The sequence below is a fragment of the Rhinatrema bivittatum genome, chromosome 6 (assembly GCF_901001135.1).
Source record: "Rhinatrema bivittatum chromosome 6, aRhiBiv1.1, whole genome shotgun sequence".
NCBI classification, from domain to species: Eukaryota; Metazoa; Chordata; class Amphibia; order Gymnophiona; family Rhinatrematidae; genus Rhinatrema; species Rhinatrema bivittatum.
The window spans coordinates 245,993,776-246,137,954 of record NC_042620.1 but is presented as its reverse complement, the minus strand read 5'-3'; the positions used below and the strand labels follow the sequence as shown (position 1 = coordinate 246,137,954).

The window sequence follows — 144,179 nt, the reverse complement described above, 5'->3', positions numbered from 1 at the left end:
TGTTCGCAATAAATTCATTACCATCCCCCACCCTCCAGACCCCCCGAGACCTGATAAAAATGTCAGTCGGTGGAGCGGGCGTTCAGGAGCGGTCCGGGAACGATGTATTGGCATTGGTCCATCGGCTGCGAGCACTGAAACGGGTTCAGATGGCCCTTTGCCCTTACTATGTCAGTGGGGTGGAGCAATGGCAGCGGTAGGTCCTCTGACATAGTAAGGGCAAAGATCCGCCGGCTGCCAGTCCTGAAAATGGCGCCGAGAGGCCCTCGCCCTTACTATGTCACATGGGCTACTGCCACCATTGGTGTCCCCGAGTGGCATAGTAAGGGAAAGGGCCGTCGGTGCCATGTTGATTGCTGGCAGCCGATGGCCATAGTGCAGGAGATGTGTCCCGGACCGGTCCTGGCCCCCCGCTGGAGCCACCCAGACTTCTGTCAGGTTTTGTGTGTGTTGTGAGGGCCTGGGAAGTAAATCAATTTGGCATGTGTGTGGGGGGTGTGAGGAGGGTGGTGGGTGTATTTTATCTGTAAAGGAAATAGTTATCTTTCGGCGAAAAAAGTGCGCGAATGTGTTAAAATGGAAGTGAAACGTGGACCTGGACTGGCGAAATGATTAGTGTAGCGTGTGTTAGTGTAAGGTGTAACAGATGGTGCTTACGTCCAGCAGATGTCGCTGTTTTCTCGAAAAAGTTTAAACCTATTTTACCTGTCACAAGTGTGACATATCTGTAATGTAAGTACAGAAGAACCTTCCTGTATGTGAAATGAAGGTTGTGTCCAAATTTGAAAGCAATCTGTTCAGTGGTTTCTGAGATTAGCGATTTTGTCCAAACTATTTAACATTTTTATTTATATAGATATACATTAGACTTCATTTTTGTTATACAAAAGTCTGATAGGTTGAAATGTCCAGATTTGGGGAGTTAAAAAGAAAAGCAGCAGTGTGGATGGCGGCACTATTCACACCGCTGAACTCAGTTCTCTGCGGTTGACTTTCCTCTCCTTTGTACTCTCTTTTGTAATAGAAGCACCTTGATTTGAAATTGTTTGGGTGCTAATATTTAGTATGTCTTCCTTTTTAAAGTCTATTGGAAACAGTGATTACACCATTTCTTTCGAATAACATAACATTTTTACAGTAGGAATCATACAGAGGAGGTAATATAGCATTTTAGTGTGCTCTGCCAAGGTAGCACTTCAAATAGCCATAATCAGAACCCTAAACCGAATTCTGCTAATTGTAGAATGTCTGAGGGTAAAGCAATGAGTATACTGTTTCAGCCTCACTGCTAGCACCCAGGATACCTGAAACTGAAGCACACTCTCGAACTATGCGAAGCAATCTGACAAGGCAATAGCTAAAGCCAGAAGAATGCTGGACTGCATAGAGAGAGGAATAATCAGTAAGAAAATAGAGGTGGTGATGCCCTTTTGCAGGTCCTTGGTGAAGCCTGGAGTAATTTGTTCAGTTCTGAAGCCCTTATTTCAAAAGGGACAAAGACAGGATGGAGGCGGACCAGAGAAGGGTGACGAAAATGGTGTGGGGTCTGTTTCGGAAGACCTATGAGGAGAGGCTTAAGAATCTGAATACGTGTACCCTGGAGGATAGGAGGAGCAGAAGAGATACGATACAGACCTTCAGATACCTGAAAGGTTTTAATGATGCACAAACTTCAAACCTTTTCTGTTGGAAAGAAAACAACAGAACTAGGGATCATGAAATTAAACTCTATGGGGGACGTCAGGAAATATTTCTTCACGGACAGAGTGGTAGAGGCCTGGAATGCCCTTCCAGAGGAGATGGTGAAGAAGAAAACAAAGAATTCAAAGGTGCATGGGATAAACACTGTGAATCTCTAAAGGCTAGAGGACGGAAATGAGAGTTATTTATTTATTTATTTATTTATTTATTTATTTTAAAGATTTTATATACCGACAACCGTTTGCACATCGTATCGGTTTACAGATAACTTAGAACAATGATAGCTTGAGTATCAAATAGGCATGGCCTTTACAAAGAACAAAAAACAAAGGTATACAACAAGAACCTGAAAAAATAGTTAAAATATTCAACTGGGAGTAGCATAAATTGGGAGAGGGGGATAAACAAATGAAAAAGAGGAAAGCTTTGTACAAGGTTCAAAAATATATTCATTGTAATTGCTGAATTTTTAGGGGGGAAAAACAGGGGAAATTGCATGGCCTAAAGGTGGTACTGCTTAGATTTAAAGGATTTGACATCAGGATTAGTTTATATACAAAAAACTAGACATTTGGAGAGATTGTAAAATTTCAGGAGTGCTTTTCGTTTTTTCAAACATAATGCAATGAGATGTTTAGCAGTTGGTCACAGAAGGAGTAGAATAGATAAGCGAATAGGAGGGTAACATGCTGGAACAATGGTTACTACACTTAGCAGAAGGCATGGGGATTACCACCCTTAACCAATATGCGCCGATGCCTTTAATGCAAGTGCAGCATTACTCCCCACTTAGACGGCAGGGGGATAAAAGGAACTGGATTCAGATGACAACCGAGGGCTCCGACTTCCATGGTCTGGGATGCTGTTACGCGGACATAAGGGAAAAAGCACAGGATGCTTCTATGGCCAAGTCCTAAAGGAAATGAAAGCGTGCATGGGGGTAACTGGCTGGTGCGGTGGATAGTACCCTTAACCAATAAGCCTTGATACTTTTGATGCAACTCCAACATTGCTCTCTGCTTCAATGGCAGGGGAAAAAGCGAATTGGAGTTAGCAACTAAAGAGGGCCCTGACTTTTACAGTCTGCTGAATTGATGAGCATGGGGGTAAGCAGCACAGAGCAGCAGTTACTAGCCTTAACAGAAGGCATGAGATTACTACCCTTAACCAATAAGCCTTGATGCTTTTGATGCAACTGCATCATTGCTCTCTTCTTCGAAGGGGGAGGGAAGGGGGGGGGGAGCGGCTGAAAGGAAAGAGAAATTTGGATTCAGGGACAAACGAGAAGAGGATGTTGGGGAGGTACCCGTAATGGAGAAGGTTTTCATGGGTAATGATTCAGATGGACTGAATCAAATCACGGTGAACCTAGAAGATGTGGTAGGCCTGATTGACAAACTGAAGAGTAGTAAATCACCTGGCCCGGATGGTATACACCCCAGAGTTCTGAAGGAACTAAAAAATGAAATTTCAGACCTATTAGTAAAAATTTGTAACTTATCATTAAAATCATCCATTGTACCTGAAGACTGGAGGATAGCAAATGTAACCCCAATATTTAAGAAGGGCTCCAGGGGCGATCCGGGAAACTACAGACCTGTTAGCCTGACTTCAGTGCCAGGAAAAATAGTGGAAAGACATGGTTTAATGGAACAAAGTCAGCATGGCTTTACCCAGGGCAAGTCTTGCCTCACAAATCTGCTTCACTTTTTTAAAGGAGTTAATAAACATGTGGATAAAGGTAAACCGGTAGATATAGTATACTTGGATTTTCAGAAGGCGTTTGACAAAGTTCCTCATGAGAGGCTTCTAGGAAAAGTAAAAAGTCATGGGATAGGTGGCGATATCCTTTCATGGATTGCAAACTGGCTAAAAGACAGGAAACAGAGAGTAGGATTAAATGGGCAATTTTCTCAGTGGAAGGGAGTGGACAGTGGAGTGCCTCAGGGATCTGTATTGGGACCCTTACTTTTCAATATATTTATAAATGATCTGGAAAGAAATACGACGAGTGAGATAATCAAATTTGCAGATGACACAAAATTGTTCAGAGTAGTTAAATCACAAGCAGATTGTGATAAATTGCAGGAAGACCTTGTGAGATTGGAAAATTGGGCATCCAAACGGCAGATGAAATTTAATGTGGATAAGTGCAAGGTGATGCATATAGGGAAAAATAACCCATGCTATAATTACGCAATGTTGGGTTCCATATTAGGTGCTACAACCCAAGAAAGAGATCTAGGTGTCATAGTGGATAACACATTGAAATCGTCGGTACAGTGTGCTGCGGCAGTCAAAAAAGCAAACAGAATGTTGGGAATTATTAGAAAGGGAATGGTGAATAAAACGGAAAATGTCATAATGCCTCTGTATCGCTCCATGGTGAGACCGCACCTTGAATACTGTGTACAATTCTGGTCGCCGCATCTCAAAAAAGATATAATTGCGATGGAGAAGGTACAGAGAAGGGCTACCAAAATGATAAGGGGAATGGAACAACTCCCCTATGAGGAAAGACTAAAGAGGTTAGGACTTTTCAGCTTGGAGAAGAGACGACTGAGGGGGGATATGATAGAGGTGTTTAAAATCATGAGAGGTCTAGAACGGGTAGATGTGAATCTGTTATTTACTCTTTCGGATAGTAGAAAGACTAGGGGGCACTCCATGAAGTTAACATGAGGCACATTTAAAACTAATCGGAGAAAGTTCTTTTTTACTCAACGCACAATTAAACTCTGGAATTTGTTGCCAGAGGATGTGGTTAGTGCAGTTAGTATAGCTGTGTTTAAAAAAGGATTGGATAAGTTCTTGGAGGAGAAGTCCATTACCTGCTATTTAGTTCACTTAGAGAATAGCCACTGCCATTAGCAATGGTAACATGGAATAGACTTAGTTTTAGGTACTTGCCAGGTTCTTATGGCCTGGATTGGCCACTGTTGGAAACAGGATGCTGGGCTTGATGGACCCTTGGTCTGACCCAGTATGGCATTTTCTTATGTTCTTATGAGCCATGACATTTTTACAGTCCAGGGTACTGATGCTCAAACACTAAGGAAAAACACAGGACTGCTTCTATGGCCAAGTCCATAAACAAAGCACGTCAAGCAGCATGGACTGATTCATGGCGGTAATCAACACGGCGAGGCAGATACTACCATGGGAAGCTTGCGGGGCAGACTGGCTGGACCATTGGTCCTTTTCTTCCGGCATTTCTATGTTTCTATAGGATTATGACATGGCGGTTCTCAGGCAACCATGGGGATTCTTCAGAGTCAACTAGATCTGAATCTTGATGAATAGAAACAAACTATGGCAGTTTACCTCAATTGTCCAAGGTTTGTAAACAGAGGAAACTTGAAATTTATGATATTCACATAGCCCTGTGTTTAAAGAAAAAGAATGAGAGGAGTGGGGTTCTTGGCATTCAAGCCTATTTTCTCTTTATTTTGCATATAACTATGCCCTGTAAGAACTAACATTTGCAGGCAAAACAGGCTTGAAATGCTAGAAATGTATTTTATTAAGCACCTTGGTGGAAAAAGCATTTACTACAGAAAATCAAATTTCATCTCACAAAGAAATACAATTTTCCCACGAGAAGTTACTTTACAGCAAAAGTTCTTACAACTTCCTGTGTTGATTCATGCTTCTCTTTTGACGTCCAGGTAGTCTCATGCTTCTCTTTTGACTTCTTACAATTGGCCTTAGCAAATTTGGACATAATGTATAATAATAACTTTATTTTTATATACATTCCCATAGGAGGGCTTAAAGTGTCCGACGTGACAGCTTCTCGGCGATAAATAAACTCTAACAATATACTCCATAATGAAACATTAAGACAAAAGAGTATATGTATGTATATATATATCTCAAACAAAAGCAAAGGGCCTCCCTTACTAAGCGTTTTCCCCATAAACACAGAATGGGAGAAAAGCCTCAGTAAATCAGGCCCAAATTTAGCTAAGGAAGTGAGAAAATATATTAAATAATTAGGTAAGATCCTAAGAGAATCTTTCATAAAGACCTAATGCTAAACCCCCCAAAACTACTAAGATAAAACATATTCGTAACTCACATAGTCAACAATTAGAATACTCTAAAAGAAATGTTAAATCCTACTACCACTGGAGAGGCATCGCTTGATCTTAGGCCCTTCCTTCTGCTTGTCTCTCCTAGATGCTCTCAACTTAAGACTATCTTGACCAGGAAAGGAAATATCCTGGTTGATGCTCTGGAAAGATGCTCAGCAAAGTGTGTAACCACCACCCATTGTTGTGCCAATAATGACTACATTTGCCTGGCTCAGGCTCAGAGGACATGAGGTTTTGAATTGCAGGACACAGAAATAAGGAAGCCCACCCTTGGCACTAGGAGGACATTTTGCCAGCAAGGTGGATCAGGGTATTATTCATTTTCTCATTATATATGTATCTTTATGAAAATGCCATGAACCTAAGCTAAATAAAAGTGTTTTGTCAGGATAGCTACAGATATTAGAAAGGTAAAATTAACCCTGAGATATCTTTTCAAATACCATGTGGCCACACCTTGGGAATTATTTTGAAGGTAATTCTTACTATTTCTTATACAATAATTTAGTCCGTAATGACTGCCGTATAAGGAGAACATCTTAAACCAATGCATTCGGAACACAAATTGAGGAAAACCTGCTTGCTTAAATCTATGGGATTTTTTAACTTGTCAGTTAAAAAAAAAAAAAAAAAGGGCAGGAACATTGGCTCCAGAGCTCGGGTGCCACAGGTCTCCCCATTTTGACGCACTTCCGCCTCCCCTCTTCTTCTTCTTGTGGGAAGAAGAGGCCATCCCTCGGGCCGAGACGCTGGCACATCGGACACGAGCGTTTGCTAACCTCTGAGATAAGGTAGGTGAGACCGTGGGGGGTGTTTCTGTTTTTTTTTATATGCAGTTGAGAAAATTTACAAATATTATTGTACACGCGACCTATGACTATAAAGCAGCACCCCTGAAGAAAGCGTGTGGCTTTTTCAATAGGATGCTCTCAGAATGCGTTTAAAAGACAAGCACTGGAAGCGTAAGCTACTCGCAGCTCATGTTTCCAGCGCTTGTCATTCTGAATGGCGCTGGGAGCTGGTTAAGGGGTTACCTCGCTCCCAGCCAGGGATTTTTATGCTGGGGGGGGGGGGGGGGTGGTATCACATTAGTGGTTGTGGGTGGGTATCGGGATGGAGAGTGAGTGCAACAGGATTAGCCTTTATATAACATAAACCACATGGGCAAGGAGGGGGTAGGAGTGATCAGCAGCCTCCCCCTCCCTCTGCCAAATTGTTTACTCTCGGGGGGGGGGGGAGCATTAGGAAATTTGGCACGCCTAGCCTGTTGGGGCCAATTTGGACAAACTGGAGAGGGGTAGGTATTGGGCCACTGGCTCGCCCATATCTTTTTTTTTTTTTTTTAAATTTTACAGATGCTACTTGCCCAGATATCTTAAGTAGCAAGTTATCTGGCCACACAAGGCCGGATAACTTATAAACCTAACCAGATATGTTCAGACATGGCTGGTTAGGTTTTAAGTTATCTGGCTACATGTAGCCGGACAACTTTAGGCAAGGATAATCCAGTGGGATGGATGTTTATCCTGCTGAATATACGGGACAAGTTATCCGGCTAACTTGCCCACTGACTGGCCTACTGAATATTGGCCTCACTATTTTATGAAAGAATAACTGATTCACATTTATTCATTCTATTCCACTCATGATTTTATAGACGTCTATCATATCTCCCTTCAGCCATTTCTCTCCGAGCTGAAGAGGCCTAACCTCTTAGCCTTTCCTCAGAGGACAGCTTTTCCATCCTCTCTTTTTCATTTTGGTTACTTTTCTCTGTATCTTTTCTAGTTCAGCTCTATCTTTTTTTGAGATGCGGTGACCAGAACTGCAGACAGTTCTCTAGGTGGGGTTGCTAGGATATTCTCCATTCTTTCTCTCATACTTCCTATTGTTCTATTTGCTTTTCTGACCACTCCTGCGCTCTGAGATGAGGATTTCAATGTACTGTTCACAATAACGCCTAGATCCTTTGCTGGGTGAAATGCAAGAATGATATTAATAAAAAACACAATCCATGGATCATTTAAAAGGCTGCAGATTAGCAGTTACTTTAGCCAGAAAGGATTATTTTTATCTTCACTGTCTGACGGTCAGAATCAATCTAAATAGAACCCATGATTACTAATTAAACTGGTATATTTCAGTCACCCTGTGTTGAACTCAATAATGATTTAGTCAATTGTGCACTTAGTATGCTCCTGTAGAGGAAATTTCTCTCTTTCTTGAGTTCTCTGCTTAAAGTGGAAGGAATTGGGCATGTTTTCAAGATCTGTCTGCCTATTATGCAGGCTCAGAGGATCCAGCTCCCCGCAAGAGCAGTTGTAAGCTCCAGGGAGGATATGACAGCAACCCTGACTGGAAACCTTCTAATTTGGAGGTCTACTATATGCAGATCTTCAGAAATGAATACGATTGGCTACGAATTGCATTCTTAGGGTGGGAATTCTACCCAAGCACCCTGCAGTGCAGAAGGTCATTGTATAAAATAATAAACTTGACATTATATTAGAATGTATTATATATTTTAAAATTTGCATTGACAATAAAAAGTTTAAATGTGTAGACCAGTGACTGTATAAGTTATGAAGTTTATCTCCGTGATTCCTTGCATATTTCTTGTTCGAGATTTTCTCTTGCAAGACAGTAGTTGGATATACAATTTATTGAATTGATTAATATGTAAAGATTTCATTGTGTGTTGCAGGTATTGTGCATCTTTACTTGCCTTTGTTCTATTGAGTTATCCAAATGAGGTCTCACCAGGTATTTATACAGAGGTGAGACAATTAGGTCCATTGCATGCAGAAAATATTATGCTATTGGCCATGTGAATGTAGCCCTAAGTGTTGACCAGCTAAACAAAAACTCCTGAGCTGCATAAATGTATGAATTTGATTCAACCGGAAAAGGTACCCAACAGCTTCGAAAACACTGATAAATACTGATTATTGTTATCCTCAAAGAACCTCTGATTAGTTGGAAAATAAACACCTAAATTGATGATTTATAAAATGAGGCAATATTTTCTTTACAAATTAATATTTTGCAGCTGGTTGCCCTTCTTGCTCCCCTTCGAAAAAATTCTTAAAATTAGCTGAAAAGATATTTACCAAAAACAGATTTTTAAAAAATGGCACATGGGGTTCTGAGCTGCTCTTAAGCACAGCAGGAGTCAGGATTGGTTCAGAGTATCCTATTTCTTTTCCCCTCTGGCACCCTCCTATTAGCAATGGATGAAACAGGAAGTGAGAACCTGATGCTGGCAGCTGGATATGTATCTAACAGTTACAGAGATCTTTTGGTTGTCACATGACAGCTTTTATATTAGATATCTAATATAATTTAATATGACAATACCTGCTATTGGCCATTGATATTAAAGTCTGCATATACCGTACTTATATTTAGCATGCAAAATCAGTCCAAATAAAAAAAAGTCTGTTTTTGCTTAATGTGTTGTACCCTGATTATTTAAAGGTATACTGTGTGATTTAGTACCACTGGGCTCTCCAAATCACTTAGAAGATTTGAGAAAAGTTGCGTTCTGTAAATGATTTGTTTCTGTAAATTTTAGATGCTGTATTTCTATCTGTGTGTGTATATATATATATTTATATGTGTGTGTGTACGTGCAGTTTGCACACTCACTCTGCTTCTGATTTATTGCAATGATTTAAATGCAGGGCATGAAAGATTCTTAAAAGTAATGGTTTTCTGCCAAAAAAGAGTCTTGGCAGTGTTTAGCTGTTCCTTTCCTGGAACTATGTAGGCTATAGGCTAAAGGCTCCCAGGGGAATGAACACAATGCTCTGTATAAGAGAGAAACCAGCGATCGGGAGCTTCTCCAGACTGGACACAGAGCACAGCGCAGACCAATACATTGATTACGTTCAATCTCAAAGTCAACACTTCTGGAGGTAAGGTGTTTTTTTGGTTTTTTTTTTTGGGGGGGGGGGGGGTTTGCCTGCCATAGCCTCTCTCTTGTTATGTCCTTGTCACCATTCAGTGATGAGGTGTGCTGCAGATTGATAGGAACTTGACAGGATCTGCGATGTGAACGCTTCTGTTGTGACCCTTGGAACTGGGCTGAGAGCATCGTCTCCTTTTCACATGGACCACCTAAGCTAGTGACCCTTAGGGCTTAAGTCCTTTTAGGCTATTATAGTTCTCACTAGTGCTTCAACAGGAAAGCCTGGTCTGGAATTTAACATTTACTTACAAAAAAAACAAAAACAAAAAACCCTTTCGTGTTTAAACATTGTCAGGCAAACTAAGGGTCTGATTTACGAAGGCTTTTCCCCCATTCTGAGTCTATGGGAAAACTGCTTAATAAATGAGGCTTTTAGTCTTCCAAACCATGGATTTAAAACGCTGCAGGAACATGTGCAGATAACTAAAGGTAAAACCTTTTTTTAACTAGAACTATTAGAGAAAGTGTTCTTACTGTAAGTCCAGTAAAGAGACTTTTACATTTTTTCATAACCAGTCAAATAATTCCACAAGGAGTCAGTAAGCTTCTCAGTCATTGCTGCACCTTAAACTTGGGCCTTCCAGTGCAGGGCAATTGCATATCGGGCAGCACATATTAAATGGGAATCAATTCATCATTGAAGTTGAATATGGATCCATTTTTAGCCACTATCCATCAAGTAAAGTTAGTCAGATAAATTATCTAACTCTTGGGTGGGCTATTCAGCAGTGCTATGGCTGCTGCGGCCGTAGAGATCTGCTTTATGGCATAACCAGAATAAGCCAGATAAGTTAGCCTGCTAGCTCTTCCTATCAGAGTTATCCAGATAATTTGTCTGGCTAACTTATCTCTGCCCAGAAATGGACCAGGGGGGCCTCCAAATTACCGTATCTCTCACCATTTGTCTGGCTAAGTCTGAACGTAACCAGACAAATGGCATTGAATACTGACCTCACAGTGCCTCTTTTCCTTATATTAAACAGAAACAAACTCCTGCAGGGAATATATAAATCTTCATCAGATTTTTAGGGGTTATGGTAGTTTCTCACCGTAACTCTTGCGCAGCTAAGAAAAAAAGGATCTGGCAATGAGGATCTGGGAATACTTTAAACTTTTTTTTTTTTTTTGAAAGAGTGCATGATTTTTTTTTTTTTTTAAATAAATATTTAGGAACTTTAAGTTTATTGCATATTGTCTTTTATAATGTTGGTATTACTTAGAAAATAAAAAGTATGGGGAAGATTTTCAAATAGCGCGATTTGGCGTACTTTTGTTGGCGCATCAGGCGCAAACAAAAGTACGCTGGATTTTAGTAGATACGCGCGTAACCGCGCGTATCCGCTAAAATTCGGGATGGCGCGCGCGCGGCTATCAATTCCGTATAGCCGGCGCGCGCCAAGCTGCGCAGCCTACCTCCGTTCCCTCCGAGGCCGCTCCGAAATCGGAGCGGCCTCGGAGGGAACTTTCTTTTGCCCTCCCCTCACCTTCCCCTCCCTTCCCTTACCTAACCCACCCGCCCGGCCCTGTCTAAACCCCCCCTTACCTTTGTCGGGGGATTTACGCCTCCTGGAGGGAGACGTAAATCCCCGCGCGCCAGCGGCCCGCTAGCGCGCCGGGACGCGACCTGGGGGCGGGTCCGGAGGGCATGGCCACGCCCCCGGGCCCGCCCCCGAAACGCTACGGCCCGCCCCGAAAACGCCACGCGGATCGGGCCCGCCCCCCTCGACACGCCCCCCTCGGAAAACCCCGGGACTTACGCGAGTCCTGGGGTCTGCGCGCGCCGGTAGGCCTATTGAACATAGGCGCACCGGTGAGCAGGGCTCTGAAAATCCGCCCCATGGAGTGCACGTGCTATGAATTTACATTTAATTTAGATTTATTTAATGTGCAGACTCAGTTACTTTTATTATAGTATTCTTAAAACTGCTTGCCTTTAATGGAACAGTCTGTTTAAAATGTAATACACTAGATATCTTTCTTTTCGTTTAGAATAATATTTTGCTTTAATATTCCTGACTTTTGCAGTCACCATTAATATTTGAAAGTTATGATTTTTGGACTATTTCAGAATTATTTCAGTTATACCTATTTTTGTTTAGTAACATGATAAAAGACCAACAAGTTCCAACCAGTCTGCCCAGCATATGTTTAGGGTTGTAAACAGCATGGGACAGATTTTAAAAGGGTTACGTGCGTAATATACGCACGTAACCCTTTTAAACCCCTCCTGCGCGTGCCAAGCCTATTTTGCATAGGCCCGGCAATGCACGCAAGCCCCAGGATGCACGTATGTCCCGAGGTTTGAAAAAAGGGGTGGGGAGTGGGCAGGGTGGGGCGGTCCGGGGGCAGGACCGAGGCCTCCGGCACAGCGGCTGTGCTGGGGGATCACGCGCCAGCAATTGGCCGGCGCGCCCAACCTACGCCTGCCCAGAAGCAGGCGTAAATAATAAATAAATAAATAAAAGGTGGGGGGGGGGATTTAGGTAGGGCTGGGGCGGGTTAGATGGGGGAAGGGAGGGGAAGGTGGGGGGGGGGGGAAGGGAACAGGGAAAGCCATTGGGCCTCCCCTAGGGCTCGGCGCGTGCAAGGTGCACAAATGTGTACCCCTTGCGCGCGCTGACCCCGGATTTTATAACGTGCGCGCGGCTGCACGCACGTTATAAAATCGGGCTTAGATTGGTGCGCGCCGGTTGCGTGCACAAATCTACGCCCGCGCGTAGATACGAAAATCTGGCCCTGTATGCAGCACAAGCTTTTCACATCACCAAGTTCAACTGTGACAAAACTCTCAAACAATGAAAGAGAGTTGTGAAAAGATGTACAATCTTGAGGCTCATGTGAAGAGGTGTAGAATCCCAAAATTCTGAGAAGCTTCTGGAAAGATGTAAAACCCCAACAAGGTCTCTGTTTCACCTGATAGAAAAACAGTCTTCCTCAGGGGAATGTTGAAATCCCAAGTTATCTTTCATGGGAGACTGCTGTGTGACTGCACTGCAATTGAAGAAATTCAGTACAGACTGCCATTACCCATTGTTTTTAAAACTTGCCCTGTCCTCTTAGGTGAAATCAGTCCTACGGCAGCCTCCACATCTAAAGCATTCACTGCTAAACCCCCGGATGTTAACTAAATATACAAATTAAGCTCTACACCTTTTCTAAGACTCTTATTGTTTGAGAGTTTTGTCACAATTGAACTTTACTGATGTGAAAGGCCTATGTTGCATATACTGCTTAAGAGCTGGAGTTTATTCATGACTGAGTTTATTAAAGGAGTTACTTGCCATGAGCAGTGGAATATATTCATAACATTACATCGTGATAGCTATAGTATTCTACGGAGTGTTGTGATCACTATTGTATAAAATAATGAAATGTGTTTGTATAATGAATGTGAATGTAGTATGTGAATAAGAATATGAACATGTTATGTTTAATAGTAAAATAAAGAGATATATAAAAAGTACAGGTGAGATGGGTTGTATTGATATTTTTGATACATATTATTATGTACACGATTCCTTATTTTGGGTGTATGTAATTAGTGCCTTTGTTAGAGTTTACTATATACACACACATATATGTTGTCATAATGCATCTTCTTAGTGTTTGGGTAATTGCCAGGTTCTTGTGGCCTGGTTTGGCCTCTGTTGGAAACAGGATGCTGCGCTTGATGGACCCTTGGTCTGACCCAGCATGGCAATTTCTTATGTTCTTATGTTCTTAATGGTATCTAAAAATGGTTCCAATTGTCCTTTTTAGGAAAGAAATCTGATGAAGAGGCCAAAATCATTCTAAGGTTACATTTCATCAACCCCTAAATATGCACAACAGCAGCTTCTCTTTCTACACCTTCGCAGAAGAAACCTTCCAGGATCCATATTCCATACCTGCAAATGCATCACCTGAGCAAACAGCCACTGCTTGTCAGAATACTTCCTCAGATTACCAATCCGAGCTCATCCCGGCACTCTGTGGTATTATCTTTATAACTGGAATCGTTGGCAATGGTTTGGTAATTACAGTACTTTGTCTTCCTAATGGTCGAAAAACAGTTGCCAGTATTTACATATTTAATTTAGTTATAGCTGACTTGCTGTTTTTGCCTACATTTCCCCTTTGGGCAACCTATTATGCTTTTGGCTTCAACTGGCTCTTTGGATTAGTGATGTGCAAGATTTCCAGTTCACTTTTATGCGTGAACTTATTTGCCAGTATATTTTTTATTACCTGTATGAGCATAGACAGGTACTTGGCTATTGTCCACCCTTTTCAATCTCAAAGGAGAACCCGGCAAAAAGCTTGTTTCATTGCATTCATTATTTGGGGACTGGCCTGTTTGTTCTCTTTGCCTACTTTCTACTTCCGTGATATGCAATATATTGAAAGCTTGGGAGTCAACGCTTGCATTATGGCTTTTCCCCATGAGCAATATTCAAAATGGTGTGCTGGAATGGCCTTAATTAAAAACTTGCTTGGCTTCTTCATTCCTCTAACTGTGATTGCCTACTGCTTTCTCGGGATTGGGCTACATTTGTGGAAATCACAGGGACTTTGGAAAATCAAGCAAAAAAGAGACAAAAGTCTGAAAATGGTTGCCGCTGTTGTTCTGGCGTTCATAATATGCTGGCTGCCATTCCACGTCCTGACATTTCTGGATGCCCTGACATGGTTGAACATTGTTAATGACTGCAACGTTCTGGCAATCATTGATACCGTAATGCCTTTTGTTTTCTGTATAGGATTTGCTAACAGCTGTGTTAATCCCTTGCTGTACTGCTTTGTTGGAAACCAGTTCAGAGAGAAATTCAAACATTTATTTAAACTTAAACTAAGCAGATATATCGGCAGTAGACAAAGCTCATCTTCAAGAAAGGGCAGGCACTAGAGAAAAGAAGGAAGGCAAAGCCGATAAAATAATATTGTTCTCAGATGCAGAAAAAAATCATTTGTTTTTTTAAACTTTATTTTTATTACATTTTCAAACTACCACCACAAGAAGAACTTGCTACAGCAATCATGCCATGATCAGAGAAAAATGAATAGCTAATATTACAGGAAATTTCAAGTAAATAGCATTTACAGTATTTTAAAGTCCACTAAATAGGAGAATCCTCAGGTTCCAACACAAAAGAAAGGTTAGAAAGTATATTCCTCTACAAGCGGAAGAATAAGACAAACATTTAATTCCTTCTGGAAGTTTCTTTGAACCTAGAAAAGAACGCAACTGTTCAGGTTCAAAGAAAATATATGTACACATTTCCAAATTGCACTGAACATTTACAAGGAAAACAAATTGAACAAACAGCCCCCACAGCAATAGGCCTCAGAACGCGTTGCGAGAAAGTTCTCCCTACAAGCTTGAGTTACCCTAGACAGGTCAAGGAAAATCCAAATGTTATCTCCAAAGAACAGAGCAGACCTGTACCTAAAATACAATTTCAAAACAGTATCTCGACTTGAGAAAAGGCAAAAGCCACTAATAATGCCCCTCTAGTTATCATCAATTTCAGCAGATCTTTCCTAATATTCAGGCAAATTTAGGACATCTGTGTGTTCTGCTGGTTGAGAAGCCGGAATTGAACTATCATCTGCATTTGATGGTAAAAAGAAGGCCTTTGCAATAGGAGGATGCACTTCAATGGGAATTAGCAAAACCTTCAAAAGATATTTTTCAAAAATATTAGCGGGAGATCCCAAACCAACTTGGGGAAATTAAGCACACTTGAAGATTTAAATACCTTGAAGCATTCTACAAATTTTCTAGTCTTCTCTGCATAGATACATTAGCATTGGTCATTTCAGTTTGGACCTTCTCAATAGCTTCCAACTGTTTCTCCAAGGCACCAATGACAAGCTTCCAGGGAACTCTGATGGGATTGCAAAGTAGCATGGATACCAGCAGCAACATCATTTAAAGAAGAAAGAGAAGATCCAAGAGAAATCAAAGCATTTCACAAGGATTCCAATGCTCTGGAACTTGGTTTCAACAACAGAGAGTGTTTAGCATGGCTGGGAACAGATATTATTTCTTCCCCGAAAGGGGGACTTACCACGCCAGCAACTTACACCGAAGTCTGCAATGTTGACATCTCCTGCTGCAAGGGTGAGGTTGTCCTACTAGACATCAAGCCACTGCGACCCTCCAGTCAACATGAACGATAAACGGAATTGCAGGCATCAAAGTCAGCACCGGTACTCCTCCTCCACTATCCCCAGGAAACGAGGAGGCAGGTACCACTATAGCTTTATGACAAGGCAGGAGTCTTGGGGCATTCAGGTACACTGGGTTAAGGCTTGCAACTGTCCTTGGCTTGAGTGTAGGCTCATCCGTAGCAAGGTAAACTAACAAAACAGAGATTACAGGTGCAATTTGGCATTAGCTAACTCTCCTCAAAAGGAAGACATATCACTTAGGGTTTTCTCTGATGCCTGTAGTGACCCTTTTGGCAGGGCGCTGACCCTCAACCCTCATACCAGGAGGTTTCCCTTATGTCAGTCCCAGAAGTATCTCATACCACAATTCCAATATTCTTAAATCTTAAAACACTGCTTTATATTAACCAGCTCCTTTGGAATAGACTTCCCAGGCATTATTAGTCAGGGTAATCATCTCGTAATCCTGGCTCTGTATGCAGGCTAATTTCAGTGACAAGGGATTGGATCTTTTGCTCCAGGCACCGATAATTGATCATTTAACCTACTGACCAATTTGCCAGCACTTAATTCCAGAAAAAGTCCAGACACCACAGATATTCCTTCTACTGTTTTACTTTCAAGCTTCATATGTGCACCTTTGTTGGCAATGTATGACAATTTTAATCTTCAGGGCATCAAACAATTTTTCAGTAAAATACAGTCCATGCTGAGATTCCAACAAACAAAAAACTCCCACAAAATACAAAAATCCTTGCAGCTTCTCAGATTGGTTATGTTACAGCCAGATAGCACCTCTGGTATTTCTAGCATTGCTCCAAGGTAACTTCCCTCTGTTCAGATATAGCTCCAACTTAGAGACACTCCTCTTCTGGGTAAGTACAGCCTTCAAAACACTTTATCATTGAAGGGCAAACTTCCCCTATATAAAAAGTAATAAACTATAAACTATAAATAGTGATAGCCAGCCTATCCTTATATAATTCCATAGTAATGCTAGTCATTTTGTCAAAGCTTCTTGCTCTGTAAATCTCAAAGCTTATTCCTTGCAGGTTAAGACAAAACTTTTTTCCCTCTGTGTAGCTCCCAGAAGCAACTTGTTAACCAATTAAGGAGAAATGTTCCTTCTGCGTAGTTCAGAGACATAAAATGGCTAACCATAAGCAAATGTACATGGCTGCAGCCAAATGTTTTCCTCCTATTTCTTCCTGGTTAATACTTCAGAGTCTATTTGTGTTGCAGTACAAATCTCCCCAAAATCCCATACAAGGTGCAGCCCCACTAATTTCTTTTTCATCTCTCTCTTTTGTGAGGTTTTCTTAAACACCTCTTCAAAACTTTTCCTTTCCCTTTACTCAAAAGCAGCAGTTCAGAATTTCCTTCTCTACAGCCAGCCTAGAAAAGTTCACTTATCTTAGTGGCTGAGCCCAGTAAAAGCTGCTTCCGGATCCTCCTCTTCACCATCTGCCTCCATGGCTGCCTGCCTAGCTGACACCCCTGGCTATGTCTTTCAGCTGTCTTTTCCTCGGTGTATCCCTTGGCTCCCCTACTTGCTACCCTAGAAGCCTGTAACCAGCCTTTCTTGAGAGGCTAATGACTCCACCCAATCCTGCATCATGCTTACTGGCTGCCTGCCTGCCAAAACTAGGCAGGAGTACCTTGGAAATGTACTTCCCTGTGCAACCACCTTAACTTTCCCTTACTTGTAACCAATCTTGTTCTGATCTTATGGTTTAAGATGCTAATTCCTGCACAGGGACTAAGAAAATCTGGTGCATCCCCACCAGCTTCCAGGGTTAAAGGTGTCTCAGTGCCAGAATGGAGGCCGGTTTGTACACCTCCAAATTGCTGGGAGCAGTTAAATCCACTTGGGCTAGGGAAGTGACGATAGGCTGCTGACTCAAGAGGAGGCCCGTCGGGCATGGCTGGAGGAATAGCCCGGGGTCTTCCACGTTTCTTCACCAAGACAAAAAAGAAATGGTAAACAGAAGAGCACTCCCTATATGTCCTCCCTTCTCCAGGAAATGTAGCCGATTCCAAATGGCCATAAAAGAATGCCTGTAACTGAGCTAGCTCCTCTGCCATATCCTAACCTTCTGGGTCCAGGCACTGTAAACTTCTTGTGTGTGTGTGTGTGTTAGCATAGCCCTTTGGGATAGGCACTTGGATAAAACTGGGAGGACTTGCTGGATGAGTATTCAAATTAAAGTTTACTGATATTGATTATATGAAAATCAATAAAATGAAATAAGAAAGTGTCCTGGTACAGCCAGATTTCTTGTCCATTTGGTAGTACAAGTTCAACCCTCTGTGGAAGTGTCCCTTCATACTGGAGCTTGGAGCTAGTGCTTCCTCCCTGTTGTGGTATGAAGATGTATCCCAAGGGGGCTGGTAAATCAAAGACGGGGCAGATGTCCCTTTCCAACAGTATTTGGGGGGGGGGGGGGGGGGGCTAGAAGTCACACTCTCAAGCTCCAAACCTGCCTGTGTCCCATGTCTCAGGGTGAAAACTCCAACTGGGGGACTCCAGATGTCCTTCTCCTCTTCTCCCTTAGTATTATCTTCAAAAGAATTGACTGGAGACCCCTTCTGGAGGAAGGGACTCTACTGGACCAGTTCTTAAGTCCAGCCCTGGGTAAGGAAGGAGGTAGAAAAAAATACTTCCTTCCCAAAAGCTGGTAAAACTCAATCTTGCCAAAATACACAGATCTTCCCTACAGGTCTCTGCAAGCTTCTCTGGATGGGGGCGCAGGGGATAATACCGATCCCTCCTGCACCTCTGGAGAGGGAATATTAGCCTCCAGGAAGGTACAGGTTAAAACAGAAAAATCCTAATTCTTTGAGCAAAAATAGAAACACACACACACTCTTTATCCCTAATTCCCTCCAGAGTCCAGCCTAAAGGCCTAACTTGGAGAGCACACTGAACACACGTCTTTCCCTCATAAAAGCAAAACTACTCTGCCTCCTCATCAAGTGGGCTAACCCACCTGGTTCCTAAAGGATTTCCAATTCCTGCAAAGCTTTGGGGGAGGTGCAGTATTGAATGACATGGTCCTTCTGCAGATATATAAGGCCTGGGAGCTAGGGCCATTTAGTGGACACCAAGGTATCTTTACATTGGATTCCCTACCAAAATAATTCTATTTTAAGGAATACCTGCTTGAGGTTTATTTACATCAAATTGTTCTTTGCTGATATCACTCTTCTTACTTTTTCTTTTGCACATCTTTTGACACAAAAATGAACAAATAAACGTGTATATATACTGTAAATATTTTTAAGTGATTTGATTATCAAGAGTTCTGTTTTATTCAGTAGAAATGCATGTACAATGATACAGTCAAATATATTTAGAATATTATGTTATATTGCTAGTGATATTGTGCAGATTGCTGTTTATGTAAATGATTGTCTGCATATATATATTACATCGTTGTTGTTTTTGACTTACTCTGTAAAATTAAAATATATATGTCATAAGAAAATTTTTAACTGATCGCAACATGAAAGACCAGAATATTTTCACCTGTCATAAAGGTTTTATTGCACTTATTTGTGAGTACTCCATTTTTTTTGTTTCCTAAATATATAATCAGTAACTACGGTATATTTTTTTTTTCAAAAAACATTACTATATATTTATCAAACTTTTACATTTTAAATCAAGAATACAACTTGAATACAAATAATGGAGTAAATTTTGAATAGAATACATGCTCCTAAAATGCTGTTTTACACAATAAAGCTTTTGAAAATTACCCCAGGGGTTGCCTGTGTAAAAATACACATGGAAGCAATTTCACTTAAGCTTCAAAGCGTACTTGAAAGAGGCATCCCCAGGAGTGGAATTAGGGCAAGGCAGTCATTTCCATGTGTACTTTCTAAAATAGGAAGTATGCACGAATGTGTCTGCACGAACACTTACACCTTCTCCCCCTGCAAGCGGAAATGTGCGGGTGTATGCCGCACAAGAGCTCACATGTCCCTGCTAATTTTCAAAGCAGAGATACATGCGGATAAGTCCGCTTTGAAAATTATGGCCAAAGTACACACAGGCTTTGGCCCTAAGTACTATGTTATATAACTGGGCTCTATAAATATTAATGCATGACACAAATATCAAAACAGAAAATATGGTACTCAAGAGAGAGGGAGAAAGTCCATAAAAAAAGGAGCGGCAAGGAGAAAGGAAAAAAAAAAACCCCAAATTCTGAAGGGTTTACCCAGAAAAAAAAAATCAAGAACCCCAACCAACATCTTGGAGTGCCAACAAAATCCATGGGATCCATAATGCTTCTAAGGGTGCACTCCACCAACCCTATGAGCTTCACGGTTTTCCAGAAACTTACTCAACTGACGGGGGTCAAGAACGTAAAGCACGCTCCTTGATACTTATTAATAGATTTCAGGGGAAACTTAAGAAACAATTCTGCCTCTAGCTGGACAACTCTGTCAAGGAACGCTCTTGAAAGCAATAAGTAAGGTGGTTCTTGTCTCTACTGCCTCCCGTGGCTGCTCAAGAATTGCTATCAGATTTAAACCTGCTTTTGGCTCTCATCTACTTGTTGCTCCGTTGACCCCAGGCATATCTTATACTAAAGGCGGCATATATTGAATCCTTACAGTTGGAGGCAGCACTTCCATTGGAAATTTCAACACATCAACCAAGTCTTCACTGAATGTATCCTTAGGCATAGTCATAGACAATTTAGGAAAATGAATAAATCAAGGGCTATTTTTTCTAGATCACGTTTCTACCATCTCAATTTTATTTCATAAATTAAGATTGTCCTTAACCGGGGTAACTACCACAGTCTGAAGGGATGGCAATTTCTCTTGGACGTTCCTGCAGACGGTTATCATAAGAAGTGAACTTTAAATCCTGAGAATACATTTTTTTTAACTTTTTCTTCAGAATAAGTGAACAAGTTGATTGACAAACTCAGGCAATGATGCTTCTATTCTAGCAATAACAGTCCAGATCTTCTGCAGGGAAACTAACACAAGAACTAATGGGGCAAATTCGGTTTCAAGTGTTATTGGGGCAGGAATCTTAACCCAAGCTATATCCTGTAACATAGTTTGTGTCCCAGGGGCTTCCAGCTCCAGTGCTCTTCTCTCCATGGGCTCTCTCAAACTTCTAGCCAGATTTAAGTAATGCCCAGCTTTTTCAAAAGGGCCCCACCAACCCTGATTCCAGTGACCCAATCACTGATGCAAACGCTCCCAATTCCTGTTCTGGGGCTTATTAGTGTTTGATGTCATCAGCTGTCATTGACCCAACAGAGTGGTGAAAGGTTCCATAAAGTTTGGGTGGAAGGGATCTGTTCTCTGGACTCAGGGTGGCCTTAATCACATGGAGCTTCTGTCAGCCAGCTCTTCCCGCTACTCCAAGCCACCGCAATCAACCTCATCAAGCCATGCTCACTGCAAGACAAAGGTGTCTATTTGATTAGTTCCGGGGGGGGGGGGGGGGGGGGGCACAAATTCATCAGAGTAGATCTTTGTTGTCCCCTTGCATTTTCCCATTTTCCAGGGAGGAAAGGACTATATAGAGTATCCAGTTCTTAAAAATCTGTGGAGTCTGAAATAGCATGGCTACTCAGTGTCTTCCATGTTGCTTCACCCTCTAAACCAATTGTAACGCATTGTAAGCCATCTAGCGATACGCAAAGCTAAGAATTATTTCAGAACTCTTAAGTTACTGAAATTACTCACAATGTTCATCTATTATCTACTGGAATATTCAGGTATAACAAATGACAATATGGTAAAGTTGTCTCTATGAAAAATAGTTATACAGGGAGTTATCTAATAGATATACTATGCTTCAAGTTAAACATGGGCTTCTCTATGTTAAATCTTTCTTTCCAATGCTGTGTCAGTCTCTCTCTATATATATATATAATGCATGTAGCGGGAGGTGGTGGATGTCTGTCTGCAGCAGAGGACTAGAAGAATTCTGCCAGCAGCCCTAGCATTGGACTCCAGAGGACACTACAAGCTATCCAGGTTTCAGCTTTCACAGCCCCTGTACTTTTTCTAGCATCAGAGGACTTGAAAACTCATTTGTATACTTTTACCAAAAGTCACAGCAGAGGATTCCAGAGGACACTGTGAGCTGTCTAGACTTCAGCTTTCACAACACTCACACTATTTCCAGCTGCAGAAAACTAGAAGGCTCATTTGCATACTTCTTACAGCATACGATACTATGAGCCATCTAAGTTTCAGCTTTCACTGCCCCCCTCTCTCCCCCCCCCCCCCAAGTTTTTCTAGCATCAGGACATGGAGGCTAATTTGCATACTTCTCCCAGCAGCCTGAGCAGAGGATTCCAGAAAACACCGTAAGTATCTAGGCTTCAGGTTCCACATTCTGAAGGCTCATTTGTATACTTTTTTCTAGCAGCCTCAGCAGAGGACACTGTGAGCCAACTAGGTCTGAGCTTTCACAGCCTCCACACTCTTTCTAGCAGAAAAGGACCAGAAGGCTTATCTGCGGAGGACACTGTGAGCAATCTATGCTTCAGCTCCCACATCCCAGATTTCACATCTCTTTCCAGCAGCAGAGAATCAGAAGGCATGCGCCAAAATACTCTATACATTTTAGCAGCAGATTTAGTTTTTGATACAATAACGGAATTAATTTCAAAACAAGGATCAGTAACCTTAAAAGTAGTCTCTGGAGAATCGCTGACAAACATGACATAAACCAATAGATTAAAAGTATTTTTAGATTAGTTTTAACACCCCTACTCCCTTATTTTAAATCACTAACAGTTGAACAAAATTAAGATGCAGACAGTAGTCCAGCAGTGAAGGAGGGGGGGGGGGGGGGGAGTGCTATCCAGTCTTTTGCACTGTTCCACATTTATGACTACCAGTTCCTGAGAGGCTGTATGTGTGCACTCAATTCAGAGAGCTCCTAGCCCTCAGAACAAATCCAATATCTGGAGGACAGATTGGCTGGAGCTCGGTGAGAGAGGTCTTGGCTTACGAAGCGCTGGCTCTGCTGGAGCTGGGGGAAAACGGGTGGTGCCGAGGCTGCTGGGGGTGAGGACGGGCTCTGCTGGGGCTGCAGGGACAGAGGCAGGCTGTGTTGGGGCTGGAGGGGGAAGGGAAGGCACTGGGGCTGGGGAGATGGGGCAAGCTGTGCTACTCCTGGGGCTGTGGAGAGGGAGGGCAGCCTGTGATGGGAAGCTGAGTAGGCTGTACTGGGGCTCAGAGTGGGAAGGTAGGCTGGGCTGGGGTTTGTGGGGAGGGCAATTCCCCTCTGGGGAATTTCCATGGGTGTCAGCTAGTTAATGAAATATTTCTTGTGCAGCATTTTTCTTGGCTATTTCAAGGTAAGGAACTATTATAAACAAACCAGTTGCCTTTTCTTATCACTGAATCAAGTTTATCTTCTTATTTTAAGCAAAAATCACTGAGGAGCTGCTCTCTCCTTGAGTACTGCTGTGATTCAAGCAACAAGTGGGTTTCTCTGAAATTCAAAATCAGAAACACATAAAATCCCTGCCAGCAATATTATTCACTTTGTTCAACTTATAGAGCATAAGGGTTATTAACTAAACAATAATAATAAGATGCAAACAGCAATCTAGCAGTAAGATGGGGGTCCTCTAGTCTTTTGCACCAAATGCTACATGTATGATTATCTACTAGTGGGTGAGAAGTTGAATGTCTGCACTTAATACAAAGAGTTCCTGGCTCTCAGAGAATGAGTCTGCTCTCTGGAGGCTAGTGTGGTAGACCTGGAAGAGTCAAGACAGACAGAAAAGTATATAAAGAGACCTTAAGGGGCAGTCCCACCTCCACTCTGGCAGCCTCTGTACTGTCTTGGAAGAGAAAGGTTGTAATGACCTCCTCTGGATAACCCCTACATCTCAAATGCCACCTCTCAAAAGCCATGCTGCTAAACAAAAGTGAGAAGCCTGGTCGGAAAATATGGGTCCCTGGCACAGAAGACCCTCCAGATGACCAAACCGAATCAGCCCGTCCACAGCCAAGTTGACCAGATCCATGAACCACAGATGCAGTGGCCATTCTGGAGCCACCAAGACCACTTCTCCCTGATGCTTTTCTATGCGACACAACACTTTGCCCACGAGCAGCCAGGAAGGAAAGACACAAATTTGGTCCCCCTGTGGCCAAGGCAGAACCAGAGCATCGAGGCCCTCAGGCCCATGCTCTCGTCTCTGACTGAAAAAGCGAAAGGCCTTGGCATTCAGACGAGTCGCCATTAAGTCCACATGGGGAGAGCCCCACTGCTCACGAATCAACAGCATTGCGGACTCCGACAATTCCCACTTGCCCGGATCCAACACGTCCAACTCAAGTAATCCGCTTGAACATTTTTGACCCAGGCTATATGGGATGCCGCTATCCACTCCAGGTGCTGCTCTGCCCAAGGAATTAACTTCTTGTGCCTCCCAGGCTATTGCTTGGCTCTTGGTTCTGCCTTGCTGACTGATATAAGCTTCTCACCAATGGTAGAAATTCCTGCAAGGCTAAGCGAACCGCTCTGGTCTCTAGCCGGTTGATAGACCATGCAGTCTCTTTCACGGACCAGCCACTCTGAGCTGATTGGTGTTGACTCACTGCTCCCCAACCAGACAGGCTGGCAACAGTAGTAACTACCACCCAATCCATAACTTCAAGATCCACACCCCAAATGAGATTGGAAGTTACGCAGCCTAAGCAACCTTCTAGCGGAAACTGCAGAAGCCATATTTCGAGAGGTGGTATGAACCAAATCATACAGAGCATCTGCTCCGAAAGCCACCGCCGCCTCAACTCTCTCAGCCCTGTCTGCCTCCTTGCCCGAGTTGGGCAGGCCTTCTTGCATCTGCTGCATCCAGCGGAGACAAGCACATTGCATAAAACTGGTATAAATAACCACATTCAAACCCAGAGCCAAAAACTCAAAAATCCTTTTGAGGTGTACCTCCAACTTGTGATCTTACATAGAAACATAGAAATGACGGCAGAAGAAGACCAAACGGCCCATCTAGTCTGCCCAGCAAGCTACGCACTTTATCCATTTTTTTCCCCTTTTTTTCTCTCCCACCTGTTACTATTGGCTTCCAGTACCCTCCAGCCCTAATTCCCCTCCACCCCACCACCAATTTAGAGAGCAGCGCCGTATCTGCATCCAAGTGAACGTCCAGCTCAATTAGGGGTAGCAACCGCTGTAACAAGCAGGCCACACCCTTACCCCATACTCTTACCCACCCCTGTTTTTATTTTTTTATTTTTTTGAAGATAGCAGCCGTCCATCCTTCCGCTCCGTGAAGGTGGAACACCAACTACTGGCCACTGGCATCCTGCTCCGTGAATGCCTCTGTGGCTACTGCCGCTCCGTGCAGTGTTTGATTGCCTCTGTGGCTACTGCCGCTCCGTGCAGTGTTTGATTGCCTCCTCTTTATTCACGCCCTCTAGACTTGATGGATCCACAGTTTTTATCCCACGCCCCTTTGAAGTCGTTCACAGTTTTAGACTTCACCACTTCCTCCGGAAGGGCATTCCAGGCATCCACCACCCTTTCCGTGAAGAAATGCTTTCTGACATTGGTTCTTAGTCTTCCTCCCTGGAGCCTCAGCTCGTGACCTCTGGTTCTGCTGATTTTTTTCCGACGGAAAAGGTTTGTCGTTGTCTTTGGATCATTAAAGTTTTTCAAGTATCTGAAAGTCTGAATCATATCACCCCTGCTCCTCCTTTCCTCCAGGGAAATCTTGAATGTCCTTTAACGCTGCAGAGCCTACCACAGGGATAGTCATCCTCTTACTAACCGCCAAAACCGCGGTATCAATTTTAGGGAGAGAAAACAGTTCCAGGGCCTGCTCAGGCAATGGATAAAGCTTCACCATGGACCTTCCCACCTTTAATTCAGAATCAGGGTTTCCCCATTCTGCTTCCACAAGCTTCTTTACTGACTTGTGATACGGGAAGGCTATCGGAGGACCCGTGTCCCATCCAGGACCGGATCTACCCCCTCCAAATCAGGGTCCTCCTGGGGGATCTTAACCCTAAGAATCTGAAAAGCCGAAGGTAGCAAAGCATCAAGTTCTTCTCGTCTAAAAAGATGAACTACCTTCAGGTTATCCCCTTCAGGAACTGGGACTAACTGATCATCGTCTTGACCAGCACTTCCGCCCACCAGGTCCATCAGATCTACGAAAACATCAGGGTCCGGAAACTCCTCTGCCTCCACAGAAGCCTTGCCAGACTCATCAGACCCGTCTTTCCCTGGGTCAGAACCCAAGGACGGACTCAGCGATCTCTGCACTGGAGAAACCCGTTGTCTCCCAGAGCGAATACCGTACATCCCTCAAATAGCTTGGCCGGCCAGGACCACAAATCCCTAGCTGCACAAGCTGCTTGCTGCTTGGCCAGATAAGCCTCATGCAGCAGCAGCAGCACAAAACCTGTATAGAAAGACCTAAAAGCCCCAGACCTCGCAGTAAAGGCGCTAGAACCCGGCAGCATAAGGCCCTCTTCCTCCTCAAAATGCCCCTGAAGCGGCTGGAGATTGAACAGGCCAGAGACAAGCACGGGGGATCACCACCCCCCCCCCCCCCCCGCCAGTGCGGGAACGGCCGACAGTGAAACCAAGTTGGCCGCCATTCCCACGCTAGGGAAAAGATCAGCACCTCGGTCAGGGCCCCGAAGCGATGCCGAAACAGGAGCGTGGGACTTCCGACACTGCTTTGCAGCACAGGGACAAGTGGATAAACCCTCCCCGCCCTCGGAGAAACTGGTGCTCAGCCCGAGCTGACTAAGCTGTGACTGCGTCGAGCCACAGCCCATCATACCTGGATAGAAGCTGCCCGGTGCCTGTCGCCAAAGCCAAAGAAAAAAAAAAACAAGATAAAAAATTAACCTACTTCAGCCAAGGAGGAAGCCACCTGCTCAGCAGAGCCATGCGCCTGCCTTCAATCCCTTGACTTTTGGTTTTTTTTTAACTTTACTTAGCACTCAAACTGAGGCAAACAGTCTAAAAAGAAAAGCTGCTTCAGAAACAAAGAGATATCTGGAGCCTGTAGCTGCCTGAGCGGCCTCATGAAGGGATCTGGACCACCAGATTTACATTCCATGGGCATACGGTATGAGCACACAAGGGTCACCAACCCCCGGCTCGTCCATCTCAATCAGACAGGGAAGAACCCACCAGGATTCAAAAACCCCCAGGAGGAAGGCTCAAAAAGAAAAAAAATTGCCCAGACTGCAGAACTTCAGGTTTTGCACCCATCTACCATCTGCTGGAGACAGAGAAATACTGAAGAACTGCAGGTGACACATGTTGTTAAGAAGCAGTGTCCGTAAAACTTTCTCTGTCTCCATCTGCTGGAAGGGAGCCAAAACCCAGGAGTCTGGACTGATCTGGGTACATACAGGGAAAAATAGATTACAAAACATAAATACACACATAAAATAAATCAATTATACATTAATTCTATTAATGCTAAACTAAAAAGTTAGAGAGCTAAACTTCATAATATACATAGACAAAAGAATATCCCCCCAGCATTCTCTGCACTAACTTCAACATCAAAATAGATTATCTATAAATAATCTAACAGTTAAAGGCCTTAGTGAAATTTCAGACAATTTAATTCAGTATGTAGATCTAACTGAAGTGAGTTCCATTGCAAGGGGAAAACTAAAGGATGTATGTGACTTCTAGCCTCATAATAGCAGGAAAGATAATCAACAATAATTATTTCTGTGAAGACTATAAGGCTCTGCCTGATTGATAACGAATCAAAAATGTTGATAAATATGGAGGTTAAAGTCTTTCAAATGATACGAAAACCAAAAAAATTTAAATGTAATCCTACGTAACATTGGCAACCAGTAAAAGTTCTTAAGTATAGGTACCAAACAGGTCATTAGATACCTGGTACATAAGACGATAAAACAATTTATCAACCAAAAGTTCACATGAAGCATGTAATAATCTCCACTGAGGTTAATGAAAGCTAATTTGAATGTTTGCACTTATTTTTATATTGAAAGGAAAGACTTCATAAACCAAGCTGGACTAATCACACTCACAGCTCAATTTAAAAAATGGAACTTTCTCTGAAGAGAGAGCGGTTTTAAGGGGTGTACTGCAAGGATCGGTGTTGGGACCGGTCCTGTTCAATATCTTTGTGAGCGACATTGCGGACGGGATAGAAGGTAAGATTTGTCTTTTTGCGGACGACACTAAGATCTGCAACAGAGTGGACACGCCGGAAGGAGTGGAGAGAATGAGACGGGATTTAAGGAAACTGGAAGAGTGGTCGAAGATTCGAAGATATGGCAGCTGAGATTCAATGCCAAGAAGTGCAAAGTCATGCATATGGGGAGTGGAAATCCAAATGAACTGTATTCGATGGGGGGGGGGGGGGAAGGCTGATGTGCACGGAGCAGGAAAGAGACCTTGGGGTGATAGTGTCTAATGATATGAAGTCTGCGAAACAATGCAACAAGGCGATAGCAAAAGCCAGAAGAATGCTGGGCTGCATAGAGAGAGGAATATCGAGTAAGAAAACGGAAGTGATTATCCCCTTGTACAGGTCCTTGGTGAGGCCTCACCTGGAGTACTGTGTTCAGTTCTGGAGACCATTTCTACAAAGAGACAGAGACAAGATGGAAGCGGTACAGAGAAGGGCGACCAGGAAGGTGGAGGGTCTTCATCGGATGACATACGAGGAGAGATTGAAGAATCTAAATATGTACTCCCTGGAGGAAAGGAGGAGCAGGGGTGATATGATTCAGACTTTCAGATACTTGAAAGGCTTTAATGATCCTAAGACAACGACAAACCTTTTCCATCAGAAAAAAATCAGCAGAACCAGAGGTCACGAGCTGAGGCTCCAGGGAGGAAGACTCAGAACCAATGTCAGGAAGTATTTCTTCATGGAGAGAGTGGTGAATGCCTGGATTGCCCTTCCGGAGGAAGTGGTGAAGACAAAAACTGTAATGGACTTCAAAGGGGCATGGGATAAACATTGTGTATCCATCAAGTCTAGAGGACGTTAATAAAGAGGGGGTGGCTCGTATACAGAATGCTGAACAAGCAGCAGCCCTCAAGATAGAAGGGCTCCAAATAGAAGAACAACAGGAAGCCGCTGCTGCCACAGCCGCCGCCGAAGTGCGCAGAAAAGCTGAGCTAGAGATCGCCTCAGACCTGTTGCAGTAAAAGGGAGAAGCAGCAGCCCTTGAAGCCCTAATTAAAGGTCTTGTTGTGGGGTGGGGGGTGGGGGGGCAGTTGTCACAGCCACGAAAAGTAGCAGACGCAGGGATCAATAACCGAGCCCCGCAAGCCCAAAGGTGGAAGGAGGCAGCAGAACACTGCACGGAGCGGCAGTAGCCACAGAGGCATTCACGGAGCGGGATGCCAGTGGTCGGTGTTCCACTTTCACGGAGCGGAAGGATGGAGGGCTGCCATCTCCAAAAAAAAAATAAATAAAAAAAAATAAACAGGGGTGGGTAAGAGTATGTAAAATTATCGGTGAGGTCATAGGCTATAGGTATTGCCAATTATTAGGCTTGTTCAATATTTGTTGTTTGCCAACGTGGCTTGCGGAAATGGGGGCTACTACCTGGAGATAATACCCTTGTTCAAGTGTACATACACACAGTTGATGAGACTCCGTCATTGCTCTGGGCTTCAACGGCGAGAGATAATGTGGAAGGAAAAAAAAAATTTGTATTCACAGGGAAGCGAGGTGTAGCTGGGCAGATACTTTACTTTCAATGCATGTCCAGCGTAGCCCTTTGCTTCAACGGCAGGGGAGAAAGTCTGATACTTCTCGTTCAATGCATAGCTCTCTGCTTCAACGGCAGGGGGAATGAGGAAGGGAGGATCTGTATGTGGATTGCATAGTCTGGGTGGACAGGGGCAGGGGTGTGGCCTGCTTATTGCGGCGGTTACTACCCCTGATTGAGCTGGATATTCACTTGGATGCAGTTCCAGCGCTGCTCTCTACATTGATGGTGGGGGGAGGGGAAATAGAACTGGAGAGTACTGGAAGCCAAGCGTAACACGTATGAGAGAGAGAAAAAGAAAGGAGGAGTGCATGGCTTGCTGGGCAGACTGGATGGGCCGTTGGTCTTCTTCTGCAGTCATTTCTATGTTTCTATGTTTAATCATCAGTCAAAAACCTGTTTTGTTTTTAGGTTAGTGCTGTGATTTGTATGGCTAGAAGCCTGCAAAACATAAAGAGACCATTCCTGCTAACAGAGACTTTATAATAAGTTAAAGGCAAACTTAAGAGTTCCTTGGAAAGCAAAAAATGAAACCAAATATTTCAACTCTGATGCTGGCCAGCGTTTCTTCAAATGGCTGCGTCAGAGAACAGTCTCCAAAATGTTTTTGTCAATTTTTAGAAAAGAAGAAAACATTACCAAAAGTCATATTTACATTCAGAAGGCCTTACCCTGAGGAATACATGGTAATCTTCTAATGCATTCTCTTCAAACGTGACATAACGTCTACTTGTGTGTGGCCAGGTTAGAAAAGTTGTATCTGCTTGTGGGAGCACCCATGCCACTGGAAGGGCCCCTTGACCAGACTGAAGAAGCAGGCAAGCAAAGCTAAATAAATAATAGGAATAAAATTAAAGTGAAAAGACACAAAATAAATAAAAATAAAAGGAAGAGGGATGCAGGAAGTTGCAGGGGGCCTGCAGCAAGTCCCACTGCATGGAACAGGACCCTCCATCCCTCAGGACTCCCAGTAATGCACTGGGGAACAAGGGTGAGATGGGATAGCAGCAAGGGATCATGGGACAGTCCCTGCTGTCCCTGTATGGGAGAATGTACTTGTGTTGGAGAGAAAGACAAGACCCGGGAGACACAAGGCCACGTAGCCCAGGGCAAAAATAGTTTAAATTGAATGATTGGGCAATTTTGAGTATTGGAATGCCCTGTACTAGCTCTCATCACACATGCAAGGGTGTTTTGGAAGGTTTTTGTGGCCAGAGGACAGCCCCTGTCTGGGACTCCAGTCTAGGCAGGAATCCATGCCAGGGTTTTCCTGCAAGCACCTTGTGTATTCCTTGTAACAAGCTGAAAAGCACTAGGGCTAGCCTCCTGACTTTTGGAGAAGATTTGCCCAGCATAGGGACACTAAAAGTGAAGTGACCAGCCCCTAGGGCCCTTAATTTGGGACAGCACAGCAACTTTAAAAATGTTAGAAATAAAATAGAAGTGACTGACACCTCTGCCTTGGCATTAGGACGGCTGATAGTGGCAGCACTGGGAAGCCAAGAGGTTTTTAAAAGTTGTACTACTTGGGTGACATTGGAGGAGCAGGGATCTGCTCCCTGAAGAAAACGGTTCTGCATGTGGGGACTTTGAGGGAGAGAGCAGGAAAACTTTGGAGAAAGCAGAAGCGCTGATAACCAGCTATGTCTTCCTCCAGATGATTTGTAGTGGAGCCAACTTGCACCAGAGGGAAACAGCTCCGGAACCAGTAGCACTGCTGTTACTGTGTTCTGAAGAGATTTGGAAGCAGAAGGAGATGCAATAATAAGTTTGATTCCAAACTCCAGAGTGATTCCTATACCCTGCAAGATAAAGACAAAAGGGACAGGGTAGTTAAGGGTAATAAAGCTGAAAGCAGTCTAATAGAACCTGTTCTAGTTAGAGGGGAGTGTGAAGATTGAGGAAGTGAATACTGGTCCCCGGCAATTAAAGACAGGGAATTTTTTTTTATTATCTTTTGTTTACATAGCTAGATTTACCCAGTTCCACCAATCCGCCAGACACCCACACTGGAAAGGCGGAAGATACTCTATGCCCTGGAGGAAGTCTTTATTATTGATTTCTTATAGACCGGTAGTAGGTAAATCCCCTGGAGGAGGACACCGACAGAGGAAGACACAACGCCAATTACCTCAGGGCCCATCACTGAAGAAGTATCTGTACCTGAGATCATAACACAGTGGCAGACAGAGCTTGGACCCAAGACCTCAGGACCACAGGTAAGTGTGTGACACACATCCGAAGGACACAACCTCGGTCTGGCCAGACGAGTAAAAAAATCAATGAAAGAGGCAGAAAAGACAAATAAGACAGAAAAAAACAAACACGTACAGCCAAGCAAGACAATGCTACTTACCAGAAGAGGGAATCTCTTTGTTTCAGAAAAACCTGGCAGAGAAAATATAGCCCACAAAGACTCACTTTCTTAAAATACAAATTGAAAGTTTGGATATAAGTTTGGGACACCGCTGGAGTAAATTAAAAGTGATAGTTATCTGACGGAGTTGAATCCAGCTTGAGCTTCTACAAGAAAGAGAATAAAATTATCAATATTGGTTTACTACTGTTATATATATAAAAAAAAAAAAAGTTTAACAAGCATTTACATTCTAAATAACTGATTACTGTAAGAGAAGAAAAAGAGAAATTTCCTTGCAGTATTGTTTCACTAATACCTATCGAAAGAACTTGAATATTTATTATTGTTTAATGAAATTCCTAACCCTTTTCTTTTGGGTAAACATAAGAATTGTTAAACCTTTTATCTCAGGAATTGTTTATTGCAGAGGATCTCCAGGTAACCTCCCCCCCTCAGGATGGTTATCTTACCTTTATCCCTGCTTCCCCTCCCTACCCCCGGGAGATTTTGCTGGGTGGGTTTTGGACCCCATTGCTGCCCAAGCATAATGCTGCCTTAAAAGCCTTCTTAATGATCTGCACTGGATGACCTTGTTTACAAAATCCAAGGACATGAGCTTAGATTTTTTTAAATTCTGAGGTGGAAGAACATATCTTTTTGACGCATAAAAACAGGGAGTGAGGCAAGATATCCCTAAGAGACTGCAGGTGAAAACTCTGGAATTGCAGATGTGCATTCTGATCTGTGGGTCTTTTTTTTTGGGGGGGGTTATATATAAAGTTGTGGTCAAATTATGATGTTCATTGAACGTTTGTAAAACATCCAGAAAAGAAAATCGGTGAAAAACTATGCTGCAGGGAAAATTGTAGGTTGTTATCACAACTATTTAACCAGCAATGAAAACTCGAAGATTCAGATACTCTGCCCCTCCCCTCCGCAGAAGAAAAACGTCATCAATGTTTCATCGCCATATAATGATCTTTTCACGAAATGGAGAAGTTCGATCTGACGTGCCTCAAAGGATGCCATGTATAAATTCTCCAGCCAGGGAGCCATTGTCATGCCTATCGCAGTGCCTTTAGTTTGTAAATATAAGCAGTTCTGATAAAGAAAAAAAGAAAGTTTTCTTTTAAGGGAATGCTGGCCAATTTCACTATGAAAGAGGTGGGAACGATAAGAGGACAGGCCCGGCCAGACAAGTAGTGGGAAATAACCCACAGTAAGTGATCTTGTGGTATTGTTGGAATGTAATGTGTTCACAGCCAGAGTCACCACATTATCTAGGTAAATCCTCCACAGAACCCGAATATTAAGAAAATGTGTCCTCCCTAAAATTAACTTGAAAGTGTACTAAGTCCCTGTCTTTCCTTCAAGCCTCGTGATTTTGGGATGCAATTTTTAACAAGATATCAGAACTTATCATACCTCATGTACTAAAACCGGCAATAGTGGTTTAGTAGGCTAGAAATAATGATACAAATTCAATGGGGGGTTTTTTCTCCCTTACCAAAATACTGATGATTTACTTCTTGCTGTAGGGTGAGGGGATTTTCCGTTGCTAATAATTGCTTTAGTAACCACCAGCGGGGAAAAATATCTTCACAAAAGAAGCAAGCTAATTGACAAAAGACAATTCAGTACAATAAAATGTTCAGTACAAGTTGTCCGCCCCTAAAAGACAACAACCCAGCTTAGCTATATCTTGGCATGAAGTCAATAAATGCAATAACTCTTGCTTCAGAGCAGTTTGTTTTTTGTTTTGTTTTTTTTACATCATCTCTCAGTTGGACTCTCTTTTTCTTCCCAGATATAACATGCTTAAACATCAGTTTGATTAGGTTCCATCAATTATAGGATACTTTGCATTAGTAGCATCTCTAGACAGAAATAATTAGGTGGTCAAAAGATATGTGTATGGGGGAGGGGTGGAGTAGGGGCAGGGGAGCATGTCAAATAAAGTTTTCATACCCATCTGACAGCTAAGATCACGGCGTCTCCTGCAGGCAGCATAGGTGCTTCCCATTGCATGTGAAGGCTATAAGTGCTGCCTGTAGCAAGGGGATTTGGAGCTCAGGAAACATTTTCAGTTTGGGCCATTTGGTCATCACTCTGTTGTAATCCTTCTGGCCCCTGACAGTTTCTTGCAACTCCCCTCACTACAGAAATTCCAGGGTGTTAGTTTCCTTCTTCAGCAGAGATCGAATTGGGCCTTTTGCTTCTTCTTTCCACACGGGCTGACCTTCTGATGACTCCCTCTTCTGACCATTTTCTCACCCCCCCATCTTCTCCTTTGATCTCTCCCCCCCCCCCCCCTTCTCCCTCTCTCCTTGCAAAGGAGACCCTCAAAGGGAGAGGATAAAGAAAGAGAGCAAAATTATAGTATGACCATGCTAAAAAAAAAATTGGTAAAGTGCTAAAAAGTATAGAACAGAGCCATATGTCAGTTATTACTAGGGATTTGCAGGGTGTTTTTTCCTTTTGGTTTGATCTTGGTATTTTTCTTTTTTTTTTTTTTTTAGTGTGAGTTATATTTCAGTATTATGCACCAAATCTCGCTGCCAGCCCTGTACCCCACCAATAAAACCCTCTGCTATCATCATTTCCCTGTACGTACCCGGATCAGTCCAGGACAGCTGGGTTTTGCCTCCCTTCCAGCCATGGATAAGTTATACCCTCTACCAGAAGAGATTGAGGATCTCTTGAAGGTTCCCAAAGTGGATGCCGCAGTATCCGCGGTCACAAAGAGGACCACTATCCTGGTGGCGGGTACAGAGGCACTGAAGGACCTTCAGGATTGAAAGTTGAAGGTACTCCTGAAAAGGATTTTTTAGGTCTCTGCCCTAGGTATCTGGGCAGCCGTCTGCAGTAGCTATATGCTTCGGGCTAGCCTAAGGTGGGTGCAGCAGTTGCAGAATGCACAAGATCTCCCACCAGAGGCGGCGCAAGCCGAGCGCCTGGAGGCAGCAGTGGCTTATGGGGTGGATGCCCTATATGATTTGCTTCGTACTTCCTCAAGAACCATGGCCTCGGTGGTTTCAGCACGGCAACTCCTGTGGTTGTGAAATTGAGCAGCGGATGTTTCATCTAAGGCTCAGCTCGGGGCCCTCCCCTTCAAAGGCAAGTTCTTGTTTGGCGAGGATTTGGAGCAGCTAATAAAGTCCTTGGGCGACAACAAGGTCCATAAGCTGCCTAAAGACAGGCCTAAGAGCACTTGTGGTTCTTTTCCATCACGTGCTTGATTCCGAGGGCAACAACGCTTCCGCCAGAACAGGGTGCCTGGCCCAGCCAACCGTCAGATTTCAGGGCAGTCGCAGCCCTGGTCCAGTCCTTTCGCGGCCGTCGAGCAGGCTGTGAGTGTCCGGCCCAAAGTTCTTTTAGCGCCAAGCCTCCACAATGAGATCCAACCGACTCTTTCCTCTATCCTGGTGATCGGAGGACGGCTGTCCCTCTTTTTCGAGGAATGGGTCAAGATTACATCGGACCATGGGTTCTAAGCATTATCGAACTCTGTTATGCTTTAGAATTTGCTTGTCCTCTCCGAGATCTCCTCATGGTCTCCCCCTACGGCTCTCCAGCAAAGCGGCAGATCATCCTTCAGACCCTCCACAGGCTGCAGTCCCTAGGAGCTATTGTACCCATTCCTGAGGAAAAGCGGGGAATGGGACGCTATTCCATCTACTTTGTGATGCCGAAGAAGGACGGTTCCTTTCAGCCCATTCTGGATCTCAAGGGCATGAACAAGACCCTCAAGGTACCCCATTTTCAAATGGAGACCCTACGGTCTGTCATTACGGCAGTTCGCAGTGACGAGTTCCTGACCTCACTAGACCTGACAGAAGCATACCTGCATATCAGAATCCGCAAGGAACATCAGAAGTTTCTTCGTTTCCTGATCCTTGGCAGGCACTTTCAATTCTGTGCCCTACCATTCGGTCTAGCGACAGCGCCACGGACATTCACCAAAGTCATGGTGGTGGTTGCAGCAGCTCTTCGCAGGGAGGGGGTGTTGGTTCACCCTTACCTGGATGATTGGCTCATACGAGCGAAGTCGGAGGATCTCTGCAAACAGGCGTTAGGGTTCTGGACAGACTGACATCACTTGGTTGGGTCGTCAATTATGCCAAAAATCATCTTATTCCCTCGCAGACTCTGGATTTTCTAGGAGCTCGGTTTGATACTCGAGTGGGCAAGGTTTTCCTTATGACAGAACGCATAGACAAGCTGCGGTTTTCAAGTACGTTGCCTCCTGGACCTCCCGGTGCCCAAAGCCTGGGATTATTTGCAAGTCCTTGGCTCCATGGCATCCACTCTGGAATTAGTCCCATGGGCCTTTGCGCATATGCGACCGTTACAAGCAGCTTTACTATCCCGCTGGGATCCGATGTCAGAGGAATTCCATTTCCCCTTACCACTCCCAGACTCCGCCAGATCCAGTCGTGGCTGGTCTTGGATCATCTGATGCATGGAGTGGATCTCGAGATACCTCAGTGGGTGATAGTCACCACGGATGCAAGCCTATCCGGCTGGTGAGTAGTCTGTCAGTCTCAGTCAGCCCAAGGGCAGTGGTCAGTGGTGGAAGCTCAGTGGTCTATCAATCACCTGGAGACCAGGGCCATCCGGCTAGCATTGCAGTGTTTCCTTCTGCTTCTCCACTCCAGAGCCTTGAGGGTCCTCTCGGACAATGCGACGACGGTGGTTTACATCAACCACCAGGGAGGAACCAAAAGTCGTCCCTCAAGGCGCAACGGCTAATGGCTTGGGCGGAACAGCACTTGTCTTTGCTTGTGGTGTCTCACATTGTGGGGATCGACAACACTCAGGCGGACTTCCTCAGCCGCCAAACACTGGATCCCGGGGAGTGGGAACTATTCCTGGATGCGATGTCTCTCAACACTCGCCGATGGGGGGTACCTCATCTCGATCTGATGGCAACGCTGGCGAATGCCAAGGCTTCCCACTTCTTCAGCTGCAGACGGGAGCACGGAGCGGAAGAGGTCGATGCCTTGGTGCTCCCATGGCTGGAAGACGTGCTGCTGTACGTGTTCCCCCTTGGCCTCTTGTAGGCAAGATTCTCCGGAGAATAGAGATTCATTCAGGAAGAGTAATTCTCGTGGCTCCAAAATGGCCCCGGCGACCCTGGTTTGCGGATCTCGTCAATCTAGCAGTGGACGGACCCCTAAGGCTAGGCTGTCTTCCAAACCTGCTGCGTCAGGGGCCTATATTTTTCAACCAGGCAGATCACTTTTGTCTAGCGGCCTGGCTTTTGAACAGAGACGCTTGAGAGAAAAGGGGTACTTAGAAACTGTGATTGCCACCCTGCTTCAATCTCGAAAGACCTCAACTTCTATTCTTATGCTCGTGTCTGGAAGGTTTTTAGTCGTGGTGCCGCGGTCATGGTATTTTTCCTCGACGCACCTCCGTGCTGCAAATCCTTGCTTTCCTGCAGAGCGGTCTTTCTAAGGGGTTGTCTGTTAGTTCCCTTCGTGTCCAGGTCACGGCATTTAGGATGCCTGAGAGGGAAGCTTCTGGGGGCACCTTTGGCGGCGCACCCGGATGTGGTCCGCTTCCTCCGGGGAGCTAAACATTTGAATCCTCTTGTCCATCCGGTTGGTCCTTCTTGGAATCTGAACTTGGTCCTTAAGGTCTTGCGTGACGTGACTTTCGAACCGCTCAGGAGGTCCACTCTGAAGGATCTCACCCTGAAAACGGTGTTTTTGGTGGCAGTCTGTTCGGCCAGAAGGGTATCTGAGCTACAAGCCCTTTTGTGTAGGGAACCATTCCTGTGTACGTCCGATTCGGGGGTTTCCCTCAGGCCGGTGCCCTCCTTTTTACCGAAGGTTGTTTCTGCCTTTCATATGAATCAGTCGGTTGAGCGTCCGGCTTTTCCTAACTTCGAGAAGGACGATCCTCTCACCAAGGAACTCAGTCGTTTGGGTGTCAAGTGAGTTCTATTGCGTTATCTGGAGATAACTAATCTGTTTCGCCTGACGGACCATCTGTTCGTTTTGTGGAGTGGCCCCAAACAGGGATGCATGGCCTCCAAGGCGACTATTGCTTGGTGGTTGAAAGAGGCTATTGCTTCCGCTTATATTGGGCGTGGTTGTCCTGTTCCTGAGGGCATCAAAGCTCATTTGACTCGTTCTCAGGCCACTTCGTGGCCAGAATGCCAACTGCTTTCTCCACAGGAGATTTGCAGGGCAGCTACCTGGAAGTCCTTGCATACTTTTGCCAAGCACTACAGGTTGGATGTCCAGTCTCCGGGTGCTCGCTTCAGGGACTGTGTCCTTCGAGCGGGACTCTCCAGGTCCCACCCGGGTTAGAGAAGCTTTGGTATGTCCCAGCTGTCCTGGACTGATCCGGGTATGTACAGGGAAAGGAAAATTGGTTCTTACCTGCTAATTTTCGTTCCTGTAGTACCATGGATCAGTCCAGATGCCCGCCTGGGGCAATTGCTCTGGAGAGTCCGCTCGTTCTGATTCTGTTTTGCTGTTCTTGGATAAGCAGATACTTTACCGGTTGTTAAAGGTTTTAGGTTCTTCCTTTCCTTTTTTTTTCAGGGTTATTACTTTTTCAGTTATACACGTTTATATACGTCAGTTCTTCTTGTCCATTGCTGATGTTATTCTTAGACTGTTCGATTTTCTACGCATTTTCTCTGCTTTGATACTTTTATACTGAAGAGACGCAGGCTGCGCTTAGCCTTAAGAGGGGGCGCTCTCGAAGTTTTTCTCTGTCTCCATCTGCTGGAAGGGAGGCAAAACCCAGCTGTCCTGGACTGATCCGTGGTACTACAGGAATGAAAATTAACAGGTAAGAACCAATTTTCCTTTCAAGCTCCCTGGGCCCTCTGCCTCCTCTACTTACTTCTTGCAACACCTGCGGCTCCAATTGGGCAGTAGCAATTCTCAGTTACTCCTGCCCCACCAGTGTAATATTTCAAAACATCGGTCAGAGCAACCATAGACATCAAGAAGGGGATTGGGAAGGGTACTTCTTCCTCCTGGTGTGGCTTGGGGGGGGGGGGAGGGTTCATGGGCTGTTGGACTTTTTTTTTCCTCCCCCACAACCCTGGCTTCACTTTCCCATCGAGGCAGGAGGGATCAGGGATGGTTCTATAATGAGACAGGGTGAGGCGGCCGCTTCAGGCGGCAGAATTTTGAGGCGGCAAAAAAATGCCCCTCTCAAAACACCGCTGTGGTGTCTGCCTCACACTGCCTGCTACTGCGGCTGCCAATCCAGGCCAGCAGCCGTAGAAGAGAGGATTGATGCTGCGGCGGCCCGCAGCGGCTGAAGGGAGGAGGGGTGCCACCGGCGGAGGCCAGGCCTGTGGCGGTTGAAGGGAGGAGGAATGCCACCGGCGGAGGCCAGGCCGGCGGCTGAAGAGAAGAGGGACAGGGTGGGGCGAGTGGGACGCCATCTCATCCCTCGCCTCGGGTGGCAGATTGCCTTGAGCCGCAGCTGGGAGGGATTGCCAAGGGCTGGTGGTCCTTTGCTGCACTTTTAAGTTTGGACAGTGGGTGAGAACTTAGCCAGTGCTGATTGTCATTGCTAGCCAGTTCAGGCTCGGCAGTCTTGCTAGAGTGGTCTAAATCTAGTGAGATGCGTTTTAGCTAGCCTGAGATAGGACAATTTTCAGCTGAAAACCTAGCTGGTAGGTTCAGCTGAAAATATGCCTACAGATAGCCAGGTTACCTTTGCCACTCAGCAACTGATTGAAAATTGATCCCAGAATGTGAACTCATTGTAGAGCAAAAGTTTCCGTGGTATCAAGATATGCAATAGAATGAGTGCCCCGGTGACCGGAGTCCCACTGCTTCTCACATGCTGGAAGAAAAGGCATATCTGGGGGCTGAATATTTTCATGCCACTTGTACAGCAGCAAAAAATGGCATGCCAATGGCCACTGTCCTTCATCCTGCCTTCAGGTTAGGCGCATCGCCCCTTTGACTCACACACCAGAGAAGCTGACGTACATACCCACAGCATGGTCCTAGAAACAGGCCATAGGACAGGCCTTAGCTGTCACTCCCCCCAGTGCAGAGAGGTGAACAGGCTTTATGGCAGGGTTCCTTAACACTAGAAATTTAACACCTAGTTAGAGCTGGAGACTATGGGGCTGAACTGAGAGTATGGGGTGCAGGGGTCCTGTGCTCAAGGTTTATGCACACAGGGGTTCATATTCAAAAGGGTTTGCCTAGCTGAGTTTAGGACTTAGCTGTACATTCTGCTAGTGTTAATTATTACTCACTGATGAACGGCTTAGTTTTAGACAGGAAAGTAAGTACCCAGCTAAAACTTAGCCGGATTAAAAAAAAAGAGGTAAGCTGGGGGGCATTCTGAGGGTGGGGTTTTACTTTTCCCAGCAGCGCTGGGCGGGTAACGATGTCCGTCAAAACACCAGTCCTAAAGTTAGCCATACCCAAGACATATATATATATATATATATATATATATATATATATATATAACTTTCACACCCTCCCGGTACCCTCTACTGATCATATGTGGCTGCAGGAGAAATCTCCCTCCCTCCTGATCTCCTAAATAATAAAATATGGCGGGCGTGAGAGCCCCATTTCCCTCCTCTCAAATCCATCCTATCCCCACCACAGCCCCCCCCCCCCCCCCCACCCTCAAAAAGTGCCAGCCTAAGCCTTTGGGAGAAGGGGGAGGTTTTCCCCTTTCTCCTGCTGGCTTGGATAGTACAGCTGAGCACTTTTCCGGGGTTTAATAGTCATCTGCCTACTTCACTGGCTTCCCACTGGTCTCTCCGCCGTCAGCGGTCAATCCCAATTCAGAACTCAAATTTACAGTGGGGTAGGGTGGAATTGGAAGGAGGGAGGTGGGAGGTGGGGCTCACCCACTACACACTCTTCCAATGGGGGTGGCGGGGAGGAGAAAGGGCTCGAGGTGGCTGGGCACTGCGGCTTTTTATTTCAAAAAGACAAAATTCAGTAAGCCAGCGAAGGGCAAAGTTAACTGGAAAACTTTATCCAGGTAACTTTTCGCCAGGTGTATTCATTGGGAGACTGGTCCCATTCAATATTTGGCTAAACCTATCCAGATAACTTTCCTGCTGGCCGGCTAATACATAATCTGTGCACAAATCATGTTTTCTGCGCAGAGAATATGCTTTGTATACAAATTTTATTTTATGTGCACTGATTGTGCTTTGTGCACATAAATCATGTTTTATAAATGCTAAATGTGTTTTCTGTACACGTTTGAGTGTTAACATGCATTTTTTAACTCCTGATGCCTTAGCATACATTAGCTTACTGCGTCTGGTGTTACTTTTTTTTTTTTTGGTAGTGTGCGCAGTTAGAAGCTGTGTGCTAAATTTGAGCTTATGGTTTTAATTATAATGGCCCCTTAGGAGAGAGAGATGTTTTATTGAGAACTGGTGGGAATCTGTCTGGAAACTGAACCCGACATCATACTGAGCCCCATTTGCCACAATGAGACACCACCACCATGGACCATGGCGTGTATATTCTGTAGGGGCTAGTAGTATTCAGGATACTATGAATAGTGGAGAAACTGAAAGGAAACACAGTGGGGGGGAAAAAAAACACATGACCCATATTAAATTTTGGCCACTATATTGAGAGACTGCGCCCAGTCCTCTGAATAAATCTGTCAAAGAACTTTCAATGTCTTCATGCATTCTAAACAAGATCCTGCTCTAGCATTTAATGCAGAGCAACTTAGCCTATACAACAGTACAAGTTTTGACTTAACATTCAAAAACTAAGGACCTGGTTTACTAACGTTTCCCCCATAGTCACCGAAGGGGAAGAAAGCCTTAGTAAATCAGGCCATATTTACTGAATTCTTTAGAAATTCCTTAGAAAGCTCTTATTTGAACTTTTTGACCAAATCAAAACAGCAGCGGACTCGATGACAAATACTGGTGTTTGTTCTCAAAGCAATTATAAATGTTCTCAAGTGATCCAAACATAAACTCAGTCCCTAGACAATATCAAGAAGGCAAAGTCAGAACCTTTCCCAAGTTCTCTTCATGTATTATTTAATAGCTCTGGGACACACTGTTCTTTTCTGAAGTGATTTTCCCAGAAGTCATTGTCTTAATATCCAGTATGGTACTTAAATGATATTTATATATATTTAAAATATAGATATTTTAAGTTTTTATATAGACACACACACACACACACACACATTAAATGTGTATATATATATATATATAAAAATAACATACATTTTATATATATCTGTATATAATAGAAACAAAAAAAAAATATATATATAAAACAGTTATGCTACATAAGAACATTGATTTACCCTTAAAATGAAGTTATATTACATATGATCTTTGGGTATTTCTTGTTTGTGAACAAATTGTTTAGAGTGAAATTTTCATAACACATGAAGTCACTCATTATTAGATGTCAGTGAGGTCACGAATCCTCCTTTGTAGTGAAACTTGGCATGCCCAAATGCCTGCTTAGCCACTGAACTCAGGATGACCCCGTGTCAGAACTACAATTATCAAGCTGTCTGGCTAATACAAGAAAAGAGAAAAGCCTATAGGATCCTTAGCCACAAAAAAATGACAGGAAAGCCTGAGATCAACTAAGATCTATAGCACTGCAACAGGAAGTAATTCGGGCAAGCTAGATGGGCCCTAGAATCCTTAAGAACATAAGAAACACCATGCTGGGTCAGACCAAGCTCCATCCAGCTTAGAATCTTTTTCCAACAATGGCCTGTCCAGGTCACAAGTACCTGGCAGATCCCATTTACTTCATAGATGGGCCCTATGGACCTTATCTGACATCATATTCTGTGTCTTTGTTTCTGTTACCGTGTTGCTTACATTTATTTTAACCAATAACAGTGTTCTAACTTGCCTATACCTCGGTAGTGGAAAAATTAATGGAGGCTCTGCTGAAGGAAAGGATAGTGAACTATCTACAATCAGATGGGTTGCTGGACTGAAGACAACATGGATTCACCAGGGGAAGGTCCTGTCTGATTCATTTTTTTTATTTGGTGACTAGAGAAATGGACTGAGAGAGAGCGCTTGATGTGATCCACTTGTATTTCAGCAAAGCTTTTGATACGGTGCCTCACAGGAGGTTTGTGAATAAAATGAGAAGCTTGGGAGTGAGTGCCAAGGTGGTGGCATGGATTACAAACTGGTTGACTGGAGTGCCACAAGGATTGTTGTTGTTGGGACTAATTATGTTCAATATATTTGTGAGCGGCGTTGCGGAAGGGATAGAAGGTAAAATCTGTCTATTTGCGGATGATACTAAGATCTGCAAAAGAGTGGACATGCCTGAAGGAGTAGAATGAAAAGTGATTTAAGAAAGCTTGTTCGAAGATTTGACAACTGGGATTCAATGCCAAGAAGTGCAGAGTCATGCATCTGGGGTTTGGTAATCCAAAAGAGCTGTATGTGATGGGGGGTGAAAGACTGATGTGCACAGACCAAGAGAGGGATCTTGGGGTAATAGTGCCATGTGATCTGAAGATCGCAAATGTGACAAGGCGATAGTTAAAGCCAGAAGAGTGCTGAGCTACTGTTATGGTTAATGGTGTTTGGGTGGATCCTTGGACACTGTGGCAGCTGACCATGCCCACGGGGGGCAGTCCCATGAGGGACCATGGTGTCAGGCTAGACTCCGGACAGACAAACACAGATTTGAATCTTTTATTAGACAATTTAAGTGACCACCAGAGATGGCAGTAATGAGTAGTGGTTGTAGAGCCCGGCTGGGCTTGATTCACACAGAACGCTGGAACAGGGGATCCCCTGCAAGGCAGTGCTATAGTGGAAAGAGACTGAGAGTTATGAGCACACAATAAGATTAACATTCAGAGTCCCAATGTAGAAATAGGAGAAGCTCCGAGTCAGGGAGAGCAGGCCCTCGAGGAGCGAGTACCTGATCCCTTAGAGCAGAGAGACTTAGCGGTAACAGAGATTCCACTAGACGAGAGGTCTGGCACCGGAGCAGAGAGCAGGCCCTTGAGGAGTGAGGGCCTGCTTCACTGTACTTCACAGTACTTCACTGTACTTCACAGTACTTCACTGTGGAGAGAGATGGTATCTGTACTCACTGATGGTAACTGTAAGTTAGTTCTTCCAAGTAGAAGGTTAGAGGTTGCAGGCAGCGACACAGGGAACATGGGCCCTCGAGGAGCGAGTACCAGTTTCCTGATAGCACCTGAAAGAAGCAAAGAGGCCCCCGAGGAGCAGGTACCCCGTTAGAGACCCCGAAGAGTAGTAAGAGTTCCAGATAGTGCTAGAGTGGCAGAGTAGCTTAGGAACAGAGGGCGAATCCCATCCCTACGAATTCTGTTGCTAACTCAACAAGCTAGCAAATACTGTAGGCAGATATACCTGGAAGACGTGATGTCAGAACAGGAGGACGCCCCTGAGGTTCGCGCCAACGTAGAGTAAAGGTACCTTGAAGGAGAATGGCGGGAGGCAGCACCAAAGCCGGTCCGGGGATGCCGGAGAGAACGGCAAGCAGATGCCGTGGCGGCCATCAGTCCAAGGTGAGCGGGAGGAGCCGAAAGTAGAGAGAGGTAGGCGGGGCAAAGCCGTCGAAGACCAACGGACGCAACAGCTACAAAGAAAGAGGAAGTGATAATGTCCTCATACAGGTCCTTGGTGAGTACTATGTTCAGTTCCGAATCACATATCTCAAAAAGGTTAGAGACAGAATGGAGGCAGTCTAGAGAAGGATCGGAATCGTAAGATTTATGAGAGGCTGAAGGATCTGATTATGTATTACCTTGAAGAGAGGAGGTGCAGGGGACATAAGATACAGACCTTCACATACCTAAAAGGTATTAATGATGCACAAAAACTTTGAACCTTTTTTGTTGGAAAGAAAACAATAGAACTAGGGGTTACAAAATGAAACTCCGGGGGAGGGGGGGCAGACAGACAACTCAGAACCAACATCAGGAAATATTTCTTCACGTTGCTCCCTGCTTCGACGGCAGGGGGAAACAGTGGAATTGAATTCAGAAAACAACTGAGGGCCCTGACTTCTACTGTTTGGGGTACTTTTACTCAGGCATAAGGAAAATCCACAGGACTGCTATGGCAAAGTCCATAAGCAACACAGGTCAAGCAGCACTGTCTGAACTTTCAAGAAAGCTCATCACCCAGTAAAAAATGTTGCTAGCAGTAATGTTTTATGGGTTATCATAAGCTTGGGATAACTGCACGGAGTGGCAGTTATTACTCTTAAGAGAAACATGGGGGTAGTGTTGCGTCCGTCGGTCTCAGATGGCTTCGACCTTTGTGCCTCACCTTTCTGATCTCCTCGCTAGCCTTGGGAGGATGGCTACCACCACGTCTGCATGTCGCTCTCTCCGGCGTCCCCGGAACGGCTATGGCAAAGCCTCATGCCATGTTTCTGACACTCAGCCCAAGAGGCCGCTGAGAATGAGTAGAATGTATCTGTAGCCCCTCCGGAACCGGGCGACCCTGACAAATATACACCGAATTAATAGCCTTTTTCCATCACCTCGCAATAGTAGCTTTTGACCTGATGCCCCTTCTTGGCATAGTTTCACAAACCAAAAAGGTGGTCTGACATGCAGAAACTATTAGTGACCTCCAGGTATCTCATCAAGGCTTGCTTTATATCTAGTCATCGTAAATCCCTAGTGTGTGCTGCCTCAGGATCTAACTTTGAGAAAGATGGGAGTTCCACAGACTGATTTAAGTGGAAGTAGGACACCACATTGGGTAAAAAGGAAGGTATAGTCCTCAAGGAAACTCCCTTGTCCAAGATTCTCAAAAAGGGCTCCCTACACGATAAAGCTTGGCGCTCAGAAATTGTATGTGTCGAACAGATAGCCATCAAAAAGACCACTTCCAAAGTAAGATCCTTCATAGTCGCACGTCACAGAGGTTTGAAGGGAGGCACATACTGGCTCCTTAGGACCACATTAAGGTTCCAGGATGGACACGGCTGCTGGACAGGAGGGGACAAATGCTTTATGCCCCGAAGAAAATGCACAACGTCCAGATAAGCGAAAAGTGACAATCCTCGAACCTTGCCTCGAAGACACCCTAATGCCGCCACCTGAATCCTAAGGGAATTAGAGAACCCTTTGACCAGATTGAAGAAAGGCCAAAACATGCCTTTCGGAAGCTCGCCTAGAGTCCACCCACTGACTGGAACACCAGGACTCAAAAACTCTCCACACCATCACATAGGCAAGAGAAGTGGAGGTCTTCCTAGACTACAAGAGGGTAGCAATGACTGTATCTGAATAACCTTTGTCTTTCAAAAGCCAAGCCACTAGACAGAATTATCTGCCTGATCTAAACAAATAGGTCCTTGATGCAGCAGATTCGGTAGGTGGGTGAGCTGCAAGAGACCGTCCACTGCTAGGTTGACTTAAGTTGTGAACCATGGATGTCTCAGCCACTCTGGCGCCACTAAAATTACTTTGCTGTATGAACCTCTATTCTCCATAGAATCTTGCCCACCAAAGGCCAAGGAGGAAACACATATAGCAGGACATCCATCTGCCAAGGCAGGACTAAGGCATCTACTGCCTCTGCTCCCCTTTCTCGTTTTTGCCTGAAGAAACACTGCGCCTTGGTATTTCGTAAGGTCGCCATTAAGTCTACGCATAGTGTACCCCACCGATGACTGACGAGAGACATTGCCTCCTCGGACAGCTCCCACTCCCCAGGGTCTAGCTGTTGACAACTTAGAAAATCCGCTTGCACTTTGTCTGAGCCTGCTATGTGCGAGGCTGCCAAGTGCTCTAGATGCTGTTCTACCCAAGCTACCAAAAGCTGGGCCTCCTGAGCCACTGAATGGCTCTTGGTAACCCCCTGGCGATTGATATAAGCCACCATTGTTGCACAGTCCGACAAGACCCTCACCGGCCAACCCCTCACGAAGGGGAAAAATGCCAGCAAGACCAAACGCACCACCCTAGTCTCTAGATGATTGATGGACCAGGATGCTTCCTCTGGAGTCCAGTGGCCTTGTACTGCCTGTTGCTGGCATACCGCACCCCAGCCGAAGAGACTGGCATTGGTGTTAACGATTGTCCAGATCGGGATATCGAGATCCACGCCTCGCCTCAACTTGTCCCGGCGGAGCCACCATGAAAGACTCAAATGTACAGACTCCGTGAGAGGGAGAGGTAGCAAGACAGTAAGGCCTCATGTGAGTAAAGGCCCATGGAACCAAATCCAATCCAAGCACTTGTAAGTAATCCCCGACCTTTGGAACTCTCTTGTCCAACAATCCTCAAACTTGAGCCTGTAACTTGGAAATCCGCTCCTCGGTAAGGAACACTTTTCTCTCCTTCATGTTGAAATGTGTCCCCAGGAATTCCAACTCTGGGAAGGAACCAGATGATGGCCAGATTAACTATCCATGCAAGTGATCGGAGATGCCAGAGAACCAAATCCACTGCCCTCCAGCAAAGGGATTCAGAGTTCACCAGGATCAACCAATCGTCCAGATAGAGATGAACCAGACTCCCTCTCCTTTCGGAGAGCCACAGCCACTACGACCATTACCTTGGTGAAAGACCTGGGCGCTGTAGCTAGACTGAAGGGGAAAACGCAAAACTGAAAGTGTTCTCCCAGAATCATGAATCTCAGATATCTCTAATGATCTGATCTGATTCCGATGTGCAGGAACACTTTGGTTAAATCCAGAGAGGCCAGATATATCCCTTTGTGTACCGCCACAATCACAGAATGTAGGGTCTTCATTCAGAACAGAGGAACCTTTAAAGACATGTTCACCCTCTTCAAATCCAGGATCAGGCAGAACGTGTCCTCCTTCTTTGGAACGATTAAATAGATGGAATAGCGAATTGTCCTTTGTTCGTCTGGTGGGAGGGGGGGCAGGCACAATGGCTTCCAACTGATGCATCCGTCACACTGTGGCTCTTACCGCTAGTTCCTTTTCCTGGTATGAACATGGGGATACCAAAAACCGGTCTGTTAGTGGCCGAGAAAACTCTAAAGCGTAACCGTGTTTTATCACACTTGGGACCCACTGGTCCGATGTGATTTTGGTCCACTCCTCGTAAAATAGAATTAGGCGGCCGTCTATCTTTGGGACCGAAGAGTGGTCAGCCTCGCCTCATTGGGAAGTTTGACCCCACTGCCTCCCTGGGAGGGGCCATTTCTGCTGGACAGATGACCTCGAAAGAACTGGGTCCAGGACTGTTGGAGACTGGAAAACTGTCTCGGAGCTGTTCCAGGGGTCTGGGGGCCTGGAATCTTTGATTTCTGAAGTGGGGATGAGAAGAAGGGAAGCTCTTCCCTTTTAGTCTGTCTTCTGGTAACATATGGACTTTTTTCTCCCCAAGAGACTTGATCATCTCCTCAAGGTCGTTACTGAAGAGCAACTTCCCCTTAAAAGGCAAAGATCCCAAATGTGTTTTGGAGGAAACATCAGCCGACTAATTCCTCAGCCAGAGGAGGTGCCTAGCTGAGACAGCCATCATCATAGTCCTAGATGAGGTTCTAAGAAGGTCATACAAGGCATCTGTACTGTACGCCACAACGGCCTCCAGCCGTTCCGCCTGTAGTGCCTCAGACTCTGACAAAAACTTGACACACTGCAGCTGATGCACTCAGTGAAGACCCACCTGCAACATGAAACTGCTACACAAAGCAGCCTGAGCGCCAAGGGCAGACACCTCAAAAATCTTCTTGAGGTGTACTTTCAGCTTCCTGTCCTGAAGATATAGTTATGTCCTGTTGTATAGTTAGGTTTAGTTAGTCCCTAAGTTCCATGTAAACCGGTCTGATATGAACCTTGTCATGAAGTTCGGTATAGAAAAATGTTAAATAAATAAATAAATAAATAGGATCCTTCAGAGCTGCTGCTCCGGTGACCAGAATAGTTGTCTTCTTGGTGACCACCGAGACTGCAGCATCCACTTTCAGAACCTTGAGAAGGTTGAGAGCCTCTTGGGGCAATGGATACAATCTATCCATCACTCTGCTGACCGTCAACCCAGTATCTGGAGTATCCCACTCCTTGAACAGGAGAGCACTGAATGAGCTATAGAAAGGGAAGGATTTTGCTGGACCTCGGAGGCCAACCATGACTGGGTTCATTGCTCTCAACTCTGAATCCTGCCGAGGAACCTTTATGCCCAGCTCCTCCAACATCACAGGGATAAGCAGGCCCAACTCTTCCTTGTGGAACAAACGCTCCACCTTAGGGTCATCTCCCTCGATGGCTGCACTCTGCAATATGGTCTGCTCCGGATCCAGCTCCCCGGCACCCAGCCCTGACTTCTGATGATCCAACTCATGGGCCACTTCCTTATCCGTATCAGCCAGAGGTACCGAGGCCCTCAGGAGTCGTCGGACCATAGGGGCCCCCACAGCCGTAGAGGACTGGGACCTCTTAGCAGGCCTCCCCAGGGCCTCTTTGCCAGCACTTTGGTGCACAACCTTCCTGGCCTTATAGGCCTTGTGCAGCCACAGTACGAAATCCGAAGAAAAAGAGGAAGAAGTATCCGAGAGACCCCCAGGGTCCTCCTCACTCCCTAAAGGGCCCTCAGTGTCCTGAACTTCCGGAAACAATGGAGGAGGGAGGTCGCTGCCCTCTTCCGCGGCCCGCATAGCAGAGTTAAACTGAGCCAAAGTGGATGCCATTCCAGCTGAATGCAGGAATGTATCATGGGAGGCCGGCTGCACCAGTAGTAGCTTCCCTGGTTTGCGGCGAACAATCAACTTGCTTCCTGCCTTGCTCCCCGACGGTCCCTCCCCACCGGGGAAGCATCGGGAGCAGAGACCAGATAGGGAGAGACGCGATTGCACGTCCCTGCAGGCTGAACAAGCCAAGCCTCGCGGCATGAAGATCAAAGCCAGGCTGACCGAGGCGCAGGGGGAAGAAGCAAAAAATCTGGAGAGAGGGACAAAAAACCCTCAGGAGCCGCCCACCTAAGAAAAGTGCAGTGCAGTGCTGGACTCGCACTGCCTCTGAGCAGTTGCTGACTGCCTGCTCCGTGCACCAAAAGAACTGACTTTTTAAAAAAAAATGTTTTGAAACTTTAACAAGTAAACCAAATAAGAAAAGGGCATGTCCCTCAGAAAAGGCAGCAGGCTCCATTGATCCCTCAGGGCGAGTGATCCGGAACCCCGAGTATCAGCCCTGTCTGTCTCCCTCAAGTACCAGAGGGCACAGCCCCACCAGGACCTAACAACCCTCTGGGAGGCGAACACTGAAGAACAAATGCGGATCTTTATCTTCTTTCTTTCTTTCTTTTTTTTTTTTTTCAGTCAGACTGGAGGCTTTGCGCCTCCACCATCTGCTAGAGACAGTGAAATACTGAGGGACTGCAGGTGGCACCTCATCTTAAGCGGCAGTGGCAGTAAAAAATGTCTCTGTCTCCATCTGCTGGAGGGGAGGCAAAACCCAGGAGTCTGGACTAATCTGGGTACATACAGGGAGCCATCCTTTACAGTTCACTGCAGTATTTGCAAGAGTACTGCACTATCAGGTACACCCAAAGATTTGATACTTTGGGTTTTTCTCTGTCAAGGTTTACCTGATGAAAAGAAAGTGCTCACTACATGAAACAGTAAGTAATTTGTTCTCTGTCCTTCTTTCTATGGTTCACTTATATGTTTGCTTTCTCTGTTAATGTCTGTCCTTTTCCTCATCTTTCTCTACGCTTTGTGTTTTTGTGTCCCAGTGAATGCACCCACTTATCTGTTACAGACAGAATTGTGGTCTTCTCCCTCGGGTGACTTGGATGCCATTGGCTAGCAATTGAATCTGGTGCTGCTGAACTATCGAAGGCGACATTTGTCTCCAGTGGCTTTAGCTTCCTCCAGCATTCAGTAACCTTGGAGCACGCTGTCCTCAGATGCTGTTCTTCTCCTGAAGAAAGAAAAATTTTCCCTATGCTTTAAATAAAATAGCAGAGTGTAACTAGCTACACTATCACCACAATCTTCCGCAAGTGCTAATATCTTGCTCGGTGTGTGTCTTCGCCATCTAATTGAACTTGCTATTCAAAATAAAAAATAGTTGCAGAAAGCCTTATCTGTTTGGTGCAGAGGAATCAGCAAAGTGGATCAGTGAGGAACTTGAATAAAAAACAAATCAGTCTCTTATTCCTTCAACTCCAGCTTCAATATCATGGACACTACCACAGGTCTCTCAGTACCAGAGCTACAGCACTGCTTACACAGGGGTTGATTTTAAGACCTGCACACATGGACGTGGCTATTCTATTACACGCGTGCATCGGCATGTGCATTATAAAATACATATGTGCGCATATGCGCAGCGGATTTTAACATCTGTGCGTGCATGTGCGGATGGATGGCCTCCTCTGCGCGCAGGGGGGAGGGGGGAATTTTAAAAGCCCATGCGCAGTGACGGGAGTAGGGCTTCCCCAGTTCCTCCAATTAAGGAGCGGACTGGGAGGGAACTTCCCTATACCCCTACCTAACCTTCCTACCCTTTTCCCTCTCCTCCCTTACGCCTAACCCCTTCCTAGCTACTTTCATTTTTTTGTTCGATTAGTTACTTACTACTCCTCAGGAGCAGAAGTAATCGGGCCCTTCCGAAAATGCGCGTGGCACATGCAGGGCCCAGTCAGATGTGTAACCACATAATTCACGCGCTCAGGGCTTTTAAAATTTACTTGACGATGAATAAAGTCTTAAATTCAGAGTGCTGGGTAGCAATGTCTCTATTTATGCAGTGACTGAGGAGAAATGTTACTGTGAGTTCCAAATGTCTTCACTTTATTTTGACTCAATACACTGGGGCCGATGCAATAAATGTGCATAGAAAGCGGGCGCTGAACAGTCAGCGCCCACTTTCTTAACATACCCCAGACGCCCCCAAGGGGGACGCCATGCAATATTTAAATTAGGGGGTTGCGTTAGCAAGGAGGCGACTGTCAAGGACAATTAAGTAGGAGGAAGTACAGAAAAGCGTTAATAGCTGATCGCTAAATGTGTGTCCGAGACGCACATTTTTTTTTTTCTTCGGAGTGAATGCCTAATAGCCTCATTCACATGCATTTGCATGTGATGAGCGCTATTAGATTCACTCCGCGTTGGACGCGTGTTGAATAGGCACTAATCCCCTTATTACATTAGGTAATTGATTGGCGCCTATTCAACCCGCATCTGATTGCGGGTTATACAGTGCGCTCGGCCTAGCGCACTGGTATAAGGTAGAAAATTGTCAGATTAATTCTCACTTCCAACTCTGTAGCTTGTATATCTTAGTCACATTTATACACAGTTTTCCTCCTTTGTTTGGCTATGCTGGAACTAAAAATCCATGTTCCCAGTAGTTCTTATACTTTTAACTGTCACTCTTCAATGCTTTAGCCTTAAATTTTCACCTTATTTTATTCCAGATTTTTAAAACATTCTCTGCATGCTCTCACCAAACACCTATCAGTGTCCCATAACAATCCCTCTGTGGCTGCAAACTCCTCCTGGCATACAGCAGCAAGCTCAACAATCTCTGCTTCTGAACTGTGTCCACAGTCTTTTTTTCTTTCTAGAGGGATCAGCTCATGTCTGACATCATAGCAAAGAGTCCCAGATTTAAAAATGTTGATCCGCTCCAATGTTATAATTGTCCAGCTTCTCTATAGCATGGCACAGATGCCAGCCACCTGTATTAAATTCACATTGGTTTTCAAAATAACAGTGTTGCCCAGAAATCCTAGGGGCTGGTCATGTTACCTCCTTAATTGTAACCCTCCACTGGTTTTCAGTGCTTTACAGGGCAAAACCAGGACCGGATCCCTGCTGAATCTGAAGTGCTATCTTAGGGACTTTTCTGGATACCAAAATCATACATGACCACTTTGGCACAGGTGAGGGAATATGTGCAGGGCAGCTTAGTACCACTCCTGCCTTTAACAAGTAGTTTAAAATACTTTTCCAGGAGCTACTCCATTGTGGGTTTTCCTTGTCTCCCTCCTCCCCCAGCAGCCTGTCACTTGCCTGGCCCTGTGTAGGGCCATATCTCCTCTTTACCAATGATGCACCAGTTATGAATTATAATAGCCATGCACAAGGTAAATTCTGTCAGGCCCAGAATCAGCCATAGCAGGAGAAGGACTTTTACCCAGGTGAACTTTAAACTGCCTTGCATCAGTTAAGAGGCCTTGTTCCAAGCAGTATTGAAGGGGTCTGAAGGCTTCAACCTGAAACTCCTGCCAAACAGGACTTCATGTACCAGAATTCCCTGCTTTATGACGGGTTTACTTACAGTCTGCAATACAGCTGTAATTAGGACATTGAGAAACTCTCTGTCAGCACATTGCACATTTTCATTTTTTTGGCTTCGCTGTTCTTATTCTCTGATAAGCTTTCACTGCTGTAACCTAGATTAGAACAATGGATGTATTATGTGAAGGGCTGTATTACTATAGACTCGTGAATTCCTTTCCAGAACTGCAAGTCCCAGCAGCCTCTCCTGCAGAAGCTTCACGAAGGTTCCAGGTTGTCTAAGGAAGGGGGTCAGTAGCCCCTCAGCTAGGATATGCTTGCTCAGCAAGGCGTAGAACGCATGTGTAAAAGATAAGAAATGTAGAATGTATAAAAGCCAGCTCCTGAAGGGGAGGGGCACGCAGTTTCTGAGCCATTGTTCTCAGCTGTGTCTTGCATATGCAATAAAAGTCTTTCTTTACGGAACAGTTTCTGGGGCCTATTTTCTGACGGTAACAGTATTGGAGGCCTTATCAGATGTTCCTGTTTGCTGTTCCTCTGCAAATAAAGAAACCAGACAGAAGAGACAATGCCACTTAAGATCCTAAGCAGAATGCCAGGGACAGGCAAGCAGAGCCCCACCTTTGCAAAGAAGAGCAGCCTGAGACAATGCTGACACTGACACAGCTTGGGATGGCTACCTGACAGTTTCTTCCCCAAAGAAACTGGTTGGGGGGGGGGGGGGGGAAGGAACCTGCCAACTTGGCAGTACCCCCTCCCCCCCCCCCCGAAGTAAAGAAAAGACCTGCAATGCTTCAAGAGACCCTCCACCCACCACAAGGGCATGCATGAGTTAATGCATATTAATCAGCTGGGAAGTATAAGATGGGGGGGGGGGGGGGGGGGGGCAGGAGGCTGAAGAGAGGTTTGAGTCCGGAAAGGAAAAAAGGAGGTTCAGTTCCAGAAAAGAACCTCCTGGCGGAGCAGTCCGGAAGCCAAAAAGGGAGCAGTGGGGCCAGGCATGGACCCCCAGAGGAAGAGGAGTCCCAAATCCTGAATGCAAACCCTGGGGAGAAAACCCCCCCGAGAGTGAGAACCTGTGCCAAGGTCTCCCTGGGAGCGAAAGGAGGGTCTGAAGCCGGCCAGATCTCCCTGCTGTCCTGAAGGGTGAGAACCAGCTCTGCCAGCCAGTCCAGGAAGCGAGCCTCTCCCCTGCCCACGCTCTCCAGCACTCCTGCCAGAACCAGTTTCAGAGATGAACAGAGGAATCGCCTGAAAGTTGAAACCAGTGGGTAAGTAAGTTAGCCACAATTATTTATATCAAAGCAGGCTTAGGTTTATGGCATGTTTTGCTACCACCTATGATACAGAACTTTCTTTAGGGAAAACTGGTGCTTAGTAGCCAGGATGTGAAAGATAGGAATATTTGTTATTTTCTAAATGCTATGTCCTGCCAAATCTGATGAATAAAATTCTATTTCTGAGGAGCACACACATTGTCTTTTGCCTGACTTACGACCACAAGGAAGGTGGGAGGGCAGCTAGCAGTGTCTTTTACCAGACATACCCCTGCACCTCCCAACTACCCTTCAGTCCCAAGGACTGCTGGGCCATCCCAGAATCCCATGCATGCTTCAATACATCCTTGGAAGTTATGATCAAAGGGAACTTTCAATTCCAAATATTTTCTTAAATTCTAGCAATCTCTCTGCTCTGGAATCTGGTCTTCCTTCCTGCTGGCTCCTGACCAGAAAGGCTGGATGCCTCTCTTGCACTGACACCACTCCTATAACAGGAAAACTTTTTTATCTTTTTTTTTTTCTATTTCTTTTTGTGGCTGTTTTCACAATATAACAGTTTTAGAAGTAACTACTGTATAGGTGAGCTTCCCATTCCTTTCTGTGCTTCAGACCAATCAGCATAAATGTACACGTGCTGTATCAGGAGACCCCAAAGCCATAATGTATCATAAAAACCACTTCTGTTAAGCTCACCCCTATGCCCTGATCTGTTCTGGTCATAGATCACCTGACTTTTTTTTTTCCATTCACACAGAGAACAGTGAGGTCAGATGATGGTACAGTGGATTCCTTAGGTCTTGGGAAGTTTTGCAAATAGAACTGGGGTTCATAATTAATGATTGAAAGGGGAAAAGAGGTGGTGAGCCTCAAGACAGGCAAGTCACCTTTTAAAGTAAAATGGCGTGATTATGGAAGATTGCCTGATTTTTTTTTACTAACATTTCACAGGAATTCCTCCCAAAATCAGGGTTTCTTTTCTCTAGAGTGTTTCCAGGTCTTATGAAAAGGGAATTGTAAGGTTCACAAATAGGGAAAGGACAAGTTGTAGGTCAACTCAAAAGTGAGGTGGCTGGGAAAAAAAAACTGCCCTTGCCAATGAGTGAGGGCTTCCAGTTGTCACAGTGTGGAAATGGCCTGTAGAATTTGATCACACAGGGAAAAGCTGGTTTATGCAGTGAGTGTTACTAGGAAGGAAGGGTACTACATGGAGTGGGTAGCAGGTCACAGGTTAAAGCACCGTCCTTAAGTTTTTAACTTGTACACTCTATGGTAAAATTTCTTTTACCGGCCTATCTTCTTTCCAGCTTGTTGCAAGCTTCCAAGTTCTCTCCCCCTGTTGATTGTAACTTTGACTTATTCCTACTTATTGTTATCTTTCGTTTACGTGAATTTGTTACTCTAGTTTTTCCCTTTGTTAAATTGTAAACCGATCCGATATGGTAATTTACTATGAAGGTCGGTATAAAAAACTGTTAAATAAATAAATAAAATTACGCCAGATGAAAGAGGATTCATAGTCAGAGTTGGAGTGGAAGTATCATGGCCTTATTCCAGTGGAGTGCTGAGCTTCCACTAGGGGACTATTAGACCATGTATGTGCTTAGAGGTTAAGAAGGGGGTGATTCCTGGTTTCTAAGACCAAAAGAAGAAAGTCATCTGCAATAACTCTGAAGCTACCATAATACATGCATCATCCAGCCAGTAACTGTCCTGCTCCCTCTTCGATAATTCCTAGGTCAAAGAATTAACTTGTTCACACAGGGCTGTCAACATATTCTCCATGCATAAAACATTAACTAAGAACCATCTGATAATTAACCATTCTAGAAAAATCTAAGGATAGCTAACCATCAACAACATCCCTATGTAACAAGAATTAAAATTATCTGTTTTTGTGGTACTTCTGGGCACAGAGAAAGAATTAATATCTGAAGTTTTAGTTTTACCACTGGATGGGATCTATCTTACTATTTAGGATGGATGATAATTTGTATGTTGCCTAGAAGCAGAATTAATGGTAGGGAACAGGACTGGCTCTAGTCTAATTGGTACCCTGTGCAAAAACTGAAATTATCCCCCTTGCCCCACGGTGGCAACTCTGGCACAGCACCCCCTTCTTTCAGCAGTGGCTCCAGCACAACATACCCATCTCTCCTCATGCTTCCATTACCCTCTGCCCAGCAACGGTATCCCCTCCACTCTGCTTTTTTTTTTCTTCCTGTCCACAGTACCCAGCATCCCACTCATTTTCTCCCCTCCCCTCCTCCTCCTCCTCCTTTTTGCAGGCTGATCCTTCACCTACCATCCTTCCTCAAGCACAGTGTTCCTGAGTCTCCTGGAAAGGTGCAGGAGGGAGGTCGCAGTGGTGCCCCCTTCAGCAGGGTGGCCTTTGTAGCTGTGCAGGTCGCATACCTCAAAAGCCGGCCCTGCCGGGGGAACTTTGTTTGGTATATGCGATTAACTTTATTTGCCTTGAATGAATGAATTTCTTTTAATTTAAATCCTTCAGTTGAGAAATTCATTGACTTAGGGATGAAGGATCCTTGATTGGTGAGGTTCATATATATGTGTGTGTGAGTGTGCATGCAGGAAATAGGGAAGGCAGTACTCCTAGCCTTCCACTTTACTAATGCAGAAGACCCACGTATCAAAGAGACATGATGTCAGAAACAGCTTAAGTCTACCACCTATTGTCTCTGGATTCTAGAATTCTGCCTTAGACAGGCCCCAGAAAAGCCTGCCGTATGATATATTATGCTCACGCAAGCTAAGGTTTCTTTCAATGCAGCCTCCTGTAATTCGTTGCTGTTACCAGCGCGGGGGTGGGTTCCTCAGTCTAATCTCAGGTTTCCTTCTTTTCATAGTTTGTAGACTTCTGTGGAAAGGACTGAATTCATTTAAGGTAAAAAAAAAAAAAAAAAAAGGCTTTTATGTGCTATGTCATGGTTTACATAGAAAGAATAAGTTAATATTTTGTACAGTGGGAACTGGTACATGAGAAGAGTAGGGAAAAATGATAGCAGTAGCCAGCAATTTTGTAGTGAACTAAAAACATAAAAATATATTTGTAAATGTAACTGAAACTGAACAGAATGTAGAGGTGGGTAGATTAAGTGATGTAGAAACAGGTCAAAAGAGCAGGTTAAACACTTCCACTTTTAATCAACTTGGCATTTGAATACTTTAATGATCTGAGTGTAATTATGGACCTGATGTACTACCCGTGAGGCCTTCCAATTGTCACAGTGTGGAGGGGAACTGTGGAATTTGATCATAAAGAAAACAGCTGCTTTATATAGTGAGAATTATCAGTAAAGAAGGGAAACTACATGAAACAGGAAGTGGGCCATGTTATGCCAGATGAAAGGAAATATCACACCCTTATTCCAGTGGAGTGCTGAGCTTCCACTAGGGAACTATTGGACTTTGTATGTGCTTAGAAGTTAAGGCTGAGGGTTTTTCCTATTTGTTGTCTATGAAAATATGATTAGTACTTCTGTCCCTTTATAAATTGCTGTGTATATGATTTTAGTATATGTCAGTCCTCAGTGGTCAAATTATAACAGATATTGATTGCATAGAACAGGAAGGAATTTGGTGGTGGTAATAATAGATCACAACTTTTGTTGCTTGAAAAACATATGAACATAAGAATACTATAGCATCTTGACAGGAGCATATGCTGGTTTGCTGAAAAACCAGTTTAAAAAATGTACTCTCCAAGTGCTAGGTTCTTAATTAAGCCCAGTGTGCAGTACAATCTTTTCATATTGTTTTGATTTTTCATTTCCAGTATTTTTAAAATTACATTTGAATTTCAGTTCATTAAGGGGGTCATTTTCAAAGGAGTTACACATGTAAATGTGACATACTATCGTAGCAATTTTCAAAAGCTATTTACTCGAGTAAAGTGCACTTACTTGAGTAAATCCTATGGACAATTCAATGGCATATATTGTAGCAATTTTGAAAAGCCCACTTACTTGAGTAAAGTGTATTTACTCGAGCAAAAACCAGTTTTGCTCGAGTAAATGCTTTTTAAAATCTACCCCTTAATGTTTTTACTTTGGCTTGTTTCTTTACTGAACCAAAATAAATATTAAATAAAGAACCACAGGGGGGGGGGGGAAACCCTATCCCCTCCAAACATCCACGAAAATAACAAAATTAATCTCATCCCCCACCCAGGCCTTTCCCGTAAGCACCTCCGCTCCCCAAGAGTAGAAAAGAGCAGGAGTGATCCTCAGTTGCTCTTCCTCTAGCAGATCATGGTTTTAAAAATGGCACCAGCCAACCCCGAGGCCGGCACTATCTTGTATGGCCATATGCTTTACAGCCTCACAGTGAAATGATGCTGATCTCAGGGCCGTCGGAGCCATTTTTGAACCAGAGCCCTTTCTATTTTGCAGATCCCAGGAAGAAGGTAAGAGGAAGGCCTTGGGGTGAAAGAGAATTAATTTTGCTGTTTTGGCAGTTCTCGGTGGGGGGGGGAGGGGGAGGGGTTGTTTGTTTTTTGTCGAATTTCTGAAATGAAAGTCAATGTAAAAAAGTTTCAAGTGTTTTTTTGTTTTGTCTTTAAATGAAAGAAAAGAAAAAATGGGTGTTTCATTTAGTTTTAACATGAATGCACATTCCTAAACACCAGTGCTTCTGCTAGTATAAGTACACCCAGTGGCTCAGGCACGTGATGTTGTTGCTAGATGGTAAAAAAAAAAAACCAAAACAAAAAATACCCATCCATGATGCTACATCACCTGTTGGTGACTGTGAAAGAAGGAGTTGGTTCAGTCTGTCTGAAGTTGCAAAAACTTCTTCGAAACTACTTCAGACTGGGCCTAAATGGGGAGAGGAGAGAAGGCTCACTAAGGTCCCACGAAGTATGATATTCAAAATAACCAGAACCTGGGGAGCTTCAGGTCATTTTCAGTAAGGTACCATTGAAAAGTGCTAGAAAATCTACGCAAGTGCATGATTTTCCCTTTCATTCTTGTTTACAACAACAACAATAATAATGATAGCATCTTCTATATCTATCTATCTGTTTTCACGATGCAGTATATATACTGCATCGTGAAAACATTGAGAAATATTAAGCAACCTTTATAAGAATAAAGAAACCATGAAGAACGAAAATCCCAAGGAAAATGTACAGTGAGCTTTAATATGTAAATTATTTGGGGATACACAATAAATGATCATGATACCATCCAAATTAAAGTTTCAAAATTTGTAGCATTTTTCCCTATCTTTGACTGCTGAAATCCAAAGTGATAGGCCACTGTGGCCAGATTTATTTTCTAGCTTACATAAATGACTTTCTCATGAGAGCTGCACATCCTTTTCTGGTAACCTTTATAAATAGATGTACAAATGCTGCTTAAATAGACATTTACTGTAATTTTCCAGTTCATTTGAGTAGCATTTTGTTTTTTAAACAGGAACAAAACCTTAACTTAGGTTCAGAGCTAAGATGGTAGAGAATTTCCTCCTTTCATTAAATCAAGCAAATTGCTGAACATACGCTGATGTTTCCACAGCCAACTCCTGACAAGGCCAGTGTTTCACAAATATTTGCTGCATCAGGGCATCTGCATAGAAATACAATTTTAAACTCTGATTCAAAAAAGTTGCACTGCCACATTAACACATTTTTACTTGCTTGGTTTACTCTTACAGGGGCCGATGCTATAATAAACATGGAAAGCGGGCGCTGACTTTTCAGCGCCCGCTTTCTTAACGTGCGCATGGCTCCCGCAAGGGGGGGGGTGCCATGCTATAAACAAATTAGGGGGTCACGCTAGCAAGGAGGCGCTAGGATTGCTTGCACGACCTTAGTGCCTCTTTGCTAACACGACCCTGCGGTTACCGGCGGTCTGCCGGTTATGAATACCGATGGCGATAAACTTGGCGTTGGTCTTCAAAGCGGCCGGCAGAGGTTTGTTTTTTTTAACTTTTAAAGAAGTACAGAAAAGCAGATTTTTCTGCTTTTCTGTACTATTTTTCAATGCACGCAGCTATTAACGCCTGCTCCAGGCAGGCGTTAATAGCTGAGTGCATTGAAAAAAAGTGCATTGAAAAAAATAAATGTGCGTCTCAGACGCACATTTATTTTTTTGCATTGAAGTGAATGAGTAATAGCCTCATTCACGTGCATTTGCATGTGATGAGCCCTATCTCATTCATTCCGCGTGGGACGCGTCTGACTGCGGGTTATACAATGTGCTGGGCTGAGCGAACTGTATTGCATCGGCCCCACAGTCTTCCCGGTAGCAAATCTGCTTACCCCCAATTTAAACCCAAAGATGGCACACACAAGCAGCAATAAGGATTTAAATGCTCACCGATGTCATGCTGTTCTGAACATCTCATGAGACATTTGCTTTCACAGATTTCAGATTTAAAGAAACACACCCCATGCGACACATACATTTAAACTCTCTGATTATACAGTTTGTAATTTGAATATCCATGTCTATTTCAGGGAAAGATCCCTATTACCTTATAAGGATCTTATAGATTTTCTTATATGATTTATAACCAAAAATTGAAGAGTATCAAAAGACTGTTCATGCTCCAAACAGTGATACACCATGGGAGCTTCCAAACTGCCTTGTTTCAGACAATTGTGATGTTCCTGGACTCGTGGCCTAAATATTCTCATTGTTTTCCCACCATATATATATATAAGGACAAGGACATTAAATAACAGAGTCATTTGAGCATGTCGTGAAATACTTCAGTGTATATTCCTCCTTGGTTTTAGGATGGATAAACTTCTTCAGTTGTATCATAGCCATACACACTAAACAATGTCTATATTTATAATGTCCAATCCAAAAAAAAAATAAGTTTACATTTTAGAAAAGCAGTTTGGAAAGTAAAAACAAACCGTTTGGAGTCCATGTCTTGCATTTGTAAAGAATTTGATAAGTGACTATCAGCAAGCAAATAAGCATTCCACGATTGGACATTCCACTCCATCCAATGTTCTTTGTGCTCTTCCATCAAGAACAGGCAAAGTAGAGGGCCTCAAATACTCCTTCAATTTTTGATCCCTACTGAAATCAATCCTGTTCTTAAATCGTTTATGTAGTTGGATCAATAACCAGTGGAATGTATGATTTTAACAATTTTATGAGACATTCCTGAATATTGCATAGCATAGGTTACCTCTACTGAAATTTTCTCTCTTAACAATTCTGGAATTTAGAAATAAATCTCAATTAGAATATAATGCGCGTTTATACACCTTATAAATACAGCTATATGGATCCTCGTGCTAGCCTGGTACATAATAATTTGGATTCTTCTTTATAATCTCCTACTGTAGTACACTTCCTCCTACATTTCTAAAACTATAAATGAGGCAACCTGTTCTTCAAAGCTACAGGGTGTGAACTAGTATCGTGTAAAAATGTATTCTTGTCTGAAGACTTTGATACGTCCCAGTGGAAAGCATTCCATGCTCATCTTTAAACACTATTTAAACCAAAAATGGAATAGACCTTTCATTGTATTGTAAAGTGAACTGTATGCTGCTTTCACGTGTATTTAACCATTCAATCTACACGTGTATTTAACCATTCTATCTATTCTTCTTGCCTTGGCACTCTGATCTCCTCTGAAGCTTTCAGCCTCACTTTTAGGTTGATTTATGCTCAAATCTGCCTCTCTACACCACAGATTTCATCACAAATCCAGTCCCAAATTTCAGCCCTGTTGTCTGACATTGTCGCCTGGATATCCTGCCACAATGTTAAACTTAATAAGATCAAAATGGAACTTCTTGCTTCATCCTATTCCCTCTTTTTTCTGTATCCGTGGATGGTACTCTTATCATCCCTGTTCTCTTGGCCCATAAACTTGGGGGTCATCTTCAGTGCCTCTCTCTCCTTTTCCATGCACATACAAAACACTGCTGAAGTGTGTCAGTTTTTCCTTTATAACATTACTAAAACCCATTCCTTCCTTTCTGAGCATGCTATTAAAATGTTCAGACCCTCTCTTAGCACTTTCCACTTAAATACTGCTATTTATTTATTTATTTGTTTGTTTGTTTTTATATACCGGTGTTTGATCTGGAATATCACATCGGTTTACAGTGCAACTAAGAAGATGAAGGCTTTTTATTTTACATTGTAACTTCATACTATTTCTTATAGTATATTTTAAAATGAAACGGGAGCAACAATATATCCTACAGGGTATCTTACAGTATAACAACATAATACAATATAAATTATAAACAAATTATAATATAACTTGCAATAAATTATAATGGAATATATAGTATAGTGTAGCATATAATATAGCGATTTTTACATCGAATAGAGCAAGTGTTTATGGATTGCCATAATGTAATTTGTAAAGTTTAAATAAGGTCAAGAGATAACTTTGCTATGTATATGAGTGTGTTAAAAGGGAGTCAAGGAGTCTTGAAGTTAGTGAGGTGTATGGTGCTGCTGGTGGTATGATGGGGGTAGGTATGGAGGGATAACCGGAAGGTCTGAAAGGGAGGGATGTTATCTAGGGCAGTTGGTAGATAGGCATTAAATAGCTGTCAGGAAGGCTTTTTGGAAGAGCCATGTTTTGCATTTTTTTTTTAAAGGATTGAATCGTGGGGTCCATTCTTAGTTGCGTTGGCAAGTTGTTCCAGAGGGAGGGTCCAGCCACAGATAGAGCGTGTTCTCGTGTTGAGGTCAGGTGTGTTACTTTTGGTGAGGGTATTGGGATGAGTCCGGTGTTCCTTTGTGGGTTGTAAAAATGGAGGGCCGCATTCAGCCAGTTAAACTTATCGTTGTAGAGTGCTTTGTGGATGAGGGTTAGGACTTTATATTGTATTCTGAATGGAATGAGTAGCCAGTGTAAGGTTTTTTGCTGAACTTATTTTTCTTCAGCTGCATTATGACCATGAAACCCCTCTTCTCAAGTCACTACATTTTCTCCTTGTCTGCTTCTGCATACAGTTCAAGCTTTTCTTATTCACCTATAGGTAATGAGCTGTAGAGTGAATGTATCTGTCTTCTCTTCTCTCTCCCTGCACGTTTCCTTGAGAACTCCATTCATCGGGCAAATTGCTCTTCTCTGTGCCCTTCTCCTCCTCTGCCAACTCTCGATTCCAGACTTTCTACCTTGCTGTGCCATATGCCTGAAAGAGACTTCCTGAGTTGGTGTGTCATGCTCCTTCCTCAGACCATACAAACTCATAATCCCATAGAATTTAAATATCGACCACCCTATAACAATGATGAACTAAAGGACAAATTAGAAGAAGAACTAAAAGACATAACACTTAATGATTGTAACTCAGCTACGGAACTCTGGTTAGACTCAACTAAAAAAATAGCCGATGAAATAAACCCCATCAAAACAATAACTATCAAAGAAACAAAACAAAATAACCACTGGCATAATGCAAAAAGAAAAGATGCAAAAAGAAAGCTCAGAAAATTTGGAAAAAACTGGAGAAAACACAAAACAACTGAAAACCTAACCAAATTCAGGAAACATCTAGCTTTCTACAAACATCTGATCCTTAATACTAAAAAAGAATACTATTCCAATAAAATAGAAAAGTTTGCCAATAACCCAAGAACCTTATTCTCCATAGTAACGAATCTCACAAATGACAAACAAGAATCACCTCAAAGTCTTCCTGAATCAAAATGCAATGAAATAGCTAAATTTTTTAGTGACAAAATATTAAACCTAAGAAACAAACTCCCCAAAAACAGCAAACAAGCAATCGTAATGCAAAAAAGAGATATTAACATATGGTTCTCATTTATAGAAATATCAGAACAAGAAGTTGAATCAATGATAAAAAATATAAACCCTGCTCCACACAAAATCGATACAATACCAACAACTGAGATAAAAAAGATTACCAATGTAATAACCCCAACACTAACTAATATCATAAACCTATCCCTAACTGAAGGATTAATGCCAGATACACTAAAAGGGGCAATCATTAAGCCAATCATCAAAAAGAAAAACATTGACCCATTAATCCTCATTAACTACCGCCCAGTCTCAAACCTCCCATTATTAGCTAAATTAATAGAGAAAACAGTACAGAAACAGCTAGCTGAACACCTAGACAATAATAACATACTGTACCCTTCACAACACGGCTTCTGAAAACACTACAGCACTGAGACATTACTTCTCTCACTAACAGACAACATACTAAGAGGTTTTGATAACAGTAAACATTACATCCATATAATGCTCGACTTATCTGCAGCCTTTGATACAGTAAACCACAAAATACTACTAAAAAGACTTGAAGAAATTGGATTATGTGACAAAACAATAAACTAGTTCAGATCCTACCTAAACAACAGGTTCTTTCAAGTCCAGATAAAAAACACATTATCAGAAAAATTTAAACTTGAAACAGGAGTACCTCAGGGTTCAGCGCTGTCTGCTACCCTCTTTAACATATATATGCTACCCTTATGTCATCTGCTGGCAGGCCTAGGGATAATACATTACATTTACGCAGACGACATTCAATTAATTCTACCAATAGATGACACAATTGAAAAAACATTAAGTCTAGCTAACATGTACCTAGACATAATTAAACATAATTAAAAAAAATAAAAATCCTAAATAAATAAATAAACAACTACTAAACCAGATGGAACTGGTTATCAACATTGAAAAAACTGAATTCCTTCACCTTGAGAGAAAACATACTAAAATCATTCAAACACCGATAACCCTAAGAAATAACCAAAAAATTGAGCTAGCCGAAAAAGTAAGGAATCTGGGAGTAATAATGGACCCAGAAATCAACCTGAAGCAACACATATCTATAAAAGTAAGAGAAGGCTACGCAAAACTTATGGTCCTCAGAAGATTGAAACCATTACTCACACCTGCCCACTTCAGAACAGTATTGCAAACACTTATCTTTTCTAGCACTGACTACTGCAACGCACTCTTACTAGGACTCCCAAGCACATTGATAAGACCACTCCAGATACTTCAAAATACTGCAGCCAGAATACTAACAGGAAAAAAGAGGAGGGACCATATAACTGAAACTCTAGCAGACTTACATTGGTTACCCATCGAATACAGGATAAAATACAAAGCCTTATGCACCATACACAAACTAATATATGATAAAGAAGCAGACTGGCTAAACACAGCCTTACGAGTACACGTTCCACAAAGAAACCTCCGCTCAGCAAACAAAGCACTACTAACAATCCCTTCAGTGAAGTCAGCAAAATTAACCCAAGTGAGAGAAAGGGCTTTATCATTGGCTGGGCCCATACTATGGAACACGATGCCCCCCGAACTCAGATTACAGAATAATCTCAAAACTTTTAAGAAAAATCTAAAAACATGGCTCTTTAAAAAAGCCTTCACTAAAGAGTGTGGAGGGTAGAGAATGAAAGTACAGGGTAATGCAGATGAGAATGAATTTACTCAATCCTACATTTAAGAAGTAATATTTCAAAGCGATAGTAACTCAATAATATACCTGGACTTGACCAACATTTCTCAAATAATGATTTTATTTATGAAATTGTAACCGAACTTTATTGGCACCTGTTAGAATGTACGATATCCTACATTTACTTACCTTAGTCTGTGCCTATTTGTAAACCGTTGCGATGGTATATAACTTAGCGACGGTATAGAAAAGTTTTTAAATAAATAAAATAAATAAATAAAGTATTCAAATCCTTTTTAAAATCTCACCTTACTGAAACTGCTTTTAAATCCTAAGTAGTTCTCTATAATACGCTTCTTACAGATTTTTGTTACGTATGTTTGTCTTGACTAGATTTTAAGCTCCACGAAGCAGGGACTGTCTCCTATGTGTGTGTCTTTACAGTGCTGTATATGTCTAGTAGTGCATTAAAAATAACTAGTAGCAGGAGTAGAAGCAAACCCATGCCAAGGATGATTCTCATTATCCCTTGTTGGTCATGCAAAGTCATTCTGGAGACATTAATCCCTCTTTAGCAAGGGTGCTCAAACCACTCCTTGGTGCCCCCCCACCCCAGCCAGTCAGGTTTTCAGAATATCTCTAATGACTATGCATGAGATTTATTTTGCATGCACTATATCCCTTGTCTGCATGAGAAATATTTACAGACATAAGAGGTAGTGCATGCAAATAAATCTCATGCATATTTATTAGGGACATCCTGAAAATCTGACTGGCTGGGGGGTTCCTCAAGGACCGGTTTGAGCACCCCTGCCCTATAGGAAAATGTGGAATAAGAACACTGAGCATATGCAGGTTGTAATGTCAACGTCAACTAAGAATAAGGAGCCAAAAATGCCTGTCCACGCTTGAATCTCAACACCACCTCATTTGCATGCTCTGTTAAACACTTGTTCACCCTGATTCCATAGGAACCAACAGAAAAACCTCAGCACTCACAAAAACAATATTTACTATAGACAGAAAACAATCCACCAATGCCTTGGCAAACTTCAGTGCACAAGGAACTGCTGGCATGCAAGCCTAGCATGTGTCCAAATGTAACCCCATCCCATACTTTTTTCCATTTATACAATATTTATTCTCCTTCCTCCACTCATAGCTGTCCTGTCTGTGAAGGAACAGCACCAGTTATCAGACACGTATCTTTCCCTTTCACACACCAATCCCTTCATTGCTGCCATGGCCTCAAAATCTTGCATCCCACATCCACACAGGCCAGCAAAGGACTGGCAAATGAACCTCAACAATTACATGCTACTTCACTCATCACCTCCACTGAATCCCCAGAACTCATGAGATAATAGAAAGAGTCCTGCCTTAATATATCTCAAACTTGCAAGAACCTTGCTACCTTATGACTCATAGCAATCATATATACTAGCCGCCTTTGTGCACTCTTGGTTGTCTTTGCTATGAACAGAGATGCGTGACATATTCATGGAGGTAACCATGCTATATACACACATCAGGATGCCAAAGATTGAATGCTATCCATCATTCTTCTTTCCCGTTCCCTAAAGGCTTCTTTTTCTAATTACTAAAAAGCACAGGGTGCCTATCAGCTATTCTTAGTAATACAAACAAATGTGAGCCCTTTAATCACCAGTAATCCATAATATAAACATGCGGGCATCACATGCCCGTGTTTATTGCCTGTCTGAGAGCCGTGATTGTAATAGCACCATCCACCAACTTCATCACACCCAATTACCACTCAGAAGGCTTCCTTCAGCTTGCCCTCCAGTGCCACTATTGTTACAAGGAGGGCTACTCTTGGTAACACCTCCTGCCAACTTCGGTAAGTTTGGAATGTCTTGTCTTCTCCTGCTTTGTGTGAGAAGAGCAGTGTGCCACTAAAGTCAGAGTGAGTCTTCTCTACTCTAAAACTTTGCTTTGCATTTGTTGGACTCGGTCCACTAATGAACATTTTCTTTTTATTGGATGTTTTTTCAGGCCAACCTGACCCCTGTGAGATAATTACTCCTGTTCCATTGGTCAGAGCAGGCCCCCTTGCCTCCTGGATACTAGTAAGGCAAAAGAGGATGGGGAAAGGCTACCCCTATGGCTGATGGAGAACCATCTAGGCAATAAGTATATCCTTGTACATGTCTGTTGTCCATCATGGTGGTGCCTTGTGTATGTCTAAAAGTGTCTTTGCATGTAGTGACTGTTTCTAACTAACTTGCTGATGTGATACCAGTTATATTTTTCTATCTTATTTATGTGAATTATTTGGTGCAAATTTTCCAGACTACATGATTCCTCCTTTTATTCCCATCTGGGGTAATATCCCCAAATGAATTTGTTTTGCACACGCCATGACAAGAATGAATCACACTCATAAGTTGGGCATGTCAGATATCTAACATCTAAATCTCCCACATTTACTACTAGAGCTTGTCTCAATACGTTCATTGTTCCATAAAGATTTTCATTCTGAATTTTATAATTTTATTTAGTTATTTATTTAGTTAAAAGTATTTATACTCTACTTACAGAAGACCCACCTTACTAAGCGAATTACAATATACAGAATAATAGCAGTGTAACCCTTGGGCAGGACGGCTCCTTTAGCTGGCGCCCAGGGGCATATAGAAAAGAGAGGATGCACTCTTTCTGCACACAACGTCTTCAGAACCTCTCTGTTTCTCCATGCATAGCATTAACTCTCTGGTTTCCAGGATTCCACGTGGGGGATGAAAAATAATTCTTATACCCAGTTCTTTCAATACAAGCTCTTCTCCGATCTCTGTTCACAACACTAACAATCACAGTCTTTGCATCCAAGAAACACACTGAGAAGCAGGCTGGTTTCCAACTTCTGTAACTGATAGTTGATTAGATGATTAAATAATAATCGCAGCTTCAATTCAGATTTCAATGAAAGTCAATAAATGGTAAGAGAACAGACTAATAAACTTGTGACCCCACTTCTTTAGTAAAGACTATACATTTTTTTGGAAGTACACTCTTCAACACTTCAATTCTTTCTCTTCCCAGTTACTCCAACTACTCAGTTTCTCTGATTTCTCAGGTTGAACAGAGTTCAATCCTCTTTTAGATTCCCAATGTTATCCCAGCTTCTTCCCAGTGTAGGTGCTTACAGCCTGCAGTCCCAATATTTTATCACAACCTAATCCCAGTTCTGATACCTTTTCCTGAATTCTTCTTAAATACTTTAGCTTTCCTAGTTCATACCTGATAGGCAACTTCCCTCTCGTTTACTTTGGCAGCATTCACAGTTTTCAAAGCAAATATCTCCAGCATCTCACCCCTTTCGATCCTTTAGCTTCCTTCCCTCTGTGCCACTGGCAGGAATACTTCTTTCCAGCCGGACCTCTCCACACTTCAGGTTCCCTCAGGATGAAAGACACCACTCTCCCAAATCCCAGGTACCAAGGGCCATCAGCTCCCAGTGGAACCAAAATAGTCTCTGAACCAAAAGGTGGAAAAATCAAAACAGAGGCAGGAAAGGTGGAAAAGCTTCCTTGCCTCACAACAAAGGAGATAGCACAAAATAGGTAAGATAAAGTTGAAATGCCTCCGCATTGGGTCACTGTCAGGTCCATCCTCTGAAGGAGAGAGAGCACACCTGCAGTGTGCTTCCCTACCCCGGGATCCAGCCTTGAATATAGGTGCGCTCCAGTCCACCGCAACAAGAGGGACCAAGCTCTCACAGGGAATTCTTCAAAAAATTGGATTAAAAGATTCAAATCAAGCGAAATCAAGTCAGATGGGAGGCTGACCCCATCAGAGAAAATTTCTGACTCCTTTTCCTGAAGCAGGCCTAAAGTTATCCAGCTAACCTAGCTGGATATACCTGATATTCGGCTAGATTAGCTGGTTAACTCAAACGTTCCTCAGAACACTCCCAAAATGCCCCATTTTTTTCTGTCTAAATTATAGATGGATAATTACCTATCTGGCTATTATTTAGATGGATAAGTGGCTGAACAAGCCACATTTGCCATTTAGATGGATAACTTTTGAGGTAGCCATCTTAAATGGCCTTTGAATATGGACCTCAGTGTTTACATAGTTTCCTATATACGTCTTTCTGTATATAGGCCTTGTGACATCAGCACATCACACCCAGCAATGAGATGTGTAAATGTTTCCAGTTCTGTTTTACAGAATCTGCATTTATCTGTTTTACCATTTTTTTTCTCAATGCTGGCTGTGAGCCATCTTGTCTGTAGTCCACTGTCCTGTGCTGCAGTTTTCAGTCTCTCATCTTTAGGTTTAAATTCACCTCTCCTTTAGTGATTCCTGTGTCGGGTTTTGATCTACGTCTGTGTGTATGCTGTGGTGTTGTTTCTTTTTGTGCTTTGGGCATGGTCTTTGTTGCATGGAATGGAAAGGCACATGCTTTATCTGTGTTCCCTAAGAAGTTTCTATATTGCTGCTTGTCTTTGTCTTTCTTGGTTATATTGTTAAGTCTTCTCTCTTGTGTTCATTCTGCCTTTGCATTCCTTGTTTACGCTTCTTAGAGCAATTATATTCTTTTATTATTTTCTCTGACTAACCAGAGCCTGTAGCCGCCCCTGCAAATAGTGTCCTACAGTCCAGGCATACACATTCTTGCCTTTGTTCCAGCAGTGAAAAAATGCCATCAATTGAAGATGTAATTCCATGTACTTCCTTTTTTTTCTGCTTTGCATCTGCTGCTTTGGATATGAAACATCCCATCTGCCCTTTTATTCTGTCATGATTTGCTCCCTGGTGTTTGCTCCTGCAGGAGATAGAGGAAATGGCCCCCAGAGATAGAGGCAGGACCTACAATATCCCCTTCAAAGAGGCGCCAGGACACTTAACTTCCTCTTTCCTTCTTTTTCCATAGAAAGAGAAGACAACTTTAAAACTTTTGTATATATATTTTTGTTAAATAAAAGTTAATTTTGTGTGTTTATTGACTGGAGTCAGCGGGCGATGTGTGAGCATGAAGGATGGAGCTGAGTGCTGAAGTGCGAGTGTAAGGAAACAGGGTGGGACAGACCTGTTGTCTCTTCATGTTACATGGGAATATATATATTTTGGGTACAGAACATTAGAAAGGTCAATGCAGTAGGGTGGGAGGGGCGGGGGGAAGGGACATCACAACATTATAAAACTTGTGGTAGTGAATAACGTGGCTGACATTATATAACTATTATGTACTGTTTATTTTATGTTACACACCAATAAAATTAATACCAAAAAAAAAAAAAAATCCATAGATCTAGATGAGTGAATAACTCTTTAGAGGCAGGAATGGAGGTGGAGTGTTTCTTGGCTGAATCTGCCTCTTGAAAGTTTCAAATATCTTTATTCAGGACATTACAAATAAGTTATTGTGTTTTAAAACACAAATGCAACCTAGTATCCTTTTTTAGATGGATAAGTGGCTGAACAAGCCACATTTGCCATTTAGATGGATAACTTTTGAGGTAGCCATCTTAAATGGCCTTTGAATATGGACCTCAGTGTTTACCCCCATATTTATTTATTTTTGACTTCTATTCTCTTAATGGTGGTCCAAACCTTTCCTGGGTGAATCATAGAAACATAGAACGTGAGGGCAGATGCGTACCATAAAGCCCAGCTAGTTTGCCCTAAGACTTTAATCAATGACGAAATCAAGTTATGATCTTACTTTGCACATTCCTCCTCTGACAGAATGAACTGCCTTCAGAACACAAATCGAAGGAAGCGTGTGAGCAGCCAGCCGCCAACAGTGAAGCTTTTCTCTCAATGAGCGACATGCCCAAAGAAAGCCCCAGTGATATTGAAAGCACTATTATTATACAGAAGAGGATACTAATGAACCTCGGTATTATAGAATGCAAATTAACTGAGCTGGAACGGTTTTTAAGGAGAAAGGGAATACAGTCTCAGGAACACCGGAAACGTATGTGCTTTTCAGCATGTAAACGTCCTGGAAATGAAGGAAGTGAATAAAATGTGATCTTTGTGCCGTAAGAAGTGGAGAATTTCATTCTAAATACTTACTTTTTCTGAGCTTGTAAGGCTGCATGATGATGTAAGACATTTCTTTTAGAATATATATGCACACATGCTCTCACAAAAGAAATGATATATACTATAGTCCCAGGCTGAAAGATAGCGATCTTGATCCTAAACCCTGCCTATTATCAGGGGATTTTTCTTATGGGTGACATTTCTAAGTTATGATAAGGTCTCCTGAATAAAGAAAAAATGTCAAAAGCCTCTGCTATAATTTACAATTTACTCTAAGTAAAATTATATCGTATCTATATCTGGAGAGAGAGCAAGAGAGGTATGATATATATGATGAATAAACACGTATTTTGTGATAAAATATATAAAAAAATATGTGTGTGTGTGTGTATATCTATCTATCTATATTTATATATATATGCTATAGTGTACTGAAGAGACACTACACATGGGCAGACTTTGATTTCTGTGCCTAGGGCATTAAAATTCAGAGGGTTGCAAAATGATGATGGTATAGTTAGGTGTCCCATTTAGAGAAACAGAGTTTCACAGCTCTTCTGGTCAGCATGGAGCCAGGGAGGTTACTGGTGGAGTCAGCCTGCTTTTGCTACTTCTGCAGCTTTGGTTGCATGGTGGAGACTGCAGTGTAAGACTTTACTACAGGCTCCTGCTCTTGGCCATGTCTGACCCTCCTGGGAAATGTATGTGTTTTGGCGGGCAGAGAGGCAAAGGTGGACCATCTGCAGCAACTGTGCTTAGGGGAATCAAAAACCAAAATATGTCACTGCAGATGGAAATGGGCAGGCCAAGGTTAACACCTTTCCTTCTCTGAAAAGGCTGACTGCTGAGGTATGCAGTAATAATTAGTGAGCCAAGATAAGGCCAGTTAAGGCTCTCTTTAGAGAACACACTTTCTTAGTCTGGTTGGATCTCTGGGGAGAGAGTTTTTCAGAAAGACGGTGCTTTCAGTCAGGCTGGGTGAATGTCTGGGAAGGGGGAAGGAATGGCTGCCACAAACCTCATCGGCCCAGTGCTAGGAAAGGTTTTGTACATAGTTTAACTCTCAGTGGGGAATAGGATTTTGTTTGTGTTTGTAATCTCCCTTCCCTGTACGTACCAGGATCAGTCCAGGACTCCTGGGTTGTGACTCCGCACCAGTAGATGGAGACAGAGCAAGAGCTGTCGGACTCAGTCATATATGACAATGTGCCAGCCACAGCCCCTCAGTCTTACTCTGTCTCCAGTAGATGGTGCAGGTGCAGTCACAGCCTATGCCTGCCCTGGGTTCTGATAGTCAGTCAGGGTGTAGTTTTGGTTTGATTTGTTAGCTTGTAGTGCTGGTTAGTTGAAATGCTAGACAGTCATTTTTTGTTTTTTGTGTCCATTTGAAGAAGGTCCAGTCCGCCCTGCCTCCCAGGGGGGTTGGGAGGTTCTGAGGGGACCATCCTCCCCTGGTTGAGGCCGCTGCTAGGGTCGAGGACCCAGCTGGCCAAGTAGCAGTGTCGGGGGTGACACCGGGGAGCCTGGTTCATTCACCCCCGCTGGAACAGGGCCCCAGGACCGTGGACAGCGGCAAGTAAAAAAAAAAAGAAAAAAAAAGGTGTCTTTGTTTTTCTCTGCCGGCTGGCTCTCCGTTTCTTCGGGTCTCCGTCTCGGGTCTCTCGGGGGGGAGCCGCTTGCCGAGGGTGGACTTTAATTTTGAATTGTGCTTTTTTTTTCTTGCCGCGATCGCTCCGGATGCCGCGCGGGTCGGCCTGCAGGGCATGCGGTTAGGCGCGCGCGCGCGCCTTTCGAGGGAGGGCCTTTGTGTTTCCTGCGTCCCGGGCGGTGAGGGTCTGTCCGGGACACATCGGGGGGGCCGTTCTCGTTCGGTGCGTTCGCCACCGCGTGGGACAGCAGCGCCTGACAGGCCAACGGATCCATTCCCGCTTAGCGCGGGAGTGGCGGCCATCTTAGGGACTGCCCGCGAAATTGCGCGGGAGCCGGCGGAAAATGGCGCCTTGCCCCCCCCCCTCGCTTTCACCGCAGCAGAGGCCGGCGGGGGGGATGCCCCGGGGGGGGGGGGGGCAGTGTCCCCCGGGGAGGACAGTATGGGCGACGATTCATCGGGCTCCGGATCTTCTTTCTCGGCGGATTTTGCGCTGTTACTGCGCAAGGTCCTTAAATATAAGGGACGCAGGCGCAGGCAGGAGAAAGCTGCCGTTTTGGGGGCCCACAAATCCGGACCTAAGAAGAAGAAGGCCAGGGGGGCCTCTGGTTTTCCACAAGGGCCACCCAGAGGAAAGTGGCCCCCGCGGGGGGTCCCGCGGGGTGTCCCACAGGAAACAGACAGCGAGTCCACCTCGTACGATGAGGCAGACTCCCCCAAGGAGCCCCCGCGGGGGGCCGAGGGGGCGACAGGGGATGGTTCCACCCCACCCGGGACGGGCAAAGGAGCGCAGGCTGTCGAAGGTGATGACCCGAAGGTGGGCCGCCTTTTTCGCAGGGAGGAACTGCCGCCCCTTATTCCAGCTATTCTTCAAGAGCTGGGGGATAGAAGCTCCGCCGGTGGTCGCCCGGCAGGAAGCCAACATGGATCCGGTACTTTTGGGTCTCACTAGCCCAGCAGTGGCCTTTCCATTCCATTTTTCGTCGACGGATATCCTGTTTAAGGAATGGGATACACCGGAGTTAGGTCTGAAGGTGACCAAGGCCATGGATAAGCTCTACCCGCTGCCGGAGGATGCACTGGAGCTCTTAAGGCTTCCAAATGTGGACGCGGCGGTTTCGGCGGTGACGAAGAGGTCGATGATCCCGGTCACGGGGGCCACGGCTCTCAGAGACATTCAGGACCGGAAGCTGGAGGTGCAATTGAAGATTTTTGAAGTTTCAGCTTTGGGAGTCCGGGCCGCCATCTGTACCAACTTTGCCATGAGGGCTAGTTTGCACTTGGCCCAGGTCCTCCAGGCAAATGTGGATCTTTCAGAAGAGGAGGCCACGCAGGCAGATCGATTAGAGGCGGCAATAGCATATGGGGCAGATGCTCTCCATGACCTCCTTCGTACTTCAGCTAGATCCATGGTTGCGGCTGTCTCGGCGCGCCGTCTCCTTTGGCTTCGCAACTGGGCGGCGGATGGATCCTCCAAGGCTCACCTCGGGGCGCTACCATTTAAGGGAAAGTTGTTGTTTGGTAAGGAATTGGATGATTTGATGCTTTCCCTGGGGGAGAACAGGGCTTTCAAGTTGCCTGAGGACAGGTCTAGGTTGCAGTCCTCGTTCCCCAGTAGGTCCCGCTTTCGTGGAAGCAGAAAGTTGCGTCCTCAAAGGTCAGCTGGCCCCGCATACCGGTCGTCTTCCCCTCGGTCCTCCCAGTGGCCGCAGTCCTTTCGTGGGAAAAGATTCGGTAGACCAGGGGGAACCCCGTCGGGCACGGGGCCCAAGGCTTCGCAATGAGATGCGGTTGACCCATCCCTCGCGTCAACCCCAGGCCGCAGTTCCAAACGTTGGGGCAAGGTTGACATTGTTTTTCGAGGAATGGGTCAAGGTAACGTCGGATCAGTGGGTCCTCAACGTGACAAGACACGGTTACGCGTTAGATTTTGCTCGAATTCCATCAGACAAGTTCCTGCTGTCTCCCTGCAAGTGTCCAGAAAAGAGGGCTCCCAAGCTTAGAAAGCTTGGGAGCCATTTCCCCCATACCTGCCAGTCAGCAAGGCAAGGGCCGTTACTCGATTTACTTCATCGTTCCAAAGAAAGACGGCACGTCAAGGCCGATTTTGGATCTGAAAGGGGTGAACAGATGCCTTCGCGTTCCTCACTTCAAAATGGAGACAATTCAATCAGTGATGGCCTCGGTACGGCCAGGCGAATTCCTGGCCTCACTGGATCTCATGGAGGCGTACCTCCATGTGGGCATCCAGCCATCCTTTCAACGGTTCCTCAGGTTTTGTATCCTGGGATGGCATTATCAATTCCGGGCGCTCCCCTTTGGACTCGCGACGGCCCCTCGCACGTTCACGAAGGTGATGGTCGTGGTGGCAGCTCAGCTTCGACGGGAGGGGTTTCTGGTACACCCTTACCTGGACGATTGGTTGATTCGGGCCAAGTCCGAGAGCCAGTGTCGCCTGGCCATGGCCAGGGTCCTCCAGCTGCTGCAGTCTCTGGGCTGGGTCGTCAACTTCGGCAAGAGTCAACTTGTTCCCACCCAGTCCTTGGAGTACCTGGGAGCCCTCTTCGACACGAAACGGGGCAAGGTGTTCCTGTCCAGGGAATGCATGCACAAGCTGCAGACTCAAGTCAGGCGGTTATTGTCTCTTCAGCTACCGCGGGTTTGCGATTACCTGATGGTTCTGGGGTCTATGGCGTCAACACTCGCGTTGGTCCCCTGGGCGTTCGCTCATCTACGACCATTGCAATCATCCTTGCTATCCCGCTGGAAGCCGGTATCAGAGGAGTTCCACCTACCGCTACCGCTCACGGTCCAGGTGAGGGCCAGCCTGCAATGGTGGCTAGTTTCGGAACACCTGACTGGTGGGGTGTCCCTGCTAGTTCCCAACTGGACGGTGGTAACTACGGATGCCAGCCTCTCCGGTTGGGGAGCGGTTTGCTTAGGCAATTCGGTACAGGGCCGGTGGTCATCGACTCAAGCGCAGTGGTTCATCAACCGGCTAGAGACCAGAGCGGCTCGCCTGGCACTGCAGTCCTTTCTACCGTTGGTACGGGGAAAGGCGGTCTGGGTGTTGTCAGACAACGCGACCACCATGGCCTACATCAACCGCCAAGGCGGGACAAGAAGTCCACTAGTGGCGGAGGAGGCGCGGCTCTTGATGGGCTGGGCAGAACAACATCTCAGCAACATCGCGGCGTCTCACATTGCCGGAGTCGACAATGTCCAGGCGGATTTTCTCAGTCGTCATCACCTAGATCCCGGGGAATGGGAACTGGCGGAGGACGCCTTTCTTCTCATCTGCAAGAAGTGGGGGGTACCCCACATGGATCTGATGGCCACGTGGCAAAACGCGAAGGCTCTGCGGTTTTACAGCCGACGTCGAGAAAGAGGGGCCGAGGGCGTCGACGCATTGGTTCTTCCCTGGCCGACGGACGTGTTGCTGTACGTGTTTCTCCCGTGGCCGATGATAGGCAAGATCCTACGACGCATATAGTTGCACCCGTCCACAGTGATCCTGGTGGCACCGGAGTGGCCGCGTCGTCCGTGGTTCGCAGACCTCATTCAGTTGTCGGTGGAGGCTCCCCTTTGTCTTCGGGGGTTCGCGGGGCTTCTCCGTCAGGGCCCCGTCTGTTTGGAGGATGCGGATCACTTTTGTCTTGCTGCATGGCTTTTGAGAGGAATCGGTTGAAGAGAAAAGGTTACTCAGATGCGGTGGTAGCCACGCTGTTGAGGTCCAGGAAGCAGTCTACGTCCTTGGCGTATGTCCGAGTCTGGGTGGTTTTTGAGGAATGGTGCGTGAAGCGCGGGGTGGATCCTACCTCCGCTTCCGTCTCCGATATCCTAGCGTTTCTCCAGGCTGGTCTTGCCAAAGGACTAGCGTGCAGTTCCCTGTGAGTCCAGGTTGCGGCGCTTGGTTGTTTACGGGGTAAGGTTCGAGGATCCTCCCTGGCCCTGCACCCGGATATCTCCCCTTTTCTTCGGGGGGCAAAGCATCTCCGTCCTCCATTGAGTCATCCTTGTCTGTCCTGGAACCTCAATTGGGTTCTCTCCACCTTATGCTTGGCGCCATTTGAGCCCTTGAAGCGGTTGACTCTTAAAGATCTCACGTTGAAGACCGTATTCCTTGTGGCTATTTCTTCAGCACGGCGTGTTTCAGAGTTGCAGGCGCTGTCCTGTAGGGAGCCGTTCTTGCGCATTTCCAACTCAGGAGTCTCCTTGCGGACAGTTCCTTCCTTTTTGCCTAAAGTCGTGTCGGCGTTTCATTTAAATCAATCAATTGAGCTTCCCGCTTTCGCGGTCGGGGAGTCCTCTGACCCGAAAATGAAGGAATTACGGAAGCTGGATGTGCAGAGGTCCCTCCTTCGCTATCTAGAGGTCACTAATCCTTTTCGGGTGACAGATCATCTTTTTGTTCTATTCTCTGGTCCAAAGAAAGGTGGCACAGCGTCCCGGATGACGGTCGCCCGTTGGCTCAAGGAGGCCATTGGCTCAGCGTACCTAATGCGGGGAAAACCTGTTCCCATAGGTCTCAGGGCTCACTCGATGCGATCGCATGCTGCGTCTTGGGCAGAATCTTCTCAGGTGTCGCCTCAAGAGATTTGCAGGGCGGCTACTTGGAAGTCGTTGCATACCTTTACTAGACATTACCGGTTGGATGTTCAGGCTACTGATTCCGGGGGTTTTGGAGAGAGGGTACTCCGAGCGGGTCTCTCTGCTTCCCACCCTCGGTAAGTTGGCTCTGGTACATCCCAGGTGTCCTGGACTGATCCTGGTACGTACAGGGAAAGGAAAATTAGTTTCTTACCTGATAATTTTCGTTCCTGTAGTACCAAGGATCAGTCCAGGATCCCGCCCGCATTGCTGTTCTGAAGTAACGGAGAGTCCGCTTGTAGTTTCATTACCTAATCTGATTTCTGGTTTTACTCCCTCGGTTAGGGGAGTTCTGTTCCAGTGGGGGTCTTGAACTGCTCCCTGTTAAAGTTAGGTTATTTAGATAGTTTACTGGTTTCATGTTTTCTACTTTGACATTTCGTAAGACTGAGGGGCTGTGGCTGGCACATTGTCATATATGACTGAGTCCGACAGCTCTTGCTCTGTCTCCATCTACTGGTGCGGAGTCACAACCCAGGTGTCCTGGACTGATCCTTGGTACTACAGGAACGAAAATTATCAGGTAAGAAACTAATTTTCCTTTCCTGGGTACTTCACAGAGGAATGGTATCCCCTTCAGGGGTATCCAAAATCCTACACAACTCACTAAACCCAAGGTTCTTGTGACAGAAATATAGCTTCAAGGCCATCCATTCTCTCTCCTTTTCTTAAATAAATACTCCTTGTACAGTTGTGGTGGCCCAGGACAGTATGAACTTTACTGGGAAAACTTCATTAAAATAATTTGACATTTTGTACATTTCTTTGGTGTGGCATCCGTAAATGCACATTTAAACATGCAATCTGGCAGTCCCTGCCATCCTTATTCACTCCCTTGGGATCCCCTCTTGGATCTTAGGACTCTCTTTGGCAATGGATGTTGTTCCTCCTGCCAGCTCAGGATCCTCCTTGTACCTGGGATCCACTGCTTTGTCTCTGCAGGTCTCTTCCATTCTCTCCTCGCTGCATCGGGGGTGGTACACATTCCTCTGACTTCTCTGGGTAATTCTCTCCTTTCTCTTCTCAAGTGTCAAAAGCTGGGTACTCTACAAAATGTTTCCGACAGGATGGCACTGAGTCCCTCAGCTTGAGTGACAGGGAGGTGCCGTGTAAGGTTTCCAAAAAAACCCTCCTGACTTGTAAAATTCCCGTTACTGGGTTCCCTCCACCCAGGGGCAACGGCCTTGAAGAAGTTAGGCTTTCACTCAGTACTTGGGAGCCTCTTTCTGTCTTAAGGCTTAGGACCCTAACCTCCAGACTCTGAGGAAAGGAAAGATGAAAAACGTTTCCTTCCAAAATGGAGAAAATAAAAAAAGCCCAAAATGAAAGAGCTAACTCACCAACCGCCAAAAGTACGCTGTGAGCTATTCTCCGCATGAATCTGGAAGATCTAAGACCAAGGAGTTTGGCTTGTAGGTGTAATTGAGGGGAGAAATTGATAGAAAGTTATTTCTCTTGAACTCTCCTTGCTCTCTTCTGACTCTAAACTGCAGGGGTCACTCACTAACACAGCAATTGGGATGGCCCGTTGCAGCAGCCTCCAGTAGGGGTGCTGGGGGGAGATAGTATTTTCCTCTGGACTACTCTGCCTAGCCTCTTCCTTCTACAAGGTCAGACTGCTTTGCAAGGATCACTAGGTTTCTTTTATATTTTATGTTTGTCTCTTTAAATTCTTCACATTGTTAGAAAGACAGAAGCCTGTTGTTTAAGTAATCAGCTATAAAATAAACTATCATTAATTTGACAAAATACTTTGGCCTGACAAGGTTTACCTGGATTTCCTGTGAACATGCCTGAGAGCCCCAAATGGCAGAGGACAGAACCCGAAGAAGGGACGGTCACTACTATTACTGTTAAACATTTTATATAGCACCACCAGACATGCACAGCACTGTACAAAAGCACATAAGTGATAATCCCTGCTCCATGGAGCTTACAATGTAGTCAGGACTCACAGATAAGAAAAATAAGAGGTCTTCATTTCAGAACTGAGGACAGGGACAGTAAAGCCACAAAAATCAGGCTTCTGTCCTTTTAAAGTGTATATAAGAAAAAACAGGTACAGGGGTGGGATCCTAACTAATGCAATTTCTTCTTCAAAGCTAACATCAAGTGCTGTGAACATTTAAATAAGCCTCACACAAACCATCTTTAAACAGAAATTTATATAAATTGTAAAACCAGTGATTAAAAAATCAAATGCATGTATGCGTATCAGTACATGTACAGTATATGCCTGGCAGTCAGTGGCACTCCCTCCGGTGCCAAGTGGGAAACATCAGATAGGAATGTGAACAGCGTGGGAAGGAGAGTCTTGCATGGTTCCCATGCAGTCCACTAGTTTGAATGACGGACTGCATGATGTGGGAGGGAATGCCACTGGTTGGACAGTTCAGGAGGAGTTGTAGTTAAAAAAAAAAGCACCAGACTGACAGCCACCGGCTCTGCTTTCTTGCCTGCCGAGGCCTGGGCTGTGGTGGGTGAGGGGCTGAGGTATGTTGGCGGCCAGAGGAGACCCGAATACTGAGATGGGAGTCCAGGGGATGGGGCCCAATCAACAGTCAGCCCTTAGTGAAAGTGACCCTGGACTTCACACCACAGAACTCCTCTCGAAGGTAGAGATTCCACCATTTCAACTCTCTATGAAGGTGATTTGTAGCACTATGGAACCTCCCTTCGTTTGGGCAGGACATCAGAAATAATAAGAATAATGAACAGACATTGTAATCTCCCCTTCCATTTTGTTTTCCTCTTTGGTTTCTAAGCTAGGTCCTTAATATTCCAGAACCCAGTTTTCCCTCCACAGAAGCCTAGGATAAGGATACATAAAAACTTTAAAAAGATCACCTTGATTGAGACTTCCACCCCTGGCTTAGCTGCAGTCTTCCTCAAATGACTTTTGAAATCTTGTTATGGTTGCTGAGTCATATATACCGGCTGCTGGTGATGAGAATTGTGCTTGTAAAGTGAGCAGGGAGAAGGTGGGGGAGGGACAGGTTAAAATGCATGAACTTACTGTGAGGCCGATGCAAATGTGAGTGAGGTAATCAAATTTGCGGATGATACAACATTATTCAGAGTAGTTAAATCACAAGCGGATTGTGATACATTACAGGAGGACTTTGCAAGACTGTAAGATTGGGCATCCAAATGGTAGATGAAATTTAATGTGGACAAGTGCAAGGTGTTGCCTGTAGGGAAAAATAACCCTTGCTGTAGTTACACGATGTTAGGTTCCATATTAGGAGCTACCACCCAGGTAAAAGATCTAGGCATCATAGTGGATAATACTTTAAAATCGTTGGCTCAGTGTGCTGCAGCAGTCAAAAAAGCAAACAGAATGTTAGGAATTATTAGGAAGGGAATGGTTAATAAAACAGAAAATGTCATAATGCCTCTGTATCACTCCATGGTGAGACCGCACCTTGAATACTGTGTACAATTCTGGTCGCTGCATCTCAAAAAAGATATAATTGCGATGGAGAAGGAACAGAGAAGGGCAACCAAAATGATAAAGGGGATGGAACAGCTCCCCTATGAGGAAAGGCTGAAGAGGTTAGGGCTGTTCAGCTCGGAGAAGAGACGGCTGAGCGGGGATATGATAAGAGGTCTTTAAGATCATGAGAGGTCTGGAAAGAGTAGATGTGACTCGGTTATTTACACTTTCGAATAATAGAAGGACTAGGGGGCATTCCATGAAGTTAGCAAGTAGCACATTTAAGACTAATCAGAGAAAATTCTTTTTCACTTAAAGCACAATAAAGCTCTGGAATTTGTTGCCAGAGGATGTGGTTAGTGCAGTTAGTGTAACTGGGTTCAAAAAAGGTTTGGATAAGTTCTTGGAGGAGAAGTCCATTAACAGCTATTAATCAAGTTTACTTAGGGAATAGCCACTGTTATTAATTGCATCAGAGCATGGGATCTTCTTAGTGTTTGGGTAATTGCCAGGTTCTTGTGGCCTGGTTTGGCCTCTGTTGGAAACAGGATGGCTGGGCTTGATGGACCCTTGGTCTGACCCAGCATGGCAATTTCTTATGTTCTTAATGAAGATCTGTGGCAAAACAGGCGCTAGTTATCAGTGCAGGTCTTGATCGACATGCGCAGCTATGGCTGGCGCCTCCGCGGGATGTAAAAAAAAAAAAAAATTATGCAAATTATTTGCACGCAGAACTCCGTGACCACACATGAAGAAACGCACGTACCTTGGTAAGGTCCTATGTAATAAGCGGCCGCGTCCATGTAGAAAAGTTGCACCAATAACATGCCCATAGAAGCGAAAGTTTGACCCTGGAATGTATTTTTAATATTTCGAATAACTGTGTGCTGCAGAAAACATGACAAATATTTTCATGGGTGCTCGGGTGCTGAGACTGGCACTCAGCTGGGCGCGAATCAAGACACTCGGGCACCCAGAAAGGCGCCTAGCTAATCATGAATCTGGCTGCTTGGGAGCCCAGTAAGGCACCCAGCTAAGCACGAATATGGCTGCTCTGGCGCCAAGATAGGCACTCGACTGGGGACAAATAAAGTGCCTAGCTCATCACGAATCTAGCCAGAACAGCCTGCTCCTCAGGATCCCTCCTCTCTGCCTGCTCCCTCCGGATCCTTTCTCTCCATTCACGACCTATGTCACCTGCGAAATCTTCTGTTGCTGTCATCCTTTGGCGAAGCCGCAGGATATACCACAGCATCAGGAACAGCTGGACACAATCAGACATCTCCATCATAGAAATCACAGCAGAGCTGCACGGGCACACTACCACACCACACCAATATAAGCAATGGAATAAAATAGGCCCTGAGACGGCGCTGTCACTTAACTCGTGTCCTGACCGTGGCGGTAAAAAAAACCCGCATTAAAAATCCCGCACTAGCATTAGCACGGCTCCCTGCATTGCCCATGATTAGATAATTGTCTCCTTTGCGTGCCATTAGCGTGCACTCACGCAGAAAAAAAAACGCGGGTCAGTAAGTGCGTTCGTACTCCGCTTTTTTCCCGCACACAAAACCCTTATTACATCCCTGTATAGGGCTTTGTGCAGGAAAACGCATATACAAACCCGAGGCGGCTTCAGCGCACCTTATTACATCAGCCCCTGTATGTTTAAATTAAATCTGTCAATCTGTTTTAGGGAAGATCCTCTCCAGTAAAGACTGATGGCATTTTAACTGGGAAGGGCATGGCAGTGGGGGTGCAGAAGCCTCCCTGCACCAGGGGAGAGCTGAAGAATGATCAAACCAGTATCGTTGTGCTGGGATATTGAAATATTGGAGTGACAGTCACCAGCCTATCACGTTGCTGGGATTATTACAATTAACAATAACATCACATAAAGTCTATATTGATACCAGATGCACCAGTGCAAGCTGTTTGATACTTATGAACTCTTGCTGGTAATAGTCTGATAATGAGAAAACACCGTGGGACCAGTTTCCTCAGGGAAGAGCTCTCACTGTTAAGAAGCAGTTTTTACGGTGCTAGCCAATTCCGGCCAAACCATGGGGCCAGCACCATTTCTGTCGCAAAATTTTGAATTTTTCCAGTTGTTCTTTGCTGATAATGGCAAAGGAAGGACCGGATGCCCTTTTCAGTTCTGGGATGCCGTCCTTCCCTTGTTAACAGTTAAGTGATGTTTGTTCTCTTTTTAAATTCAGTCTTTAAATGGCGGGCTAAAGATGTTTGTGCTGCAGGCAAGAACGTAGTCTGTCATGCATCGCTGAAACTCTGACAGCAGCCTATAACTGCTTCAGATTGAGCGGATTCTGGGGGAACCTCATCATTCAAGCTGAAATGAGGCATTATCTTTGCCAAGCACGGTTGGTACTGCTAAATCATTGTTGTCATGTTGGAGAGATGCTAAATGTTTGTATCTTTCGCCCCAATTTTTCTCCAAGGCTGGGCCCCAGTTGGGAGCTGCTCTACAGCACTCTACAAACCTCTGTAAAGAAAAAAAAAAAGGTTTAATTGGTATTTTCAACTTTTTTAGCCATGTCCTTTGTTTATTGATAGCACTATTGGTAGCACTAAGCATGTACTATTAAAGTTTTAAAGTGACAGTGCTGCACAAAAGCGCTAAGTTACAACAGGAAAATAAAAATAACCACTCTTGGCATCAAATGTGGAATAATCCTTAAATCTCAGTTAAAGCTGATCTTTGAAAACAGCCTCTTTTCTCTTTCCCTCTTCCTCTACCTTTGAAAGATTTCATGATTGCGGCAGCTAATTGAATTATTTTGGGTGGGCTTTACGCAATATACAATTGTGATGATGTATCCTAATAGGTAAATGCTGTGTACCTCTTTTTAAAAGTGTCTTTTAGATGTTAAGCTATTATTGAATGTTATGTGGTGTTAGTAAAATGTAACATACTGGCAGCTGCGGTTCTGTGTAATATATGCCTGAAAATTGATAAATAAGGAGTTTTCTAAAAAAAAAAAGGAATCCCCTTCTAATCAAAACCTAATTCATATTCTTTTTCTGCCAGTTCTTCGTGATTTCCTATTTCAGCTTTACTTTCACACTTGTTGTGAATTTCAGTTGGGCACTGATTTAAGAGTCTCAGGTATTCAGCAATTAGCGCGTTAAGAAATCAGGAGTGTATGCAAAGGTGGAGCACTCAGGCCCCAGGAGGGAGGGAAGGCGGCAGCTGCCACAGTGGTGGGACCCAGCTGAGCAAAGAGCAACACTGAGGGGGCTCCTTGGCCAGCAGGGGTCCTGCAGGACTGCCTAAGCAAGCCATCTGAGGAGGGGAGTTCAAAGAGGGAAGAGAAAAAGGAGCATGGGCTAAAAATTATTTAAAAAAAAAAAAAAAATCATTGCCCTTCAAATTTACTTTATGAGTAAAGGGTGAGGGGGACAAAGATACATCCTTGACATTCAAGACCCTCCTCACTATGGTGAGTGGGTGTTCATTCTTGAGAAAAGAGACAGGCTGAGTCAGTCCTGGTTTAATTAAGAAACGGGGGACTAGGAGTTGGAACTTTGCGTCAGGAGAAATCCTGATATGTGAGTCTAAGACATCCCTTTACTCCAGCGCAATCTCCATGCCCTAGTTTAAAAGAGCAGAAGGTTCCTTCTGCTCTTTTAGCTTCAGAATCTTACATGTAGCCCAAGTTCATAAATGTGCTTTCCGGTCACGTTCCCTAGGGATGGGCAATACAGGTTTCCAATGTATTGTAATGTTCAATGGGATATTGTTTGACCAAAACGTTTTACATGGCTATAAATCTAAATTATCACCAAATTACTACTGTATTTGCCAATGATAGGAAAATAATGCTGAAAAACAAAGCATAATAGCAGGTTATGAAGCATGCTGGCTTGTGGTACTATTAGAGTTCATATGTAAGAATTCACTGAATTTTGAAACATTTTCTTGGATACTTAATGACCGCATAACCCCAGTTCTAGCTTCCCTTCACTGACTCCCAGTTCGGTGAAGAATAAAATTTAAGATTTTAATGTTGATTTTTAAACTGCTTAATAATGATGGCATACCCTGGTTGTGGGTATATGTTGGAGTAACAGTCACCAGCCTATCACATTGCTGGGATTATTATAGTACACTTAGATCTGCAAATAGGCATCTCCTTGAAATTCCAAGTATTCAAGTAGTATATCTTGGCATAGTAAGAGAGGTCGCCTTTCCAATTACAGGCCCCACTCTCTGGACTCCATGCCAGAGGGGGTTTGTACCATGACAGATACAGGCCTGTTTAAATAGGTGTTAAAGACAGGGCTGTATCCACAGGCTTTTAAACATGATAATCAAATGTGAGTGATGTATTTGTGATTTCATTTTAATAATTGTAAGTCACTGTGTCAAATGGTGTAGAGGAATCAGTAATCAGTGCCTTCCCACATCCGAAAAGTAAAGTCGAGACAGTTCATAAATTTCAATAGACCTTCTTAATAGGCACTACCTGCCTGAACGCAAATGGCCTTCAATTGCCTTATGCTTAATCATTGGTCTAGTCCATCATTATAATGTAATGTATATATTTTTTTGTTTTTCAATTACAAATGAAGCATATCTGGTTGGATGATCTCAAATGAATCTCTTTAAAAGACACTGCTCCATCGCTGAAACAACCCCAACATGGTCTGTGTTTCAAACGGATAATTCTGCATCAGGGGGTCCATTCACTCTGTCTTTATGCCATGTGACAGATGATGAATATCCATGGCTGTATCTTTTCAGAGACGACAAGGAGAATCGGATGATAGCAAGCCCTTTATTAGGGCATTTTAATAAAGGGCTTGCTATCATCCGATTCTCCTTGTCGTCACTGTTACACAGCTCACTGGATCGGTTACCGCTTTGCTTTTTGGGTCCTGTATCTTTTCAGATACTGCTTCATTCAGAGTCTCGATAGATTTTGGTGCCAAAAATTTATAAACTGTCTAGATTTATTTTTTGGATATGGGAGGGCACTGTTCATTTTAATAATGACATCTTGATCTATAGCAAATATGGGTATTCAGTGTTCCTTACTAGGGATGTGAATCGTTTTAGGACGATTAAAATTATCGTCCGATAATTTTAATATCGTCTTAAACCGTTATGGAACACAATACAATAGAGATTCTAACGATTTATCGTTATAAATCGTTAGAATCGTGAGCCGGCACACTAAAACCCCCTAAAACCCACCCCCGACCCTTTAAATTAAATCCCCCACCCTCCCGAACCCCCCCCAAATGAGTTAAATAACCTGCGGGTCCAGCAGCGGTCCGGAACGGCAGCGGTCCGGAACGGGCTCCTGCTCCTCAATCTTGTTGTCTTCAGCCGGCGCCATTTTCCAAAATGGCGGCGAAAAATGGCGGCGGCCATAGACGAACACGATTGGACGGCAGGAGGTCCTTCCGGACCCCCGCTGGACTTTTGGCAAGTCTCGTGGGGGTCAGGAGGCCCCCCACAAGCTGGCCAAAAGTTCCTGGAGGTCCAGCGGGGGTCAGGGAGCGATTTCCCGCCGCAAATCGTTTTCGTACGGAAAATGGCGCCGGCCATACGCGTATGGCCGGCGCCATTTTCCGTATGGAAAATGGCGCCGGCAGGAGATCGACTGCAGGAGGTCGTTCAGCGAGGCGCCGGAACCCTCGCTGAACGACCTCCTGCAGTCGATCTCCTGCCGGCGCCATTTTCCGTACGAAAACGATTCGCGGCGGGAAATCGCTCCCTGACCCCCGCTGGACCTCCAGGAACTTTTGGCCAGCTTGTGGGGGGCCTCCTGACCCCCACGAGACTTGCCAAAAGTCCAGCGGGGGTCCAGAAGGACCTCCTGCCGTCCAATCGTGTTCGTCTATGGCCGCCGCCATTTTTCGCCGCCATTTTGGAAAATGGCGCCGGCTGAAGACAACAAGATTGAGGAGCAGGAGCCCGTTCCGGACCGCTGCCGTTCCGGACCGCCGCTGGACCCGCAGGTTATTTAAGTCATTTGGGGGGGGGGTTCGGGAGGGTGGGGGATTTAATTTAAAGGGTCGGGGGTGGGTTTTAGGGGGTTTTAATGTGCCGGTTTTGCGATTTTTCGATTTTTCGATTTTTCACGATTTTTCACGATTTTTCACGATATTTTACCCCCCCAAACGGCAACAATACGATTCCCTCCCCCTCCCAGCCGAAATCGATCGTTAAGACGATCGAGGACACGATTCACATCCCTATTCCTTACAGGGTGGCATGCTATGTCTGGGATAAACAACATTGCTTTTAGTCTAAGCCGCAGCAACAATAACTGATTTAGTCGAATAATAGTAGGTGGAATATTGATTTCATAGTCATCTAAAGTTGGACTAATGACTAATTAGGATTGTTGACATTTTATTTGTTCTTTTTTTGGTATTTGTGGTTTTAAGATTACTGTGTATGTGCTTTTGTAAATTGCCTTGATCACGGGGTAAAGCGATTAATAAATAGTTTTAAATAAAAGAAATAATATACTTGCCTGCCACAAACTTCCTTTTGCTAGACATATTTTCACTATGGCAACGATGGGAATCCAGATGATACAGAAGACAATCATACACCAGCCCAGTGCTTCTCCCCAGCTAGGATACTTTATGTTTTCGTAATCGGGCGTATCAAGTGTTGCAAGAGACCAAACTAAAATGGCCTGTTTCAAAGATGTAAAATTGACAAAATCAGTCCAGCCCAAAGTAATTATAGGATGCAGGAAAGTGTGACTCAGTTTATTAAAAAAAAATACAAACAAACGCATGGAGAAAATAGTATCAGTAATTATATAAGAAAGTATCACTTAGTTTTCTGGCTGAACAGACATATTAAAACTTCCTTCTGTTGATAACCTCTGTCTTATAGTAGTCTGTTGGAAATTTTCACTCCCACTCTGTGCCTATAGGAAAACTCTTTTACTAGTCTGGCTCAAAATGTGTATATAGCCCTTTTGAGGCATCTATCATCTTGTGTGAGCAGTGCCACCGGAAGTTTTTGGAATATTTAGGATGGCAAATCTAAGCTGTTATCTGTATTCCAAGATCCTCAGCAGACACTGCTCTGAAAGAAAGAGACATAACTCCAAATGACTATGTACATATAGGGGCCCATGCATTAAACAAAAGCTTGACCCTCGTTTGTATGCTAAAATAGCATGCTATGCAAAAAGACTTTTTTGTGTGCACTAAAGTGATTCAAGAATGTTAGCAAGCACACTAAAATTTGTGAGTCTTCAGATGCAATTGAAGGAATATCATAAGCAAATGAGGGTTTACCAAGTACATGGTATTCTCACCTTCCGCACTACTTACTGACAGGCCGATTCAGTAAAGTCTGCGGGAGAGCGGACGAACGCCCGCTCTCCTGGCGCGCACACCGGCCACTCGCCGGTGCGCGTGATTCAGTATTCAAATTAGGTGGTGCGGTAGAAATGGGCAAAAGGAGGCGCTAGGGACACTAGCGCGTCCCTAGCGCCTCCTTTTAGCCCGGAGCGGCGGCTGTCAGCGGGTTTGACAGCCGACGCTCAATTTTGCTGGCGTCGGTTCTCGAGCCCGCTGACAGCCACGGGCTCGGAAACCGGACGCCGACAAAATTGAGCGTCCGGTTTTCGGCCCAACAGCCGCCGGCCCATTTAAATTTTTTTTTTCTTTTTTTTAAACTTTTTTTTACTCTTCGGGACCTCCAACTTAATATCGCCATGATATTAAGTCAGAGGGTGCACAGAAAAGCAGTTTTTACTGCTTTTCTGTGCACTTTCCCGGTGCCGGCAGAAACTAGCGCCTACCCAAAGGTAGGCGCTAATTTCTGAAAGTAAAATGTGCGGCTTGGCTGCACATTTTACTTACTGTATTCCACGGGCATTCCTAATAGGACCATCAACATGTATTTGCATGTTGAGGGCGCTATTAGGTGCTGCGGGTTGGACGCGCGTTTTCCTCCCCTTACTGAATAAGGGGTAAGGGAAAACGCTCGTCCAAGGGCAGGTTAACAGTGCGCTCCGTCGGAGCGCACTGTACTGTATCAGCCTGTGAGTGATTGGTAAACGGCCATTAATTACTACCTGCCTAGGACCTGGTGTTAGCTAGCCATTGTGAAGCGTAAGGCTCAAAATCCCCTGTTCTAACTGGACCAGGGGATGACACCACCCCCACCCCAGTCTTCAGAGATTAGTTCATAGAGCTCGGATAAGGCCTAGCTGGAGCTAGAATTTAGAACTGCAATTGCAAGACATTTGGAAATTATGGAAAAATACATATATTTTAAATTTTCACGACAAAGAATGAATATACAAAATAATCTATAACAAAATGTATTTCCTCTGTAAGCGTAAACTGTGTTCTAGGTTATTTATTCCTGTGTAATTGCTAATCCCTATTTTATGTCTTAACAGAGAACAGCTCAAGGAGTGTGGATAATGTGATGGGGCCTAAAACACTGCTATGAAGGAAGATAATTCTGCGCTGACAGGAGACTTTCCTGGCTCCTAGCTTGGGTTTGGGGGAGGGAGTTGTTGAGTGAGGAGGGTGGCTTAGAGGTTAGAGGTGAAAGGGGAGAGTGGTGTGAAAGGCAAGAGCGGGCTCAGTGCCTGTGATTTAAATATTGTGGGAGTGTGGGAGTTACTAGCCTCAGGTCGCTATAGCCCACATCTTTTTATTATTATTATTATTATTATTATTATTATTATTATTATAGAGGATAAAGAGGATAGGGCGAAGATCCTGGCAATTTGTATCTGAATCTTTTACTTTAAACCGTTCAAATGTTAGTACAGAGGGGACAATAGTAATTAATGCAGCTTGATTGCCTATTTGTACCCCCTCCCTTCAGAGCATAAAAAAAATACATGTGTTGGTTCCCAATATGCACAGTTCTGGCCGAGCTGGAAAGGGCCTGGGGTGGGGTGAAAGGGAGAGGGAGAGGGTGAAGAATGAAAACTTCATTTGGAGGGTTCATTTTGAGCTCCCAGCAGGTACTTTCCCATGCAGACTTTTCATTAGCAGGCAAAGTGGAAAGTTTGTCCCTGTAGTCCCCTCTGGCCCACATCTTCAAAGGGAAACACTTCATGTGGAGCTTCCCTTTGAAAATGAGCTTGCAGGGTGGAAAGATCCCCCCAGACAGCTTCAGAACTGACCCACTCTCTGCTCTGAGATCAAACTGTTTTTCCACTTGCAAGTATTTTATGATTTGCATAATGTTATTAACTTACTATTAAAATCACTGGAGTAAAGACGAACCAGCAGGCTCGCCACCATAACCAAAAACAAAAGCTCTTCTTGCCAAGCATCATTTCTATATCCTTTATGAATCGATTTCCACCTGTTGACAAATAGTTAAAGTTGTGTATTGTACACATACATGTCATGTTTTTCTTAGCAATAACTACAATGAAATCTATATTTAAATGTCATCCAGTTATTAAGACCGCTTTTAAGATGAGACATGCATTCCTGAGTTTTAACTGAAGATAACATCTGTTAGTTAAGACCACTTTTAAATATTTACTAGTCTGTGTGGTATCTTCTTGTAGAAATTTTTTGAGGACATTTTAGATCTTTGTCATGGCTGGCAAATGCAGTACCATCAGCTTTATAATTTATGAGTTTCTTTTTTTCTGGTAATAATATTAATAATAATCATTTCCTCTTTTAAAATTGCTTTTGAATTTAGTTTTGTGCATTTCTAGGGTGGTCTTCTTTTTATTGGTTGGAAGGAGATAATTACATTTAAGCCATCATCACATGGTGCTGTAGCTAGCGCCAGTATGATCCCCAACCCCACCCAGTTTTATGCATCCCCAGGGGTGTGTGAATTTTATAATGGTTGGGTGATGTTTGCCCCCTAATTTGTTTGTGATAACAATGGTGTAACAGTCCTTATTCTCATGCATAATCTCTTACCCTCTTACAAGATTCTCTCAAAGTCCAATTTTCACCTTAGCTATTATGGATCTACTGCTGCAATTTACCAGGATTCGTATATGTTGGAACACAAAAATATATACATATATATACATATACACACATATGGGTATGGGACCAGATAAATGCAACATTTTCCCATAGGTACATCTAGCCCACTTGGAGATAATGTAATAAAAGGCGCAGTCTATAAAGAACTTCTGAATTATGACAAAAAATAGCATAAAAAAAGTGCTGCCATTGATTGTACTTGTAAAGGTTTGTAATGCAAAACAAGAACATTGCTACTATGCAACTAGTTTTCTACTTTTAAGACTTTATAGTCTACTATATCTTTGTATCCAGGTATGTATCTATGTATGTATCTATTTATCTATCTATGTATGTATTTATGCATGTATCTATAAGTCTATCTATGTTTGTATCTTTGTATGTATCTATTTATCTATGCATCTATGTAGGTATTTATGCATGTATCTATATATATATATCTGTGTATGTATTTATGCATGTATCTATATATATTTATGCATCTATCTATGTTTGTATTTCTGCATGTATCTATATGTCTATCAATGTATGTATCTTTGTATCTATCTATGTATGCATCTATCTATCTATGCATCTATGTATGTATCTCTGTTTGTATCTGTATCTATGTATGTATCTATGCATGAATTTATCTATCTATGTATGAAACTATGTATCTATGTTTGTATCTATGTATGCATCTATTTATCTAAGCATCTATGTATGTATCTCTGTATATATATATATAGTTATCTATGTATGTATCTATGCATCATTCTATATATCTTTGCATGTATATATCTATCTATGTATATATCTATGCATCTATGTATCTAAATATGACTCTATGAATGTATATATTTATCTATGTATCTATACATCTAAGTATCTATGTATGTATATATTTATCTATGTATGTATGTATTTATCTCTTTATATATCTATTTTTGTATGTGTCTATGCATGTATCTATGCATCTATCTATGTATGTAGGAGGAATAACCTAGTGGTTAGAGCAGTGGGCTACAAACCAGGAGACCAGCGTTTGAGTCTTGCTGTCGTTCCTTGTGACCTTGGGCAAGTCACTTTATCCTCTATTGCCTTAGGTACAAACTTAGGCCTGGATTTATCAAAATGTGGTAAGTACCGCATGCGATAGCAAAAGGGGTGTGTTTTATTCTAATATAGCATTTATCGCAATTTGCACTAATTACCTGTGCAAAGAGCTAAGTTAGCACAAATTGTGATACCCTTTTCAGATTCTGCAATAAGGGCTGACCTGTTGTATTTCCTGCATTCAACCACTGGGGGGACCATTGTTAATGAGAGAGAGAGAGAGAGAGAGAGAGAGAGAGAGAGACTGGCCATAATGTCATTGCCCATAGGTAGGTATTTGTATCCCTATGGTAGGCCCACCTAGTAACCCGAGGTGGGGATTAGGTAAGAGTATAGGGGGTTAGCGGCCACTTTGACATTCTCCATGACACCTATGAACAGAACAGTGGTCTCTTGTGAAGATTTGATGGCCTTCGGAGTGAGGAAACTCACTCCAAGATGAGATTTGGGCAAGGTTCTCTCAACCTAGCTTGATGGACTCTACCTGGGTAACATCAAATCTTCACAAGAGACCACTGTTCTGTTCGTAGGTGTCACGTAGAATGTCAAAGTGGCCCCAAACCCCCTACACTCTTACCTAATCCCCACCTCAAGTTACTAGGTGGGCCTACCATAGGGATACAAATACCTACCTATGGGCCATGACATTATGGCCAGGCTTGCTCTCTCTCTCTCTCTCTCTTTTCTCTCTCTCTCTCTCAACCATTAACAGTGTCCCCCAGTGGTTGAATGCAGGAAATACAACAGGTCGGCCCTTATTGCAGAATCTGAAAAGGGTTTTGCAATTTGCGCTAACTTAGCTCTTTGCACAGGTAATTAGCGCAAATTGCGATAAATGCTATATTAGCATAAAACACACCCCTTTTGCTATTGTATGCGGTACTTACCGCATTTTGATAAATCCAGGCCTAAGTTTTGTACCTGAGGCGATGGAGGGTAAAGTGACTTGCCCAAGGTCACTAAGGGCATATTTAGTTGGTTACTTAGAGGGAGACAGAGGTTAGTTCAAGTGTTGGTTTTAAAATACGGTGGATTTTTATACAGTGGTTATATAACAAGGGGACTATATACAAAGGTTATATACAAAGGTTATACACCAGGGTAGTATGTCGAGGATTATTACAAGGGCTCTGTAAATAAGCCCTAGGGTTGTGTGCCGAGGAATGTATAAGGGTTTCGGTTATTTAGTTATTTATTTATGCATATACCCTGTGTCATGGGATGACATGGAGTCAGAGACTATGTGTGACAAGGGTCGGACGGGAAGTGTGGTGCTGCGAGGAAAGGTGGTGGGGGGATAGGATCATTGGGGGAAGGCTTGGTGGAAGAGCTAGGATTTTAGGAGTTTTTTGAAGAGCTGTGTTGAGGGTTCCGATCTGAGTTGTGCTGGAAGGTTGTTCCAAAGCAATGGTCCGGCTATGGACAGTGCGCGTTCTCTTGTTGAGGATAGATGTGCTTCTTTTGGTGTGGGGATGTGGAGAAGGCCAGTGTTAGAGGATCGGAGGTTTCATTTCGGTGTGTGGTATCATAAGGGTGTGCTTAACTAATTTAATTTGTTGTTGTGGAGAGACTTATGAATGAGTGATAGGACCTTGTGTTGATTTCGGAAGCTGATGGGTAGCCAGTGTAGGTCCTTGAGGATTGGAGTGTTGCGGTCCGACGTCTTTCTGTTTGTGAGGGATCTGGCTGCTGCATTTTGAAGTAGCTGTAGCAGTCTGATTGTGGCAGCCGGGAGGCCGAGCAAAAGGGAGTTGCACTAGTCAAGCTTTGAGAAGAGTAAAGTCTGGAGGACGGTTCTGTAGTCGTGTGGGAAGAGGAGTGGCTGGAGTCTTTTGAGGGTCTGGAGTTTGAAGAATCCATCTTTGATGGTGGTGTTGATGTGCATTTTGAGGTTGATTTCTGGATCCAGAGTGAATCCGAGGTTTCTTGCTGGAGGTGTCAGTAATTGGTTCACGAGGGTTGTTGTGCTTTGATGTTGAAGGTTGCGGATGGCATTGTTGGTGATGTGTAGGATTTCAGTTTTTTTGTGGTTGAGTGAGAGTGACAGCTAAGCGAGGAGTTGAGTTATATCCAACAAGTGGGTATCCCAGGTTTTTGAGGGATGATTTGAGGGGGAGCAGAATCTGTACGTCATCTGCGTGTAAGTAATAGTAAGGCCTTTTTTGGAAAGAAGGTTGCAGAGAGGGAGCATGTAGATGTTAAACAGGGTGGAGGAGAGGGATCATCCTTGGGGTACACCGTTTGGTAGAGGGAACTGTTTGGATTGAGATGGTTCTATTTTTACTGAGTAGGATCTGCCAGAGAGATATGAGTCAAACTATTTAAGTGTGGTGTCACCTAGACCAATTTCTTTTAATCTGGTTAGCAGGGTGTTGTGGTTGATAGTATCGAATGCGGCAGAAATGTCAAGGAGTATCAGGAGGTACGATGTGTTCTTGTCCAGGCCTCTGAGCATGGAGTCGGTGAGGGATAGTAGGAGTGTCTCTGTGCTGAGGAGTTTTCTGAAACCGTGTTGGGTCCGGTTAAGAATGTTGTGGTGTTCTAGATGTTTGGAGAGCTGTTTGTTGACAGTTTTTTCCAAGATTTTGGCATTGAAGGGGAGGTTGGAGATTGGTCTGTAGTTGGCAAGGTCTGAGATGTCCAGATTGGGTTTTTTGGGGATAGGTTTGATGATTGCAGATTTGAGTCTGTCTGGGAAGATGCCCTGTTCTAGGGAGAGGTTAATGATGTCAGCTATCGGCTTGGCAATGATGTTTGGGACTTGTTTGAGGAGTTTTATTGGGATGAGATCAAGGGGGTATGTGGCAGGGTTTGTTTTTCGTATGAGTGGTTCCACTTCAGAAGAGGCAATGAGGTCTAAATGAGTCCAGGAGGGATTGGATATGTTGGGTAGTTCGGGTGTTTTTGCGTTGGTATTAGGGAATGTTTGCAATCAGGCTGGTGGTTTTGTTGCTGAAGAATTGCGCTAAATCTTTGCAGATTTCGTCCGGGGTGTCATTGAGGGGGAGAGATGGGTGGGGCTGGTTAGGTCGGATACATAGGTGAATAGTGTTTTGGGATTGTATTGATAGTTGTGGATCCTTTTTGAGTAGAAGAGGTGTTTGGTATTATTGATGTCAGCATTATAGGTGTGAAGAAGGGTTTTGTATTTGTTTTTGAGTTTGGTGGATTGATCGTTCATATTTAGAGAGTTGAGGGCTTCTGGTAGAGATTCGATGATATCTTCAGATGTGCATGGCTTGGTGAAATGTATGTATTTCTTGAGGAGGTTGGCAACCGGTGTGAAGTGAGAAACTCACCGAAGAAGACGAGGCTGGAGGCGGCACCTGAGATGATGTCGCTTGGAGGTGGGCCCTGTGGTCTCGGGCTGGTGGGCCTTGCGGGAGCCGGGAATCGCCATCAGGGACCGGTTGTCGGTGGACAGTGAGGGCTCCTGACCCCGACGGGTCAAGTGCCGATCGCGCAGCGCAGAATGGCCGGCGTGAGGTGAGGGCCTCACCGAAGAAGAAAAGGCTGGAGGCGGTGCCTGAGATGACATCGCTTGGAGGTGGGCCCTGCAGTCTCAGGCTGGTGGGCCTCGCAGGAGCCAGGAATCGCCGTCAGGGACCGGTTGTTGGTGGACGGTGGGGGCTTCTGACCCAGACTGGTCAAGCGCCGATCGCGCAGAGCCGATGCGGCGGCAGGTCGGGTGGCGCAGAATGGCTGGTGTGAGGTGAGGAACTCACCGAAGAAAACGAGGCTGGAGGCGGCGCCTGAGATGATGTCACTTGGAGGTAGGCCCTGCAGTCTCGGGCTGGTGGGCCTCATGGGAGCCAGGAATCGCCATTGGTGACCGGTTGTCGGTGGATGGTGGGGGCTCCTGACCCCGACGTGCTGAGCTCCAATCGCGTGGAGCCAATGCGGCGGCCGGTCAGTCGGCGCAGAATGGCCGGCGTGAGGTGAGGGAATCACCGAAAATGCATACAATAACTACTGCATCGCGATGTTAAAATGTAAATGAGGGAAAGGGGAGGAGTTTGGGCAGGGTTTAGTAAAATGAGGGGCTGGTAGCCTTGCTGACGATATTGTTTCGCACATTATCGCTGGCAATAGCCCCGGAAATACCTACACCTTTTCTACTGGCGCTACAAGAGCAAAAGTGTTCAGCGTGGCTGCAACTGTGGCATGTGATGCGGCCGGCTGCACACTCGCCCCCCCCCATCCCTTTTTTGGCTGCGGGCAATCATTTCGCTATATATATAACTAGCCCAACAGCCTGATTTAGAACTATCATATCGCCTATGTAAATAAACAAACACTAATCATGCTCACAAGTCATCATGAGGTTGGCTCCTTGCCTCCCTCCCATATTCCATTGTATATAGTAATTTATCTTCGTTCTCCCCCTCTTTTTTTCCTTCTCCCAGTTAAGGCATCCTTGTTATAATGTAACTTTATGCTCCTTTAAATTGTCACTTGTTGATTGGTTGGTTATAGTTCTGCTTAGTTCGATGTAAACCGAGTTGATTTGATTTGTATCAAGAAAGTTGGTATATAAAAGCCTTAAATAAATAAATACATAAATAATCAATTAATTAGTTAATTATATAATTATATATAATTATAGCGAAATGATAAATCTAGGCCTGTGTATCTATGTATGTATTTATGAGGAGGAGTAGCCTGGTGGTTAGAGTAATGGACTATAACCCATGAAAACCAGAGTTCAAATCCCACTATCACTCCTTGTGACCTTGGGCAAATCACTTTCCCTCCATTGCCTCAGGTACAAAATTAGATTATAAGTCCTCTGGGGACAGGGAAATACCTACAGTACCTGAATGTAATCCACTTTGATGTATACTTTGAAGTGCAGAATATAAAATCATAAATAAATATGTATGTATCTATCTAAATGCATTAAAGCATGAGGGATATCTTTAGTGTGAATTATGATCCCTTCCCCCATTCCAAATGTCATACAATATATTCAAATAATAGTCCTGGGTAAGGTGATGTTCCTATTTGGGGTAACTGGGAATGCAGGGAACAATGGTGAGAGAAGAAGTGGCTGGAGGAAAAGTGACCCAAAAGGAAGCAGAGGCAGTGTGGTGGCAGCCAATGCCATGGAAGCTGTCATTGTACAACCCAGAAAGATTTGATGCTAACATTTAGGTCACTATCAGTGCTGGATAGTCAGTCAGGGTTGAACTAACATCTGTTTCATGCTATCAGTTTTGTTATTGTTCAGGCCAGATTATACCAGGACTGACACAATGCTGTCATGATACTGATGTCAAAACACTTACCATAAATCCAACAGATTCCTATAATTTCTGGTACTGCTGCAATCAGGACTGCCCATCCACCACAATAATAATCAATCAGATTGACCCAGTATATTCCTGCCTTTAAAAGAAATAATCATTAGATCCAATGTAGTACAGAGTATATTTCTAACACCTTAACACTCAAAATAACTATCAAGTGCATTAAAGTTGGGAGAGACTGAAGAGTTGCTAATCCTTATTGATTAGAACAGAGAATGCAAAGGTGTTTTGATTAGATGGAGTAGCCTAGTGGTTAAAGCAGTGGGCTATGAACCAGCATTTGAATCCTGCTGTTGCTCCTTGTGATCTTGGGCAAGTCACTTTATCCTCCATTTTTAAGCTGCTGGAGAGCCAGCCTAGCTATTGAGGGAGGGAGGGAGAGAGAGAGAGACTAGCTGAAATGCCTGCTTACTAGGTAAGTATTTATACCTTTATATGATGAGGCCCACCTAGTCACTCGAGGTGAGGTTTAGGTATTAGTGTAGGGGTTAGGAGCCACTTTGACATTCAAAGTGAGACTTCCGAACAGAACAGTGCTCTCTTGTGAAGATTTGATGACCTTCGGATTGAGGAAACTCACACAAAGATGAGATTTGTGCAATGTTCTCTCAACCTAGCTTGATGGACTCTACCTGGGTAGGCTCTCTCTCTCTCTCACACAGCTTAAAACTAGTAAAGCGCGATAAAGCCTTATTGCATGGCTTTACGCAAATGAAAAAGGTGTAGTTTAAAGCCATGCGATATGGCTTTGCAAATCATGAAACTTGGCCACAAAACCTGCCCCAAACTCCTCCCCTTTTTCTAATTTGCATCGCACTATGCGTTATGGCATTTTTGCATGCATTAAAATGCGAAAATGCAATATAACAGTTTGATAAATGACCCTCTTAGATTGCAAACCCTCTGGGGATAGGGAAATACCTACAATATCTGAATGTAATCCACTTTGAAGTGCTAAAAAAAGTGTGAAAAGTGGAATATAAATCTAAATAAATAAAATAGTTTGCAAAAATACATGACAAAAAATAAAGTCACATCTACAAGACCAAATGTACTAAGAAAAAACAGGACTTCAATTTTCTGCCTATGAGGAAAATACTTTGTATATGGCCCAAAGTATTTAAAGGAGGAACCATCCTACAACTTTAAAAAATGTTTGCAGAGCCAACACAGCAATTGTTCATATAGTTAGAAGCTGCCAACCAGGTTATGGATTTTTATAGGGGTGAGAGGTCAGGTATTGGTGGTAGTAGTGATGTCTGGAGATAAGGAACAGAAGTGTGTGTGTGTGGGGGGGGGGCGGGGTAGGAAACAGGCAAAGGAGAGGAAGAGGAAAGATGATGGGAGCAGTAATCTGGGAACCCTTTTGCTCCAGTCTCGGAGAATGAAGGAGGGTCCTCCAGTTGGAAACTCTACTGGTGGTAAACCCTAGCCCCACCTCTCTTCCTGTTACCTTGCCCCAGACTCAGATTTGTATTCTGAAATCCTTAATTGTTCAGGTGTGGAGCATGCAGCAGGATCTGGATGGGTGAGGAAAGATGAGGGAGATTTCTGGCAGAAGAGTATCTTAAGCTCTAAATTGCCTGTTCCAATTTATAATGATAGCAGGGTGAAGCCTGATCCTTATAAATTGGAAAGCTATTATGTGCACTACTCTGACCCAATTTTTGTTTATGTTGTTATGTTCATTTAAAGGTTAGCTCATACAGGAAAAACAAAACCTCTTATGTACTCAAGCATGACCACTGGAAAAGATTTAACTGGTACAAAATGGGTGAGTTAACTACTAACTACTTTGCTAAGTAAAAATGGAGACTCCCCAATTACTTCTTTTACTACTTTTTTTTGCTCGTAGCTGCTCTTTACAGTACTTAATATAAGACAAAACACTCTCATCAGACATTCTTTACTGGTGACCAAAGTCAGCTACCTGGGGCCTAATTAAGCAATGGCTTGATCCCATTTTAAGGCTGATATACTAACCTGTGATACCAGTCCATGTTAATGGCATGTAAATTAAGTTTGTAGCTAAACAGTGCGTGGTAAGTTTCTTGTGTAATTTGGGACATTATTGCCGAGGTGTAGTTAAGTTTCTTGCAAAAATGGTTCAGTGCTAACATTTGCACATTATTTTATTATGTGTTCATAAACTATTTACATAGTTATTCAACTCATTACCTATTTTTGAGTAGAATTTGTACTAGTATTAGCAAAAGCTAAACAACACATGCTAAAATGGGAAATAACATGCGCTAATTTTCAAACAGAATAATGCATATTGGGGCGGATTTTCAGAGCCCTGCTCGCGTAAATCCGCCCAAAACCGGGCGGATTTACGCGAGCAGGGCCCTGCGCGCCGGGAAGCCTATTTTACATAGGCCTCCCGGCGCGCGCAGAGCCCCGGGACTCGCGTAAGTCCCGGGGTTCTCCGAGGGGGGCGTGTCGGGGGCGTGTCGGGGGGCGGGCCCGGTCGTCGCGGCGTTTCGGGGGCGTGTCGGCAGCGTTTTGGGGCGGGTACGGGGGCGTGGCTACGGCCCGGGGCGGTCAGGGGGCGTGGCCGCGCCCTCCGTACCCGCCCCCAGGTCGCGGCCCGGCGCGCAGGAGGCCCGCTGGCGCGCGGGGATTTACGCCTCCCGGAGGGAGGCGTAAATCCCCCAACAAAGGTAAGGGGGGGGTTTAGACAGGGCCGGGCGGGTGGGTTAGGTAGGGGAAGGGAGGGGAAGGTGAGGGGAGGGCAAAGGAAAGTTCCCTCCGAGGCCGCTCCAATTTCGGAGCGGCCTTGGAGGGAACGGGGGTAGGCTGCGCGGCTCGGCGCGCGCCGGCTATACAAAATCCATAGCCTTGCGCGCGCCGATCCAGGATTTTAGCAGATACGTGCGGCTCCGCGCGTATCTACTAAAATCCAGCGTACTTTTGTTTGCGCCTGGAGCGCAAACAAAAGTAGGCTATTCGCGCGCCTTTTAAAATCCGCCCCATTATTTGTTGTTTTAGCTCCCATTAATGTATTTAATTGATGCAGTCTCCGTGCCTATGGGAATATCATTTTAGAAACAGTATTCACTGAATCCTACAAATGTTGATCAGGGGATTAGGTGTGATGGGTGCATGGATGTGAGCTGTTGTTGCTGTGGCATAGTTGACACAGCCTTGTAGGCGAACCTACGAGGCCTATGCTGACAGCTGGAGAATGCACCTTGTAGTGGGGGAGGCTGGAGCTTCACCTATATCAGCCTCCGCAGGTTGAGGTCTTGGGTTCTGCAGGCTGGCAGGGCTTAGTTGGGTCCCTAGGGTGGTCTAGTAAGCAAGAGTCTGAGGTCACATCAGGGACAGGGCAAGCAGTAGTCTGAAGGAGTCAGAGATAGGCCAAAGTCAGGGCAGACGGCAGATCAATTTATTTACTAGGGACTCTTTCTTCAAGCTAAGAATGTTGAGACATCTCAAGCCTTTATTACTTCCTGATAACTTCCGTACAGTTTTACAAGCTCTCATTTTTCCTTCCATAGATTACTGTAACTCTCTCTATGCTGACCTCCTTCAGAATGCTCTCCATGCTTTTCAAATTATTCAAAATTCTGCCACTCACTAACATCCCTAGTCATCATCACATCGCACCAGTTTTAAAACATTTGCACTGGTTACCCATTTCCACACCTATCAAATTATAAGCTTGTCACTCTAATTCATAACCTACTCCACAATGACAAATCACCCAGGATCAACTCAATCTTGCATATTCAGACTCCTGCCTGGATCTTTTGATCCTCATGCCAGTTGTTGCTCAACATTCCCCTTCTGAAAGCAGCATAATTGGTCTCATCTCGGAAGCGCTCCTTCTCGATCTGCAGCCCTGCTCTCTGGAATTCTCTGCTTCTATCCAAATTCCTCACCAGTGACCCCAAGTCATTTAAAAAGGTCCTCAAAACACCTTTATACTGAAGCATTTCACTAGCTCCACTCCCATTTTCTATTTCGCTCAGCCTCAGTATTGATTTTCGTTTTGTCATATTGTTTTATCTGTTATTGTTTTTATGAATGTTTTCACTGTACCCCGCCCTGAACATTGGAGTGGTGGGTAATAAATACTTTCAAATAAATAAATAAAATAAATAGATACAAGTAAAGTAACCTCTCAGGATGTACCTAATAGGTATCATTGGATGTGAAAATTCCTTTATCAGCATTATATTGCTGCATACCACACACTTACTGCATGCAAATTGGCACCACAAATAATTGTTCATGACATTAATCTCCAACAAGATGGTGTAAACTAGCAGGTCATATGAATTTCTTCCCCCTAGTTTTTGCAAACATCGATCTCTCACTGAGGACTTGATGTAAGGGCAACACATTCCAGTGTTTTAAAATTATATACTTTATGTCTTGTGAACAATTTGTGTAAGGGAGAACACATTATCCTAGATGGAATATTCTTTCTAGAGAGTTGTAACAACAGATCTCTAGTGGCATAAAGCTCTACTTTAATGATGTTTTTGTTACGCTTTCTCCTGCGGCCAGAGCCATGGGAGGCCTCTCACCTCTCCCGGAGTCGCAGCCCGGAGGCCGCAGAAGCCGGGGCCTTCCCTGGAGCCACCGACCAACCTTCTTCCCATGGCCTGGCCGCCATCTTGCCAGTGCAGCAGGAGCCGTGCCAGGATTTCCCACGCGGCAGCAGGCCGCCAACATTCCTTGCTCCTTGGTCTGCCGTCTCGGCTTGGACGCTGCCGCTCCCTCGTCGGGCCTGGTTGAGGACTGCTCTGGCTCCTCCTCACGCTCCTCTGCATTGCCGCTGTCCAGAGTCCTGCCTAACTTCCTCCTAGGGGCAGGCCCGCGGCTTCCTCTGTGATTTAAAGGACCAACGCAGGTGTGGTCCTCCTGAAACTCCTCCTAGGGAGTTGCCTTCTGCCCTATATAAAGGCTCTTCAGTCAGTCCGGAATCAGTCCATCCTGGATTTCTCATGGAACCAGTCCTCAAGGGAGCTTCTCCTCCTAGACTTTGCTGCATTCCATTCCTGCCTGGCTTCCGTCCTTGTCTTCCAGTCCTGATGTTTCCATTGTCCACATTCCTGATGTCTTCATCCAGTCGTCCCAGGTCCTGAGTACCCGTGCCTCCGGAGGATCCTTGCTTTTACCTGATCTGAGATTCTGGTTCCAATTTCCTTGGTTTTATAGACTGTTCCTGTTCAGACCCGAGATTCCAGTTCCAAGTTCCATGTTTTAAAGACTGTTTCCTGTTCCTGACTCCAGAGGATCCAAGGGGTAACTTGTCCTGACCTGTCCCTTCATCCTGAGCTTGCCCGATCCTCCCATGGTCCACAACCAGCCTCCTGGACAGTGTGGTCCGTGACCAGCCCTGAGGGACCTTGCTCACCCTGTCTTGTCTCCTATGTTCCAAGCTCCACGTCTTGTCTCCAGACGTCCAAGCCTCATTCCCAGACTAGGCTTAGTCCTACCACAAGGGCACACTTCCCTCATTCCACGCTGGGGAGTGCCTCCTAGCACTCTCCATCACCCCAGTGCAATGATTCACCAAGGCCTCCGAGCATCCCATGCTCAAAGCCGCCCATAGCGCAACAGTTTTAGGGATATACTCTGTGTGCAAAGTGCTCCTTCAAATGCTCTGCCTGAGATTTAAACTCATTAACATCTGTATACATGACTGCCGGATTCTGAAAAATTGTCCAACAGGAAAGTTTTCCAGTAGTCTGTGTGAGTGATGACTTGTAAACTGTAATAATGTATCCCTATCTGTTGGTTTGTGATAAACCGTAGTTCTTAATTGTGCCTCGTGTTTATATATGGCCACATCTAAAAATGCTATCTTCTGCATATCACTTTGGAAACTAAACTATACAGTTCACCCTTTAGATCTTAACAAGGCAATTGAATGGGAAGCCTTCTTTTAGCTAAACTTTAATATTGAAGGATCTTGTAACTTCAGTTGTGAGCTAATAAAGTTGGGTGGTTGATGAGACCAGTGTATTTAAAGCGAGTTTCTGGTCTTCCTGAGTTGGTGTTGGTGTGTAAGTCAGTGTAATTGAGAACTTGACCTGCTCCCGGTAAGACATTAGTTTATTCATCAGTTTTTCTTCAGGGGCTAACATTTTAGATTGCATTTAAATATGAAGTACTTACATGTATGATATGTTTTCTATATAGTTTTAAATGTCAAAAAAAGACGAGATAGAATAGTCTCCACTGCTGTGCAAACTTTTAGTACATCGCAAATTTTCATAAATTGAAATGTAACCGCATCAGCAAGCCTGACGGCGGCAGTGCAAATCACTTGCCGCCCGGACTACTCGTCACTTGCGGTGTATAAGTATTGAAAGTTGTATATGAAAAACAATCTTGAAAGTTATATCTAGAAACTATCTTAGGATATCAGCTGGTCCCTCAAGGTATGCTTCAGAAAATCCCCGACAGCGGCCGGTGTTTCGCGATCGCAGTATCGCGAAACACCGGCCGCTGTCGGGGATTTTCTGAAGCATACCTTGAGGGACCAGCTGATATCCTAAGATAGTTTCTAGATATAACTTTCAAGATTGTTTTTCATATACAACTTTCAATACTTATACACCGCAAGTGACGAGTAGTCCGGGCGGCAAGTGATTTGCACTGCCGCCGTCAGGCTTGCTGATGCGGTTACATTTCAATTTATGAAAATTTGCGATCTACTAAAAGTTTGCACAGCAGTGGAGACTATTCTATCTCGTCTTTTTTTGACATTTGGTTTTGATTGGTAAGACGAGTGCCGCAGTTCTTTGTTACATTGTTCTATATAGTTTTACCATGCAATTTAAGGATTGAGAATGCTTGGTTTAAGAGGCATGCTTTAAAGCAGTGGTTCTCAACCTTTCTAATGCCGTGACCCCGCAATACAGTTCCTCATGTTGCGGTGACCACAAACCAAAAAATAATTTTGGTGGCTACTTCAAAACTGTAATTTTGCTACAGTTATGATTTGGAATGTAAATACCTGATATGCATTATGTATTCTCATTGCTACAAATCAAACATAATTATACATTGGGGAACAGTGTGAACTACATCTTATAGTGGTCTCATAGTATAAGACCGATGTAGTTCACATTTTTAAATGTATGGTGCTTTGTGTAAGTGTAAGCTGCTTTGTGTACTGTGTAATGATTACACACAAAGGGGCGGATTTTCAGAGCCCTGCTCGCGTAAATCCGCCCAAAACCGGGCGGATTTACGCGAGCAGGGCCCTGCGCGCCAGGAAGCCTATTTTACATAGGCCTCCCGGCGCGCGCAGAGCCCCGGGACTCACGTAAGTCCCAGGGTTCTCCGAGGGGGGCGTGTCGGGGGCGTGTCGGGGGCGGGCCCGGTCGTCGCGGCGTTTCGGGGGCGTGTCGGCAGCGTTTTGGGGGCGTGGCTACGGCCCGGGGCGGTCCGGGGGCGTGGCCACCCCCTCTGTACCCGCCCCCAGGTCGCGGCCCGGCGCGCAGGAGGCCCGCTCGCGCGCGGGGATTTACTTCTCCCTCCGGGAGGCGTAAATCCCCAGAGAAAGGTAAGGGGGGGGTGTAGACAGGGCCGGGGGGTGGGTTAGGTAGAGGAAGGGAGGGGAAGGTGAGGGGAGGGCGTTAGAGGATTCCCTCCAAGGCCGCTCCGATTTCGGAGCGGCCTTGGAGGAAACGGGGGTAGGCTGCGCAGCTCGGCGCGCGCCGGCTATACAAAATCGATAGCCTTGCGCGCACCGATCCAGGTTTTTAGCAGATACGCGCGGCTCCGCGCGTATCTACTAAAATCCAGCGTACTTTTGTTTGCGCCTGGAGCGCAAACAAAAGTAGGCTATTCGCGCGCCTTTTAAAATCCGCCCCAAAGCACCTTACACTCACAGGGGCGGATTTTCAGAGCCCTGCTCGCGTAAATCCGCCCAAAAACCGGGCGGATTTACGCGAGCAGGGCCCTGTGCGCCGGGAAGCCTATTTTACATAGGCCTCCCGGCGCGCGCAGAGCCCCGGGACTCGCGTAAGTCCCGGGGTTCTCCGAGGGGGGCGTGTCGGGGGCGTGTCGGGGGGGCGGGCCTGGTCGTCGCGGCGTTTCGGGGGGGTGTCGGCAGCGTTTTGGGGGCGGGTACGGGGGCGTGGCTACGGCCCGGGGCGGTCCGGGGGCGTGGCCACTCCCTCCGTACCCGCCCCCAGGTCGCGGCCCGGCGCGCAGGAGGCCCGCTCACGCGCGGGGATTTACTTCTCCCTCCGGGAGGCGTAACTCCCCGGAGAAAGGTAAGGGGGGGGGTGTAGACAGGGCCCGGGGGGGTGGGTTAGGTAGAGGAAGGGAGGGGAAGGTGAGGGGAGGGCATTAGAGGATTCCCTCCAAGGCCGCTCCGATTTTGGAGCGGCCTTGGAGGGAACGGGGGTAGGCTGCGCGGCTCGGCGCGCGCCGGCTATACAAAATCGATAGCCTTGCGCGGGCCGATCCAGGTTTTTAGCAGATACGCGCGGCTCCGCGCGTATCTACTAAAATCCAGCGTACTTTTGTTTGCGCCTGGAGCGCAAACAAAAGTAGGCTATTCGCGCGCCTTTTAAAATCCGCCCCACACAGTATTGTGTGTATGGTGTGTGTACTGTTTTTACATTATTAACCTTTTTTACACCAGCAGGCTGTCTCGCAGGCTCTCTTGGCTCTCTGCCTCTTGCCTCTCTGCCTCCTAGGCTTCTGTCCTCCGGCGCTTGCTGCGTCCGCCCACTGATGACGTCAGCAAGCGCTGGACACATGTAATGCGCTGCTATGGACTGTGGAGCGTTCCCCCCGCTTCCCCCGCCCCTTAGGCCCCGGACGGATGATGCAATCACGTCTGCGCATGCGCGCAGGCATTCAGTTTGGAACGCGCATCCATAATAGCATGCGTTCCAGCTGAATAGCGCTGCTGCAGATGGTAGTGTGACTTCTCAGCGGCTAAAGCCATCAGAAATATGTATTTTCCAATGGCTTTAGGCGACCCCGGTGTTTTGGTCGTTCGACCCCCACCGGGGTCGCGACCCACAGGTTGAGAACCGCTGCTTTAAAGAATGCTGCAATAAGATTTGGGACACCACCTTGATCTACATTTGAGGTTTGAATAAATCACAGTATCTTGTAAGCTTTTTAAGGTACTAGTTATAGTAGGTTTTAATTTGTAATGTCTTCGGTAATTTCACAGCACATGAATATGATTGTCACAACTCATGACTGATGCTATGAAAATTTCCAAGAAGATTACCGTTTAGTCATCTTGATTCAAATGCTGTTCTGATGCCTGTGTTGCAGTATGTACCCTGATGAAGCCCAGTTGCGGGTGAAACAGAAGCCTTTGTTGGACTTTGTTTAGATCTATGAACTTTTGTTGGATGTGAAATGAATATAGTAGTTCTTGTAATGTATTTATCAATTTTTGAGCACTTGTTTATATAAGTTATTTGAACTTGTTTCAATGTGTTTTTTAATTTCTGTGCATGCATATCTAAATGACATATATATTTGAGCAGTTAAGTAAGCTAATAAGGTGTATACGTTGGCAATTGCATTTTAATCAGGGTAGAATGCTTGTGTGGCATGTGTGTTGAGCTCCATGTTATGCTTTGTTCAGGACGATGTTTGTTTTTTATGCATGATATGTAGTACAGTGGGTGGTGCTCTTGATCATTTATATTGAATCTAATGTTTAAGATACAATAAAACTTTTTTGATTAATATAAGCTGTGCAATATAAAATATGGTTTAGTACTTACTTGGGTTAATGATTGTAGATATATATATTTGTGATATGAACCAGTATTATGCTTACCTGTTTTTTTCTGGTATATACCTATTTATGTAATAGTCTGCCTATGTGGAGACAGTATAAGTAGGGATGTGCATTTGTTTCATTTCCAAAACAAAATACACCCACAGAAATGAATCTCATTTTTTAAATTATCATTTTAGAGCACACTATTTGCAAATAGTATGCAGTAAAATCAAACAAAATGAAAAAAAAAATCAGCATGCACACCCCTAATTATAATTATCAATTATGCTACAAACAAGTACCTTCTCAGGGATAAATGGAACCAGATTGTCCTTAGCTATGTTGTTGTTTGATTAGTAAAGGTGTTCAATAAAAAAGAGTAAATGTTAAACAAAAATTCTAATTCACAGTTTAGTAAAGAAGGAAAGGAAATGATTTGGCCAATGCCCTCTTGTTGACTATTAGGAAGAGGTTACATACTCTAAAATGCTGCAAGCGTGAAAGAGTGGAAATTAACTAAAAATATAAATTAACTGAGAAATGCCACTTGCCTGTCACAAAGAAGAAAGCGGGGTCCACTACATGAATCTTAAGAGATACTTGTCTGATTTATTTCATGTTGCCAAGGGAAAAATTGGCTTGCCAAGTATCTATGTTTAGGAACAGTGTCTCAATGCGAAAATTGAATACATATTAGGGAGAGCTAACATGGGACTCAGCCATCATTTTGGGGCATATCTGTGTACTCTTTCATACCTGTCTTCATATTACGCCATATTAATCTTGCTGCTAGTGAATGGCTAATAATGCATGACGTAGCATCTTGCAAGATTAGTTTTTCATTTATGAATCTTCTTGTCTTCCTAGTGTTTTGGCGGATCTCTGTCTTCAAACTATTCAGATAAGCCACATTTAATGACTACTTGTTCCTTTTCTTTTTTCTCTTTCTCCTCTCTGCATACATAATTTGGCTGACATACATTATTGTATTGAATATCATAAAATGCTAAAAAATATGAAGTAAAAAAAACATTGAATAGCTAATACCTGAGTGACACAGACGAGACCAAGAAGAAATAAGAATATGCAGCAACCAGCTGTGATAGGGATTCTCATTTTTTTCATTACTTTTGGAAAGCCATCCTGTATTGCTGTTGTAACTGTTTCTGTAAAGAACAAATATGTTTATACATAGTAACACAGTAGATGGCAGAAAACAATGAAGTGACCCATACTATTTGTCAAGTTATTTTGGTCCATCCAGCTAAGGATACTAAGGATAATCCAGATCTGTTCCCAGGCAGATCAGAGGTAGAGGAATCTCCCTCCAATGTTGCCTGGCTAGTTGTGGTGGGTGGGGGTGGATCCCCTCTGATGACATGGCTGTTAGTTGACTCAGAAGAGCTCCTACTGTTGTAGCTGCAGTGGCTACATGGAGCATTGCTGCCCTGCCCCCTGCTAAGGTGTATTTGTGCTGCCCATAATGCCTACCTCACTTGCCCCTTCCAGTGGCCCTAGATATATCCCAGGTATTAACCGTAGAAGCTTGACAGCTTGTAGGCTATCACTCCAAAAACCAAAATATCAAAACATGCATACTGTTCACCCTACTACTCCTGAACGCTCAATCAATTTGAAAAAAAAATCCCACTCATCAAGGATATTATTGATGACCAACAACCAACAATATTTTGCATAACTGAAACCTGGCTAAACAACAAGGACAATGTGCTCTTAAACCAATTATCACATGCAAGTTATGATCTATTCCATATACCACGACAAAAAAGGAAAGGTGAAGGCCTACTAATAATCTGCAAAAAAGAACTCAAATTAACACTAAAGAAAATCGAAATCTACCCACCATATGAAGTAGAAGTCCATTAATGGCTATTAATCAATTATACTTAGGGAATAGCCACTGCTATTAATTGCATCAGTAGCATGAGTTCTTCTTAGTGTTTGGGTAATTGCCAGGTTCTTGTGGCCTGGTTTTGGCCTCTGTTGGAAACAGGATGCTGGGCTTGATGGACCCTTGGTCTGACCCAGCATGGCAATTTTTTATGTTCTTATGTTCTTATGCTATCTTAAAATCAGAACAAATTAATATCAATTTGGTATACTGCACACCTGGCTTACTCCAAAAAGATTGCTCACTCATTATTGAACTTTTCACAAAAGAATCCCATACTCCAGAGACAACAATAATCTAAGGAGACTTTAATCTACAAATAAATGATTCACCAAGATCCCCCTCTTGCGACTTGTTTCTTAGTGCAATGGAGGCCTTAGGATGGACTCAACATGTCTCTGAAGCCACCCACAAAGCAGGCACATCACTTGATCTCATATTCACAAATCCTAGCTACTACAATATAAGTACTAAACACAAGACAATCTCATGGTCTGATCACCATCTAATCAAAGCAGATCTATTATTAAAAAAAAAAAAAAATAACAAAATGCTCTAAAATTAAAAACACCCAAACATTCAGAAAGAAAATAAAAATGGAAACACTGACAAATCATTAGAAATCAAAATTAATTATTTAAACTTAAACAGCTGCTATGAGGCATTTGATTTGTGGGAAAAAATGATCAAAGAAATTGCAGATGAATATAGCCCAATCGAAACAAAAACTACAAACAAAAATAAAGAAAATCAGAGAAAAATGAACCCCTGATATAATGAAGAACTGAAAGAGTAAAAAAAAACTACTAAGAAAGCCAGAAAAAGATGGTGAAAAAACTCTACAGATGAATCACTAAGAAGAACAAATCATACCTATCCCAACCCCGAACACTAACGAACAAATCAGAAAAAGAATATTATGCAAAAACAGATACATGGAGTAGTATTCAACTCAAAACTCTTGTTTGAGACAGTTAAGAGTCTAATTAAAGACCCTTCTTCACACCAAACAACGAACTTTAATTTTACAAAAACATCATGTAATGACTACGCAACAGTGCTAACAGAAAAAAATCAAGATGCTGAAACAACAAATCATCTGCACAAGTTAAATGGTCATCATTTGACAGAGTTTCAAAGCTGGAGATAAGCAAAATTATAACCAAACTAAAAAAGCTACACATCCCCTTGACCCGATAAAAGCCACCTTGCTGAAACAAGTAAACCAGACAATAACCCCTACAATTGCAATTCTAGTCAACCTCACCTTTGCGGAAGGTTATATGCTGCAAGGTCTAAAACAGGAGGTTATAAAATCAATTTAAAAAAATAAATCTGGAAGATCTGATGACTGGGATAACTATTGACCAATCTCCAACTTAACCTTCATTGTGAAAATACTAGAAAAGCAGTCCTTACCCAATTAGAGAATCATCTTGAAGACAAAAAGACACTTTATCCTAACCAATTTGGATTCCAGAAAAATCACTCAACAGAAACTCTTCTTCAGTCCATAACTGATCCTGTATTACACGGTTTTGACTCTAATGAATCATACCCCCTAGTCCTGATTGATTTAACAGCCGCCTTCAACACTGTTAATCATAACTTGATATGCCAATAATTGAAAAACATTGGGATTGATGGAAATGTGCTAAAATGGTTCACCTCATTCCTTGCAGATAGATCATTCCAAGTAAAACTCGACAATCACTTGTCCGACACTTTCCAAAGCACAACGGTTGTACCACAAGAATCAGCACTATCAGCAACATTATTTAATATATACATGCTGCCCAAATGCAAATTACTAACAGATTTGGAATTAAACTTCTTCCTATATGCAGATGATCTACAATTCTATATCCCTCTAACAAAATCATTTGAAAAAACAACATCACTAAGGTTGGAATATATGATTAAAATAAAAGAAAAACTAGCGTAATGGAAACTTTCGATGAACCCCCAAAAAACTGAAATAATTTGGTTGAGCCACAACCCACCAAAATCTATACCCCCAGGAATAGATCTCGGAAGTTGCCAATGAATCCCAGCAACCCAAGTGAGAGACCTAGGAGTCCAAATCGATGAACATTTAACAATGAAAGCCCACATAAGCAAATTGATTAGATCTGGTTTCTACAAGCTGCGGATTCTGAGCTGATTGAAACCTTTACTAAGCACAACAGATTTCAGAGCAGTATTACAATCTCTTATATTCTCAATCCTGGATTACTGTAATTCCTTACTTCTAGGTCTTCCGGCAAGTCACTTAAAACCTCTGCAACTAGTGCAAAATGCCGCAGCTAGACTTTTGTCTGGAGCAAGGAGATTTACCCACATCACCCCAACACTGATGGCTTTGCATTTGGCTTCCTGTACAGTCAAGAATATATTATAAATCCTAACAATAATATTCAATAACATTAACCCAAACAGCAATGATCTGCTGGGAATAACATTTAAACCACACTACCCTCTGCAAACACTCAGATCACAGAACTAAGGCCTCCTAGAAATCCCGAACTTAAGAAATTCTCAACTAATGCGAACTAGAGATAGTGATATCAGTTGCTGACCCAAAATTATGGAACTCCATGCCAGAGGTACCTTGAACAATAACGGACAAAAAGAAATTCAAGAGCAACTTAAAAACTTGGCTATTCAAAAAGGCCTTCTACTTGACAGAAACACTCAGTTCCCCATGACATAGATAACCAAAATAAGTCTTGAACAATACCCCCCATTCACAAACCCCTATAATATAGCTATGCTGTCCTGTTATATGTCTACCACTGTAATACTTCTCTTTATTATGATTGTTTGTCCACCTTGTAACACTCATTATAATTATGAATGTTTTATCTATAAAGCATTATGAACTAGTGAATCTCACATGGAATGATGATATATAAAACATTTACATAAATAAATAAAGTCTCTTTTGTTGTCTTCTCATTCTGGGTAGATGGGCAAGTGACTTCTCAAACTTTATCCAACCCCCAGGGCCTCCCAATCCACTTCCTCCCCCCCCCCCCCCATCCTCCCCCAGTTTTTTTACCACCAAGATAGATCATATCTTTTTGGATTACATAATTAACTTTTTTATGGATGACAGCTTTACTGAAGATCAAGAAAATGCTACTTACCTATCAGGGCAAACTGTGAATCCAGACCCAAGGCCAAAAGCATAAAGAAGAAAAGAATGGACCAAAGAGGAGAAACTGGAAGCATGGTCAATGCTTCTGGATAGGCCATAAATGCCAAAGCAAATCCTAAGTGAACAAATTGACAATTTTGATTTTTTTTAAACAGTTGGAATAACAATAAAAATTCTTAACTTATTTGGCAGTGCTTTTCATTTGACTCATAACAACATCACATTAGTACTGCACTTCCCCACTTCATTTGTTCTGTATCTTTAAATAAAAAAACATGAGATATTGTACATCTTATATCGTTTGGAAAAGTCTCTAGGACAGTACTTGGATCCCTGGTATGGAAAATGGCATAATGATCTCATGCCTCAAAGCATAATGGGCATTTTTGTCTTATCCATACAAAGACATACTTGGTCTATTGGATTCATTATTTTGGTTGTCTAAAGATACTGATCCCAGTGATGGATTATATCATAATGGGGCCTACGTACAAAAGTGTTTTTTCCCCATTTTCTGTCTCTGGGAGACATGCTATGTGCATCTGGCCCAATATGCTTAATCGATATATAGGCCTTAAAATCATACTATGTTTCCATTTTTATTCCTTCAAATTAATAATTTCTTTTGCTTCCATATCATACAATGTAAATGTCTTGCCTAATCTTTCTTAGCTTAAATAACCAAGCTTTAGAGAAATTAGACTTGTCAATTTAAAGATAGATTTTTAAACCCATATGCGGGTGTCCATGTGAGCATGCTTCCTGGTGCATGCACCTTGACGTGCGATTTTATAACATGTGCGTGTCGCCGCATGCATGTTACAAAATCTGCTACCCATGTGCACGTGTGTATGATTTTATATCAGCACACGCATGTGCGCACGAGTGCTGTCTCGCGCACAAAAGTGTGTGGGGGGGGGGGGGGATACAGTAGATGCACGCAACGACGGACCAGTCCTTTTCCCCAGTTTTCTCCAATAAAGGAGCAGACTGGGAGGGAACTTACTAAATCCCCTACTTAACCTGCCTCTCTTTTCCCCTATCCATTCTGACCCCTAAAACCCTCTTAACTAACCTACTTTTTTTTGTTTTATTACTTACACACAGTCCGGAGTAGCAGCAAGTTGCGTGGGTTCGGCATTTCCAGCGCGCATGTCAGCGAGACAGGGCCTTATTGGCACTGTCCCAGTCCGCCCATGCCCCGCCCATGCCCTGCCCAGACCCCGCCTCCAGCCTACCCCTTTTTCGGGAAGTCTTTCTTTTGCGTGTATCTCCTGGTATAGGTGTGCGTAGGCTTTTTAAAATTAGGCCTTTATTGAATCCTGGATATAGGAGTGGGAGGACAGGGTCAAGGGGATGGACAAGGGTATAAATATATGGATAAGCAGTTGTGATCACCTTTTCCCCTCCATTATCTATCTACCTGTTTCTTCAGTCACTTTCTATTTTCCCACATTCTCACTTCTTACTCCTTTCTATATTCTCTAATCCATCATCTCTCTCCTTCCTCCTCTATTTGCTATCACTGTTTCCTCTATCATTCCATTCAGTCTCTAATTGTCCCTCTAATTCTGCTTCTTCTTTATCCTTTCAATAAAGCAACCCAGTACTTAGAATAAAAAAACTACAGAATTCTTATTATAATGTTTATAGAGACCTCAAATAATTACCCTCAACAGCTTGGATGTGCAGCATCCTAAGTTATGGGTTGTTTTATTGAATTGTTGAACATTCACAACCTATGGTCTTGTACTGTAGCGTTTTATGCACTAGTGTTCACATTACTTCTTTACCCTGACATTGACATGAACTAAATTATATTGGCAACAATGAAACATTTTTTTAAATCATATTTACTGTTAAACTTACCACCATCTACCACTTTTGAAACAGGTTTCTGCGATAGGAAAGCCATGTGTCCCATGATTGAAAAGATAGCAAATCCAGCAAATAAACTCGTCAGGGCATTTATCACACATACCACAATAGCATCTAAATAGCAGTTGTTGTGGAATTTATTGTAGGAAGACAAAGCTATTATACCACCCCACGCCGTTGAAAGAGAATAGAAGACTTGAGTGGCAGCATCTTTCCAAGCCTAAAATATGAACATGTTGACATCAACTGTGAAATTCTAAATAAAAGTGAAAAATAGCAAGATATGGTAGGGACTGGATAGCTCAGGGAATAGCACAGCATTGTACTGTATATATGTATTTATTCATACATTTTTATATCCCATCTTTCCAAAGAATCTTAGCCAAAAGCAGTATACAACAAATCATCTAAATAACATCAGACATATCACAAATAAAACACAAAAATAAAATGTCCAAAGAAGAATATCCTAAAAAATAAAGCACAATAACTGATATAAAGCACAATAACTGATATAAAACTTTTAAAACACAATGTTAAAAACAACAATCATTACAGAATTACAGCACTCTAAAGATAAAAAGTGAAATATGTGCCCAGAAAAGTTCTATAATCATGCAGTAAAAGCCATCATTACCTCTAGACCATCTGTTCAAATCCCAAATAGGCTAAGCTAGCCTCTGTGAAAGGAGACAGCTCATTTCCAAGGAGCTATAGCAGAAGCATCAGATTCCTGTGAATCTGTGAATTCTGCTGCACACCTCATCGCTGACATTTAAAGGATGTTAGACACATTCCTACTCCCATAGCAACCTAAAACTTAACTAGGAACTGATCAAAATTGAGATGAAGGCAGCAGTCCAGCAGCAAGAGGGGGGCTTCCCAGTCTTTTGCATAGAGTGTCACATGTATGAATTTTTACCTACCGGTGAGAAGTTGTACATATGCATGCGATGCAAAGAGCTCCTGGCTCTCAGAGAACGAGTCCGATCTCTGGAGTCTAGAGTGGCAGACCTGGAGGAGCTGAGGCAGACAGAGAGGTATATAGATGAGACCTTCAGGGACATAGTAGTCAAGTCCCAACTTCAGACTGGCAGCCCTGGTGCTGCCTTGGAGGAAGAAGGTCTCATGATGGGAGAGCACCAACCAGGTGCAGCAGGAAAGGATCCTGTAGCAAGGACCTGCTCTCCAGGTGATGCATTGTCCTTTCGCACTGAGGATATCTCCCCAAGGCCTACTGCCCAGAAGGGAAGGGTTAGGTCGGCCGTCATAGTTGGTGATTCGATTATTAGGAATGTAGATAGCTGGGTGGCTGGTGGGCATGAGGATCGCCTGGTAACATGCCTACCTGGTGCGAAGGTGGCGGACCTCACGCATCACCTAGATAGGATTTTAGACAGTGCTGGGGAGGAGCCGGCTGTCATGGTACATGTGGGCACCAACGACATAGGAAAATGTGGGAGGGAGGTTCTGGAAGCCAAATTTAGGCTCTTAGGTAGAAAGCTTAAATCCAGAACCTCCAGGGTAGCATTCTCTGAAATGCTCCCTGTTCCACGTGCAGGTCACCAGAGGCAGGCAGAGCTCCGGAGTCTCAATGTGTGGATGAGACGATGGTGCAAGGAAGAGGGATTCAGTTTTGTTAGGAACTGGGGAACCTTTTGGGGAAGGGGGAGTCTCTTCCGAAGGGATGGGCTCCACCTTAACCAGGGTGGAACCAGACTGCTGGCGCTAACCTTTAAAAAGGAGATAGAACAGCTTTTAAACTAGAACAAAGGGGAAAGCCGACAGTCACTCAGCAGCGCATGGTTCGAGAGAGGTATCTTCAAAGGATACTAATGATGCATCAGAATTAGGGCATCCCGACAGTGAGGTTCCAATAATTAGAAAAATAGTCCAAGTGCCTGTAACTAAAAACTCACCTGAGCTAAAAAATTCGAACTTATCCCTATCAATTAAAAAGCATAATGAAAATACAAACAAAAAACAAACTTTGAAATATCTGTATGCTAATGCCAGAAGTCTAAGAAGTAAGATGGGAGAATTAGAATGTATAGCAGTGAATAATGACATAGACTTAATTGGCATCTCAGAGACATGGTGGAAAGAGGATAACCAATGGGATAGTGCTATACGGGGTACAAATTATATCGCAATGACAGAGAGGAGCACCCGGGAGGAGGTGTGGCGCTTTATGTCCGGGATGGCATAGAGTCCAACAGGATAAACATCCTGCATGAGACTAAATACAAAATTGAATCTTTATGGGTAGAAATCCCTTGTGTGTCAGGGAAGACTACAGTGATAGGGGTATACTACCGTCCACCTGGTCAAGATGGTGAGATGGACAGTGAAATGCTAAGAGAAATTAGGGAAGCTAACCAAATTGGTAGTGCAGTAATAATGGGAGACTTCAATTACCCCAATATAGACTGGGTAAATGTATCATCGGGTCACGCTAGAGAGATAACATTCCTGGATGGAATAAATTATAACTTTATGGAGCAATTGGTTCAGGAACTGATGAGAGAGGGAGCAATTTTAGATCTAATTCTCAGTGGAGCACAGGACTTGGTGAGAGAGGTATCGGTGATGGGTCCGCTTGACAATAGTGATCATAATATGATCAAATTTGATTTAATGACTGGAAGAGGAACAGTGTACAAATCCAAGGCTCTCGTGCTAAACTTTCAAAAGGGAAACTTTGATAAAATGAGAAAAATTGTTAGAAAAAAACTGAAAGGAGCAGCTACAAAAGTAAAAAAAGTCCAAGAGGTGTGGTCATTCTTAAAAAATACCATTCTAGAAGCACAGTCTAGATGTATTCCACACATTAAGAAAGATGGAAAGAAGGAAAAACGATTACTGGCATGGTTAAAAGGGGAGGTTAAAGAAGCTATTTTAGCCAAAAGATCTTCATTCAAAAATTGGAAAAAGGAACCAACAGAAGAAAATAGGATAAAGCATAAACGTTGGCAAGTTAAATGTAAGACATTGATAAGACAGGCTAAGAGAGAATTTGAAAAGAAGTTGGCTGTAGAGGCAAAAACTCACAGTAAAAACTTTTTAAAATATATCCGAAGCAGAAAGCCTGTGAGGGAGTCAGTTGGACCATTAGATGATCGAGGGGTTAAAGGGGCACTTAGAGAAGATAAGGCCATCGTGGAAAGATTAAATGATTTCTTTGCTACGGTGTTTACTGAAGAGGATGTTGGGGAGGTACCTGTAATGGAGAAGGTTTTCATGGGTAATGATTCAGATGGACTGAATCAAATCACGGTGAACCTAGAAGATGTGGTAGGCCTGATTGACAAACTGAAGAGTAGTAAATCACCTGGACCGGATGGTATATACCCCAGAGTTCTGAAGAAACTAAAAAATGAAATTTCAGACCTATTAGTACAAATTTGTAACCTATCATTAAAATCATCCATTGTACCTGAAGACTGGAGGATAGCAAATGTAACCTCAATATTTAAAAAGGGCTCCAGGGGTGATCCGGGAAACTACAGACCTGTTAGCTTGACTTCAGTGCCAGGAAAAATAGTGGAAAGTGTTCTGAACATCAAAATCACAGAACATATAGAAAGACATGGTTTAATGGAACAAAGTCAGCATGGCTTTACCCAAGGCAAGTCTTGCCTCACAAATCTGCTTCACTTTTTTGAAGGAGTTAATAAACATGTGGATAAAGGTGAACCGGTAGATGTAGTATACTTGGATTTTCAGAAGGCATTTGACAAAGTTCCTCATGAGAGGCTTCTAGGAAAAGTAAAAAGTCATGGGTTAGGTGGTGATGTCCTTTCGTGGATTGCAAACTGGCTAAAAGACAGGAAACAGAGAGTAGGATTAAATGGACAGTTTTCTCAGTGGAAGGGAGTGGACAGTGGAGTGCCTCAGGGATCTGTATTGGGACCCTTACTTTTCAATATATTTATAAATGATCTGGAAAGAAATACGACGAGTGAGATAATCAAATTTGCAGATGACATAAAATTGTTCAGAGTAGTTAAATCACAAGCAGATTGTGATAAATTGCAGGAAGACCTTGTGAGACTGGAAAATTGGGCATCCAAATGGCAGATGAAATTTAATGTGGATAAGTGCAAGGTGATGCATATAGGGAAAAATAACCCATGCTATAATTACACAATGTTAGGTTCCATATTAGGTGCTACAACCGAAGAAAGAGATCTAGGCGTCATAGTGGATAACACATTGAAATCGTTGGTTCAGTGTGCTGTGGCAGTCAAAAAAGCAAACAGAATGTTGGGAATTATTAGAAAGGGAATGGTGAATAAAATAGAAAATGTCATAATGCCTCTGTATAGCTCCATGGTGAGACCGCACCTTGAATACTGTGTACAATTCTGGTCGCCGCATCTCAGAAAAGATATAATTGCAATGGAGAAGGTACAGAGAAGGGCTACCAAAATGATAAGGGGAATGGAACAGCTCCCCTATGAGGAAAGACTAAAGAGGTTAGGACTTTTCAGCTTGGAGAAGAGACGGCTGAGGGGGGATATGGTAGAGATGTTTAAAATTATGAGAGGTCTAGAACGGGTAGATGTGAATCGGTTATTTACTCTTTCGGATAATAGAAAGACTAGGGGGCACTCCATGAAGTTAGCATGGGGTACATTTAAAACTAATCGGAGAAAGTTCTTTTTTATTCAACGAACAATTAAACTCTGGAATTTGTTGCCAGAGGATGTGGTTAGTGCAGTTAGTATAGCTGTGTTTAAAAAAGGATTGGATAAGTTCTTGGAGGAGAAGTCCATTACCTGCTATTAAGTTCACTTAGGGGTAGATTTTTTAAAAAACCGCGTTCGCGTACTTTTGTTTGCGCACCAGGCGCAAACAAAAGTACGCTGGATTTTATAAGATACGCGCGTAGCCGCGTGTATCTTCTAAAATCCTGGATCGGCGCGCGCAAGGCTGCCGATTTTGGGCAGGCGGCGTGCGCCGAGCCGCGCAGCCTGTCTCCGTTCCCTCTGAGTCCACTCTGAAATCGGAGCGGCCTCGGAGGGAACTTTCTTTCGCCCTCCCCTCACCTTCCCCTCCCTTCCCCTACCTAACCCACCCCCCCGGCCCTATCTAAACCCCCCCTTACCTTTATCCATGGATTTACGCCTCCCGGAGGGAGACGTAAATCCACGCGCGCCAGCGGGCTGCTGGCGCGCCGAGACCCGACCGGGGGGCGTTTCCGGAGGGCGTGGCCATGCCCCTGGAATGCCCGGGCCGGCACCACGCCCCTGGTCCCGCCCCCGAAACGCCGCACCCCGCCCCCAAAACGCCACGTCAGTCGGCCCCCACCCCCGACACGCCCCCTTCCAAAAACCCCGGGACCTACGCGCGTCCCGGGGTTCTGCGCGCATCGGCGGCCTATGGAAAATAGGCTCGCCGGCGCGCAAGGCCGTGCTCACGTAAATCCGGGCGGATTTACGCGAGCAGGGCTTTTAAAATCCGCGCGTTAGAGAATAGCCACTACCATTAGCAATGGTAACATGGAATAGACTTAGTTTTTGGGTGCTTGCCAGGTTCTTATGGCCTGGATTGGCCACTGTTGGAAACAGGATGCTGGGCTTGATGGACCCTTGGTCTGACCCAGTATGGCATTTTCTTATGTTCTTATGTTCTTATGACATGTGACAAGGATACAATAAGAGAGAACAACATATGGAATATTAAACTTATCTTATTGGTTTATTGAATCCATGACTTGTTAAAGAAAGATTTGCTCTTCAGGAACGTAGTATTTATAGATAATAATGTAATACTTTCACCTCTTATATTCCAGAATGCTAATCAAAGTTAGTGGCAGATATACAACATGTGGCATTTACCATGGGTTAGCGACTTTTTGTGAAATTTTATGCAATTTTGCTACAGATGCAAATTAGCTCATTTGCATCCATAGAAAAAAATCTCAGAAAATGTTTCATGCATTCCTGGCCATGGCAATGCAGTACCTGTGGGACTGAAAGCATTTCAGGTTATATAGAAATTGCCCACACAATGCATAGCTGTAAACAAAAAATAAAACCCTTCTCCCAGAAACCTCTTTCTTTATATGTTTTGTTTGCAAAGTTTATTGTAAACTCACCTCTGCATTCTTCAGTTTGGAGATGTCAGACTGAGTTCCAATAAAGTAATCAATACCATCCCGAGCCCCTTCCAGGGTAGCACCTCGTATTAGCAGAATAAGCAGGACCACATATGGGAACAGAGCTGTAAAATACACCACCTACCAACACACAAGAGAACCCCTGAATTAGCCATGTAATTATATTTTAAAATTTCAATTATGTAGCAGCTGATGTGTTAAAAATTTAGGGCCTGAGCCATCAATGTTTATTTTCTTTTGACACAGAAAGGGATAAAAAAAAAAACAAAACCTCATTAATCTATTCCCTTACTGGTCCAATCATTTGTTAGATTAAAAATTTTGCTCATATTTACCATACCAAATTACCTTTCCAGAAGATTTAATTCCTTTACACAATGCTGCTCCAACCAGTATCCATGCCAGGAGGAGGCAAAGGGCTAAATGCCATACAACTACACCAGTCTCATCTATGCCACCGGACTGATGGAGTGCCACATTTCTGGAAATAATAAAACAGTTACTGAGTACATGGTAGCTTCTATTGATTTAAAATAGTTGAACCGAGAGCAATTCAAAAGGGTTTGTCCATCTAAGTTTAGCATTTGGCTGTACAAATCTGGGCCTTTAAATATTCCTTCCCTTTGGGTGGCCAGGTAAGTTTTAGCAGGTTAAATCATCACCCAGTTAAACCTAGAGGATGTGGTAGGCATGATTGACAAACTGAAGAGTAGTAAATCACCTGGACCAGATGATATACACCCCAGAGTTCTGAAGGAACTAAAAAATGAAATTTTAGACCTATTAGTAAAAATTTGTAACCTATCATTAAAATCATCCATTGTACCTGAAGACTGGAGGATAGCAAATTTAACCCCAATATTTAAAAAGGGCTCCATGGGCGATATGGGAAACTACAGACCGGTTAACCTGACTTTAGTGCCAGGAAAAATAGTGGAAAGTGTTCTAAACATCAAAATCACAGAACATATGGAAAGACATGGTTTAATGGAACAAAGTCAGCATGGCTTTACCCAGGGCAAGTCTTGCCTCACAAATCTGCTTCACTTTTTTGAAGGAGTTAATAAACATGTGGATAAAGGTGAACCGATAGATATAGTATACTTGGATTTTCAGAAGGCGTTTGACAAAGTTCCTCATGAGAGGCTTCTAGGAAAAGTAAAAAGTCATGGGATAGGTGGCGATGTCCTTTCGTGGATTGCAAACTGGCTAAAAGACAGGAAACAGCGAGTAGGATTAAATGGACAATTTTCTCAGTGGAAGGGAGTGGACAGTGGAGTGCCTCAGGGATCTGTATTGGGATCCTTACTTTTCAATATATTTATAAATGATCTGGGAAGAAATATGACGAGTGACATAATCAAATTTGCAGATGACACAAAATTGTTCAGAGTAGTTAAATCACAAGCAGATTGTGATAAATTGCAGGAAGACCTTGTGAGACTGGAAAATTGGGCATCCAAATGGCAGATGAAATTTAATGTGGATAAGTGCAAGGTGATGCATATAGGGAAAAATAACCCATGCTATAATTACACAATGTTGGGTTCCATATTAGGTGCTACAACACAAGAAAGAGATCTAGGTGTCATATTGGATAACACATTGAAATCGTTGGTTCAGTGTGCTGCGCCAGTCAAAAAAGCAAACAGAATGTTGGGAATTATTAGAAAGGGAATGGTGAATAAAATAGAAAATGTCATAATGCCTCTGTATCGCTCCGTGGTGAGACCACACCTTGAATACTGTGTACAATTTTGGTCGCCGCATCTCAAAAAAGATATAATTGCGATGGAGAAGGTACAGAGAAGGGCTACCAAAATGATAAGGGGAATGGAACAGCTCCCCAATGAGGAAAGACTAAAGAGGTTAGGACTTTTCAGCTTGGAGAAGAGACGACTGAGGCGGGATATGATAGAGATGTTTAAAATCATGAGAGGTCTAGAACGGGTAGATGTGAATCTGTTATTTACTCTTTCGGATAGTAGAAAGACTAGGGGGCACTCCATGAAGTTAGCATGGAGCACATTTAAAACTAATCGGAGAAAGTTCTTTTTTACTCAGCGCACAATTAAACTCTGGAATTTGTTGCCAGAGGATGTGGTTAGTGCAGTTAGTATAGCTGTGTTTAAAAAAGGATTGGATAAGTTCTTGGAGGAGAAGTCCATTATCTGCTATTAAGTTTACTTAGAGAATAGCCACTGCCATTAGTAATGGTAACATGGAATAGACTTAGTTTTTGGGTACTTGCCAGGTTCTTATGGCCTGGATTGGCCACTGTTGGAAACAGGATGCTGAGCTTGATGGATCCTTGGTCTGACCCAGTATGGCATTTTCTTATGTTCTTATGTTCTTACCCAGATAAAAACAAGAGGTGGTACTGGGGCATGTTTCCCCTTGAGTTTTATAAAAGGTGCCGACTTACTTCCAGTATTGCTGACTTGGGAGCTGAGTGTTTTCCGTAACTGTGCTATTATCAATGCAGGTTTGGTTATTTTGCTCTGCCCATGTTATGTTCACTGTAATGATATTAGTTTCTGAACTTATATTACAGAAACCTGTGTAAAAGGAAATGTGAACATGCATTAGTATGATTGTTTTAAAGACCACTTATCTACTTTATTATCATTTTTTTTCAATCTAAATGACGGTTGACTTCCCTGTGAGAGCATAATATTGAATCTTAATCTATTTATTTATTTATTTATTTTTAATTTTTCTATACCGATGTTCCTGTAAGAATACAAATCACACCGGTTTACAATGTAACTACAAAAAATTCGCTTAGGAGCGTTACATAGAACAGTGAAGGCATATAAATAGGGAATGATTTATAACTTAATATATCGTAAACTGTAACTGTAACTTATCCTATCGTATAACTTAACATATCGTAAATAACTGAGACAACTGATACAACATAACATAACCAGACATTTCATAACATAAAAAGGCGTCTTAGAGGAATGCGAGGGAGAGATGGCTAAGAAACATAGTGGGAGCGAATTGAGAGACTGTGTCGAACTGACTGGGGTGTCAGTTCGGGAGAAAGAGAGGAGAGTTACCATTCCAGACATTGTGATTTTTTTCTTTCTGTTCTTTTACTTCCTCATGAATGTATGAGCCCATAGTACATAGTAACATGGTAATGATGGCAGCAAAAGACCAAAATGGTCCATCTAGTCTGTCCAGCAAGCTTCCCAAGGTAGTAACTGCCGCTCAGTGCATATTACCCCATGTTTCTCTTAAGGGTAGTAACTGCCACACAGTGCAGGTTACCCCCATGTTTCTCTTAAGGGTAATAACTGCCACTCAGTTCAGGTTACCCCATGTTTCTCTTAAGGGTAGTAACTGCCGCTCAGTGCAGGTTACCCCATGTTTCTCTTAAGGGTAATAACTGCCACTCAGTTCAGGTTACCCCCATGTTGGGTAGTAACTACTGCTCCGTGCTTGTTATCCCCATGTTTCTCTTAAGGGGAGTAACTGCTGCTCCATGCAGGTTACCCCCATGTTTCTCTTAAGGGTAATAACTGCCACTCAGTTCAGGTTACCCCATGTTTCTCTTAAGGGTAGTAACTGCCTTTCAGTGCAGGTTACCCCCATGTTTCTCTTAAGGGGAGTAACTGCCGCTCCGTGCAGGTTACCCCATGTTTCTCTTAAGGGTAGTAACTGCCGCTCAGTGCAGGTTACCCCATTTTTCTCTTAAGGGTAGTAACTGCCGCTCAGTGCAGGTTACCCCATTTTTCTCTTAAGGGTAATAACTGCCACTCAGTTCAGGTTACCCCCATGTTGGGTAGTAACTGCCGCTCCATGCTTGTTACCTCCATGTTTCTCTTAAGGGGAGTAACTGCCACTCAGTTCAGGTTACCCCATGTTTCTCTTAAGGGTAGTAACTGCCACTCAGTTCAGGTTACCCCCATGTTGGGTAGTAACTGCCGCTCCGTGCTTGTTACCCCCATGTTTCTCTTAAGGGGAGTAACTGCCGCTCCGTGCAGGTTACCCCATGTTTCTCTTAAGGGGAGTAACTGCCGCTCAGTGCAGGTTACCCCATGCTTCTCTTAAGGGTAATAACTGCCACTCAGTTCAGGTTACCCCCATGTTGGGTAGTAACTGCCGCTCCGTGCTTGTTACCCCCATGTTTCTCTTAAGGGGAGTAACTGCTGCTCCATGCAGGTTACCCCCATGTTTCTCTTAAGGGTAATAACTGCCACTCAGTTCAGGTTACCCCATGTTTCTCTTAAGGGTAGTAACTGCCGCTCAGTGCAGGTTACCCCCATGTTTCTCTTAAGGGGAGTAACTGCCACTCTGTGCAGGTTACCCCATGTTTCTCTTAAGGGGAGTAACTGCCACTCCGTGCAGGTTACCCCATGTTTCTCTTAAGGGTAATAACTGCCACTCAGTTCAGGTTTCCCCCATGTTGGGTAATAACTGCCGCTCAGTGCAGGTTACCCCATGCTTCTCTTAAGGGTAATAACTGCCACTCAGTTCAGGTTACCCCCATGTTGGGTAGTAACTGCCGCTCCGTGCTTGTTACCCCCATGTTTCTCTTAAGGGGAGTAACTGCTGCTCCATGCAGGTTACCCCCATGTTTCTCTTAAGGGTAATAACTGCCACTCAGTTCAGGTTACCCCATGTTTCTCTTAAGGGAAGTAAATGCCGCACAGTGCAGGTTACCCCCATGTTTCTCTTAAGGGTAATAACTGCCACTCAGTTCAGGTTACCCCATGTTTCTCTTAAGGGTAGTAACTGCGGCTCCGTGCAGGTTACCCCATGTTTCTCTTAAGGGTAATAACTGCCACTCAGTTCAGGTTTCCCCCATGTTGGGTAATAACTGCCGCTCAGTGCAGGTTACCCCCATGTTTCTCTTAAAGGTAGTAACTGCTGTTCCGTGCTGGTTAAGCTTTTTTATTTATTCCCATCCTCTATGATCACATCAGGGCACCTTCACCTTCAGGAATGAAGTTCTGATCCCTGACTGCCCTCTTCTTTGAGCTCAGACAGCAGCAGTGAGGCTTGACTGCTCACTTTTAATATATTTTTAAAATTAAAGGTTTTAAATATTCAGGGTAGTACTCAGCAATGCAGTGCTTATATAGGAGACATGTTACTGACACTTCGGAAGGAAGAAATGCTTTAATACTTTCTACATGGATAACTTTATAGACTATTACTAATATTATTATACTATTTTATTAATCTCCCACTAACTTCTAACATATTCTAATACATGTGCTAACCTATCACGTTTCGTAAAAAATCCAAACAAAAGTTCCCACAGAAAGAGGATAACACTATAAATACAATCTATGATATTGGTTTAGGATATACAGAATAGTGCTGGGGTTTTTTTCTACTTAAATTCTAAAACAATTACAATATAAATTGTTTACTTGAAACATAGGCTACAGAAAAATAGCTTTAATGTATTTCTTGCAGTCAAAGCAGCATAATAGCATCATAATCAAACACTAGATTTTAAACCATAAAATACTCACAACTGAGATTTTATCAATTGTTTGTAATATTATTATTTTTTTCCTTATATTTCATGACAGTAATTGAACAATTAAGTGCATGAAATTTGAAATCACATCATATTAAAACCATATGTAAGTACCTCTAGATGTTTTGCTGCAGTTCTCGTCTGCCCACTCATAGCAATCAGACCATGGCAGAATTCGTGTGAATGAGGCAAATAAATAGTAGAGACTGTAGGCAACAATTACATTATAATAAATAGACACTAGTGCTGAAATAAGAACCATGGTGACACCCACTCCTAGAGAAAAAGACAATTAAAATTGACTCAGTATTTTGAAATTACAAATGTAGAACATACATTTCTTTGGACTCACGTTTCAAGCTTATAATTTGACTTCAAAGACTTTAATACTTAAACCTGTGAACACAAATGCTATGGAAATATTTCTTTTCATTAGCTGGGCATGGTAACTATGTGTTCTAAAAACTGTGGATGGAAACAAAATTCTAGCTTTTTTGTTCTAAGTCAATATATTATTTGCAAATTCAAGTTTAGAACATTTTGCCATTGTCATAGAGAAAAAAGTGAAGTTATAAAGTTGAAACATGAATATGTAACTTAGATGAGAAATGTTATTCTTTTTTTCAAAAATAACACAAAACGTCAACAATTAAGAATACTCAGAGTATACACTGCTGCTACTGACTGTCCAAGAAGGAACATGGATCAGAGCTCAGGGTGCTGAATTCTGAGACGAGAGTGATCTCTGAGTTGGGTGTGCTGAGGTCCCAGGAAGGGACAGGGATCAGAGCTAGATGCCCTGAGGTCTAACATAGGAAAGTGATGTGAACCAAGTGCTACGAGGTTCCAAGATGGGAGAGATATTCAAATAGGGTGTCCAGAGGTCCTAGAGAGGGGCGAGAGATCCAAGCTAGGGGTCCCGAGGTGCAAGCAAGGAACAGAGATTCAATCCAGGTGCCCTCCGGTCTAAGGAGGGCACCAAGGGCCACATTGGATTCTCTGAGATCCTGGAAAGAGATAGAGATCCAAGCCCTGAGATTCTAGGAGGGGAAAGAGCTGGGTCCTGGTAAGATTAGTTCTGCCCAGAGTGTGGGAGTAATGGCTTCAATGACAGACTCCCTGAATCCTAGTACATCTCTGAGCTGATCACTAAATAAAACATTTTTTTTCTGCAAAGTTTCATGGGTTTCTATTGCCTATATACCAAGAGCAGACTTTTCCACTATGCAGGGAATTATAAAATTAGCCCTTAAAGGATAATATGATAATTCCACATATAGCAGTAAAGTCTGTAAGTGCATGGTTAACAATATTCCATGCTGGATATTTACTGTTGCTATGGTTTGCAAACTTATTAACAAATCACCAGATACTTACTTAGGACATATAACAGCAACATGTATCAAGATGACAACTCATCCTCCAATAACAATTAAGTTTCTTATTTCAAATCAATAATGCCTTCCATTATTTTTTTTTTACTTTATTTTTACTGATTTCAAATTTAACATCAAGATATCCTTGAATATGAAATCAGATACTATAATCAAGCAAAACAATATATAAATCAACAATTCCCCCAATAAAAAAAAATATAAATCATTATCCACATTAGTCCACAAACAAAAGGAGAAAGCAATTGTTAGACAGATTGGCTACCAATGAGATTTTAAAAATTCACATTGCTGCTCACTATTACATATATTCGTAGGGCCAGATTTTCAAAAGCATTTACACACTTAAAACTGGGTTTTTCACATGTAAATGCAATTTACTCATGAGAGTGGGCTTTTGAAAATTGATACAATATATGCCATCAAATTATTCATAGGATTTCCATGTGTTGAGTGCACTTATATGGGTGAATGGCTTTTGAAAATTGCTACGATAATATGTTTCATTCACATGCGTAACTCCTTTGAAATTTCACTGAATGTGTGACAGGCCTCACCCACTATCTAGAGTGCTCAGCATTCCAAACCTCTTAGCATCCAAGAAAAACCATAGCTGACTAGGCTAAAAAATGATATGACACATCTTGTTTCTTAACTAAACATTTACTGGGATATCAGATTATAAATTATGCTCCCAAACATACTTCAAACTCCATATAAGAGTATATATGTTATCATGGGATTGCCCCTTTCAGCTTGACTTTATAAAAAATCATCAACACGAAGAAGGACAACTTCAAGATAGGCTCCAACATTAAACATTATGGGGTAGATTTGAAAAGGTTGCGCGTGGACGTACGTGTGTGCACTACCCGGTGCCCGCGCATGTACACCCGATCTTATAACATGTGTGCGCAGGCACGCACATGTTATAAAATCCTGGGTCGGCACGCGCAAGGGGGTGCACAATTGTGCACCTTGCGCGCGCCGAGCCGTGCTGCCTTCCCCCGTTCCCTTCCCCCTAGCCTGACCTTCCTACCCCTTCCCCTAGCCTTCCCCCCAGCCCTACTCTAACCCCCCAACCTTTATTTTACCTTTTGCACCTGCCTCTGCAGTTGGCCGGCGTGCGGTCCCCGGCACAGTGGCAAATATGGCCGCTGTGTCGGGAGCCTGACCCCGCTCCCGGACCACCTTGCCCCGCCCCTTTAGTAAAGCCCTGGGACTTTCACACGTCCCTGGGCTTTCTGTGCGTCACCGGGCCATTTGAAAATAGGCCCGGCTTGAGTAACCTTTTTAAAATCCGGCCCTATGTCCGTTTAGATTTTGCATGTAAAATTGTAGTTATCAAAAAACACAAAATTCACTACAAAGATGTGCTAACCAATAAAGGAAAAAAACCCCACTGGTTCAACAGAAATCTAATTTTGCTCTTGTGACAAAATCCTTTCTCAAACTCCTCTCTTAAAGTCAATTCTCACATGATCAATGACAAAAGATTTGAATTGGAGAAATTCATGTTGCTTATCAAAGCAGTGATGTACAATATTAATATTTCTCCTTTTTAAATAACTCAAATGTTCTATCAAACAAGCTCTTGTTGGGTTGTTTTGCCCACATATATTTATTTATTTTATTTTATATTTAATAATCCACCCAAAGTGGATTACATAAAGTACAAGGCATTATGTATGCAAGTCATGGATACATACTATTTTCATGGACAATAAATGATTTAAATCTCAAATATGCAATTTTTTAAAGAAAAAATCTCTAAAGTATGAAAAATTACAAATTCCTGGATTTGTACCATATTGGTACACACAGAGCAAGTATAATATTTATAACATCCCTTTTTAAGAGCTGGCACCATGAATGCTTGCTAATAGTAGCATAGTAACATAGTAATGTTGGCAGAAAAGGACCAAATGGTCCATCAAGTCTGCCCATGTTTCTCTTAAGAGTAGCAACTGCTGTTCCGTGCAGTAATCCTCAAGCCTTATAACACACAAACTTGTACTGCTAGTAACATATTTACTGTGATGAGCCTTCTTCAAAATTCAGACAGTGCCGCTTGATGTGTTGTGCTTATGGAATTGGCCTTAGAAGCAGTCTTGTGCTTTTCCCTTATGTCTGCACATCAGTACCCCAGACTGTAAAAGTCAGGGCCCATGTTGGTTGTCTCTGAATCCAATTCCTCTCCCCCCCCCAACCGTCAAAGTGAAGAGCGATTTTGCAGTTGTGACAAGCATCAAGGCTTATTGGTTAAGGGTAGTAACTGCTACTCTGTGTAAGTTACCCCCATGCTTATCAGTTCTCCAGACCGTTAAAGTCAGGGCCCTCATTGGTTGTTTTCTGAATCCATCTCCCCTTTATCCCTTGCTGTTGAAGCGGAGAGCAGTGTTGCAGTTGCATCAAAACCAATGGGACTTATTGGCTGAGGATAGTAACCGCCACACCAGCAAGTCACTCCTATGCACCCTTGTCTTCATTTTTATTCTCTAGCCTGTAGGGATCCACAGTTATTTTTCCTATGACCCTTTGAATTTGTTGACTGTATTCATCTTCACCACTTCCTCCGGAAGGGCATTCCAGGCATCCACCTGTGAAGAAATATTTCCAGACATTGGTTCTGAATGGTCTCCATTGGAGTTTCATTTCTAGATCTCTAGTTCTACTGATTTCTTTCCAACAGAAAAGGTTTGAAGTTCATGCATCATTAAAACCTTTCAGGTATCTGAAGTTCTGTATTCTATCTCCCTTTCATGTCCTCTCTTCCAGGGAATCCTTCAGCCTCTCCTCATAAGTCTTCTAGTACTGACCCCACATCATTTTGGTTGTCCATCTTTGGACCACCTCCATCCTGTCTCTATCCTTTTTGAGATAAGGGCTCCAGAACCAAACAAGTACTCCAGGTGAGACCTCACCAAGGGCCTGTACAAAGGCATCACCACCTCCTTTTTCTTACTGGTTATTCCTCTCTCTTTGCAGTCCAGCATTCTTCTGGCTTTAACTATCACCTTGGCACATTGCTTCACCATCTTCAGATCACCAGACACTATTACTCCAAGATCCCTCTCTTGGTCTGTGCACACCAGTCTTTCACCCCCCCATCACAAACAGCTCTTTTGGATTACCGCATCCCAGAAGCATGACTCTGCACCTTTTAGCATTGAATCCCAGTTGCCAAATCTTCGGCCATTCTTCAAGCTTTCTTAAATCACATTTCATTACAGATGTTAGTATCATCCACAAATAGACAAACTTTATCTTTTATCCCTTCTACAATGTCGTTTAAAAAGATATTGAACAGAGCTGGTCCCAAAACCAATCCATGTGACACTCCACTTAACACCGTTCTTTCTTCGGTGTAGATTCCATTTACCATTACACACAGTCTCCTGTCAGTCAACCAGTTTGTAATCAACTTCACCATCTTGGCACCCACTGCTAAGCTTCTCATTTTATTCACAAGTCTCCTATGTGGGAGGCTTGTGAATAGTCACTTACTGGTGACCCTAGAAAATTAGAAAAAGGCATCACATGTGTGCTGTGTGCAGAATCATTCACAATAGTAATTGGTCCAATAACAGATCTCTGTTGATAAACCTAGCTCTTTATAATCTTTCTTAATGCACCACTTATGATATCTTTCCTCCAGTCTGAGTTTATGATGTAGGTGTTTTTCTCATAATGTAATGTTTTGCTTATTTTATTTGAAACAATGAACTTAATTGTGATTGGAGGATCAGTTGCCATCTTGATACATGTAACATTTACTGTATATATCCTGAGTATCTAGAGATTTAATAAGTTTGCTAGTCACAGCGTCAATAAAAAGTATCTAGAAGTTTTGATCCTGAAAGTAGGAATTTGGAAAACAGAGACTTCACTCAGCAACATCTATCATCAGTAGAATCTTTCTTGTTATAAAAGTTTTTAAAATCACTTTTGAAAAATGTTTGAACTTTGCATACTATAAGGGAAGTGTTTTTTCATTTTTGAAGTTGAGAGGATTATCTGTGACTGTATTTATTGCTTCTGAAGTATGGAGACTCACCCTTGAGAGTTTTTTCATATAAAATATTAAGCATTTATAAAAGTTATATAAACATGAGACTGGCCCTATAATTATAATTAACTTAGAGCCTGATATATTAAGGCCTTTCTCCCATTTTGTGCCTCTGGGAAAAATGCTTAGTAAATGAGGCCCTTAGTGTGATGAAAGCTCTTTTTGGTCCCTGAATATATGAGGACTATATTTATTATTTATTTATTTTATTTTATTTATTTATTTGGGGTTTCTTATATACCGATAGCTGTTTGCACATCGTATCGGTTTACATTCAACTAATAACTTGTGGGCGTAGCCCTTACAACGAACAGTAAAAAGAATGTGGAAAACAAATATACAAGAGATATATGTGTAATTAATCGCTCTATGCAACAATATACAAGGGATAAATATGTAAATAATAACAGGGAGTATGAAAGTGGGTTTCTTAGACAACTATAATAATAAATATATCTTAAAGAGAACAATTATGATGTAGGGGTCATGATACTAGCAAAACAATAACCTTAAACTATACAAGGTTGTCATGAGAAAGTGTAAAAACAGCGGTGTTGAACTGAGTAAATCAGAGATTCAAAGGGAGTATCAGGGAGAAAATAGCATAATGGAGGTAAAGGGTGTGGGAGAGAAAAGGGGGGTGAGGGAACATACAAAGGAGGGCGTACAAAGGGGTAGAAGAGAGGGGTGGGTCATGAGTGGGGTGGGTCAAGACTATATAGACATTCAGCGCCACTTAACCAAGTAGAGTCCATCAAGCTAGGTTGAGAGAACATTGTATGTGTGTGTGTTTGAGTGAGAGAGATTGTGTGTGTATGAGAGAGCAATGGTGTTAGTGAGAGAGAGAGGGAGCCTGTGAAAGGGTGCATGTGTGAATGAGACACAGAACCTAAGTGTGTGTAAGAGAGGGGGCCTGTCTGAATGAATGATGCCGGGGACTGGACATGGGGGGAGAGGGGGGAGGGTGGCATAAGGCATAAGGTTCACCTGGGGTGCCTAATACCCTTGCAGCGGCCCTGCTCTTCCTATCCCTCAGACAGATACCCGGTTCTAACCTTTGCCTAGACTCTTGAAATGCCTGGCCGCTGCATGTCTCTGACCTTAGCTTGCCCTTGGACCACAGCCCTAGCCCTACCCTTCTCCAGAGACTTTCGCTTAAGTCCTGCCGGCCCCGGCACCCAAAGGCTTAACCTGAGGGGAACGTGGGCTGCTATAGGTGAAGCTCCAAACCGGTCTCTGCTTTGCCTGGGTCCACTTGCTCCTCCCTGCAGGTAAAGCCAATCTCATCTCAGTTCAAAGGTCCACTGACACATCAGATACAAAGAACAGCATAACATGATGCAGTGATTCTTGTCTCCACTTTGAAAGATGGCCATTATCATAAGCAACTTAGAAGTGTAAGGAAACAAAGCATTACTGACCTTGCAAAATTGGCACTATCTTCCATATTGCAATTGGTCCCAAACTGGCAAACTGCCCGAGTGCACATTCCAGGAAAAAGAGGGGCAAACCAGCAATTGCCAGCATAATTACGAAAGGAATGAAAAATGCACCTGAGAAGGAAACAAAATTAGCACAAGGTCTGCTTCACAATGTATTTATACTTTGATAGGACAAACTGGACTGCTAGCATCTTTGAGTACCAATAGAAGAAGGTTTCTTGAATAGAACTGACGGTGCCTACTAATGCTGTTCCTTTACCTTTCTTTAATAATAGTTATTTAGTAAACAAATTTATTTTGCTATTATTAATATTCATAATAATGTGCCCTCTATAATTAAATTATATCTGATTTTTTTGAAAAGCCCACTTGCATTTCTCACCTAACTCAGGGCCAGATTCATTAAGGCTTTTCTCCCATTTTGTATCTATGGGAAAAACCCTAACAAGGGGATTTTAAATCCCCACGGGCGGATTTTAAAAGCCCTGCTCGCGTAAATCCGCCCGGATTTATGCGAGCAGGGCCTTGCGCGCTGGCGGCCTATTTTGCATAGGCCGCCGGCGCGCGCAGAACCCCGGGACGCACGTAGGTCCCGGGGTTTTCTGAAGGGGGCGTGTTGGGGGCGGGGTCAAATGACACGGGGTTTTAGGGGCGGGACGCGGCGTTTTGGGGGCGGGCCCGGGGGTGTGGTTTCGGCCCGGGGCATTCAGGGGGCGTGGCCTCGCTTTCCAGAACCACCCCTGGGTCGGGTCTCGGCGCGCCAGCAGCCCGCTGGCGGGCGTGGATTTACGTCTCCCTCCGGGAGGCGTAAATCCATGGATAAAGGTAGGGGGGGGGGGGTTTAGATAGGGCCGGGGGGTTGGGTTAGGTAGGGGAAGGGAGGGGAAGGTGAGGGGAGGATGAAAGAAAGTTCTCGGAGGGAATGGAGACAGGCTGCATGGCTCGGCTTGCGCCGGCTGCCCAAAATCGGCAGCCTTGCATGCGCCGATCCAGGATTTTATAAGATACGTGCGGCTACGCGCATATCTTATAAAATCCAGCGTACTTTTGTTTGCTCCTGGTGCGCCAACAAAAGTACACGAACGCACTTTTTAAAAAAATCTACCCCCCAATGCGTGGAAATCCTGGGAGATATGCGCGTGGCTGGGCTGCACGCACACCAAGCGCATTCTCTAAACAGCTTGGCGACGCCGGGACAGCGCCATTTTGCGCTGTCCCAGTGAAGTGTGCACCGACAGACGGCCGGCATGTGCAACTTACTTCTGCTCGGAGGAGCAGGTAAGTTTTTAAACAAAAAAAAAAAAATAGGCTAGGTAAGGGGGGTTTAGGAGTCAGGGTGGAGAGGGGAAAGGGGAGGAAGGTTAGTTAGGGGGACAGGGAACTGGGCAAAGGCCCAATTGCGTCGCCGTGAATTTTTTTACAAAATACCCCCTCTGCGCGCAATATAAAATTGGGTGCACATGTGTGCGCGGGTATTGGATTTTATAAATGCGTGCGGCAATGTGTGTGTTCTATAAAATCGGCACGTCCATGTCTGCACGACGGGAAGCACAGGCACATGGACGCCCTTCTGCCGCATTTAAAATGTACCTCTTAGTGAATCAGGTTCTTAGTTATGCATGAAAATGTAATAGGAATAGAATGAATGTTTACATGTCAAGGTGGTTTTCCTGGTCCTTAGCCTGCTGATTTAACCACTAGGCTAGTCCTCATTTTGTCAATAAATTTAAACCAATTTTCATAGTGAAATTATGGTTGATTTGAAAATCCCATCAAAACCATCAAAACCGCCCACACTGAATTGCACCTGCTAAAATGTATGCAGATTTTTTTGTGAAAATTGATGTGCATACTTTTGAAAATCCAAATGTGCATGCTTAAGTCCAAACTATTCAGTCCAAGTAATCCTATGCACATACAGGGCATATGTGCATAGGTATACTTGTATAGCGAGGTGAGCAATTTTATAACCTGCCATGTCCTTGAGTAAAGCACAGTTCTACCCAAAGAAATGGCTCTAAAAATTAACCTCTAAGTTAATGGAACATTCTAAGCTATTGTACACTTTTGAATTTTCTGCATGCATTTTACATTGTGTACTTACAGGAGTAAATCTCTGCAGTAGATAGCCAAATATTCTCCAAGAATATCTGTTATTTAACATGATATATTAGTTCCAAATTTTAGCATCCACCCTGGGCTCCACACCCTCATAAGGTAAATCCTGGTTGCAGTGAAGCGAATCCACGTTAGATAGTAACTTTACAATAGTGCATCTTACCTCCACCATTTTTGTAAGCTATATAGGGAAATCTCCAGACATTTCCCAGTCCCACTGCATATCCAATCAAGGCTAAGAGGTATTCTGCTTTATTTGCCCAGAGCTCACGTTCTACATTTCCATTAGCGCTAGTAACACTGGAATCCTGGAAACAGCAAAAAAAAAACCCTAGCAAATTTGATTTTTTTAAAAATAATTTAAAGACATAAATGACAATCTCATTGTTTTAGCATTAACATTTAGCTCATTATTAACATATCAAATATTGACATATTTCTGATTAGCATATTATGTAACTTATTATTAACATATTTAGCCTTTCACCACTTTATACATTTTGGGGGTCATTTTCAAAAGGAGTTACATGCGTAAATGTAGCTACTATTGTAGCAATTTTCAAAAGCCATTTACTCAAGTAAAGTGCACTTATGTGAGTAAATCCTATAGACAAGTCAATGGCATATATTGTAGCAATTTTCAAAAACCCACTTACTCAAGTAAAGTGAATTTACCCCAGTAAACCTGGTTTTTACTCGAGTAAATGCTTTTTAAAATCAGGCCCTTTATGTGTCAAACTCTATTTTGATACTCAAAAATCTGCTATATTATTGAATAGTACAGATGTGCAGTATCAAACAAGCCCCATGCTTAAGATATCCATGTAAATGTTTGATTATTCTCCAGGGACTAAGATACACTTTCCTTGATTCTAACCAGTGGAAAGAATTTTTGGAATCAAGACAGCCCTCCAGGAGAGAAGGGACTGCAGGAGGTGGCTCTCTGTAACTTTTGGTTTCTTCCTCTATAGATAGATTGGAGTTTATTGACTTGCTGGTTATTTTCCCTTCTTTCTTTGTCCCCACCCCCTTCTTAAATTGGTGGTCTTCCTCCCCTCCTTTTGGGGACCAATACAATATCATTTCTGTTTAGTAATTATTTTTTTTCTTGTAAATGGGTTTGCTGCACGTATATGTGCAAATGTATACATAAAAAGTAAAGAAGCACCATGATCTGAAATGATTTGAGTGCTGATATTTAGCATTTTATAATATTTGACACTCTCCTTTTTAGAGGGCAATATTGAAACAGCCCTCAATTGACCCACAGACTTTAGCCAGAATTTCGAAAGCAGATTTATGCACATGAAAATTTGCAGGTGTACTTGTAGCCAGCGCAGATATGCATGTACAAAGATACAGCTGCACTCTAACAGGTGAAACTTGGTGAATGCATATTTCTCTGCACATACTTTGCCCCTGGAGTGTGCATGTAAAAGTACTTGTCATACTTTTACACTCACAACTCTCCAGGCAATTTTCAAAAGGCTATTTATGCAAATAAATAAATAGGCCCTTGATTATCTCACCCAGCTTCTGTTTTTCTACAATCCCATGAGGGAGCTCTGATCCTTCCAAGTGGCCTTCCAATCCTCTGACTTCAGTCACATTATCTTGCACAAGACTTTGTGCATTCAGTTTCTATGCTCCTGCCAGGACTAGTGCAAGGATATTAGGCACCCTAGGCAACCTTCAGCCTTGCCTCCCCCTACCTCCAGAATTACTGGTGGCAGCTCCTGCACACTCCGATCACTGGCAGGATGGGCTGTGCCGCCAGCCCCAGGAACCTCCCATGCTCTTTGGCTGCTGGCGGGATAGGCTCCACTGGTAGCCCTGGGCCTCCTCCCATGATTTTGTCACTCCCTCAAGGCACAGTATTCTAGGAGACTTAAGGTTCTGCTAATGGATGCATTGACCTTGCTTCCTGATCATGAACCCATAACCTCATCCCTCACTGGACTACTCCTATTTAATTTATTCTTATTATCTCAGAACAAAGGGCTTGCCTTGTTACAGTATATATATGCATCTGTACTCTTCTCATCTTTATATTCATGCTAGTCATTTCACCCATTGAATCCCTTTCAGATCCATATTCACTGCTGTGCAGCTCAGCCAGTTAGCCAAGTAAACTTAGCTGGCTAACTTAGCCTAAACATTCAGTGGCACAGTTTATCCAGCTAACTTTAGGACAGGTCTACTGGCCAACTGAATATCCGGCTAACTCTGAATATCAAAATTAGCTGGATAATTTACCCAGCTAACTCAACTCCTCCCCATTACATCCTGGAATGCCCCTAACTTATACAACCAGAATTTACCTTGGTAATATGTAATCTGGCTAGAATTTAAATGTCTATGGCCTGGATTTTCCATTCTCGCGCAGAATGGTGAATCCAGTGGTAACGGGGGGCGAAGGGGGTGGGGGGGGGGGACAGGCCTGCGAAAGCCAGCAGTGATTGCACCACCGCGGTGTTATCGCTGCCGGCTTTCGCACCCAATAGAGCCACCGTGAAAGGTGGTGCTATTGGGCGTGCTACTGGCGACGATAAAGGTCCTTACCTTATCGCCGCCAGTGAAGATAACGCCTCATCCATCTCCTAGCCACCCCGACTCCTTCCCTCACTTCTCCAACTCTGCCTCTGGCAAGCTATCGCACGCGAAAAGGGACTTTTCGCGTGCGATAGGCTTAGAAAATGACCTCCTTAATGCCCAAATCATTATTTAGACAGATAATTTCTGAGTTATCTGGCTAAATGCTTCTGAATATGGATCTTTTTATTTTCTACTATATGTTCTGTTTCAACTTAGATGACTTCTTACAATCTACCTCTTGGCTTTAGCCACATCCTTGTATGTGCTTTCTCCTCATGTATAGGGGCTTTCATTTGATTGCAATTTTAAGGTGAATTTTCAAAATATTACATGCATGAAAATTAGTATATATGTTGCAAATAGCCTCTACTTGTACTCTGTATTTAATAAAAACTGAAAATACTTGAGTATTTTCAGTTTTGCTTGCACATAGATGCATGTAAAAAAGGGGTTGTCTAGGAGTGTTCCAGAGCGAGGCCAACACATACCGTTCCTAAGTTGTTCTTTTAAAAGATACTTATGTAGGTATATTTTTCAATTTACTTGTGTATTTTTACCCCCGCTAATTATCTGGTGTATGTGATATTAAATGTGGTTATTGTATAATACTGACTGGAGGGGGAGCTCTGAGTGAACTGTGGGGTGTTCAGGCTGAAGAACCAGGAAGTTCTCCATGACCTGGAAAAGGCTGGCTGAACTGGTGGATTATGTTTTAAAACTGGGTTACCTCCATCTGTAAACTGGGACTTTTACAAGTAAGTCCTACTTTATTTTCATGCATAAAAGAAAGGACAGTAACTTTTAAACAGCCATGCGGGCGTACATGTACATGTGTATCCTGATTCGCGCTAATGGACACAGCCAATTTATAACATCCGTTATTTAAATGTGTGCATGATATAAAATCAGCAGTATGTGCAATTTTATATGGACATGCACACGTGCGTGCAAATGCCAGCTCTACTGCGGAAGTGGGGGGATTTTATTAGATATGCGTGCCGAGGCAAATACCAGTTTTCCCAGTCTATTCCCAGTTCACCCAGGTAAAGGATAGGACTTCCTAAAACCCCACCCCCCTAGTTAATATGCCTCCCTTTTATTCTTTAAGACCCAACCCTTAACTAGCCTCATTTTTTTTGTTTCAATATTTACATGCCATCCACAGCAGAAGTAAAGTTACGCAGTAGGGGACCCAGGCACGCTTGTGCTCACAAATACTTATGTGCACATTTCATGTGATTTTCACAGAATACCCTTGTCTCACCCATGCTGTGCCCAGCTCATGCTCCACCTTTAACATTTGGTTTGTTTGCATACCGGAAGATATGCACGTACTCATGTGCTTTTTAAAATCTGCGCAGCACGCACCAGCCCGAGAGACACGTGCATCTCTCAGCTTTGGCACGAACAAAGCTTTTAAAATTCACCTTTTTGTGTCTATATTTTAAAAATAAGTAAGAAAAGGCTGTGCATCAGTGCATTGTATGTATTTGCACATAAGCCTACATATGCATGCATATTGCAAAGTAGAGATATGCATATTTTATATAATGCATATACTCTGGTTATAAAATACTATGGTGAAACTCTGAGCAGCCATATAGGCGTGAATATACTGTCACATGCAATTGTTTGAAAGTTATCCTCCCTGATTGAAATTTTAAGAACATAAGAACATAAGAAAATGCCATACTGGGTCAGAACAAGGGTCCATCAAGCCCAGCATCCTGTTTCCAACAGTGGCCAATCCAGGCCATAAGAACCTGGCAAGTACCCAAAAACTAAGTCTATTCCATGTAACCATTGCTAATGGCAGTGGCTATTCTCTAACGGGCGGATTTTAAAAGTCCTGTTCGCGTAAATCTGCCCGGATTTACGCGAGCAGGGCCTTGCGCACCTATTTTCCATAGGCCGCCAGCGCATGCAGAGCCCCGGGACGCGTGTAGGTCCCGGGGTTTTTTGAAGGGGGCGTGTCGTGGGCGGGACCGGATGACGCAGCGTTTCGGGGGCGGGACGCGGCATTTCAGGGGCAGGACCGGGGGCGTGGCACCGGCCCGGGGGCATGGTCCAGGCCTCCGGACCAGCCCCCGGGTCGGAAGAGGGCACACCAGCAGTCCGCTGGCGCGCGTAGATTTATGTTTGCTTCTCGCAGGCATAAATCTAGGGACAAAGGTAAGGGGGGGGTTTAGATAGGGCCGGGGGGGTGGGTTAGGTAGGGGAAGGGAGGGGAAGGTGAGGGGAGGGCGAAAGAAAGTTCCCTCTGAGGCCGCTCCGATTTCGGAGCGGCCTCGGAGGGAAAGGAGGCAGGCTGTGCGGCTCGGCGCGCAGAGTGCTGCCCAAAATCGGCAGCCTTGCGCGCGCCGATCCAGAATTTTAGAGGATACACGCGGCTACGCGTGTATCTTATAAAATCCAGTGTACTTTTGTTTGCGCCTGCTGCACAAACAAAAGTACGCGATCGCGCTTTTTAAAAAAATCTACCCCTAAGTGAACTTAATAGCAGTTAATGGACTTCTCCTCCAAGAACTTATCCAGTCCTTTTTTAAACACAGCTATACTAACTGCACTAACCACATCCTCTGGCAACAAATTCCAGAGTTTAATTGTGCGTTGAGTAAAAAAGAACTTTCTCCGATTAGTTTTAAATGTGCCCCATGGTAACTTCATGGAGTGCCCTCTAGTCTTTATATTATCCGTAAGAGTAAATAACCGATTCACATCTACCCGTTCTAGTCCTCTCATAATTTTAAACATCTCTATCATATCCCCCCTCAGCCATCTCTTCTCCAAACTGAAAAGTCCTAACCTCTTTAGTCTTTCCTCATAGGGGAGCTGTTCCATTCCCCCTATCATTTTGGTAGCCCTTCTCTGTACCTTCTCCATCGCAATTATATCTTTTTTGAGATGTGGCGACCAGAATTGTACACAGTATTCAAGGTGTGGTCTCACCATGGAGCGATACAGAGGCATTATGACATTTTCCGTTTTATTCACCATTCCCTTTCTAATAATTCCCAACATTCTGTTTGCTTTTTTGACTGCCGCAGCACACTGAACCGACGATTTCAATGTGTTATCCACTATGACGCCTAGATCTCTTTCTTGGGTTGTAGCACCTAATATGGACCCCAACATTGTGTAATTATAGCATGGGTTATTTTTCCCTATATGCAGCACCTTGCACTTATCCACATTAAATTTCATCTGCCATTTGGAAACCCAATTTTCCAGTCTCACAAGGTCTTCCTGCAATTTATCACAATCTGCTTGTGATTTAACTACTCTGAACAATTTTGTATCATCTGCAAATTTGATTATCTCACTCGTCGTAGCCAGTTTGCAATCCACGAAAGGACATCGCCACCTATCCCATGACTTTTTACTTTTCCTAGAAGCCTCTCATGAGGAACTTTGTCAAACGCCTTCTGAAAATCCAAGTATACTACAGCTACCGGTTCACCTTTATCCACATGTTTATTAACTCCTTCAAAAAAGTGAAGCAGATATGTGAGGCAAGACTTGTTCCATTAAACCATGTCTTTCTATATGTTCTGTGATTTTGATGTTTAGAACACTTTCCACTATTTTTCCTTGCACTGAAGTCAGGCTAACCGGCCTGTAGTTTCCCGGATCGCCCCTGGAGCCCTTTTTAAATATTGGGGTTACATTTGCTATCCTCCAGTCTTCAGGTACAATGGATGATTTTAATGATAGGTTACACATTTTTACTAATAGGTCTGAAATTTCATTTTTTAGTTCATTTAGAACTCTGGGGTGTATACCACCCGGGCCAGGTGATTTGCTACTCTTCAGTTTGTCAATCAGGCCTACCACATCTTCTAGGTTCACCGTGATTTGATTCAGTCCATCTGAATCATTACCCATGAAAACCTTCTCCAGTACGGGTACCTCCCCAACATCCTCTTCAGTAAACACCGAAGCAAAGAAATCATTTAATCTTTCTGCGATGGCCTTATCTTCTCTAAGTGCCCCTTTAACCCCTCAATCATCTAATGGTCCAACTGACTCCCTCACAGGCTTTCTACTTTGGATATATTTAAAAAGGATTTTACTGTGAGTTTTTGCCTCTACAGCCAACTTCTTTTCAAATTCTCTCTTAGCCTGTCTTATCAATGTCTTACATTTAACTTGCCAACGTTTATGCTTTATCCTATTTTCTTCTGTTGGTTCCTTCTTCCAATTTTTGAATGAAGATCTTTTGGCTAAAATAGCTTCTTTCACCTCCCCTTTTAACCATGCCGGTAATCGTTTTGCCTTCTTATCACCTTTCTTAATGTGTGGAATACATCTAGACTCTGCTTCTAGAATGGTATTTTTGAACAATGACCATGTCTCTTGGATATTTTTTACTTTTGTAGCTGCTCCTTTCAGTTTTTTCTAACAATTTTTCTCATTTTATCAAAGTTTCCCTTTTGAAAGTTTAGCACGAGAGCCTTGGATTTGCACACTGTTCCTCTTCCAGTCATTAAATCAAATTTGATCATATTATGATCACTATTGCCAAGTGGCCCCACCACCATTACCTCTCTCACCAAGTCCTGTGCTCCACTGAGAATTAGATCTAAAATTGCTCCCTCTCTCATCAGTTCCTGAACCAATTGCTCCATAAAGCTATCATTTATTCCATCCAGGAACGTTATCTCTCTAGCGTGTCCCGATGATACATTGTAACCATGATTGTAATCCACTTTGAGACGAGTTTAGGGAAAGGTGGAATATCATATATTTATAAGTAAATACATCTGGGTTTTATGCACGTAAATCCTTTTGAAAATTATCTCCTTATAGTCTTTTGGGAGCACTGATAACAAAATAGTATTAGAAAGAAATTTTGTTAAGTAAGAGATCCAGAAGAGATCCAGAAGTGATCTGGAACATCTTGCAATGTCTTAAAAAATTCTCACCTTAAATAATCTGAAGCCTAGCCAGTGATCTGCTACTTCTAGGCTGTGTACAGATTGAGATGCTTTCACACTGTCTGAGCCTCAGTGGCAGTACTCCGAATATCTAAAGTTGCGTAAGGCTCTCTAACTATGCCCAGCTCTACTTCTTCACCAAGTTTGAGACATGATGATAGTTTACAGGAATTCTACAGATTCAACTAGCTCTTCATCTTGTATTACCTTAGATTTTGATGAATTATAACAAAATACGGGAGTTTTTTTCCCAAAACAAAATTTGTAGGTGCATTGACCAATATTTGTATACAAATGAAACTTGAAGTTTACCATATTCATACAACTCTAAAGGCTCTATGCACTAAATATTACTCACATTTTGGAAAAATTCAATATACAGCATCCTATGTTTGAAGAAATGAACAAAGGGAATTGAGAGTGGAGATCTTGACATTAAAGTTTATCTTAATTTGTCATAATGCCATTTCCTGTTAGTTATTGCAGGGCATGGTTAATTGTAATCAAATCATTGCATGCTAAACAGGCTGGAAATAATAGAAATGCATTATACATTTGGAGGAAACAAAATTAGCTAGAAAATCATATTTCATCTCCCAAAGAAATACAACTTTCCCATGAGAAATTATCTTCCAACAAACATACTTACAGCTTCCTCTGTTGATTTTTTACTGCAGCACTTGAAAAATCCAGGCAATGAGATGCCTCTCTTGCCCATGTCTTAAAACCGATCTTAGGAAATTTGGAAGGGATTTACTGGAGACACTCTGCCTGGCGTGGTTCCCTTTCTTCTGTTTGTTTCTCCTAGAAGTACTCAACTTAAAACTATCCCAACGAGGAACCAGGAAAGGAAATAAATTGGATAATGCTCAGCAAAGAAGCTGAGCAAGGTGTGTAACCACCACCCATTGTTGTGCAAGAAGGAGTTGGTTCCTTATTTTATGAAAAGGTAAAAAAAAAATGTCGTATATTTATATGTATTGTGTTAAGGGAAGATATTTTTGGTACTGTTCTATTTATTGTTTTGAAATTACTAGCGTGAAGAACAGGCTGGCAGTTTATTGTTTGTGTTAGTGCAAATTATGGCAACAGGGCTACATTTGCCTTGCCCTAGATGAGAGGAAATGAGGTTTTGTAATTGTGGGGTGCAAATACAAGAAAAAAGCTCACCATCAGTGCTGGAATGATATACTGCCAGAATGATGATTTGGGCATTATTTTTGCTATTATTA

At 43.5% G+C, this 144,179-nt stretch overlaps 2 protein-coding genes across 5 annotated transcripts in view; one reads left to right on the top strand and one right to left on the bottom strand.

Annotated features, from left to right (window-relative positions):
- AGTR2 (angiotensin II receptor type 2) overlaps positions 1–18,353 on the top strand; it is a 135,932-nt gene extending 117,579 nt beyond the window's left edge. For 2 of the 3 annotated variants that reach the window (XM_029606722.1, XM_029606721.1), the window contains exon 2: positions 13,528–18,353. In XM_029606722.1, the coding sequence (XP_029462582.1) occupies positions 13,589–14,653 (1,065 nt within the window). In that variant the 5' untranslated portion in view covers positions 13,528–13,588 and the 3' untranslated portion in view covers positions 14,654–18,353. Of the gene's footprint in view, positions 1–7,459; positions 9,716–13,527 lie in introns of those variants that run through there. The other variant, XM_029606720.1, reaches the window with a different exon arrangement.
- A 64,859-nt stretch (positions 18,354–83,212) lies between these two features.
- Positions 83,213–143,777, bottom strand: LOC115094057 (sodium- and chloride-dependent neutral and basic amino acid transporter B(0+)-like). Of its 2 annotated transcripts, XM_029606714.1 has the most exons (14): positions 143,597–143,777; positions 135,579–135,723; positions 133,277–133,408; positions 126,507–126,668; positions 123,315–123,447; positions 121,238–121,370; positions 120,869–121,009; positions 114,757–114,985; positions 112,877–113,002; positions 108,863–108,981; positions 98,065–98,164; positions 90,919–91,028; positions 88,204–88,371; positions 83,213–84,197 (listed from the first exon to the last, which is right to left on the bottom strand). In XM_029606714.1, the coding sequence occupies exons 1-14, from the start codon at positions 143,663–143,665 to the stop codon at positions 84,036–84,038; spliced, it is 1,929 nt and encodes a 642-aa protein (XP_029462574.1). In that variant the 5' UTR covers positions 143,666–143,777; the 3' UTR covers positions 83,213–84,035. The 2 variants fall into 2 exon arrangements, with proteins under 2 accessions (XP_029462574.1, XP_029462575.1); XM_029606715.1 differs by lacking the exons at positions 83,213–84,197; positions 90,919–91,028 and having other exon boundaries at positions 88,242–88,371.
- Between the last annotated feature and the right edge of the window lie 402 nt (positions 143,778–144,179).

What these genes read in the sequence shown, in the direction of transcription:
- LOC115094057 (XM_029606714.1), bottom strand. Translation starts at nt 143,665, where the DNA reads ATGGGCAAGAGAGGCATCTCATTGCCTGGATTTTTCAAGTGCTGCAGT. An exon ending in CCAAGTCAGCAATACTGGAA is followed by an intron (nt 121,371 to 123,314) that starts GTAAGTCGGCAC and finishes TATTATTTCCAG; the next exon opens with AAATGTGGCACTCCATCAGT. An exon ending in GTCTCGTCTGTGTCACTCAG is followed by an intron (nt 98,165 to 108,862) that starts GTATTAGCTATT and finishes TTTCTTTTAAAG; the next exon opens with GCAGGAATATACTGGGTCAA.